The sequence below is a fragment of the Marmota flaviventris genome, chromosome X, assembly GCF_047511675.1.
Source record: "Marmota flaviventris isolate mMarFla1 chromosome X, mMarFla1.hap1, whole genome shotgun sequence".
In the NCBI taxonomy this organism is placed as follows: domain Eukaryota; kingdom Metazoa; phylum Chordata; class Mammalia; order Rodentia; family Sciuridae; genus Marmota; species Marmota flaviventris.
In genome coordinates, this window is record NC_092518.1 from 30227496 (window position 1) to 30371674 (window position 144179).

Consider the following 144179-nt stretch of genomic DNA (forward strand, 5'->3'; position numbering starts at 1 on the left):
TCCTTTTTATTTATTTTTTTTCCCAAGACAGGGACTCCTTAAGTTGCCTAGGGCCTTGCTAAATTGCTGAGACTGGCCTTGAACTTGCAATCCTCTTGCCTTACCCTCCCGAGTCACTGGGATTACAGGTGTGCACCACTGTGCCCAGCTTAATTGGCCTCCTCTTAAAAGAGTTGTGCATCAATTGATAATCTCCATTTTAACTATAAAGCATAGTACTCATGTTCACAGCACATTGAATATTTTAGGGCAATAATATCCATGCCTACGTCTGATCCCACCAGTTAAGTGTTCTGTTCTAAGAATGATTGTATTTGTTCCCAAACCTATTAATTTCAATAGTACATCTATAATCTGATGACAAATATAATAATTCTTTATGTACAGATTTAACTACACAATTGGACGAAATATGTCACCAAGGGATTGGATCTAGGAATGTCCCTCGAAAACTTCTCGTTAGGCAATACAGCAATGTGCAAAGGTGAAAAGATTGAATTATGAGAGCTGTAACCTCATCAGTGGATTAATCCATTTGAAGGATTTGATGGATTAATAATTTAAATGAACTACTGGGTGGTAACTGAAGAGGTGGGCACAGCTAGAGGAGAAAGGTCAGTAGGAGCATGCCATTAGAGACTATTATCTTAACTCTGGCTCCTCTTACTTTCTGTGCTTCTTGGCTGCCATGAGCTGAATAGCTTTCCTCTGCCACACCCTTCCACCATGATGTTTCTGCAATGGAGTTAGCTGACCATGGACTGTACCTCTGAAACCATGAGCCAACAATAAACTTTTCCTTCTCTAAGTTGTTCTTGTCAGGTATTTTGGTCACAGTGATAAAAAGCTGACTCACACAGGGATGAAACAGAAGTTAGAAAGAAATCTATTGTTATATAAATACACTTAGGAAAGACTTAATGCTAATGAATAACTAATAAAAGTTTTTATTGAAGTATGTATGAGGAATATAAACTATTGGAGGGCTGGGGTTGTGGCTCAGCGGTAGAGCGCTCGCCTAGCACACTCGAGGCCCTGGGTTCAATCCTCAGCACCACATAAAAATTAATAAATATTGTACCAATCTACAAATAAAAAATATTTTAAAAATTATATATATATATAAACTTTTGGGAAAATCATACTTAAAGTGTTTTGAAAATGTCTTCATTTCTTCAGTCTAAAGACATTCAGAAATGAAAATCAAAGATAACGTTGTTCTGGCTAAGAGTATAAATTTAGGAGCCAGACAACCTGCATTTTAATCTTTATTTACTAATTACATAATCTTTGGCAAGTTTCTTAACCTTATACATAAAATGAGAATATGTAAGAATAATTGATACCTCAAACAGATACTGGGAAGATTAGCAATAGTTGATGCACAGTAAATGCTAAATTATTATACTATTACTGCTACTATATATGTGGTTTATTCAACTAACAGCAATTACTTGAATAATTTATTAGTGATGCCATACTCAAAGAAGGGGCCTGGGTTTTATGTTAAAAGATTGATAAATACATGTACCTGTAGTTTTATGTTAAAAATATGATTTTTTATTCTTCACTTTGGCCAATTTTGCCAATTAAGAAAACAGTTCTAGTCCTAGTCAAAGCTGATGAAGAATTTCTATAGATTGGTTTAAATTTCTGTAACTTATTAGCCTAATATGTGTGTGTGTGTGTTTGTGTGTGTATGTGTATATATATATATATATATATATATATATATATATATATATATATATATAATCCTATAGAAATTCACAGCTCCTGTGACATATAAGTATCACTCACCCAGTCTTTTCTACTCATGCATTTTTTTAAAGATTGAAGAGTCTAAAACAGTAAAGTAATCTGCCTTCAGCCAATGACATTTTGTCCACTCTGATTCTGCTGGATTTTTCCATGCACCACTCATTGTATACAAAGGCCATGGTCCTTTCAAGCTTAGATTGCCTTCTGTAGCTGTCCTGGTGGACTCTCTTTGTATATGCTACTAAATATTTCAATGTTGTCGCATCTTTGCTGTTACATTACCTTACAGAATCATATTGAAGTAGATGGTGTTTGAGCTATCTGGAGACCTAGCCTATTGTATTGTATTGTATTGATTCAGGAATCACCCCAAGGAGACTACTGACCCTACTGACCAGAAGTGAGAGAAATGAATCACTACCTGCTGAGAAAATAAACAGTTCCTTTTTTTTCTTCAAGATCATAAGGGCTAAAATGAAAAGGGTAGTGGGCTCACAGGTTGCTTCTGATAGAATCATCTTGAAGTTTTAATAATTAGAAATTGGGCTTTTCCTAAATTATTTATATTAGAAATTAAAAATTATTGGGGAACAAAATATTTCCCAATTATTTGAATTGGATTTGGGGGAAATATCTCCAAGTCTATAGCTGTTGACTGAAAGGAAAGACTAACAATAAGGAAGAAAATATCATTAAAATACTAAGAAGCTTCTTCCTAAGGACTAAATGAGACTTGGCCCCTCTTCCTCCAATTTAGGAAAATCATCTCAGATGGAGAAAAAAACGAAAGATACATTTGAGTTGAAGACAAAATGGCCAACAAAAATTCAGACTAAATGATGGCAAATAGGAAATTACTAAAGGTTGCCTCTGTTTTTCTGTTCTGAAAGCTGGATTTGTTTGACTAAAATAATTCAGATTCAATCAAATGTCTTAGATTAAGAATCATAGCTTTTAGCATTAAAAGGAATACTCACCACTTAGAGGCAAGAGCACAAAGTGACATGTTAGAATACCTGTATTCTGGTCCCAACTCAACCATGTGAGCATGGTGAAAATTCTTAACCTCTTAGAGGTGAGTGAACTGGTTCCAAATACTTATTGGGTTCTGACATAGAACCTTGGACATAGCATTTAACCTTTCCTAGCCAGTGGTTCACCATTTGCAAAAACAGGGCTAACTGAACCAAATTATTATGGATATTCCATGATTAAATGGAATAATTGTATATAGTATAATTAATAATTATTACTGGAAAAATGGATAATAATTATAATATGCTAATAAATATTTATATATGCAAAGAGCATAGCACTGTATCTGGTATACAAGTGCTCGATAAATACTAGCTATAATTTATTCATTTATTAGGGATGAGATCAGTGAGACTGGCGGGAAGGAATGGAAGGGGAGGATTTTGGGGGGGTTGTTTGTTTTGGTACTGGGGATTGAACCCAGGGGCACTTTACCACCAAGCTTCATCCCCAGTCCTTTTTATTTTTTATTTGGAGACAGGGTCTTCCTAAGTTGCCCAGGCTGGCCTTGCATTTTGTATATACTATCAAATATTTCCTACTACTGCCTCAGTCTCCCAAGTCACCCAGATTATAGGTGTGTGCCATCATGCTCAGCAAGAAGAATTATTTTTTAAATGATTCTTTACAAATTTCTAAGCCTCTACAGAAATGTTGGTACCATATAGCAAATCCCTAAATCCTTGAGTGACCACACCCTAGTCAATCAAATCTCTGGTAACTGATCTTGCTCTTTTATATGAATGTTAGAAGAGTGCTGCGTTGGGTAGATATGGCCAGGCCTCAGGGATCACAAGCCTCATGGTGCTCAATCACCCAGCGGAACAGCACAGGAAGTGTGTGTTGCCTTTGCTCATCCTGAAGGTAATATAGCTGGAGGCTGCCAGCTAATTTTGTTCCTTGCAGACAAACAATTTTCTTTCTTGAAGAAGATCTAAGTGGTGCACTTGAATGCATGCCAACAAGAGCTTCCAGGAATATATATACCTTCAGCATATTTTACTAGAATAAGTTTTCCTTATTTTTTCATGCCTGAAATAATTTAAAATTTTATAATTAACATCTTTTATAGTTTTCTTGTGCATATTTTAACAAATGTTTGAATTGTTCATTTTAAATAACAAATTAAAATTGCAACAAAGGATTTTAAAATATATATTTTAAATGCTGATCTACTTACTTTATTTTTCAGGCAATTAACTAAGACCTCATTGCTCTGCTCCTAAATTTAACAATAAAGTTGGCATTTAAAATGCTGAGACAATTATAATATTTCACTCATCTTCTGAATTTAATTAAAATTTGTGATTTTGAGGTCATATTTTATTATCACATGCTCATGTTAACTACAAAAACAAAATTCTCTTCTTCTAGTTATTTAAGCATAAGAGCTATATCCATACCAGCAAGTATATTCTAAGAAGTTCTGCACTTGTCAATTGTGATGGACAAAGAATCACTTCACATTTCTAGAATGTGATGAAGGATTAGTTAAAATATATGTTTCAATTGATCATGGTGAGCACACCTGCAATCCCAGTCACTGGGATTGAGGCAGGAGGATCACAAGTTTGAGCCAACCTCAGCAATTTAGTGACACTCTGTCTCAAAAATTTAAAAAAAAAAAAAAGAGCTGGGGATGTAGCTCAGTGGTACAGTGCCTCTGGGTTCAGTCCCTAGTACTGCAAAATAATGATAGCATAAAAGATCTTTCACATTAGTGAGATATATAAATCACATTGAAAATGAAATATATTTTATATGTATGCTTACATTTTACCAAATTCAGGGTAATAGACTATGGTTTTGCATTGCTCTGTGATAGAAAGAAGTGACTCAAACAAGCCATGGACTTTAGAAATGAAAAGCCATACTCTGATTATTCACTATGACAGCAAACCAAGGATATTTTCTCACATACATTTTTACAGAGACATATGAACTGACAGATTGAATTCTATAGATATATAGTAGAATTTCCAATTCACTTTAAGACATTTTAAGAAATATGAATATTGGTTCTTTAGATAGCCTAAAGATTTAAGAAATTTATTCTGTACATAAATAAGCCATAGTTATTATGTAACTAACTTCTGGATTCTGCAGCCAAAAAAAAAAAAATCCTTCTATTTTAATAAGATCAGTAAATATGGATAGCAAAAAAAAAATTCATTTAACATCACCTAAGTACACCATATTTATTTATTTAGGTATCAGGGATTGAACCCCAGACCATTTTTATTTTGTAGAGACAGGGTCTTGATAAATTACTTAGGGCCTCGATAAATTGCTGAGGCTGGCTTTGTATTCGTGATCCTTTTGCCTCAGCCTCCCTAGCTTCTGGGATTATAGGTGTGCGCTACCAAACGTGGCAGTACACCACATTTTGTTGTGTACTTTTTCCAGTGTTCTACCATAGAAGTTTTCAAACATACAGAAAAGTGGGGAGAACTGTATAGTGAACACTCACATCTAGATTCTACAAATAGCATTTAACTTCACTTGTCCTATCACATTTATCTGTGTGTCAAGCCATTTCTCTAGCCTTGTGCTATAGTTTGGATGTGATTTGTTTCCCAAAGGTTCATGTGCTAAAGACTTGACCCCCATTTGGTGGTATTAAGAGGTGGTGGAAACCACCTTTAGGTGGGACTTAATGAAAGGTGATTAGGTCATTGGGAGCACACCCTTGGAAGGGATCAGCATAGTTTTCCCGGGATTCCAATTAGTTCCTCCTGAGTTGGTTGTTATAAAAATAGTGAGCCTGGTCCCTGAATACCTCAGACTTCCTGTATCATCACATGCTCTATCCCTTTCACACATGCTTCTATCACAATGCCATTTGCGATGCTGTGACACAGCCAAGTGGTGCCTCACCAGAGCTGAGCAGAAGTGAGCACCATGTTCTTGAATCTTCAGAATTGTGAGTAAATAAACCTCATTTTTTATACATTACCTAGTTTGTTATAGTAACAGAAAATAGATTAGTACACCTGTATCAGTCCAAATTATTTTTAATGCATTTGAAAGTACATTGTGTATATATATATATATATATATATATATATATATATATACACATCAGCATTATTTCCCTTAAATACATCAGAACTAAATGAAGTTTAATATATGTGTTTTCTTTTGAAGTAAAATTTTGATAAAATATGATGCTAATGTATTGAATACATTATTTAATGAATTTTCATAAATGCACAAATCTATTCAACCAAACCACAGAATAACAATATTACCCCAGAATGTTATCTCATGTCACTTCCCAATCTCCTAACACTCCATAAGAAAATACCATTCTATACTTTTCTCTCATCATAAATGAGTTTCATATGCTCTATAAATTCATATAACTAGAACTGTACATAGTCTATTGTTAAGGCTTTATTCAGTCAACATTTTTTTCTTTCTTTCCTTCTTTCCTTTTCCTTCCTATCCCCTCCCCCTCTCTCTTTCATCTTTCTTTCGGGGACTGAACCCAGGGGCAATCAGCCACTGAGCCACATTCCCAGCACGCCCCCCTTTTTAAAATTATTTAGAGACGGGGTATTGCTAAGTTGCTTAGGGCCTCAGTAAATTTCTGAGGCTGGTTTTGACTTTTGATCCTCCTGCCTCAGCTTCCCAAGCCACTGGGATTATAGGCATGAGCCAACCCCAGCTAACATATTTTTTTCCTATTCATCTACGTTGTTCCTTTTGATTGCTAAGTAGTATATCTTTCTGTGAAGATACTGTTTATCCATTGTCCTAAAGAAGGTTACATGGGTTTCCAATCTTGGGTTATTATAAATAAAGCTGCTATGAACCTTCTTGTACTAGTTTATATGTAAACTAATGGTGTTAATACCTTCAATTTTAGTCAAACTGGCTAATTGTAATTTTATTTTGTATTTCCCTGATGACTAATAATATTGGACATATGTTCATGTACTCATTGTCCATATATGTGAGGGTTTTACTTAATGTTTTTGCTCATTTTGAATAGTTTTTTTTTTCTTTTTATTGTGGAGTTGCAAAGATTGTGTATGTATTTCAATACCAGTATTTTGTCAAATGTATATATTTTACAAATTTTTCTCCCAGCCTGATGATTGTTTTTTAATTTCTTTTCTTTTGATACTGGCGATGAAACCAAGGGGTACTTCTACCCCACTGAACTACATCCAGCTCTTTCTTATTTTTTATTTTGAGACAGGGTCTCACTAAGTTTCTTAGGGCCTTCGTAAGTTGCTGAGGCTGGCTTCAAACTTGCCGTCTTCCTGCCTCAGCCTCCCAAGTAGCTGGGATTACAGGCCTGTGCCATTGTGCCTAGTTGTTCATTAATTTTCTTAATGATGCCTTTTGATGAGCAAATGTTTTAAATTTTACAAAGTCTAAATTATCATTGTTTTTCATTTATGGTTACTGCTTTCTTTATTCTAAGAAACCTTTACCTGACCTCATGTCACAAAGATAGTCTACGTATTTATGTAAAAGATTTATAGTTTTACTTCTTATTTTACATATCTGTCCCATCTCAAATTAATTTTTGTTTATAGCATAAAGTAAGAATTGAGCCCGCATGCCTGTAATCCTAGTGGCTCAGGAGGCTGAGGCAGGAGGATCACGAGTTCAAAGCCAGCTTCAGCAAAAGCAAGGCTCTAAGCAACTCAGTGAGACCCTGTCTCTAAATAAAATACAAAATAGGGCTGGGGATGTGGCTCACTGGTTGAGTGCCCCTGAGTTCAATCCCCGGTTACCTCCCATACCCTCCCAAAAGAGAATTGAGTTTTATTTCAGTGGTTCCAGTATCATTCATGGAAAAGACTTTTCTGTCCCCAAAGAATTGCCTTGGTTATTTTGTCCAAAAGTCAAATGACTTTACAGGTGGGAGGATATTTCTACACTCTCTATGCAATTTTACTGATATATTTGTTGATCCTTATGTCACACTGTCTTCATTACTATTAAAATATAAGCCTCAATTGTCAGTTATTTTAAGTTCTTTAGCTTTGTTCTTTTTCAAAACTACTTTGCATAATATAGATTTATTTTTTGCATTTCCATATGCCTTTATTTTCCTCTATGCCCTATCCAATTAGTATTTCTTTAAAACTCTTCTGGGATTACAATTAGGAGTATACTGCCTCTAAAATCCATGTTGGAGAAATGATATCTTAACAATTATGAGTCTTCCTATGTAGAAGCATGGTACATTTTTTTCATTTAGATTTTGATGAAATTTTCTCAGTAGTATTTTGTAGGTTTTAATATAGAAGTTTTGAATATACTTTGATATATTTGTTCCTAAACACTATATAATTTATGCTGTTGTTGTAATTAAAATTTTATTCTCTAATGTGTGCTAGTATATAAAATGTAATTAATGTTTGTTATTTAATTTCCAAATATATGGGGCTTTTTCTAGATCTCTAATTTTATTGTAGTTACAGCACATAATCTGTATAATTTCAATCCTTTTAAATTTATTGAGCCAAATTTTATGGTCCATCAGATGCTCTATCTTATTTCGTTTATGTTTACCAACAGTTTTTGAAAAGATATGAAAGAAATACAAAAATAAAACCCTGTTTTCTTGCAGTTTACCAGTCACAGGGAATTGTTAAAAATATAAAGATGCAGGGTGTAGTTGTACACACCTGAAATTCCAGCAGTTTGGGAGGCTGAGGTAGGTGGATTGTCAGCTCAAGGCCAGCCTCAGCAACTTTATGATACTCTGTCTTAAAATGAAAATAAAAAGGACTGGGGATGTAGTTCAGTGGTAGAGCACCCCTGGGTTCAATCCCTGATAGATTAGATAGATAGATAGATAGATAGACACACACACATATATTCATACATACAAAGTTAAGAACAGCTAAAATTATGTTGTCAGTATGGATTAAATACATAAGTGATGAAAAGTCCTAAAGGAAATTATCTATCAGAGCAGGGGCTCAATCAGCACGTGTACTACTCCACTATTTCTGGATGTGAGTGTTTGAGCCAATTCTTAAAACAGGTGTTGGGAATGAACTGTTGGAGTGAATATTAGTGAAGTGATATGTAACACAAGAGATTTTAAAAAGAGAACTGGGACATCATGAACAAAAGACAGTTTGGAATCTCTTTCCCTTTTTTTCCTTCTGTCTCAGTCCATTTTCTCCTGCTAGAACAGAATGCCACAGACTGAGTAATTTATAAAGAAAAGAAATTTATTTCTCACAGTTCTGAAGGTTGAGAAGTCCAAGATCAAAGGGCTATATCTAGTGAAGGCCTTCTTGCTCTCCCATAATTTAATGGAGGATACCACATGGTAACAGAAATCCACTGCATGTGAAAGAGAAGAAAAGAGGGCCCCATCCCTCTCTTTTATGATTGACCCACTCCTGTGATAAAAGCATTAATTTACTCATGAGGATGGAGCTCTCATGATTTGTGTACCTTCTATTAGGCCTCTCTCTCTCTCTCTCTCTCTCTCTCTCTCTCTCTCTCTATATATATATATATATATATATATATATATATATATATATATATATATATATATATTGTGTGTGAGATGGACACAGTGCCTTTATTTCATTTTTTATGTACTGCTGAGGATCGAACCAAAGTGCCTTTCACATGCAAGGCAAGCACTCTACCACTGATCTACAACCTCAGACCTAGGCCTCATTTTTGTTACAATGAAAATTAAATCTCAACATGAATTTTAGAGAGAACTAATATTTAAATCATAGCACATATTTTTTCCACAAGAATTTTTTCTAACTTAATATGTCTCATGCTTTGTGATAAATGCTGGCTGTGCACTGTCTCTGCACCCAAAGATCTCTTAGTGAAGTGGAAGACGCAGGCATAAATTGGTAGAGTACAAGCTTTAAGAAGTGGGATGCTAGCCAGGGGCAGTGGTGCACGGCTTGTTGTCCTAGTGGCTTGGGAGGCTGAGGCAGGAGGATTGTGAGTTCAAAGCCAGCCTCAGAAACTTAGTGAGACCTTGTCTCTAGATAAAATATAAAAAGGGGGTTGGAGATATAATTCTGTGGTTAAATGCCCCTGGGTTTAATCCCTGGTACAAAAGGAGGAGGAGGAGGAGGAGGAGGAGGAGGAGGAGGAGGAGGAGGAGGAGGAGAGTACTAGAATAGCAAGGTGAAGTAGAAATAACTAGTTTACTTTGCCTGTAGTGGCATCAAGAGTATCTTAGATAGTGGATATCATTTGAGCTTGGTCTCTCAACATGTGTCTATTGGATAGAGAGAATGAAAAATGCCTAACAGCATGAAAATATAAGACAGAGGCATCAGGTAGACAACCATTATGGAGTTCAACCTTGTGGTGATCCTGTGATGCAGCAGAAACTACAAATGCTATTTCAGTGCCCTCTCACACATGCGCAGGAAGATTACAGTAGTCTCTGCTCTCCAACGAGTTGCAGCAGAAGTAAAACATTCATTCCATACCCACCTGCAAGAATGACAAAGTTCAGGGTTTAAGACTCTAAAATGATTGCAAAATTGGCAAGGAAGTCCAGGTATATAGAAAGAAATATGTCATCTATATCAAATGGTTGCAGCATGAGAAGGCTAATGACTCAACCATTCAAGTGGGCATTCACCTAAGCAAGGTGGTTATCATCAGGCTAAAACTGGACAAAGATAGAAAAAGAAATTATTGAATGCGAAGCCAAGTCTCAACAAGTTGGAAAAGAAAAAGGCAAACATAAGGAAGAGCTTATTGAGAAAATGCAGGAATGAATATAACCTGTTATGCAACTACAGCTTAAGTGGATTCCTAGCCTCAAATGTGTTTCTTTGGAACTTTCCAAGATGTCTCTGGAATGTTTCATTGCCTTCCTGTTTTGTTATTATTGTGTGGCTCTATCAATCCACTTTTGCTATTTTTATTCATAATTTTATGAATAGAAATTTGAACTGTTTCCTAATTTCAAATGATATTTACATCATTTTATAAGTAAAATATATCGTATCAAAAAAGAAAAAGAAAATATAAGACAAATTGAAACAATAGCCTAGGGTATATGTATATGATGAGTGGGGATACGAATTTGCAAAGGTGTGATAGAGCCAGATAATTAGAAAATTTGATCGTGCCTAAGGAGTTTGTAATTTAAGTGAATAGTATTCATAAAATGTTTTTAAGCAGTACAGAGGCTTGATCATATTTGTGTTTATAAAGATAATCGGCAAAATTGGGAAGGATGGTGTATTAGCTTTATGTCACTGTGACCAAAAATACTTGAGAAGAACAACTTAAAGGAGGAAAAGTTTATTTTGGCTCATGGTTTTAGAGATTCAGTCCACGGTCAACTGATTCCATTGCTCTGGGCCTAAGCTGAGGCAGAGCATTATGACAGAAGGACACGGTGACAGAATGCTGCTCTGCTCACGGTGGCCAGGAAGCAAAGAGAGAAGGAGGAGCCAGAGGGACAAGATATAACCTCCAAAGGCATACCCCCAGTGACCCACCTCCTCCAGCCACACCCCACCTGCCTAGAGTTACCACATAGTCATTCCATTCAAACTTGGATTGACTGATTATGTTACAGCTGTCATAATCTAATTATTTTACCTCTGAATATTACTGTATTAACCCAGGAGCTTTTGGTGGGACACCTCCTTTCCAAATCATAACAGGTGGCTTGGACTTGTGAGAAATTAAAGACAAGAAGATGAATTGGGAGACCATGTTGTAGCTCAAGTGATTGAGGATCAATCTGAAGTGAGGCAAGACAGAGGAATTAATATGTGAAACATAAAGGAGGTAGAATGAATAGACACCTGGGAATTAAGACAAAGTGGTCATTAGTTATTTCCACTTTGAATGTACGTAGTAGGTTCATGGTGGTTTCATTACAAGGAAAGAAAATGCAATAAAAAGGCAGATCTGGGGAGAAAAACTGAGTTCTATTTCTTTTACCTTGAAGAAGAAGGATCCATTAGCCAGCTGTTACCATAGTTCTGAAAATCAGGAAAGGGTTTAGTGCTAGAGATTTGATTTGCAAGTCATTATTATTGACTGGACATCAGTTAAGCAGGATCTATACTTGCCTAGTATGTCTGAGGGAAACTGGACTATTGGAGGGAGAAGCCCCTTTCAAGGACTTTGAGTAACTATTAAGAGAATGGAGGAGTAGAAGAATATGGGATATCAGAGATGAGTGTTGAGAGCCACAACTGAAGCGGCCCCAGCAAACTTCCAGCTGATTGGCTCACCATGGCCCCAGCAAACTTCCAGCTGATTGGCTCCTCTGTGGCGATGCTCATTGGGCTGTTTCCCAGCCCTTTCAGACCACGGAACTGCTCATTGGGGGACTCTTTTGGCTCTGCCCACGCAATCCAGCAAATCGGCCTCAAGAGCGGGAGGAGTGGGGGTTGAGTGGCTCAGCTGAAGCCCGTGGTGGCAGTTGGGCTCTGAGGGAATTCCTGAAGAGCTCCTGTGGTGAGGCGTGTGTTTGCTGGGGCGGCTTAGGCTGTGGCTCTCAACAGATGAGTGCTGGTGATGTAGAAGGATGATCTGTAATAACAACTCTAAAAGTTTGTTTTTTAATCCTGCCTTATTTATTAAACAACAGACATATCAAAAGAAGTAACTGGAGGAAAATTAAGCTTACATCACATATTAATTAGAACACTTTAGGGTTTCTGTAAGAGAAATCAACTTGAGCTAGCTTTGGTAGAATAAGTGACTTTCTTATGTGGATTCAGTGATTCCTCATAGAATCCCTGAGTTAAGAAAGCCATTTTAATCATGAGTCAGACAACCATTGAGGATGCAGGCTCAGCTACACTCTGTCTACCTTTTTTCTTTGTCTCTCCCATTCCCTCCAGTCTTGTTTTCTCTACTTCTCCTGATGCTACAGCACCTACATGGATATGATATAGCACCGGATACTCAATATTACCAATTGCCTCTCCCTATTCTAAATCCCCAGGGAAGTTCTCCATTGGCCCAGCATGGGTGAGATGTCCCATTTTAATCCAGTTAATTGTGTGTGTGAGTGCATGTGTGCATGTGTGCATGCTTTGTAAGTGTGTGTATGTTTAAAGGGGCAAAGGAACTCCAGGCCAATTAAATCATAATGGGTGGGATCCAGAAGTCAGTATTTTTGTTTATAAATGCCCCACTTTGAAAACCAATGGTTTAGGCTCCATTATTTTTATGAAAATAAATACTTTGGTAGGGATAATAATGCCAGCTCTCCCCAATCCCCCCCCCCCGTACATATCTATGTCTTAATACCAGAACCTGTGAAAATCTGAAGGTCAGGTGATTATCAACCATAACAACAACAACAACAACCACAAGAACAATAATTCTATCTATAACTCTAATTCCCCTAAAGAAATATTATTTTGGATTATCTGGATGGGCCTAATATAATCACAAGGGTCCTTAAATGTAGACAAGGTAGACAAAAATGTCAGTGTCAGCTATGCACAGTGGCACACACCTATAATTCCAGCTACTCAGGAGGTTGAAGCAGGAGGATCACAAGTTTGAAGTCAGCCTCAGCAACTTAGCCAGACCCTCAGCGATTTAATGAGACCACATCTCAAATTTTTAAAAGGTTTGAAAAGGGTGGGGATATAGGTCAGTGGTAAAGGACTTCTGGGTTTATTCTCCAGTACCCCCCCCCCCCCCCACAGCAATTCAGTTTTAAAAATGAGTGTCAGAGTAATATCATGGCTGATTTTGAAGATGAAAGGGGGTCATGAACTAAGGAATGGGGACAGCCTCTAGAAATTGGAAAAGATAAAAAAGAAGTCTTCCAAAGAGTTTCCAGAAAGGATCTCTACTCTGTGGACATCTTACTTTAGCCCAGTGTGACTATTTTTAGACTTCTGTCCTCTAATAATGTAAGATGTGTATCTTTTTCTTCTTCTGAAAATAGCATGTCCATCTAACCTTTTCATTTAGAAATATTTCTCTTTATTTTTTTCTTAGGTCACACATGTATTTTCTTTACAGGAGTGGTTATGATACCCAAACCCATCCAATTAGGCTCTTCCTTTGGTGTTTTAAAAACTGGAATGATGTTGATACCCTGTCTCAAAATCAAAAACAAACAAACAAATAAAACAAAGCAAAACTGGAAATGCGGAAAGAGACATCTTCTGTCTGATAGCAATTTAATAGGCATGATCCCACTACTACTTCTCAGAGGCCACAGTTCCAAGCCTGTAGCTCATGACTTTGGGAGGTTTAGAAAAAAAAAAAATGACCCTGTCTGAGAGTGGTAAGATTGAGAGCCTGAACTGGAATTTGAAGCATTCTAGCTTCTGGTTCCATTTATCCCCAAGACCAATCATAGAATTACAACTTGGGTTACACAATAACCTAAGCTACTTCAATTTAGTATTTGTTACTCCAATCAAAATAACCTGACAAATGCAGTCAATAAATAAATAAATAAATAAACCCAGTAATTAAATGAAAAGTTTTTAAAAACCTACATATACACATCTGTTAGGATGCAAAAAATTATTTTTATTAACCCATTGTGTTTTTTAAGTACCTTCCATAAGGGAAAACTTTTACTAGTGAAATGAATAGGACAATGCCCTGCTTCCAGACACTTATAGATGTATTCATCTGTGTCTGTATTTGCCAACATACTTTTCTGCAATAAGTCCTTCCTACAGTCTCTTTATACTTATTTGACAAACGCAAAATAGAAATGTGTTCAAGCAAGTTGGCTTTGTAAAATACACAAATGAAAGAACCATAAAGGTTAACAAGAAGATTTTCATGATAGTCTTATCTTTAAATGCAGTTACCAGATTCTTCCGTAAAATGCTACAATTACAATCAAAATACTTGCTGGGAAGGAATATTGGTGTGATCCTGTGGTGATTCTTTTATTCTTAATGAACCAAATACATCTTAATTCCATCATTACTAAAGTAAAAAGAAAAGGGGGAAATTAGTTTGGAATAAATCACTTCAGGCCCACAGCACAATTCACTTTGGATTCACTCAGGTGTGTGTTTATTTTAATAGCCGATCTGAAGGCATGTGAGGTGCCACAGCTGACCAGAATCTAAACAGAAAAGCATAGAACTTCCAATTAAGCACACATGCAGCATGGAATAATAATCAAGTTAGGCTCCCTAGAATGCTAAATTCCAGAAAACCTTCAGCCCTTAGGTTGTCATTTCCACAACAGTACAGATCTTTTATTTTGTTTCTAAGAAGGGCTTTTAATATTCTAAAATACAAATTCTAAAGTAGCAGCCTAAAAGGCAGATTCAAAGATGGGTGTTATTTGACAATCTATGTTCTCTCCTTTCCAAGATATTCCTGTAGGTTTGTTCAAGATTTTTTTTTTTTTTTTCCCAAGAGAAAGCACACTGTTGTCCCCAAAAGTTGTCTAGAAGCAGGGCAAGAGAATTTGTCCTTAGGGAAAGGGCAATTCCCAGAACTGTAACAGTGGGCAATGCTTGGATGGTTGCCAGTCATGATCTGGACTCGCTCGAATACCTGCATAGGTCATCTGTGGAAGAGAAATCTCCACTCCCTTCACAAGGGCTGAGGACTGTGCATGATGAGCAGTGACAAAGGAAAGAAAAATGTGTAGTTATATAGGCATGTGAAAGGGGTAAAGTCTGGCAGGAATCTGTGTGGCTTGAGGAAGTCCCGAGGGCTGACTGTTTGGCCCTGCGCCAGGTCTGGTTTTTTTGAGAGTGCAGAGGCGCCTCGATGACTTTTCTGTCTACCAAGAGTGGAGAGCCCCAGACCGATGCCCAGGGTAGTCGGTCTTCCCGGCAGAGGCAGTGGTGACAGCAGAGGCTCCACTCCTCCCTCCATTCCTCCGTTTCCCACTCCGCCTGGCCCCGCCCCTCATTCACCACCCCTACTAGCCCCGCCCCTTATTTCATAACTCCGCCCCAACCCGGTCCTGTAGCTTATCACCTCCCTTCCCGTCCGCTCCTGCCTGCTAGCTCCGGCTGGACTCGGCAGTTGTGGGAGCGCGCAGGCGCGGCGAGCAACTCTTCAGAGCGCTGAGTAGCGGAGAGGGACGCGCGGTAAGTGTGGCAGGAGCTCGGGGCTCCTCCTGGGTAACTTGGTCCCAGGCGAGCGTCCCAGGAGGGATCGGGGTGCGTGGGGGTGATTTCAGTCCAGCAAAGAGAAACTAACTAGACGTGAGGCAGCACTGGTGGTGACGTTGCCTAAGGGTGTCCGGCCAGGACCGCGTGGAGAACCGAGTGCTTGTGGAGAGTGGGCGAGGGTGTGTATAAGGAGAAAAATTGGAGAAAGGCTCCAGAGGCTGGAAGTCCACACACGGGATTGGCAGGATCGGGAAGCTGGCCAAGGGCGCTGGAGAGTGTCCCAGCTTCAAGTTCAGTCCCCCTGCTTGGTGCCCCTGAGCAGCGTCCCAGACACATCCCTTCCCCCTCACTGCCTTCTCGGGGTGCATAGTTGCCAGAAACCTTCACCATCGCTCGGGAGAGGATTTAGAGGTGGGCTGTTGGCCCGGGCTCGTGCCAAGGAGGGCGTAGCTTTCGTGTGACTTTCCTTTACCCCGCCCCCGGGAATGTGTCCCTCTTCTGGTCCATTGTGCTCGTGGACGTTTTAACAAAGGCTATGACTGTTTCGCAGGCAGTGGCGGGTGACAGCGGGGGCGGGTGTGTGTATGTGTTGGGGAGGGGTGATTGAAAAGTCGGGATGCGGCCCTGGGGACGGGAGATCTAAGGGGTGCCTGGCGTGGGGGAAGTGGAAGGAAGGGAACAACCTTCCTGCTTCAGCTTTTTCCTTCTTCCTGGTCCGCTGATTTTGATCAGAGGTAGAACAACCTCAAGAAGGATACGACTGGATGTTAGTGTGCATGTTCAGGCTCTGGCTGCTGCAGCCTTTGCTTTTGTGATTGTGTTGTTCATATATTTATCTAGAGTCCTTTCAGGGAGAAAAGCGAAACTAATAGAATTTGAAAGGAGTGAATGGGGGCGGTGAGGAGGTGGAGTGACAAAACTTAGAGCTAAAAAATTGCCTTTTAAAAGTTATAGTTTAAAGCCAGACTTAGAAAGATGTGAAGATGGGCAAGTCAGGGTAAGTAAGAACTTGGTTGGGGTACTGTTGATTGTTTCAAAGACAAGCATACTATAGGGGGTAGGGTGCTGCCAAGGACTTTGGCAGACTCTCTTTAGAACTTTTAAAAATTATATTAGGAAGGCTCAGTGGCAGAGCCCTTGCCTAGCATGTGTGAGGCACTGGGTTCGATCCTCAGTACCACGTTAAAAAAATAAATTAAAAAAGGCATGTTGTCTATCTACAACTGTAAAAAACATTTTTAAAAAATGATATTAGAAATACAAAACACTAGGGCAAATATTATGATGTTGGATATGGGTCCATAGGCTTTCATTTTCAATTTTAGAATCTTCTTTGAAAGATGGTATATGTATTCCCAAGCATAAATATTGATATTTTTACTCATTTGTTTTAACTTAATACAATAAAGTGATCTTCCTTTTCCTCCACCCCTTTCCCTTGATTGTGAATCCTGTTTTATAAACATTTACTTTCAGACTTGAAATATGTTTAAAGACAGTTGCCCCACCTCAGGTATGAAGTAAATAAGATTTCTGCTCCTTTATTCTTGTAACTCTTTCTTCTGTTTTTTTTTTTTTTTTCTGTTATTTTAAGAAACAGAAACAGTTGCTAAATTATCAAACTAGGGAGGTAGGAGTAAGTGATTCCTTGTCCCTTTTATAAGGAACTCCCGGAACTTTCCAAATGAATTCTCTGTGCAGACTCAGCCCAATTCCCCACTTGGACAAATTTGCCAACATACCAAGAATAAATTAAACATTCCCTTTTCCATTAAATTGATATCACTGACCTTATTTCTCTCTTGCTACTAGAACCTCAGGATTCTGTGTTACCCCAGTACACAATGCTACCTGGCATGTGGTGAGTGCCTAGTAAACTTATAGTTAAGTATTAATAAATGTTGTTAGAAAGATAGTAATTCATTCTGCATAAAGTTCATGGGATAATAAAAGATTTAAAATGCTAAAATTGTTTTTAATATTTGAGTAACATTATTTGGAATATTGATGAGGAATAAGTACAGGATTATATTCCCATGTATTAGTCCTAGTTTATCCTTATAAAAGAAGTACAAAAACTGCAGATAAAGGGAAAATAGGGGATCAGAAAATGGCCAGATTTTTTCTGAGGGGGTGCTGGGGATGGAACTCATGTCCTCATACTAGGCAAGCACTCTACCATTGAGCTGCACCTCCAGCCCCCAAGACCAAGTTTTTAAAAGGCTAATTTCTAATACTGAAACTGTGAAAAATCAACATGTGGCAAATTAACCATCTGTAGAAAAACACAAATAGCGTGCTGCTGGAATTTAGGAGGTATTACAAACAATAAAGCTTGCCAGGTGGTATTCTCTGAAGCCTGATGTAACAAAAGAAATTGTAACCTGGTCAGTTGTGTTATACTTCCATATCTTAAGGTGGTTTGAGCCTTTAGTTAATGGATCTCTTTGAGTTGTATTATTCCCTGATGGGTTTGGTCTGACCATTTCTGCCATCTTACCTTTGATATTCTCTTAATTCCACCAGCCTTACTGGCTTTCCATTCACCTCTGGTTCAAACAGAAATTAACTTCCCCCAGCTCCTCACCAGATCCACTCAATCTCATCATTCCCTTCCCCAGCTTTCATTTCATGAATGGATTTTCCATTTGGAGAGACTATCACAAGCAAATGATCACTCACTTTGTAAAATAATGTAATTGATTCTTTAGTCTAAAAATGAGTCCTGATTGACTACTTGGTTAGTCCAGGTTTCTGTGTGCAGAGAATCTATTCTGGTCATTAGTAACTTCTATTTTTCTTCCTTGATTTCACCTCTATCTAATTAAATGTAAAAGTGACTTAATTCTATTTCCATGACACCTCTTTAAATAACATTAACCATTTACGCCCCCCCCCCCCCCACTTCATGTTCAACGTTTTTTTTAAATTTTATTATTTTGTGGGGATGGGTGCCAGGGATTGAACTCAGGGGCACTCAACCACTGAGCCCCATCCCCAGCCCTATTTTTGTATTTTATTTAGAGACAGGGTCTCACTGAGTTGCTTAGCACTTCACTGTTGTTGAAGCCGGCTTTGAACTCATGAGCCTCCTGCCTTAGCTGGGATTACAGGTATAGAACACTGCGTCTGGTCATGTTCAACATTTCTATTAATAAAACTTGAGACGCAGAGACATAAACAGATGCCATAATTTTTTTTAAAGAGAGAGAGAGAATTTTTTAATATTTATTTTTTTAGTTTTCGGTGGACACAGCATCTTTATTTTATTTTTATGTGGTGCTGAGGATGGAACCCAGTGCCCCGCGCATGCCAGGCAAGCATGGTACTGCTTGAGCCACATCCCCAGCCCCATAATTTTTTTTTAAAGTTCTACATCTTCTGTGACTTATATACCCACCTATTAAAAAAATATTACAAACCAAACCATTGCAAGCATATCTTCCTTCCTAAAACTTTCCTCACCTAGACTGATGTTAAGCTTTGGATATGAGGTGTCCTCCAAAGGCTCCTGTGTTAATGCAGGACTATTCTGAGGTGAAAAGATTAGGTTATGAGAGCTGTAACCTAATCAGTCCAGCCTAGTTTGAATGGATTGAATGAGTGGTAACTGTATACAGGTGGGCCATGGCTGGAGGATGTGGGTCACTGGGGATGTATCCTGGAAGGGTTTATCTTCCCTGAAGCCCCTTCCCCCTGCTCTCTGCTTCCTGGCTATCATGAGTGGAGGAGCTTTCTTCTGCCATGATGTTCTACCTCACCTTGAGCCCAGAGCAATGGAGCCATCCAACCATGGACTGAACCTCCAAACCATGAGCCAAAATAAACTTTTTTTCATCAAAGTTGTTGTCAAGTATTTTGGTCACAGTAATGAAAAACTGACTAATATAACTCCCTCCTTGTATTTCCATTTTTCTTTTAATTCTTGATTAGTTCATTTTACCAAGTCTTTATCTTAGAGTTCTGTGCAAAACTTTCTTTCTTACTATATGCTGAAGACAATACTATGGCAATCAAGGACATGGATATGGAAGGAAAACAAAATTTTAAACTTCTTAGTATCGGTTCCCTCATCTGTAAAAAATGATAATGATAATACTTACCTGAGAGTGAGATCAGGTATTTTAATAGCTTATCTTAATGTTCTAAAATGGCAGCAATTTATTTGTATTTGCTATTTCTTGTGAGCTCCCATCATTTCAGTTATCAATTGACTTCAAAATGTGGATGTTTTGATACCTCACACCCTGTTCAAACTCCAGTTGTGTATTTGTGGTTTCCTTCCATATATCTCTGTCAAGTTGTTTATAGCACAGTGGTTGTCAAATTTTAGCATGCACTATAATCACAAGAATGCTCGTATTTCTGGGTCCCACCCCCAGAGTTTATGATATAAGTCCTGAAAATTTCCATTTCTATCAAGTTTTCAAATAAAGGTGATGTTGCTAGCTTTGTGAAAGAAAATTGTTCATCTGCAAGGAAAAAAATTAGCTGGCAGCCTCCAGCCTAGTGATATGGTAGGCATTGTAATGTCATAACACATTACTCATGTGTTTGTGGTTAATGATGATATAAGTAAGCATACTGTACTGTCAGTTGTATAAAAATACAACACATACAATAATGTATGTATTACAATAAGGTATGTACGTTAACACTTGCTAATGCTAATATATGAGTGTTACCAATTTATATATTTACTATACTATAATTTTAGATCATCATTTTAAAGTATATTGCTTCTACTTATAAAAAATACTGTAAAACAATATACCATTTATATGGTAGCAGCAGCCTCATGCATCTTGTGTTTACTGTATCTCTCAAGTGCATCAAAAGGCCAAGAGGAATGATTGACCTATACCATCTAGGCTTATGTGAGTATACTCTAAGATGCTTGTCTAAAGACAATTGACACCAAGAAGCATATCCCCATTGTTAAGTGGCATATGACTACACACATATACATACACACACACATACACATATATATGAAGTCATATAGTGTTGTATTTTGGGGGGAGAAATAAAAAACAGGGCCAGTGAATTGGGGGAACACTTACCTGTGGGTGAATAAGGTGTGATCAGGGAAGACTTCACTATCAACAAAGGCCCATAAGAGATAAGAAAACTATTTATATAGAGAAAGAGCATTTTTGACAGAGAACATCAAGTGCAGATGTCATGAAGTGGGACTTTTTGAGACCTTGCTAAGAACAGCAAAGTGATCTCTGCAACTAGAGTAGCATGGGGTGAATAATAACAGAGTCAGGTAAGCAAAAAGGAGTGTTGGAGAGTGGGAAAATCCTATAGAGCTATTCAGCTCAATATTGGAAGACATTGTAAGGAGAGGATAGTTATTAGAGACTTTAAAGTCAAGAGTGATTTTACTAGATTTCTGTTTTATAGGGATTTTTTTTTCTGGGTGCTGTGTGGAGAGTAGATTGAAAAAACCCAAGAGAGGCCAATTAAAAGAGGGATTATGGTGGTTGGATTAAGGTAGTGTAATGCTGGAGGTGATGTTAAATGATCCGATTTCCTGATGATTTGGAAGTAGAATATAACAGAAGATGAGAGTCAAGGATGCTGCCAGTGAGTTTCAACTGAGCACCTGCACCTGGGAGAATGGAGTAGCTCTTTAATGAAATATGAAAGATTGCATTACTTTTGTCGTTCTATAATATTGTATTGACTATTAACTTCAGAATCAATTTTTTTTTATACCCACAAAATAACTTGCTGAAATTTTCATTGGGATTGCATTGAATTTGTAGGTCAACTTGGAAAGAACTGACATCTTGAGACTATTGAGTATTCCTATCCATGAACATGGAATATCTTGCCATTTTTTCATTTTCTGAAAGAAAAGATTAAAGATTAAATACTGGCCATGCTGAATTTGAGATGTTTGTTTCATAGCCAGGTAGAATTCATAAGTATGAGTAGTTCTATCTATTTTTATCTCTTTATCTCTGGTAATATTCTTTGTTCTGAAGTCTGCTCTATCTGAAATTAATATAACTAACTAATATTGCTTTCTTTTAACTAGTGCTGGCAAGGTACATCTATCCCCATCTTTTTAATTTTAGTGTTATGTGCTTTTAGAGTAAAAATGAGTTTCTTTTAATTGTATTTAGACTATTCACATGCAAAACAATTATTTAGTTGAATTAACATCTACTGAACTTGTTATTGTTTTCTATGTATTGCCCTTACTATTTTTGTCTTCCACACTTTTATACCTCTTATGGGTTTAATTAAGCATTTTATATGTGCTATGGTTTGGATAAGTTTCCCCAAAGGTCCATGTGGTGAACTCTTGGCTCCCTGCAAGGTGGTATTGGGAGGTGACAGAACTTTTAAGAGATGTGGTCTACTGGGAGGTCTTCAGATCATTAGAGGCATGCCCTTGAAAGAGATGGTAGGACCCTGGCCCCTTCCTCTCTCACTTTCACTCCCAGCCATGAGGGGAATAGCTTTGTCTTCCAAGCATTCCTGCTGTGATGTGCTGCCTTGCCACAGGTCCCAAAGCAATGGAGCCAACCATGGGCTGAAACCTCTGAAACTGTGAGTTAAAATAAATCTTTTCTCTTTAAAAGGTGATTATATCAGGCATTTGCTGTAGTGATGGAAAGCTGACTAAAATTATGGTTTATTGTCTCTTCTTTTTTGGTATATAAAGTATGCTTAAAAAAAAACCTTTAAAATTGTTGCTCTAGATTTTCCAATATACATTTGCAGTGAATCCAATAAATTTTTAAAAACGCTGTTCTCCCCCTGGGTAGTGCAAGTATCTTGTAATAAAATCTTCCTAATTCCTCCCTCCCTCCCTCCCATTGCTTTGCTTTTCTTAAGACTTTAGCCATATAATTATTTCTAAATTATTAGTTAATTTTGCCTGTTTTATTAAATGAAAACATCCACATATCCATTTTTTTTTTTTTGCTCAATATTACATATATGAGATAACGTCAATTAGTTGTATGCTTCTCAAACATTGGTGTGCACCTGAATTCCCTGGAGGTTTGGGATGGGGCCTGAGATTCTACCTATCAATTTCCCATGTGATGCTGATGTTGCTGTTTCACAAATAATGTTTGTAGTCATATGGTTCTAGTTCATTCCACTTTCAACTGTTTAATACGCTCTGAATACTTCAGTTATTTACTGTACAGATATTCACCTAGGGTAGAAAAGACGTGGGAAACTGTCCTTTAGTTTTCCACAAAGTTTTTTTCTTTCTAGGATTGGGAACTAAGAAGGAACAAATTATTTCATACTAACATGGGTATTGTCATCAGAATAGTAAATTGAAGATTTGAATAAAATAGTGATATGGTTCCAGAACATTTCTCACATTGCCTTTTTAGTTATAGGCAAGATTTTGCCAACTTTATTCTGTTCAGGTTATTCTGACATAAGGAAAAGTTAGAAAGGACTTATCAGGTGCCCTGTGTGCAAGTGAGTATGTGCTCAATCGCATATGTATGGGAGTAACAGACAAGACAAAGCTTTTATAAAAGGGCTTTTATAGGAAACAATAGCTCCTGTGTTTTGTTTTGATTCTTTTTCATGTTGGGGCTTTGAAGACAAGCTCTTTCTATTGTAACATCTTTCCTATAATGGCAAAGTGATTTGGTTAGCCTGAAAACCTGGAGGACAATAGAAATGATATTGTCATTGCAAGTTGACTTGTAGAGCCTCCTAAAGAAGTGAATTTAGGGCTGGGGTTGTAGCTCAGTGGCAGAGCACTTCCCTGGGACGTGTGAGGCACTGTGTTCAATTCTTAGCACCACATAAAAATAAATAAAATAAAGATATTGTGTCCGTCTACAACTAAAAATATATTTTTTAAAAAAGAAGTGAACTTATATGTTAAATTTAAATTAAGCATTTATTGAACACCTTTGGTATATAGGAGTGTGTGTGTGCTAGCGTGATCCTTTGTAAATACTTCTTAAAAAATGTTATTGGGCCAGGTGCAGTGGAGCATACCTGTAATCCCAGCAGCTAGGGAGGCTGAGATAGGAGGGTGGCAATTTTGAGACCAGTCTTAGCAGGTTAGTGAGGCCCTAAGCAATTAGGGACACCGTGTCTCAAAATAAAAAATAGAAAGAGCTGGGGATGTAGCTCAGTGATAGAGCATCTCTGGGTTCAATCCCCAGTACCAAAAAACAAAAACAAAAAAAACAACAACAAAAAAAGAATGTTATTGGTTATTGGGCATAATGAAGTGAGAATCAAAGAGTCATAGGGCTGGAGTAATCACAGTTCTTAAAAATGCTTATAGTTGCTTTGCTTTCTCCATTATTGTGGGGTAATAATTGATATAGTTATTTTCAAGCTCATTCAAATACTTGGTGATGAATTTTTGATAAAGCACATTATCTCCTTCAAAGGCTTGGCAATTAAATGGACCAGAATTGAAATAACCATTTGAACTCTAGGCACATTTTTTTCAGTGCCTCGGAATGTAGAAGCTAGAATTTCTTTAGGAAAATGTGTTATATTTAAAATCTCTGACATGGAGTAAGCTCCCTGTGTTCTGTTTTCTTTCCTCCTTTCAAAACTGTCTCAGAAGATGTGCGTTATTTTTTTGGAGTCCTAGTTAACCACATGCCTCCTTTTTCAGTGACAAAGCCTTGTTATTTAAAGCACTTTATGTTCTGTGAATCACTTCCAGCCTCTCTCTGGTGTGCCTGTTCTTTGTGATTTGGTTTCTAGTGTTATGCATTCCAATTTTATAAAAAAACTATATAAGTAACTTGCCACAATAATCTATTCTGACATGTTTGCTTCAGGGAGAAAGCAGAAAAAGTTAGGAACATAAGCCCAGTTTTAAAATTTGCTGTTGCTGCAAAAAAACAAAAAACTGTTAATGGGATATATTTCAAGTTTCTTTTCCTATATTAGTATTACTTATGGGACTAGAATATTTATTTTGTTAAGAATATATTTACTTTCATATGTAATTTTATCCTGCTTCAAAATCCCTTGGATTTATCAAGAAAATATTATAGAAGTGAAAAATGAGAGAAATATCTTCATTAGGTTTTTAAGCAGAGAGTCTGAAAATACAAATATTTTTGTTGTATTAATATGAAGAGTATTGTAAAAATAACTATTCTTTGAACTTTAAACTTTAAAATGCAAATGGTAGATACTCATATTTATTATTAGCATTTTCTTTATTTCATTCTCTAAATTATGAATGTTCACCAACATTTATAAAATTTACCTTTGAAGTTTTGAATAGTGTATTCCTATTACTGTTGTCCTAGTTTGAGGGTTTCTTACATCTTTCCTAACACTTTAGCCATATCCTTTTAAGTGGTCTCCCCAGTCATTTGTTCCCTGCGCTTAATCCAGATCTGCCTATCCACAGGTATTGAAAACCTTCTAAACAAGGCGTGGTGGCGCACACCTATAATCCCAGCAGTTTGGAAGGTTGAGGCAGGAGGATCATGAGTTCAAAGCCAGCTTCAGCAAAAGCGAAGTGTTAAGCAACTCAATGAGATCCTGTCTCTAAATAAAATACAAGATAGGTCTGGCAGTGTGGCTCAGTGGTCGAGTGTCCCTGAGTTCAATCCCCAGTCCAAAAAAAAAAAAGAAAAAGAAAAGAAAACCTCTTCCTGGAGCTGGGCTTGTAGGACTTGTAGCTCAGTGGTAGAGCACTTGCCTAGCATGTGTGAGGTGCTGGGTTTGATCCTCAGCACCACATAAAAATAAATCCTCATCAACCCCTATAGACCGAACTATTCACTCAGTCAAAAGCTGTGTGTACCTAACATTTCTGAGTTGTATAGGCCTAACCATTCTTCTGTTTTTCTATTTGAGTTCCTCATTTGCATTTCAATTCTTAGCCTTTTGACTGGTGCTAATTCTCTGTCAGCATCTCAGGCCTACTAGCCAGAGGCCTGCATCCCACCACCAGGAATCTCAGTGCTAAATATCCCTAGAATCCTTGCCACTAGAGCGCGTGGATCCTACTCTACTTTAACTGGACTTAAGAGGAAAAGGTTATCAGAATCCTCAGTGAACCAGGAAGGAGCCTGGAGAAAATCCTGTGTAGAATGGGATTTTCTTTTTTCCTCTGGGACCCAAACCCACTCTCTTGACAGCCCTGTCCTTCTCAGAAATATAGTGATAGTCCATTATTTGGAAGATTGCTCAAACTATTTTTTCTTCTTATCTCTTAAAAAACTCCTTCCCATATGGATTATCATCTTTATTCATAACAATAACCACAATCACAGTAACCTCTCTATGTTGTACTAGATATTTTCATGACTTTGTATTACCCTCTAGAGTATATGACTTTATCCCCACTTTGTAGTGGGAACACTGAAGTTTAAAAAGAGTTTTAAGTTTCCAAGGTCACTTTGTGGGTATATGGTAGGGCTGGAATTCCAGTCCAGGTTTCTCTGACAATGAAAGGTGGGAACTTTTTTCAGGAGGCCCCCATGCATGAAGCTTGCTTTGAGGACTTTTGTCTTCCTATCCTCACTTCCACATGGCAAGCACACAGTAGAACTCTTTAGTTTAGGAAGAGAAAATGTATATTGAGCATTTACATATGCATTTCAACCATCTAGTGTTATGATCTAGTAGGGGTTAGTGCTAATGAATGGTAAGTGATCAGATGAGAGGATATTAGTCAAATTAGTTAGAATGGTAACTTCCCTGTGCTTACACAGTGGCAGGCTTATGATAGACATTCAGAAGTATTAATTGAACTGATGACATTATCTACTCAAATATTATTGAATTAATGATATTATCCACTATACATTTCTGTTAAAATTGATGATGATAATATAAGTATTTGAGTCACAGCTCCAATTTTCTGATGAAAAAAAAAACTGGTTGTAATGGATGTTTTTTCCTTTGGATCCCTCAAAATGTCCTTGATATCATATGTTGAACCCTACTTCATATGATGACGCATACTTCAAAAAGAAGGCTTTTGTTACCTGTGTGTACTTGACCTCTCACTCCCTAAAATTTCTTCTTTGACTTCTGCCCTTTCCCTGGACAACATCATCAGTTCCTATGACTTCAGACTCATTCTGCACACAGAAAATCCCCACATCTATATCCAGTCAGGATTTTTTCTAGAAGATTCAGGAATATATACATGACTGCCTACCTCAAACTAAAATATCTAAAACAGAGCTTCTCCCCTGCCTACTGCCCAATCTGTATTTTCTGCTTTTTTCTCCTTTGTTTCTCATATTGTTAAATGGGAAGAAAGCTCTGAATTCAGACCTCTGGATAAGAAGCACCCTGGGAAAAAGTGGCCCCATGGAGTTCCCTTCTCCAGTCTTGGAAAAATCCCAGGCCTGGTCCTTGAGTTAAGGTCCCTAAATTAAGGGGCTAATGGTAATCTTCATCACCCCTCCAAAGAAGTTTCTGCCTTTAAGTGTTTCTCTTGCTGGTTAACCTTCTACTCCTCCTTGCTGATACAAGTAGGGATGGGAAGAGAGGAAGCCTTCTTTCTCATTATCTCCTTTTCTTGAGCATAATGTGTGAGAAAACACACTCTGATTATCATTTACACAGGTCTCATTCCAGGCTTATGTCTAAAATGCAGATCTTGGGATTAAAATCATCTTATTTTTCATCTGATATTTAACATTCAATTAACTACAATAATCACATGAATTTATAAGTTACTATGAGATTTTATTCTGTGTTGTAGGTTTAGTACATCTCGTTGTCTGGCTGTAGTCCTTAATTAGTAAAGACAATTATAGTCTCTCAACCATTGAGGTTTCACATCCACAAAACTCTCTCAAGGTTTGTGTGGACTTTTTCCTGTTGTCCATTTCTTTCCTAGCTGGTTAATAGGCCACAGTTGTTTTGCAAATTCTTTTTCCTGTTACTTCCAGCGCTCAGCAGAGAGCCTGCCCACTGACACAGTATAGTTAACTCTTAACCTATTTCTCTGGATCATGGTTTATCTTTTTTGTGCTATAGTTATTGGACTTCAACTGATGGTGGTATTTTTAAAAAAAAAAATTTTGTAGTTGTAGATGGGCAGAATGCCTTTATTTTGTTTGTTTATTTTTATGTGGTGCTGAGGATTGAACCCAGTGCCTCATGCATGCTAGGCAAGTACTTTGCCACTGAGCTACAGCCCCTGCCCAATGATTTTTTTGTTGGGGGGGGGCAGTACTGGGGATTGAACTCAGGGGCACTCTTCCACTGAGCCACATCCACAGTCCTAGTTGTATTTTATTTGAAGACAGGGTCTCACTGAGTTGCTTAGCACCTCACTGTTGCTGAGGCTGGCTTTGAATTCATGATCCTCCTGCCTCAGCCTCCTGAGCCGCTGGGATGGTGGTGCTTTTTCCGTTACATTATTTCAATAGCTTGTGGTTTTGCCTCTGTTTTTTTTTTTTTTTTTTTTTAATCACACACTGGGCAGGATTGATTTGTCTAAAACTGTATACAAATTGTTTCCAAACAGCCTTGATTAAGTCAGATGTTGTCTCTGTATAATGTTGACAAAAATATCTTTTTGTGTGTGTGTGTGTGGTGCTGGGGATTGAACTCCGGGCCCTGTGCATGTGAGGCAAGCACTCTACCAACTGAGCTATATCCCCAGCCCATTCTTTTTTTTAATATTTATTTTTTTGTTATAGGTGGACACAATATCTTTATTTTATATTTATGTGGTGCTGAGGATCGAACCTAGTTTATTACCCATGCTAGGTGAGCACTCTACCTCTGAGCCACAACCCTAGCTCCGACAAAAATATCTTAAGTGTTTCCTTTTTACATTTAGTCATATTAAATAGAACATTATAAGGGTCATTGCATTTTTTTATCCTAAAAAATATTTAAAATAACTCCTTATGTAGTATTGTTGAAAGCTATGAATTTTATTAAGATGGCCAAAACGTAGCTTTGTTGGCATAGGTAAATCTTAGTTGCTATATGAATTACCCATCATCTGTCTGTCTGTATCTGTACTAAAAGAAATGTGATTAAAACTTATTTTGCTAGAGGACTAAGGCAAAGTATCTCAGAGAGCTCTGAGCTGAGCTTGTTTTACAGCCTCAGGTTCTGGCAGTGGCTTGGTAGATGTTTCTGATTATAGAGCAACGGTTGTTTAAGAACCATAGCCTTTGATTTGACCTCACTATGTTTGACCAGAAGCAACGGCATTAATTCCAGGGAGTATTACCGGACCTTAAAAGTATCCTTCTGTGGGATTAAGAGTGTGAGTGGTTAGGGAAGTCAGATAGTTGCTTCAAGTGCTTTCTTCACTGTTCACAACACACAGTTCCCAAAAATAGGTCCCCTGATTCAAGGGTGCTTGTATATGGAGTGACTAATTGCATTAGACTTTATGGGAGGTGACAGAGGATGTTCTATTAAAAACTTCACACTGGCCCTACTTCACTATCACTTCCTTTTAACTAATTCAGGGCTTAGCTAAAACAGTGTCCCTTCTTAGTAAGTGCTTAAAAAGTCTTGGAATCAAATATCATTCTACTACTCCTGGTTCACAGAAAAGCAGAAAAGTTCAGTATAATGTAGAGAAGCTTCATCGAGTAGCACCTTGACATACTTTCAAGACTTCATAAAGGTCACTGGGCTAATGCCTGACTATACTCTGACCCAAATCATAGCAAAGTATCCTGTAATTCTTGCTGGAGCAAGGAAGATAAGAAGCCTGTGAGCTTCTGTGAGGCACTGGCTCTTCCCTATCTTACAGAAAACTGCCATATGGCCATTTCTCTCCCATCTCCTAGTTTGAGTGCAGTATTTTCCACCTCATATCCTGTGAGAGTACAACTACATGTTTCTCTGTAAGTCTAAGTTTAGTTTAGTTTAGCAATGGCTGTTCAAGAGCAGCATGACCCATTGCTGGGGCCATCTGTCATTTGGCTCCAAAGTTTGTTGTCATCATATGAGACTAAGGACTCGGGGAACTGATACCATGCTGATTTTGCTTTTGCTATCTATGTATGTAATAAATTGTCTCCTTACCAGCCAAACTGATGGAAATTTGGCAAGCAAACCTAACAGCTGCAATAGTAATACATGTAGCCCTATTAGTCACCAGGTTGCTTCTTTGAGAATGTTTATGTGACATAGTAGGGACTCTCACTGGCCAAACACACAGCTGGCAAGTGTGCCATGAGAGATTCTTGGAGTCTTGTACTTGTCTCTGGGCAGAATGGAGCCCCTACTTTAGCAGGCAGATAGAGGCCAGAGCTTTCTATTGAAATTACTCTGGATTGCTTTTCTCATATTTTTAGACCAAGGCAAATACCAAGACCCCCTCATAAGAAAGTCTTATGTACACAATTGGAAAGATCATGCCAATTCTGAAGCTGCCCCCTCACATTCACTCACCTGAGTATGGTAGGAAAGGAAGCATAATTTAAATATATGGCTGCTTCATGCTCATAAATCCTGTGATCTCTTCAGTCTATAATGTTTCAAGTTCCAAAGGAACTAAATCATATAAGTATCTCTAAAACATTCCTATTCTGGCATTACATCTGGAAAAAATAGGAGGAAATATGAAACAATTTCAAAATTATACATCTTTAAAAAAGTTTCTTCAATACTTGTTGGTTTTACTGCTTTGAAGTTTCCTTCTAAGAACTATGTTAACTATATTTTGTAGATTTTTTTTTTTTTTTTTTTTTGTTCCGGGAATTGAACTCAGGGGCGCTCAACCACTGAGCCACATCCCCAGCCCTATTTTGTATTTTATTTAGAGACAGGGTCTCACTGAGTTGCTTAGTGCCTCATTGTTGCTGAGGCTGGCTTTGAATTCATCATCCTCTTGTCTCAGCCTCCCTAGCTGCTGGGATTACAGGTGTGTGCCACTGTGCCTAGCGTATTTTACAGATTTTTGATGCTGTATTTTCATTACCATTTAGTTGAAATTTTTATCTAATTTCTCATAGTTTATTCTTCAATCCAGTGGTTGTTTTGAGTTGTGTTGTTTATTTTCCAAATATGTAGAGTTTTCCTGGGTTTTGTATTGATATTTCTGAGGAAGAAGTTAACACAGCAGGTCTGGTTGCAAACTCCTTTGGTGTCAAGGGAACTTGGAACTATGACTGACTCTTAGCCAATCCCTAGGAATGTGGCCTTCAGGTTGTTTTTTATGCTAATGGTTGACCTTTTATGTACACCTGGAGCCATGGACTCTACTCTGGGTACCTGTTTTTAGAATTGCTTTGAAGCAATTTGATGATGTGTTTGGTTTCTGAGTGTCCCCTATCATGACTGGTCACCTAGCAGGATATACCTATATGGTCAGCCTCTGTGAAATCCATGAATGCTGAGATTCAAATGCTTTTCTGCTCTTCCCTAGGTAGACATATTCTGCACATGTCCTTGTATTTTGCTAGTAGAGAAAAAGCACCTATAAAAAACGTGTTGCTGGCTGGCTGCTACCAAATTGTCTTAGTCATTCTTCAGTCGCTCTACATACTAGGAAATTTATAAAGTAAAAAAAAAAAAAAAAATGTTTATTAGCTTACAGTTCTGGAGGCTGGGAAGTCCAGGGTCAAGGGGTCAGATCTGATGAGAGTACTTTTTTTTTTTTCTAGTGGGGACTCTCTGCAGAGTCCTAAGGCAATGCAGAGAGTCCCAAGGCAACCATGTGGGGAGACGGACACATAGGACCCACTCTCAAAATGAGATAAACCATTAACCCAATAACCCGTTAATTCATTAATAAGCACAGTGTCTTATCTTTTAATACCTCACAATCAAGATTAAATTTTACCATGAGTTTTCATGGAAATTTTACCACTGCATAACTTTTTCCTGCTGCTTTTACTTTAGTCTTTGCTATAATAAATTATAGTGTTGAGTATAACCTTTTATTGAGCCCTAATCATTATCATTGAACTTGTTGATGGCCCTATGTACCCCCCACCAAACTGTATTCTATTTTAATTCTGTTGTGGTCAGAGTACATACATTGTATGATTTCAGGGTTTTTTTAAATTTTGAGAATTGCTTTATGATATAGAATATGGTCTTTTCTGGCACTTGCATCATGTGCCCTGGAAAGAATGTGTATTCAGCCTTTATTGAGTGTATTGTTCTGTAAGTATCAATTAGGTCAAAGTAGCTGATAGTGTTCATATCTTCTATGTCTTTGTATTTTTTCCTAGTTCAATCAGTTGCTAAGACAGGAGTGTTAAAATAATTATGGTTATGGAATTGTCTATTTCTCCATTCAGTTCTGTCAATTCTTGTTTCATTTGTTTTAAAACTTTGTTATGGGATGCATAAATATTTGACATGAAGCCTTCCTATTGAATTGACTCTTTTTTTTTCATTGTGAAGCATCTTTCTTTACCTCTTATAATACACTTGGTTTTACATTTGTATTCTGATATTAATGGCCATTCCAAACTTTTGCTCACACTTTTTCATTCATTTACTTTTAAACTGTGTATTCATATTTAAAATGACTGTCTTATAGACATTCTATAGTTTCTTAGTTCTGTTTTTTTTTAACCCTCTTACAACCTACTTTTGAATTGGAGTCTAACACAGCAATATCAAATATAATTATCAATATGGATGAGCCTAAGCCTCACATTCTATTTTTTTAAAATTTTCTACACATCTCCTATTTTTTCTTCATCTCTCCCTCTTTGTGTGTTTGTTTGTATGCTAGAATAAGTTTTCTTTATACTCCATTAGAATAAAAATTCAGCAGAATGCAGTGGCACACACTGTAATCCCAAGTAGTTAGTAGGCTGAGGTGGGAGGATTGCAAGTTCAAGTCCAGCCTGGGTAATACACACACACACACACACACACACACAGAATAAGACTTGTTTTTCTATTGATATTTTAGCCTTTTTTGGCACTATTTTTATAGTGGATTTCCTGGAGATTACTATATATATATCCATAACTTTCCCCAGTCCATTGAATTAGTTAATAATGTGCTACTTTAAGTAAAATATGGACATCTTGTAAACTTACAGGCCCATGCCCATCCTTTCGTTAAAATTGTTATATGTAAAACACATCCCCCCACATATACCCTATAAGACTCTGTTATCATTTTAGTTTTAACAGCTCTTTGGTTTATAAGAAATACATAAGAGCTGGGTCCGTGGTGCATGCCTGTAATCTCAGCAGCTCGGGAGGCTGAGGCAGGAGGATCACACGTTCAAAGCCAGCCTCAGCAAAAGTGAGGTGCTAAGCAAGTCAGTGAAAATGAAAAAAAGTAAAAAAAAAATAGGGCTGGGGATGTGGCTCAGTGGAAGAGTGCCCCTGAGTTCAATCCCTGGTACCCACCCCACCCCACCCCCAAGAAAAAAGAAAGAAGAAAAAAAAAGATCTCTTTCATTTACCATTTCTGATGTTCTTTTTCATTTTTGAGTATCCTAATTCCATTTGGTACCATTTCTCATCTATCTAAATGACTCCTAGCATTTCTTACAGTATAGGCAGGGCAATGACAAATGCTTTTAGTTTTCTTTCATGTGAAAATATCTTAATTCTTTTTTGTGGTGCTGGGATTGAACCTAGGGCCTCATACATGGTAGGCAGGTTCTCTACCATTAGATGTGAAAATATCTATTTCACTTTAATTCTTCAGTGATATTTTTGCTGGATATAGAATTCTATGCTAACATTTCTTTCTTTACCTCAAAGCATCAAAGATGTTATTCCAGTATTCTAATTTCTGGCATCCATGGTTTCTTCTTTATTTTTTATTTTTCATTTTTGTTTTTGTTTGAGAAAAAGAAAGAAAAAAAGGTTTATTGCTTTGCTAGCAAAGGAGAAACGCAAGGGGACTCCGTGTCCCAAAGTCTATGATTCTGCCCATCAGCAGGAAGGGGTTTTTAAAGAGGTGCCTCAGAGGCTACATTCCACATGTTCTCTGTCTGGAGTTGTAATTCATTTGTTAATTTGGAAGACAGTCATTTCTGAGCTCTTCTGGTAATATCCAGAAAGTCTGGATTACTTGTTCCTATGGTGGGTGTGTGCTCAAGGACAGATAAATCTGCCCTGAATGCAGAAGAAAGGTTATCCATTTCCCCTGAGATTAGGGAGGGGGAGAGATTAGGGAGGAGCAGGGAGAAAAGAAGAGAAAGAAACATGTCCATTTAAAAAATAAGTGACAAGGCAAAGCAGCAAGAGTTATATTCAAAGCATAAAGTAGACCACTGTTACATTTCCCCCACTGTCTTTCTGTATTCCATTTCTATGGAAAAATGGGTGATGACATCTTCAAATTGCTTCCTGCTGAAAGAGGGCAAAGTTGGGGGAAGTAACCCAAAGTCCTTGTTCTCTGTCAGATGAAGTGTGGACTGTTAAGGGCATTCAGCATCACAGCAGTCCAGAGGTCCACAGTGGCAGATGGCAGGTGACTGGACAAGGCATACATAGAGCAGGGATCATGCAAATGGCCAAAGTTGTTGTAACTTTCCTGAGTTCAGTTTCCTTCTTCTCAAAGTGGACCATGATGGAGCAACCTACATGTTCAAGGAGAGAAGGCAGGAGTTTTCCGAAGCAAAGGAGCTTCATCAGCTGCTGGGATGGTCCCTCAGTTCCTCCTTTTACTCACAGGTGTAGCTCCTCTGGTTCGACTGGAGGCAAACCCACCTTCTCCTAACTTTCCTTCAGTTGACTCTCAACAAGTTTGACAGCACCATGAGTCCTCAGCATAGAAGTGGGATTCCTTGGAGGGCCAGGCCTGCGCAAGAGAGCTGGAGTGGGAGCTGCTCTCTGGTCCCCTCTGGGTCACCAAATTTGTTGTTAAACTCGGTCCTTGTCTCTGATGCCAATCCAATAATGAGAACATGGTTTTGAGAAAAAGGAAAAAGAAGGTGTATTGCTTTTCTAGCAAAGGAGAAATAACAGGGCACTCTGTCCCAAAAGCTGTGATTCTCTCTTTTTTTAATCAACAAATTAAAATTATATATGTATACATACACACACACACACACACACACATATATATATATATATATATATATATATATATATATATATATATTCATGGTGTAGAACATGTTTTTTAAAAGATGTATATTGTGAAATGGCTAAATTGACCTAATTAACATGTATTACCTCACATACTTATTTTTAAAAACTTTTTGGTATGGTGAGAATACTTAAAATCTACTCTCAGTGATTTTCAAATGCCCAATACATCATTTTTAATTGTCATCATGTCTTACAAAACATCTCTTGATGCTGGGTGTGGTGGCACAAACCTGTAATCCCAATAACTCAGAAGCTTGAAGCAGATGGATCACAAGTTCAAGGCCAGTCTCACAACTAAGTATTATAATGTCTCAAAAAATAAAAAAGGAATGGGAATGGGAATGAAGCTTAGTGGGAGAGCACCCCAAGGTTCAATCCCCAGTATTGCAAAACAAAAACAAAAGGAAAACCAAAAATGTCTAGAATTGGTTCTGCTTGTCTGGATTTTTTTATCCTTTGACCAACATTTCCCCAATCCTCCCTTACTCAGGCCCTAGTAACTATTATTACCCTTTGCTTCTATGAGTTTAATGTTTTTAGATTCTACGTATAAGTGAGATTTTGTAATATTTGTCTTTCTCTGTCTTATTTCACTTACCTATAATAACCTCTAGATTCATCCATATTGTTACAAATGACAGGAAATCCTGTCACTTTAAAGGCTGAGTAGTGTGCGTAATTTTGTATGTATACATACATTTTCTTTGTTCATTTATCCACTGATGGACACTTGGGTTGATTCCATATCTTGGCTATTGTGAATAATACCACACCAAAATGAGAGTATAGATATCTCTCTGATACACTGATTTCATTTCCTTTGGATATATATCCAGTAGTGGGATTGCAGGATCATATGGTATTTCTATTTTAAATTTTTTGAGGAACTTTCAGACTGCTTTCCAAAATGGCTGTAAATTTACATTCCCACCAACAGTTTACAAGGATTCTCTTTTCTCTACATCCTTGCCAACACTTTTTGTCCTTTGTCTTTTTGACAATAGCTATTCACCAAGTTTGAGGTGACATCTAATTGTGATTTCAATTTGCATTTCCCTATGATCACTGATGCTGAACATTTTTTCATAAACCTGTGTGTCTTCTTTTGAGAAATGTCTATTCATTTCATTTGTTCATTTTAAAATCAGGTTGTTTTCTTGCTGTTCGAGGCACTTACATACTTAGGCTATTAACCCCTTATCAGTGATATGGCTTATAAATATTTTCTCCTTTTCCACGGCTTTTCTCTTCATTATTGATTAATTCCTTAGCTGCATAGAAGCTTTTTAGTTTGAGACAATCAATATTGAGACAATATTTTCCCTTTTGTCTCTCATCCTGTTGGTGTCATATCCAAAAAATTGCTCAGACCAATGTCATGAAGCTTTCTCCCTCTGTTTTTTTTCTAGAAGCTTTGTTGTTTCAGGTCTTGTTATGCTCGAATTCAGGACCCCCAAAAGACCACCAGAGACCAAGATCGATGTAAGCAGCAAAGAGGTGTTTATTGCGAGCTAGCTCGGTCCTCCGCGCCGCGCACACACACAGCAACTGGTGATGCTGAGAGGCCCGGAGCCCAGGGTTTGCAGCAGTTTTACACACTCTTTGGGGAAGGCAGAGACTTCATATACATTATAGCATCTCTTACTAAATCATTACACACCGCGGGGAAATCATAAAACAACTCTAAAACATGATTAGCACATTCACTGACGGGAACAAGTTGGGTAGGAGTGATTGGTTACTACAAGAGGGGGATTCATTTGAACGGATTGGTTTAAGCCAAGAGGGGGTTCGTGCTGAACTACGTGGTTTCCCAACACCATAAACTACTGGGAGGGTCATCTGGCATCCCAGGTATTTCCCTGTCTCATGCTGATTCGTGGCTGTTAGGGGATTGGTATGGGTCCCCACCTAGCCTAACTGAGTCAGGGACACCTGGTGCAGCAGATCTCTCCTGTTTTTTGTAGATAAAACCACTTAGCAGGGTGGGAATGTGCCTAGGAGTGCTCTGTGGGTCTTTCCAAGGACATAGATCATGTCCCTTCCTTGGACAGGCTTTTTTCTGAGGTAGAGGCTGGTTTTTCAGTCTTACCTTTAAGTCTCTAATCCATTTTCAGTTGACTTTATTTGTATTGTGGGGTAAAGGTCCAATTGTATTCTTCTGCATGTGGATATCCAGTTTTCATATACCATTTGCTGAAGAGACTGGCCGAATTTTCCCATTGTCTGTTCTTGGCACCTGTGGAGAAAATCAATTTACTATAATGCCTGGGTTTATATCTGAGTTCTCTGTTTTGTTTCATTGGTCCATATGTCTGTTGGTGTGACTGTACTATGCTGTTTTGTTTGCTTTGTTTTAGCAGCTGGTTTTCGTAGCTGGACTTGAACAGCTAAATGTTATTTGTGCAGCAAGCAGCTCTTGTCTTTTTCTCAGATCTTTTGGTTTTGGATGAGGCACCAAATGTCTGTTGGGCATAAACATGGTTCAGAGTTTAGTCAGAGATGAGTAGATAGGGCTTAAGATTCTACTCTTTTTTTTTTTTTTTCTTTTTAATAATCATGATTTCCTGGATTCTTTTAATCTAGTTTTCCTGGCCTGAATGACTGGGTTTTTCATGTGTGTCCATTTCTGCTTGAATGTCTTTTGACTCTACCATGTCCCTTCCACCAAGTGAGCACACACATTCCATCTGTGTGTTTCTGCTTCTTCATTCACTGGTACCTTCAGGGTGGGCAACTCTAGTCTCAGTTCAGCATAGTCTCAGTTCAGCATCGTTCTTTTGTTTTCTATCTGTTCTTCACAAGCTTGGTTGAGGATTCAGTTGTAGATGTGGGTAGACAGTTTGGGAATTCCCTGTCTGGCTCTTTCCTCTGGTCCTCCCACACACTCTTCAGCATTTTCCAACTTAACTTTTCTGGTTCTCTGTGCCAGAAAAATGAGGGTTTTTTCCATGTATCATCCCTCTTCCACTAGCTGCTCTTTACCACAAGGGCTTCACTTAGCCCAGGCTTAATGCCAAGGCGATGAAAACTTAATTTGTATAGCTCCCTGTCTGCATTCCTCCTTGCAATTGTGGGCTCCTCATCAGAGTTTCTATGCTTCTGTTTACTGTCCAGTACATTAACTTCATTTCTTTTTCTATTATATCCAGATTTTGTAATTGTTTTCCATGTGTGCTGAGGATGGAGGAGATCCTACAGGTTCTGAGTTCATCATTACCTAGAAGTGGAAATATTTCCCTGAGGACAAACAAACAAAAAACTTACTTCTCCTTTACTAAATAATCTCTTAGAAACCACTATCAGTGACTGTCAGTAAAGTGGCATCTTGTGATGTCCTAACCTTTTGTTGTCCATGCAACAGGAAGTAGGGGAGGGAGAAATTTGGGAGATAAGCAGAACCCTTTGGAGGTTATGAGCAATTTACATAATTCCAGGGCCTTAAATTGTGTTAAAATTTGAATAACTTTTTATAGAATCTGAGGATATTTAAAAAAAATATATTTCTGGCTGTTTTGAACCAAATGCTCACTTCTTTTACTGTGCTTACTACAATGCCTACCATGGAGTTGGATATTAAATAAATGTTAGTTGAGTTCATTAGTTTGGAGTCACCATAAGAAATTACTCAGTATTCATAAATTAGGTAAATGTTAACATTTTGATCATCTCAGAAGATGATTAGTTAAAAATTATTTTTATGTTTTTCTTCTTATATTCATGTAGATATGTAGTCAACATTTCAAGTCATTTTAAGTAAAAGATTCATCTGTCATATAATTTGCTATATAGTGCTATATAAGTGAAATGTTTTAGGAGGGGTCCCTGTAATGTTTCCTACTTTGGTCTAACTCATTTGTTGAAGGACTATAGGGAATAGTGAGCTAGTTTATTAAATAAAGTTCATTTTGTAGTTTCTGCCTCTTACAACAGCTAAAGTAAATGAGAATGTTAACAGGAATACCTTAAAGATACATATAGAAATTAGGAGGTTTCTAGAAATTATCATGGAATCAAGAGTATAGAATAGCAAAGAGTAAGTTTTTTCTGATATTGGAGTTAAAGTGTTCTGGAGACAAATAATGTGTAAAATTCTTTAAAATATAACTTGCAACATTTTCGACTTTTGACTCATCCTCTTGTTAATGCACATGTAGGAGATTATGTGGAGTCTTAATATCATTATGGTAAAGTACAGGCCTTACAATAGGAGCTGGTCAGTATTGAATGGGAATGAGATCAAAGTAACCTCACTAAAATTAGAGTTTTGGCTTTGACTTGTCAGGTTGAATATTGTAAAAGAGATATCACTGTGGAACTTTTTCCTGGGATTCACCAAAGTATTTAGCATCATAAGTCAGAAACTGCCTTCATTTCTCTGTGGTAGGTCTTCATTTACTCAGTGATATACCCTGAAAAGACTTGCAATTTCTGGGTTCTTAAGGGGCTGTGGTATCCATCTTGCTGCTGGCTCCAGAGCTACAGATCAACCTGTGCACAGTCTCTTTCTCCCTCCCTCAGGTATCCTGGGTTGAAATCCAGTGCTCCAAGCTGCTTTGAGGCTTTAATTGCATGAGTGAGCACTGAAAATGTGAAAAACAATTTTAGACCAGAATAACAAGGTAAGCAAGGCTAAAGAATGTTTTTGTGGATATTTGTGCATATTGCCAGAAGGATATCTTTTCCAGATGATTCAAAAAGATTCATTTATAATTTAATGGATTTTTTTATTCTTCTGAGGACCTAATTGAATTCCTGTTGATTCTGTACCAGACCACATTAATTATTACCCTTTGTCTTACTCTAACATCTCTGAGGTAGATGAATGCTTCAATTAAATGGGAAGTAAGGAGCTACATTTTCAAAGGACTTTCCTCATATTTCAATGTCGGTGTGATATGGATACAGAGAAAGTCTGTTTTAGAATTTGCAGCATGAGGTATTTGAATCCTATAATGCTTATGCAAAGTTAAGCAGAATGCTTGGCCAAAGAAAATTTTCTCCTCAAATTAATAGTGACATTGGTATGTGGGAGGAGTCTTTCCTAAGATTGGCTTTCCATGGTAGCTAATGATGCAGCTAGACATTTTAGAAGCAGTTTCCAAGGAGGTGATTGTGGTGAGGTAATTTTTTTAAGTTCTTGGATCCTGATTGTCCCCAGAGGCTTAGAAGCTTTGAGTTACCCAACAGACTGATTTGATCTCCTGGGATCTTTGCCAGGTTTGTAATTGCACTGAGATTTCTAATGATCACAAATGACAACATGATGTCCTTCTCTTTATTCTAGGAGTGAGGTAATTACTACCTGATAAGGAACAAGAGTAGGTTAGTTTGGAAGACTTGGCAGACTTCAGAGCAGACACAGCAGTATATAGTTATGCAGCCACAGAATTGTGACTAGTTGGATTGATGAGCTAGCCTCAGAGATGTCCATTAGACCATAAGCAGTGTAAAGGCAAGTTTTATATAATTTTGGTAATCATTGAATCCTGCCAATATAGTTGACTGTGGTAAGTCCTTATTATTTTTTAAAATATTTTTATTAGTTGTTTATGGACATTTATTTATTTATTTACATGCGATGCTGAGAATTGAACCCAGTGCCTCACACATACTAGGCAAGTGCTCTACCACTGAGCCTCAACCCCAGCCCAGTGCCTATTAATTTTGCTGGAAGAATGGGAAGTTATATTGTTATTACACTGTCCTAGGTTTCCTTACCTTTTTATTTTAGCATGGAAATAGAGATAACAGTGTTAGGGGCTGGGGTTTTGGCTCAGTGGTAGAGCGCTTGTCTCGCACATGAGAGACCCTGGGTTCCATCCTCAGCACCACATAAAAATAAATAAACAAAATATTGTGTCCATGTATAACTAAAAAAATATATTTTTTTTAAAAAAAGGGATAGCAGTGTTAGACAGGAGGCAGAGTAAGGTGTCCTTTCTCTTCTACTCCTGACAAACAAGTTTTAATTTTTCCAGACCCTTCAGTGTTGTCTTGTCCTTGAAGCTTTCAGATAATTTCTGGGTACAATTAGCCTAACCATTCTTCTCTCAATGTACCCTTTCCTTCATTCGTAGTTCTATGATGAGTTTATTGCATTTTAAAATGTGCATCTACCTCTTTCTACCACAGTAGAGAACTCAATTGGTATTTATCTGTCTATCCTTGGTATGTTCGAGTGTGGCTACAAGTAACAGGAAGTACAGGTGCTAGAGAAATAGATAAATATGTGGCTATCTAACAGAATTAATGTGAAGATAGACAGTTCAGGGCAAGTCTTCAAGGATGCATATCTTTCTATTTTTGCAATCTATCAAGCTTAGCATGTGGTTCTCATCTTCACAATTGTACAATGGCTGTACATCCCTCACATTTGTATTCAATGCACAAAGAAAGAGGGTAAATGGCAGAAGGGTTTGTCAGAAGTATATCCTCTTTTTGAAAAGACTTTTTTCCCCTTGTTTCACTTTCATCAGAACTGGGTCACATAGCCACCCTTAATTGCAAGGGAATCTGAAAACTTTTCCAGTCCTTCTATTGGAAAAAGGCAGGGGGAAAGGCATTGTGGATGGCCACAGTATCATGTTCATGATGGGGCCTCCCTTGAAAATGTCTTGCCACATGTTGAGTAAATGGTGTTATTCATTTAACATATTTTAAATCTAAAGGACAAAATCGGCTTCTTTGCTATTCCTCCAAATTCTTTGTACTATTTTAAAAGTGTGGTTTGGCTCATGGTTTCAAATTAAACTGATTTTGGCCATTTCCAAGATGAAGGATATGGTTAAGGTTGAAATAAGCAATAGCACAAGAGAATATGGTTCCAAGAACTTGGCCTTAGCAGTATGAAAATCATTTAACTGTGTAAATGATGAACTCCATAAATGGCTCCAGCAGTATAGAAAACATTTAATTCTGTAAATGATGGGCTCATAAATATTAAAATAATATCTGCTTCCTAGGATTCTGTGATTTCTAGGTGTCCTTTAGCTTTGAATTCCTTCCTCCTGTGAATTGAATTTGATAGAGGGAGGGGCTGCAGCATTTGGTGGGTCTCCTTATTTGTAGTGTGCTTAATTTCTGAATCAATGAGGAGTCTCTGGTTGTCAACAAGATAGTTTCTTTAAGCTAATTGGATTGAGGCTAGGAGCAGCTGGGAATCCATAGTGTACCCTCTAATCTTTGATGTTTCCCCCTGCTTTTATTCTCCCTTGATTTCTTAGGGCCCTTCTTCCTTTGATTCATGAATTTACATCTGTCCTTTATGTATTTTCTACATAGTTGAACATTTTAATGCCTCTTTCTCCCAATTCAGAACATTTGTTTCAGCCACAATTTTTTTTGTCCTTGTTACAGTAACAGGAAAACCCTGCCTTGATATCTGGACTAATCCCTTTCCTCGACTGAACTTTCCTCCATAGGCCTTCCATTCAATTGTTCTTGGAAAGGAAGAGCTTTTCTGAATGTTTCTCTAGTTTTGAATTGTTCCTACCAAATTTATGTCCAATTTGGTAGTAAAGTCTTTTTCCCCCTTGATGGCCACATATCTGAGGAGGAAAAAATCCAAAAACTCCACATATATAAAGATCCTACTAAAGGGCCAGGGTTGTGGCTCAATGGTAGAGCACATGTGTAGCATGTGTGAGGTGCTGGGTTTGATCTTCAGCACCACATAAAAAAATAAGCAAATAAAAAAAAAAGATCCTATTGAGAGTGTAATTCTTTGGGGTAGAAGACTTATTTTTTGAGAAGAAAATGTTCTTGCATGCTTTTAAAATTTAAAACAGAGAATGTCATACCCATAAAAAACAGAGTACCCAATTTTATCCACAAGCTGTAAGAGAAAAAAATACAGTTAGCTCATACACACGTTGTATATTATATATTCAGTCTGAAACAGACTGAAGCTAGGGACCCTCTGAAATGGAAAACAACTTACTCATGCTAAAAGTAAAGGCTGCCCCTCCCCCAACACACACACCTGGAGGGGATGCCAAAGAAGCTAGGAAGCTAAGTGGAGACCACTCCCTGTCCTGGCCTGTTTGTAGGCTAACTCAATCTGCATATGCATATTTCCTACCTTTTGTCTCACTTTGCCTCTTCTACTCCTCTAAAAGCCTTCTCTGGCCTACTAAATCTACACGTTTAGTGCACGTTTCCTTATATTGTAATGCTTCTGTAGGACCAATGGGAGAAACAGTCTAGCTGCTGCTTCTCCCAATTTGATCAAAGTGCATAAAGTTCATTTTTCCTGTTTCCACCTTTTGCCTATTTCTCACACAGGCAGGCTGCAGAACTCAGCCAGCTGGGATCCAGGCAGGCTCCCTGGGCTGAGTTGCCAGTAACAAATCCTCCCAGTAAGCAAGGAATTGTAAACTAATGAGATACCATTTTTAATTTACTGAACTCACAAAATTGAAAAACAAAATGCTAATACTCATTGCTAATAAATATGCAGAATAGGTTGTCTTAAAAGTTTTTTAATTATAAAAGATTAGCATACCAAAAATTAGAGAAGCCAGTTAAACAGAAACTTCTGTGTCAACCATTTTATTTAAATTATATTTTAAATACCTAATCCTCCCTAATCTGGTTCCCTTACTCCTTCCTTCCTTCCTTGGCTGACAATATCCTCTCCCTCACTGCCAACCGGAGGCAACCACTTTCTGTAAATATAAAGAACCCTTGTGGTGAAAATACTGGTGTTGACAATGAGATTGATACAGGCTTTCTGGATCACAATTTGGCAATAATTATTCACCCTAGGAATTTAACCTTAGAATAAAAAAAAGGTGTGTATAAAAGATAGGTATGTTTATTGGCATTATTTATAACAAAAAGAAATGGAACCATCCTAAATGAACACCAATAGGGCTGGTTAAATAAAAGGTAAATATGCATATCATGGATTATGAAGCAGACAACAAAATCTATGCATTTCCAAAGTTATCTGCTTTAAATATTCACCAATTTGGTGAATAGAAAATATTTCCCATAAATGTCATCTATAGTCCATCGAGTGTTCAAACATATGGTTTCATGTTGTGGATACAGTAGAAAAAGAAAAGTAAAGGGGGAAATGGGACATTAAAAGATTGGTATCTAGTGAAAGAAAGGTAACGAAATAATTGGTTTGTTTCGACTGCTCAGAGGATTTGGTGCCTGAACCATCAGTTACAGAGTGTTTACCTCAGTGCTGGATCCTGTTATCAGTGTGGAGAGGCCAACTCCTGGTCTTACCCCTCAAGCAGCTTGCAAACTGGGGGAAATACTATGACAATTATATCAAAATGAATTCTTCTGTCATGTGTAACTAAAAAGAACCAATTAAAAAAACCCTGAGCAAGTAAGAATATGTACTATAGATTTGAATTATTTAGAAATTCAGAGGACAGAAAGATGACATCCTGCTGGGCTAATGGAAATTTATTTCTAAAGAGGTGGGGAATTGGGAATTATACTGTCATTAATAATGGCTTTAGGATTCAGCTAAGCCAAAAAGGAAGGAACAACGCATTTAAATGAGGGGGCATGGTGTGAACAAAAGATTGGAAGTGGGAAAGTACACAGCCTTTGTAGAGAGGGGGCTTGACTCCATTTGTAGTGTCTTTGAGGAGCCAATAAAAAAGGCCAGAACTCTGAGAGCCTTGCCCTAGGACCTGTGATTCAGCTTTGCATACCATCATATTTGTTGCTTTTAACTGGAATTTGCAAAAATAGCCATTTTATAGACTCCACTGCAAGGACATGTATTTTCAGTCGAGAACTGAAAATTTTACATTTTTGTTTCAATACTATGATGGGGACAACATTAGAGTTAAGAATCAGACCTCGGATGTGGTAACCAAGTAGTGGCTTTGTAGCCAATCCAAGCCTTGGTTTCCTCATCTGTGAAACAAGTATATTATTTACCTTTCTGAACTCACAGGGTTCTTAATGTACAGATTAAATAAAATGGTACCTTCTTGATGGACTGCTGAAGAAGCAAAAGGAAAAATCTTCTGACAAAATCCCCTCTGTACCTTTGGTTTTCTCACCTCAAATCTGACAAAAAGGTGTGTAACTAGGAGAAATGATTTACAGAGATTTTTTTAACTCATGTGAAAATGAAATACTGAAGTTGCAAAAGTCCAGAAAAAATGTTCCCCCTATCCAGCATTAGAACCTTAGTACATTGTCCCTAGACAGTTGGGACCAATATGAGGTTTTGGGATTATCCCTTAGTCTTCACTATATAATAGCAAACATCCTGTCTTGTTTTGGTTGATTGATCCCAAGGCTGTACTGATTTGGTAAACCAACCTGGCAAGTTTTCCATTCTGCTGCTGGGGACTAATTCTTAGGGACCCAAGGCTATCCCTAAAAGGAGTATATCCAATGCCCTTAATAATTTAGAATAGATTGACATTTTGAAATCTCTTGGCCCTTGGGGTTCCTTATCAGCATTTCTTTCAGGACTGCTATTCTTTTTGGAGAAAGGCCAGCAGAGGGAGTTGGATCTTTTAGGTTTTGTTTATAGAATGGCTATCAGACATTGGTCTGGATCAGCCAGGTGCAGTTGAGTCTTCTTCGGACGGTCATTCCACTGGGTGTTTTTAATTGTATGTCTAGGCTGTTTTAGGAAGCTGAGTGGGCCAATTTCTAAATATATTATACAAATATAGAGTACCTTGCTTCTGTGCTATTTTACCTTTGGCATACTTATAAGAGAGAAGCTATAAGAAATTGTACTATAAAATGTGTCACTATATTTACTATGTTGATATTGACAACACTGTCCATTGTCCACTACATTTCATCTTTTGAGGACCCTAGGGATAATTTTTCTTTGGAATACCAAAACATAAGTAATGAAGTTTCTGGGCAACTGCTTTGTTTTTATCTCAGTGATATCATGGCTCATGTAACTAATTGGGTTTCTTGGCACTAGCTACTGGGAAATTTATCTCTTCCTTTATCAAAGTTCCAGACCTTTCTGGCACTTTTTGTATACAAATTTGAATCCTGTCTTTGTCTTTTATATTCTTGATTTTTTTCCCCTTTGTTGTGTTTTCCTCAAATTTTTTTAATAAACTTTAATTTCTTTTATTATATGATTTTTATACAAATGATCTTTAACTCTTCCCAGAACTAGGTAGGATGTGAGGAAATAAAGTGAATTTTATGAAGTATTCCATCTATAGTGTGGAATCGGCACAGGTTTTTTTTTTTTCCTTTTTATTCGTCTGTCATGATTTGCTGATAACCTAGGGTACCAATTAGGTGATATATAGAAATATGTAACAATTGAACTTTTAGATAAGATAGTTTGAGAGTTAAAGCAACAACTGATCATATGTATACAATAACCCCCACAATGAACACCTTCAGGTATACATAAATGATACTTCCCTTCCCAAGCTTCCCTGAGTCTCCATACATTTCACCAAGAACCCTTTTATAGGAGAGGAACCAGAACTTCAGCAATATCTCACAACTGATGAAGGAACAGAACAGGCTGACCTGGTATGTCTTGCCTCATTGGCATCAATTACCCTCCATGCACCCTCTGTGATCCAACACTTTCATTGCCATGCCATCTCCACTTTACCAGTTTTTGTAGTCTGTTTCAGCTAGGTATTAAGAAGCAAGCTGATTAAATGATTTATACTTGTATGAAAACCATCTCTTTAATTTTCCCAGCAATATATGCTTGCTTGCCTCAAAGAGTAAGTTAGTTATAACTCCAAAAGTCCAAATCCAGAAATAACTCCAAATGAGAATAAATATGAGTGGAAAAGCAGAACAGAAAATGGAATATCATATGAGCTAAACTTGTTAAAATATGTATTTTTTATTTGGTAAATTTTGCATGTCCAGTATATGTCAAGTATAGTGATTAGTGAGGATATAGTATCAAAAAAGATATTCATGATTGCTGCCAGCATTAAACAAAATAGGTCATCATCACGAAATTAAATCTTCCTTTGGAGATTAAGAGTTTGTAGACTCTTCAGGACCTTCGTTTCATTTCTCTTCTGCTTTTTTATCTCCTAATCCTTAACTCTCCAGTTCAATTAGATTGAGCAGAGGAGTTTAAAAATAAAAGCAAGAGACAACTCAAGCCTAACATTCCCTATCATCTTTAGATTTTCTTTGCCTCTATGGTTAGTGTTGCCCAGTAACATAGTTTCTCCTAGGAATCAGTCCTTGTAATTTTTTTCTGGACTGCTTCTGCAGGAGAAGGTATTAGTTTGCAAAGGAAAAAAGCATTTCTGCAGGGGCCTTTTAATTTTGCCTTATAAACAAACCCACACTCAGGGCTGGGGTTGTGGCTCAGTGGTAGAGCGCTCACCTCACATGTGGCCCTGGGTTCGATCCTCAGTACCACATAGAAATAAATAAACAAAATAAAGGTATTATGTCCAACTACAACTAAAAATTAAATATTTAAAAAATAAATAAATAAACCCACACTCATGCTTTTATAGGATGTAATTCTTACTGCTTGTGTAGCATTATCAATTTAATCAAATTTCTTTTTTTAAAAAAAAAAAAAAAAACATGTTTGAAAAAATATTATAGGAATCTGGCATGGTGGCACACTCCTGTAATCACAGACACTCTGGAGGCTGAAGAAAGAGGATCGCAAGTTTGAGGTCAGCCTCAGCAATTTAGTAAGGCCCTGTTTCAAAACAAAAATAAAAAGGGTTGGGAATGTGGCTCAGTGGTGGATTGCTGGGCTCAACCCCTGGTGCTGGGGTAAAAATAATAATAATAAGATAAAGATGGGCCTTTACTGGGAAATAATCTTTTCTTGGAGGGGGTGTTACCGGGAATTGAACCCAGGGGCACTTAATCACTGAGCCACATCTTTGGCCTTTTTAAATTTTTATTTTGAGACAAGATCTCACTATGTTGCTTAGGGCCTCACTACATTGCTGAGGCTGGCTTTGCACTTTCAACTCTCCTCAATTCTCTGGTATTATAGGTGTGTGCCACTATACCCAGCTACAAATAGTTTTTTATTGAAATAACCATAAATCTTGTTTAAGAACTTCATCCTGCAAAGTATACATTTTTTTTTTTTTTTAAGAATTGAGGTTAATATTTGGGGGATTTGGGTTTCTTTCTTTCTTTCTTTTTTTTTTTTTGTGTGTGTGTGCTAGGGATTGAACCCAGGGCCTCATGCGTGCTAGGCAAGTGCTTTTCAACTGAGCTACATCCTCAGCCCTTAGGTTAATATTTTAATTGTGTTAGGTCATAAAATTTGATCTCCCAGTAGCTTGCATAATTATTAAAATGATATGATTTGTTAGACAGTGATGAAATAGTAATACAGGTCACAGAAAGAAACCTTTCCTTTTAAGGCCTCAGAAATATCAAATTTGTCCCATATACTATTTGCAATGATTTCTTAATGTCATTTTTTTGGTGACATTCACACAATAGGATAATGGAAGAATTTTAAATGTGAGAAAACCTATTTCTTTCTGGTTTAATAGTGTTGAGCTCTTGAAGTTATTTGGTTATTTGACCTTGTTTATTTTAAAAATTGAAATATCTGAACTTGTTACATGATCACATCAAAAACACTAGTTTGTTGCATTTGGGCCTGAAATTCTGTGCTGTGGTATGCACAGAATAAAAAGAAAGATAAAAAGAAACAAAGTCACATTGTTTATTCTTCTACTTTTTCACTCATACATGGTGTCCATTATGCATTGATCTTGTCCAGCAATATTAACTTTCTTTAACTGATTGTTCTGCTATCTGAAGAGTCTTATTAAAATTTAATCAGTAAACTAAAAATACACAGCTAATGCCACAGTACATTCTGGTAAATCATAAAGGGAAAAAAAGAAAGTGAAGCTTAATGTAGGCTTATAGGTTAAAGGAAGGTTAGTATATACTTATTTGCTATTCAAGGGTATATATACATGACTGTTTTGTTTTGTTTTTTTTTTTTTTTTTTTACTTTGAGAAATGTGATGTAACGGGACCACATTTATAGGTGATATACTTTTTCATTTGCAGAATACTTTTGCCTAGTAGCACTGAACTTCCCTGAATTATATAGCACTGTGACATATGGCTAAAGAACATTTGTGCCCTTTCTTATCCTTAGAAAAGCCTTTCTGGACAGTGACAGGCTAACACAGTTCTCAAGCTATTTCCTGGATGTGGTTATTTTCCATCTATTAGAAAGAAGCAGATCCTACCCAGATGCATTGTCTTCATAATAGCCTCCCGATTTTTGTCTCATTCTTAAAAGTTCCTTCTGCCTTACTGCTTTTCTTGTTGCTCTTCTTAAAACATTTCTACATTTAGAAGACGCATCTAACCATGTTCCTGCTATTAGTCCTGCTGCTCAAAGGCATTTGTTTTCACAATACCACAGAGAACTCATTAGTTTAGAAAATTATGGTCTTTTGCTGATCTTAAAAGTAGTATATGCTTCAGTGGACAAGACTTGAAACAGGCACTTTACAAAAGATCTCCAAAAGGTCCAATTAACATACAAATAGAAGGTGTTCAACTTGATCACTCATCAAAACAGTGCACAGTGTGATACCAGGACTTCCTACCAAAATAATGAATGTAATAACTACAGTACCAAGAGTCTTTAAGAATGTGGAACAATTGGAACTCTGCTGTGCTACTGCTGGGAGTATAAATTGGTATAGCCATAGTGCAAAACTATTTAGCAGAAATGAGTAGAGCTGAATATAGGCGTGCCACTGACTCAGCAATTCCAGTTCTAGGCATATGCTCAAAAGAAATAGATATATAGGTTCATCAAAAGACATTTACAAGAATGTGTACAGCACTGTTGGTAATAAACAACTTAGAAACAACCCAAATGTCTATCAATAGTAGAATGAATAAATGGCGATATATGTGTAAGCAAAAACAACCAAAACAGTTTTGGCACCATAATAAAAGCACAAATAACTGGCACAAGAACAGACTTCATGGATTAGCAATGCCTTTTATTCAGCAGCGGAGTCAGGCATTGGAGGGGCTCACTTTCTGCCACCGGTTACAAGAGGGGCCTGGGTTTTTATAGGTTACGCTGAGAGTTGACTTAATTATTGACAGAATATGTCAGTTTTTACACTCAGGAAACAGGTTGTGAGAATTTGAAACTTGTTTTTACTGGGCAAGGATGGAGGGTCCAGTGCTTATCTTTTTCCTCCAGGGATCATTATACTGTCACTGGGAAAGGATTAATGTTTGGCTTCTTCCTCTGGGGTCTGTTGTCACTGGGAAAGAATTTACTGGGAAAGGATCAATATTTTCCCTCTTTCCAGGGACTGCCATTTTAGGATTGATGTTCATCTCCTTCCCAGGGATTGTCTTGTCACTGGGAAAAGAAAGATTTATTGGGAAAGAATCTTCTCTCTCTCTTCTTCCTTCCGGGTCACACAGTCTTGGGTGGTTGTCATTTTCCATATCCTTCATTATGCCTAACATGAAATCAGTAGCAAGAATGAATGAACAAAGTATATGCAATAATATAGATGAATCTTATGGACATGATATTGAGCAAGAAGCTTCATCTCAATGAGAATGCACATGATTCAGTTTGTATGAAGTTCAAAAGCAGGTACAACTAATCTGGTATAAGAAATCAGCCTAAGAGCTTTGAGGTAGAAACTGGACTGTAGACAGGAAGGCAGTTTCTTGGGTGCTAGTAATGTTTTGTTCAGGTTTCTTGATCTGCATGCTGGCTATATGGGTGTGCTCACTTTGTGAAAATTCAAAAAGGTTATTGAACTTTTCTATATGTATTCTATATTTTTAAAATATTACATAAAAATGATATGTGCTGCATTATACATAACAAATTATTCTAACATTTAGCAGCTTCATACAACAAACATGTTATCTCACATAGTTTGAGAGCCAGCAATTCAAGAGCAGCTTAGCTGGGTGGTTTTGGTATAGGATTGCTATCAAGATGTACACTGGGGCTGCAGTTATTGGAAGGCTTAAATGGGGCTGTAGAACCTCTTCCAAGATGGCTGACTCATGGACTCATATACCTGTTTAGGCAAGCCTCAGGGAAAGTTCTTTGTATTACCAAAAGCTTTTAAAAAATCTTTTTTTAAAAAATCCCACAGATTACATTTTATATCAGATGTTCCTTGACTTTAAGTTGGGTTTACATCCCAAAAAAAACATCATAAATTGAAAATATCCTGAGTGAAAGTTGCATTTACTACATCTGACCTACCACACTTCCTAGTTTAGCAACACAGTCTACTGAAGAGTGTCAGGTGTCTCACCTTCATGATCTCCAGGCTGGCTGGCGCTGTGGCTCACTGCTGTTACTGCTGCCCAGCATTGCCAGAGAGGATCAAACCCATTATCTAGCCTGTTAGAAAGTCCAAATTGAAAATGCCAATTTTAAAAATTGTGGTTTCTATTGAATGCATATCATTTTCACATCATGATAAAGTTGAAAAAATAGTAAATTGAACCATTAGAAGCCAGGGACCAGGTATACATGTTTTTACATATGTGTTTATATATATATATATATATATATATATATATATATATATATATATATATATATATGTGTGTATGTATGTGTGTGTGTGTGTATATATATAATATATATATATATATATATATATATATATATATATATAAAATGATATTATGAATATTGCTTCATAGTTTTTTCTTCACTCAATACCTTATGGACTTCCTTTATTAAAATTATTTGTGATTGGCTCATCTATAGATCTGTTTCATCCTTTTCACACATAGCTTGATTGAGGTGTAACTGACATATAATTAGCATATGTACACATATTTAAACTGGACACTTTTGGGGGGGGGTACCAGGAATTGAACTCAGGGGTGTTCAACCACTGAGCCATATCCCCAGCCCTATTTTGTATATATTTTTTTTTTTTTTATTTAGAGACAGGGTCTCACTGACTTGCTAAGCCTTTGCTGAGGCTGGCTTTGAACTCATGATCCTCCTCCCTCAGCTTCCAGAGCCGCTGGGATTACAGGCATGCGCCACTACACGTGACTAAATTGGACACATTTTTATGTATGTACATACCCATGAAATTGTTATTATAGTCAAGATAATAAGCAAGTTAATAACACTCAAAAGTTTCCTCCCAGCTCTTTCTAATGCCTCCTCTCATTCTTTTCAAGGGCTGGAAAGCTTTACTTACACATACAATATGTATCTTTAAAATCCATACTTATATTTGCTCACAGGTAGCTCAATCTAATTTTGAGGTTAAATTGTAAACCTCCACTCCCTTAGTCAAGAATGTGTTATTGCCTATCATTGAGCCAGACTTCCTGTGTTAGTGTCTTAGCTCTGTCACTTTCCAAATTATATGACCTTGGGCAAATTGCATAACTACTGTGTATCAAGTACCTTATCTGTAAAATGGGGGTAATGATAGTACTATATTTAAGTCATAAAACTGCAAAGATTAAAGGAAGTAATCTACATAGCGATCTGGAAACAATGCTCTATGTGATTATCTGCTGCTCCTCTTCTCATGTGTTGTGATGTTCAAAGCCTCTTCAGTTTTTCCTGATGATATTAAATCTATGAGTTAAAAGAGCATTGTATTCAAATAGCCTACCAGAACTTATCTCTTCTTTTTCACTCTTACTTCAGTTATCACTTCCTTCTGAGCATCTTGCTGAAAATGAGGAAGATGTGTATTTAAAGCTAGGCTATTTTAGTGCTGGGGAATTGGAATTGGGCTTTATGGACATTTCTTAATGCTGAGAGATTTCTGAAATAGGATGCTTAAAAAAAAATCCAAGACCTTGTAAGACAAGATGTGAAAACACCAATTACATATCTGCATCAGAAGTTGTCAGTGATTGCCTTGATGGTAATGATTATACATGTACAGTGGCTACTGCTCAAACACATACCAAAAGCATATTCTTTTATATTTTAGGCATCTGTCTAGCAGGAAGGTGATCAGTAAGTAAATGGACATTAAGGAATTAAGATATTTCTTTGTTTTCACTTATATGTGGAATCTAAAATGTTGATCTCAAAGAAGCAAGGATAGAATGCTGATTACCAAAGCCTGAGGAGGTTAAAAGGAGGGGAGGGATAGAGAGAGCATGGTATAGGGGTGCAGATGGATAAAAGGAAACTTCTAATGCTCGTAGGATAACTATGGTGTGACAATTAATTGAATATTTCAAAATAGCTAATAGAGAGGAGTTTGAATGTTCCCAACTCACAGAAATTATGTTTGTGGTGATGGATAGACCAGTTATTCTGATCTGACCCTTACACATTGTATACAAGTATTGAAATGTCACAGTATCCCCCAATCACTATCAATTAAAAATAAAAAATATATATTTTAAAGAGATATTTCCCATCCTTGGGAAATATGCTCTTAACCTGAAGAAATATGATGTGGGTTTGTAGTAGTGAGAATGGAAAGACTGGGATCAGGTATTAAAGAGCAGAAAGTAAGTAGGTCTTACTGGTTGGTCGTTTAGATTCAGTTATGTATGTGTATACTGCCACTGCCTTAAACCTGGTGACAGGGATTTGTTCTACTAATACTAAACTGAAAACAGCCTATCTCTGTCAGTTTGGGCTGCTATCACAAAACATCATAGACTGGGTAACTTATGAACAACAAGAATGTGTTGTGCAGTCTGGAGGCTGGGAAGTCCAAGAGCAAGGCACCAGCAGACTCAGTGTCTGTGAGGGTTCACTCTCTTAGTTCTAAGATGGCACCTACTTCCTGTGTCCTCACATAGTAAAAAGGGCTGGAGAGCTCCTTTAAGTCTCTGTATAAGGACACTAATCCCATTCATGAGGATAGTGTCCTTATAACTTCATCACTTCCCAAAGACTCCACTTGTATATGCTTACGCATCAGGTCCATCATATGATTTTTATAGGAATACGAACATTCAGACCACAGCACAACCCAAATGCCCATCAGTAGGAGAATGAGTAACTAAATGGACATATGTGTACTTAACATGGAGCCTGTAGTGAGAATGAATGTTCTACGATTATACACAACAGTGTGGATGAATCTCTACAAATAAGATGTTAAGCAAAAGAAGTTAGATCCAAGAATGTACACTATGATTCTATTTATGTGACAATCAAAACACATAAAAGTCACGTATGGTTTAAGAAATCAGGCTAGTTAGTAGTACCTCTTGTAGCAGGGCCCTCTTGTTCTTCAGGGCTGATGGTTCAGGGAGGTTGCAAGGATGGTTGTCTATGTGGAGCGAATTCAAAAGGGACTGGAGTTAGCCTCAGGCATGCATAGGCATCTGTCTAGCAGGAAGGTGATCAGTCAGGGAATGGCTAGTGTCCAAAAGAGGCCTTCAGTATTCACTACCAGAAAAGAGTCTATCCATATGCTTGCTCATATGGTCTGTAGATGTTCAACTCTCTGCAAGGGGCTACTGGGCACTCAAGCAATGCCTCTCACTAAAAATGGCCCTTCATTTTGAATCTGTTTGGTCCCTTTAGGTCTACCCTTCCATCCTAGGCCCCACTGGCTTCTCTCTTCTCTTTAACCTAGAGTAACCTTTCTAGCTTGGAAGGGGAATTGTGGGTAGGTGGGATTGGAAGGCAATCCCCTGCTCACATTCTTTTCTCAGTCATTTTCTCTCTGCTTCTAGCCTCTCATTTTCCCAAGTACCTTAGAAAAACTTATTTTTCATATGATGGAATGAACATAGAATGGCTCAGCTACTAGTTGGGACAGTGGTAGGTGAGGAGTAAAGAAAGAAGAGAGAAAGTGAACTTTTGGGAAAAACGAAACTTTAGTTAGTATCTTAAAATGTCATCCTTCAATACTAGGGTTGAATGAAATAAGATGTTGTTTATATAATTATGGAACTTGAGGAGAAGCCCATTTACACGTGAAGTGGAGAAAATATTTCATGTTAGATCTGCGTTTTTCCAGGTGGTGGCAAGATAATATAAGTGTATTTGAAATTGTAGGATTCAGGGGAAAGGTCAAGGTGGGATATATACATTTGTGCTTTATTGAGATGGAAGTGATAACTGAAACATTACTGTAGATAAAATAAACTGTTTCTGTTAAGAAATACAGTTGACTTCATCAGGTGATTTATCAGGCATCTAGTTAGTAGTTTTCAGTGAGGTGCTTCTGCAGTTTTAACATGATTTATTTAGATGGTTATACCATTATCTTTAATATTTTATCATGGACTTGAAATTTAAGATCAACTGTCATATAAAATTAATGTCACACTTGAAAGTTTGTAGAGAATTGTCTAACTTGTTATTGATGGTGCTGATCTTTATGTTTCAATAACATGCTGAGGTTCCTTGTATTTCGTTTGACTTGTTGATTGATAAAAATTCAGTAAATAATTTTGTTGTGTATACCAGGGATTGGCAAATAATGGCTTGCTGCCTGTTTTTTTATAACCATGAACCAAGAATGTCCTTAACATTTTTAAATGGTTGAGAAAAACTAAGCTACTTCGTGACACATGAAAATTACATACAATTTAAATTTCAGTGTCCTTAAATGAAGTTTTATTAAAACATATACATACAAATTCCTTTCAGTGGCTGCTTTCATGCTATAATAGCATATTTGTGCAGTAACAACAGAGACTCTCAAGACCCAAAATTTTTATTCTCTGGCCTTTTATATAAAACATCTGCTGACCCCAGTATACACCAACCATGGTATCATAAGGAAACTAGTAAAAGACAAGTATCAAAAAAGCAGAAGTATTTGTCTTACACAGATAATTATTACTTAAACAAGTCTGTCCTCCTTTACTGTCTTCTTATTGTCTTGCTGGTATGTACAACCATTTATCACATTTAGCATACTTGTTTGAATGAATAGGCAGGATGGGGATGAAGCACACACCCATAATCCAAGTGACTTGGGAGGCTGAGGCAGGAGGATCGCAAGTTTGAGTTGCTTAGCACCTCACTTTGAACTTGTAATCCTCCATTCTCAGCTTCCTGAGCCTAGTTCTGCTGCCTAGTGTGGAAATACATGTACAAATATTTTATATTACATATTATTTTTAAAAAGTAGATGTCATATTTTAATGTTATAATTTATTAATTTTATAAACAATTATTAATATATAATATTTACATATAATATCTCTATATCTTGGGGTTTTATATGTTATTGTTTTTATGCTTTTGAGATAATGGACCTAGTAAAATGTAAAGCATATAAGAAGTAACAAAAAACCCAGGCACGGTGGCACACACCTGTAATCCCAAAGGCTTGGGAGGCTGAGGCAAGAGGACCATGAGTTCAAAGCCAGCCTCAGCAAAAGTGAGGCACTAAGCAACTCAGTGAGACCCTGTCTCTAAATAAAATACAAAATAGGGCTGAGGATGTGGCTTAGTGGTCGAGTGCCCCTGGGAGGGAACTGGTTGTTTTGTGAACCCAGGGGTATCACTTAGTGGTTTTCCATTGCATTTAGGCCAGAAATCCAAGAGGTTTACCAGCCAGTAAAGCCTTTGTATGATTTGACCATTTGTCTAACCTCTTTTTCTGGCCTTGCCAAAGTCATACAGAACTTATTTAAATTCCTCTGAATAACTTAAATTCCTTTATTTGCAATTTAAAAAATTATCTAACTTCCCCCTAGATGCTAAGCTCAATTAGAGCAGGAATCACATCTGTCTTATTCACCATTAACTCCCCAATGTTCAGCAAAATTACTGCAACATCATAAGCATTAAGGAAATATTTGTTGAATACCTACAGATGTGATTGAAAGATCACAGGACTTGGTGTAGAAATCCTAGGTTAAGATCCTGAGATGTGTTCTGAATCTTAATGCCAATTACACAGGTGTGTTTATGACAAATCATGGAGCTTTAATGTTAGCCTTTTTGATATATATGTGGAGAAGTTAAAAAGCAATCCTGGGCCAGGCGTGGTGGTGCCTTTATAATCCCAGGACCTCTGGAGGCTGAGGCAGGAGGATCACAAATTCAAAGCCAGCCTCAGCAACTTAGCAAGGCCCTAAGCAAGTCAGAGAAACCCCGTCTCTAAATAAAATATTTAAAAGGCTGGGGATATGGCTCAGTGATTAAGTGCCCTGTGTTCAATCCCCATATGAAAAAAAAAAAAAAAAGTAATCATGAGACACTCCTACTCACTAGCTGTAGGAACATGAGGACTTTGATTTTTCTGAAATTGAGTTTTATCATTCATCATTAGGTTTTGTTGTACCTACCTCATTGGATTGTTGTGAGCACCAAGACAATACAAATGAAATGTCTTATTGTAAATAGATATACAAAAAATACCAGTTGAATCTTTATTATCTGAAAGACATGGAATCCAAAAAGCTACAGAGGTGAAGCTCCCAGAGGCCTCATAGAATTAACCTTTCACTTAAAGAAGATCCCTTAGGCCACTTAAGAGAGCTGTGTCTTTAAGAGATAGCACCAGGAGGGAATGGACTCCAGGGAACATATCATCTTTGGAGTATGACACAGGGCCCTTAGGCCCAGTTGCCCTGAAAAATTAGAAGGGCTTTGGGGTTCGGGGAAAGGGCCAGGGACTAGAACTGGAAAAACCTTAAGTAGTGTAGCCAGAGGATGGTGCATTGAGCACAGTGGAGGACAGTGAAGGGACTCTCTAACCCAGCCTGGAAAGGGCCGTGTGGCTGAAAAGTAAAGCCAACGAGGAAGTACTTCTCTACAAATAAAAATGTAGCCTGCAGTGTTTTGAAACTAATAAAATAGGTAGCTATAATTGAATCTCCGAGGATTCCTGGAAGAAGAATAATTACCAGGAATAGGAATTTCTAGACTGTGACACAGGAAAGCTGGGAAAAGGGGGGCGAGTGCATATAATGGACATCAAAAACAGCAAAGGAAACTCTTAAAGAACTGGGGGTGCATACCCCTAACTTAGTTGTGCAGCTAAAACTAAAACTGAAAAATCAAATTTTGATTTTTCAAATTCAGCTCATAAAATCTATTTTACAGTGTGCTCTGTCTTAAGTAGTCTTAGTTACACTTAATGTATTGAACCAGATTGACCAACTAAAAACTATAAGAATCAGATTGAATAAAGATATTGGGGGTTTGCCAAACCTTTGTTATCATCTTCACAGTTCCTACTTAATGATATCAAGAATCATTATAGCTATTTTCATTTAATCCTCTCTCAAAGCCTATGAGATGAGACCTATCATTAATAACCCCATTATATTTGAAGAAACCAAGGCTTAAACAGGTTAAATAACTTGCCCAAGGTCAGATAGATAGTAACTGGCATGCCAGGCCTCAAACCCAGTTACAAGTGGTGACAAAGCCATGCTCCAACTTGTTGGAATTCTTCATCAGGATATATAAAGCCAGTCATTATTTAAAAAGCCATGCTTAACTATGGTCAACTCTTCACTAAGTACATGGCTATCAAGATAATTATACCAAGATGGGCGTGGTAGCACACATCCGTACTCCCAGTTCATCTGTACTAGGGAGACTGAGGCAGAAGTATTGCAAGTTCAATGCCAGCATGGGCAATTTAGTGAGGCCCTGTCTTCAGGTTTTTTTAAGAAGTAAAAAGGGCTACGGATGTGCCTCAATGGTTGAGCACTTGCTTAGTACACATGAGCCCTGAGTTCAATCCCCAGCACCATGCACAAAAACAGATAAGTATATCAAAACATTATATCTAGGTGTGCTGGTGCAAACCTGTAATCCTAGCAATTTGGGAGGCTAGGGCAGGGGGATCACAGGTTTGAGGCTAGACTTAGCAATTTAGGGAAACCCTGTCTCAAAAAATAAAAAGAACTGGAGATAAAGCACCTATGGGTTAAATCCCCAGTGCCCCCCCCAAAAAAAAAACCCCATCATGTTATACCTTAAATATATACAATTTAAAAACTATAGCCACAATGAAATCTACTATTCTTTATATTATGGACCAATTTTTTTTTTAAAGAGACTGAAAACAACTGATACAATTCCAAAAACATTAGGGAAAATATAAGTTCTATTTTTAGTATCCCCAATTAAGGAAATGTTTAGCTCACCAAATAAATAATACATAAAGGAGCCTAACACTCTTCCTGGCATAGTGTTACCTAGTAATTATTCAGTGTTCAAACTGCTTAGTGTTATAAAATGGTGTTTAATATTTGCTGAACTGAATTGATAGCAGGTTCTAGGACATTGATGTAAGGTTGGTCTAGGTCCTCATATAAAGCAGTGTCCACTTTGCAGTACCCAGCCTGTATTTTGAGATGCATTACTCTGTTCATAGTTCCTTGGTAGTTTTGGTGACACTGGACTCCTTATATTATGGATGTTAGCTTACTCGACTTAAGTATTCTATTGAACATTACATTTCAGCATTGTATGCATTTAAAAATATAATATGTCAAACCCATGATTCTGCATACTTTTTTATAAGACAAGAATAAAGTGGATACTGAAGTAAAAGAAGTAACTTAATTGAAATAACATTAAGTAAGTGTAGATAATAGAAGCATTTGGCAAAAATCATAAATTTGATTAAGATGGCATGTGAATAACTGGAGTCTGAAGCACTGATCTGTACTAAGGGGAACAGGCAAATGATGTGTTTTGAACATTCTTGGTATGTGAGCTTCCTGTAAGTCTGTTTGTATAGGCCACTAGGATCCTCACTGGGATGTTCCAGTGCCCTGCACAGACAAAATATAGGTGTAGAAGAAAATTTGCTTACTCTCCAAAAATTAGGCAGTCTGATAGATCCTATAAGGTATGCACATCTGTATGCAGTAGGACCTAAGTTCCATATTATATAAGAGTTCAAAGGAAAAGGAGATTACTTCCTGCTCAGATAATGAAGGAAGACTTCACTACTGATGTTGAAAGATGAATAGAACTTTTGTAGGATAATGCAGATGATGCAGAAGAAATGATCAGAGACATGCAGTTGGAACAGTTCAAAACATGTTTAAAGGAGGAGTAGAGGCTGTTTTCACTGGGGTGTAGTATCACTATTAAGGAAAATGGAATCTGTAGTTGTAGAGGATATTTAGTGCTAGGCTGGGCAAATCCATGGAACCATATTTAGATGTCTTAATGTCTGGCCAAAAGCTGCTTTGTTGTTGTTGTTGTTAAGTATGTTGTCATTACTATAGAAGTAATGTTTAGTTTGGGGTGGTGACCTGAGGGAGAATCAAGATAGATTAATATTCCTGCTGACAGAAATATAAAAACTAAAGTGCCACACATACAACACACACACACACACACACACTCTCTCGCCAGCTGAAAGAAGAAACTAGAGCAGCAAGAGATCAGAGTAGAAAGAACAAGCTAACCATTGGCAACAGAAGAAATAGCACGGAGATAACCTGGGTCTGGGAGAATTTGGGGTTTGGGGTGATATGGGCAGTAGGCCACGAACCCTGTTTCTCTGTAAGGAAATCATCTTCTTTAAAACAAAATTCTAATCTAGAAGGCTAGGTGAGATGGCTGACAGTGGGCATTCACTTTTGCATCCTTGGTTATATTCTTCCCCTAGAAGATGGCTGGCTCCCATCTTGGGTCCTCCATGTTGACCTCTGGAGAGGCAATTCCTCTTTGAAAATCTTGGACTGTGTCTGATAACCCTTTCCTTTGTGGTTTCCCCAAAACTGTTGAAATAAGCTTGATTCTTTTCAAAAAGACTTTATTAAATATTAAAGAATAAACAAGAAATAAAATATAAGAAGTCCTGCCAAATTTATTGATCATTATCTGATATTACTGTCCCTGTTCAAACCACCGTCACCCCTCAAATCTCCTTTCCCTTGTATTGTCAGAGATATCTTCCTAAAATCCAAATTTAGCCATATCATTCCCCTGCTCAATTATTTCATAGCTTCTCATTTGTACATGGGTTATACTTTAGCATGTTGAATTTCTTATAGTTATTTCTGGAGTAAGAAATGTTTTATAATTCTGTTTACATAATGATTATTTCATTTATCAGCTTGGGAAGGGTTTATAGTTAAAATTGAGGTCTATTTGAGAAGGGTAAGGACCTTCCTGTGACTATATGTAAAAATTCCAGCTCTTTTCTAAAGCCTTCCTAGAATAGCTTCCTCAGAAGGGTCAGGAGTCACTGGACTCCACACTCCTATAGTGCTGAGTTTCTGCTAACTGTATATTCAGGGTGCCTCAAGGAAAAGTCATAGCAGGTAAGATTACAGCCCTTTGAAGAGTTCTATATTTTATAAATTGGTATTCTACAAAAGTTTTTTTTTTTTTTCTTTTTTTGGTACTGTGGATCGAACACAGGATGCTTTACCACTGAGCTACACATCCTCAGCCATTTTTATTTTTTATTTGAGACAAGGTCTCTCTAAGTTCCTTAGGGCCTCGCCAAGTTGCTGAGGCTGGCCTTAAACTTGCAATCCTCCTGCCTCAGCCTTCCAAGTCGCTGGTATTACAAGTGTGTGCCACCATGCTTGGCTCTACATAAGATTTTTTGAGGACTGTCTGATGCTTTCAAAAATGATGGAGTAGTGAGAAGACATTAGGTGGTCTCTCAAATTCTTTTCAGCTCCACAGTTCTCTGAGAATCCAGATCCCTTCTTTTTTTCCCTTTATCTTTTTCCAACTCCCTTCTTTTTTGATATACTTTGTTAATATTGTTCCATATAATTAGTATCGTGTTAGAAAATAGTAGCATTTCAGAATTGCAAAAGATGTTAGCAGTTATCTTATCCAGTTTTCCAAAATGACCTTTAAATTAGAACTCTTAAGAACTGCTGATTGTTTACAAAAACCACTGTGTAGCTAAATAGGTTGAGACTGTACTTTTGCCATATTGCTCATTTTAAAGTCTCTGAAAAATCTTGTAATAAAGAAACCTGTGTAGCTTACATTTATTTGATCAGAGAGCCTTGGTTTTGAGTAACACCTTTTAACATCCTGTGGCATATAATTTGGGAAATACCCATATAGTTCAGCACCCTCCTTTTGCAAAGAATTTGAAATAGTAAATGATTTATCCAGTGTTACATGGCTAGTTATCAGATTGCAGTCTAGTATTAATCCTTGATTTTTCCTGCTTAACTTATAAATTTCCTAATGGACTGATAGATTATATCTTACAGCTTTACCTCTCAGGTGCTTAGTTCCATATTGGGAACATAACAAGTGAACACCTCTAGTAAATATATGGTAGCTCTATGATTGAAACTTGTAAGAAAATTAAGCATTATGGTATGAATTGGTTTTTTTTGTATGTATATGTTTTTGATTTTTTTAAAAACAGAAATGTTGCTCTCCTATACATACCTTCCCCTCTTACAATTGTGATGTCCACGTGTGCGCATTCGCTGGGGGGCTGTGGTTGTTTCTCCAAAGTTTCTGTTGTCAATAGTTCATGGTCCTTGATTCATACTGTCTATTGGGAATCATTCTGTGGGCTGCTTTGCCTCAGGGATAATTTGATTAGGGGTGCTGTTGTTTGATACCATTCAGGAAAATGTTCAACTGTAAAGGGTATTGGATTTGTCACAGAATGATATTGAAGGGAAGCCAGGGACAAGCAAGCTAATAGCATGCTAGACTGGTTATTAACACTGGGCCTTTTGGCATTTTTGTTCACCAGTTTTTGTTGATATCACTGCCTTCCTAAGAGAAAGTGTGTGACCAGTTTGATTTTTATTTGGCAAGGACATAAACTAATACCAGATAAAGAAGCTCATAGTAAGTTGATACAGAGCCTGTGCTTTCCACAATACTGTGTTTTGTCCTCTGAGGTTAGATATCTGTGATAGAAGAAACATTTTTCTAAGGGAGCAAGATTGGAATGCACTGAAATGAAATGCTCACATTGACCACATCAGCTATAATGGAGCTTATCTGATGTAGTGACTCAGCCTCTGTGAATCTCACTGTGTATGTGCTCTGTTTTGTGCAGAGAACCTTCATCATCCAGGACCTGCCAGAGGCCACGAAAAAATATGGGGAGGGGTAAGTTTCTCATTCTTTTAAAAACTCTCTATACTAATCCATTGTAGCCAGGAAATTTCTTTTGCAACTCAAAGTATGTTTGTGTGTACCTAAATTGTATTTCCTGTTAGTGTTAGAAAGTTTTTGTCGGAAGCAGGGCTGTGCAGAGAAAGACCAACATATCACGTGTTGCCTACTGGTCTTTTATTCTGCTTTTTTGTGGAGATCTACCAGTAAAGGGAAAGACAGCTTAAACCCAGCTTTTTCCCACTTCTTAGCAAGGCTATCCATTATGCTTTCAACGTTTTTTAAGCTTTGTTAACAGTAATAGAAACAACTAAAAAAGTTTCTCTTATGCAACCAATGACAGTAGTAAAATGATTCATCTGTGAGGTTGATTTGTAAACAGTTTGGTTTCACTTAAGATCTTAAGGCCCAGCATTAAGAAACATTAGATCAATTCTTTGTGCTTGTTTTTGCTTTCTCATAAGGCTATGGGAAGTAGGCAAAAGACAAATCTAAAGTTATTTCATTGAAAATATTAACCAGCTACCACAGTGACTTCATAAATAATTCTAACCAGTGAAGATGATAAAATCAGAGTGCTATAAAGGACCCCAGAAGAAGACTTTGTGTGATGTAGCATAGTGAGAAAAGTATTGGATACAATCAGAAGGCCTGAATTTGAGTTCTATATCTACTACCTCCATCAGATCTCACAGCCTCCCTAAAATTGTTTGTTCATCTCTGAGGTGGGATTAATGCATTCTGTACTTCTAGCCTCAGGAAGTTGTGGTTGGCATAATGTGATAATACATGTATTTTGAGAACTCTAAAGTATAATGGAATAGAGCAATGATATTGGCTCATTGCTATCCTTATTGAATAAGTGTGTCTTTACTGGTTCTTTAAACAGGCAAAATGAAGTTATTTGATCAGATGCTTCTGTAGGCAGCAGGCTGGGGCATGGGTTGTGTAGGTAACTGAGAGCTCCTCCTTATACTGCGCCTCATTTGCTTCATCTACATATGTGTCTTGGTAAGCAGCCCCCAAATGATGGACCGGTCATGGAAAAAAATCTTATTGAACCCTGACAAATCAGCTTTTGCTCTTGTTTTCTCCAGAGCTTCTTTTGGAAATTGATTTGTCCTAGGGATTCTGGTTCTTTCCAAACCTTCACAAAAGATGCCAATCTCTGAAGGCTTATAAATTTTAAAAATAAATAAAAAAACCTAGAATCACCTAGGCAAATTTCTAGAACTAATCCAGACCCTGCTCTGCCCCAAAGTCAGCTGTCAATAGAAGCTTCCAGAGTATTTCATTGTAGCTTGGTCCTCACCCAATCCCAAAAACTTCAAGTAGATGTGGAAAATGTTCTGATTGTTACATACCACCATAGCCATATGGAGAAGAGAGCCCACACTGAGACAAGCAACCCATTCTTTCTTGTTTCCTCTTTTCTTTTCAGACTAATCATCAGTTGCTAGCAAAGGGATCATTAGGTCTTTACCTTAAAAGATATCTCAGCAAATATTTGTTCAAATAGGCAGGCAATTAATAAAGTTCCTGCTAAAGAACAGGGCAGGATAATGTAATCTGCAAAGATGGGCATGTTCCAACCTGGAGATGAGATAAGGGAAGTGCTTCACATAATGCTGCTTTTACAAACATGGAAGCTTGTGATAGCAGCATTTTGACTCCTAGTGTTGACAACTTTAAAAGCATCCTTAATATCCTGAGTGTCAAAGAGATGCTATCCTTTATTCTCCCAACTTTGCTTAGTTAGCCTGATTACATTTGTTAATTGCTGACACTGTGAGTAGGGGGAAAAGGATGCTACTGTGTGCTCATTTTTCTCTTTTCTGGTTCTATACAATGAAGTTTTTACTGGATTTGGCAAAGATTCTCACAAACATAGCTCAATGTGTCATACAAAGGGACACCAAGGGAAATATCACAGAGATATGGCACCAGCCTCGTTAAATAAATTAAGGATCCATGAAAGCAAAGAACACATCAGGCCAACTGTACAGTATAGGTGAGAAATTAAGATTGAGGTGAATTTATTTTAGTATTATTTAATAAGGATAAAAATTATTTACAAATGTGTTAGAATTTTTTCATTATGTGATGAAAAAGATTATAAACAGTCTTTAAGTTTTTTAAAAAAAGGGAACAGGTAAGAACAGAGTTGTGTTTTTAAGTTATTATTAAGCCACCAGTGTCTACTATGTATTGCACTGAAATCCTATTTACTATATATGAAGTATTAGCCATGGCTTAGTATTTAGGACTCTGATTTATAATTATTTTGTTATTAACAAGTATCTGAAGAACGTTTCATAATTCATAAATATTTCCTCTACATTATCTTACTAGAGTTATGAGGTAACCCTATGATATAAAATGAGGAGAATAATCTCCATTTATATAGTATAAAACTGAGGTTAATAACAGAAGATCTTATAGTCTACAGCCTGTAAATAGCTAAAATGCAAAAGTAGGTCATCTTATGTTACAGTTTTTTCCTTAAATAAACCATGTTCTGAATATCCTAAACATCAGTAATGTATAAAATTGATTAAAAACCTAGGAGCCCCCTATTGCTGTCAAAAGTATGGAAGAAATTATCTTCTAAGATCTACAGTGATGTTCATATATTTTGGGAGACAGGACAGATAGGCAAAAGGAGAGAGCTCAGTGTCTATCTGCATTTATCATAACAGCTAAAACACATATGAATTAGATAGTGGGGTGTCTCAAATACAAATATTTTCTGAGCAGTAACAGTCTTTGTTTGTAATCATTCAAAAAGCAGCAGCACTAGCTGGCTGATCATACCAGATATCAAGACAATTTAATTTGGAAACATTCCTCTGCATAACCCACAAAGGAAGGTGTCTAAAGGAAGGGGCCCGACAATGCTTACCTAGCCTGTGTGAAAGTCACCCTTTTTGAATGATGAGTTTTTCATCTTTATGCCTTTTATTTTCTTTATGCCTTTTTCTTGGCACAAACAATATAATACATCATGGAACATCAGAATAATTTAAGACAAGGTAAGATGCTGGTTCAAAAAAGAATGATATGTATAAATAAAATTACATATTAAATTCTAACAGAATTATCATTTTCACAAAGAAAGGAATGTGAGGACTTCACAAATGTATAGACTCACAAAATATTATGTATATTATTTTTTAATCATCTTCAAGTGGAACTTACTTAAAGCTTAATTCTCCCTTTCCATTCCTCCCTTGAGCAAGTAGTATATTCATGACAAAATGATAAAAGGCTCAGTACTCCCAGTAAATATTGTCTTGACCCAGAATGCAACTTTTGGGTGCTTTCTTACCCCCAATTTTTTTAATAAATAAAATCTGGCCAGGCATAGTGGCACATGCCTATAATCAATCCCAGCAGCTCGGGAGGCTGAGGCAGGATCACGAGTTCAAAGCTAGCTTCAGCAATGGTGAGGCACTAAGCAACTCAGTGAGACCCTATCTCAAAATACAAAATAGGGCTGGGGATGTGGCTCAATGGTTTAGTGCCCCTGAGTTCAATCCCCAGTACCCCCAAATAAACAAACAAATAAAATCTAGGATTGTTGCTTTTATTAGAATGTTTAAATAGAGTCTGATTTTTAAAAATGTATGTGCCTTTTCACATTAATTTTTCTATCTTGGAACACACTGCATCTTCCAAGTGCTATAGCAGTGATTGTAGTATGTATTAATTACCTATAGCTAATTTCACTGTTTTCATTTTAAGAACGAGTTTCTGGGGAAAAAAATCATCATGCTATTTCAATAATAGCAGCCACAGATGCTCCTACCCACCCTTTACAAAATAGGAATAATAGCCATGAATTAATTTACGTTGTTTTATAGAAAACAATATGTCTGGAGTAGCTTAATGATTGAAAGCAGATAAGACTTGTTTGTGGAGGATAATTAGAATAAAAATGTGAAAATATTTTAGCATTTTTTTCTGGTTCTTCTCTTCCAATATTTAGTCCTCAGAGATAACTTAAATGGTCAGGTCATTAAAAGAGTTCAAAGTTTAGAAGAAAATCTTAGGTCTATAAAATCTAAATCTGAAAAGTTATTTTCCATCTTTATTTTCTATAGTTAATGGTAAATGATGTTCAGATATAATTATATAGTTATGCTGTCATCAGTAGAATGCTGTCATTTTTTTGTTTGTTTGTTTCTTATTAAAACAGACCAGCATGATTCTTTGAAATCTATGAGTGTGCTTGACTCCTTTGGCCCAAAGAAGCCAACCATGTCCCCAACTTAAGACTTACTGAAAGGAAAGATGGTTTACAGCCACCAGAGTAAATCTGAGTTCTTTGATTCACTGCTGAACTTCTTCTGCACAGTTGAGGCCAATTCTAAACTTTAACTCTGAGCATACAGCTCCATATTTTCAAACAGGGAATGAATCTTCAAACTGACAAGCCGTGTAAAGTGACAAGCTCATAATGTAGTACCTAATTTCATTTGGCAGCTCCCTGGTTTATAGTTCAAGTGAAGGCATACATTTAAAGTCAATTAATTATTTCATTTTCTGGCCTCTATTAGATCTGAGAGTCTTTATTATGGTGACATTTTCATGTCTCTGTAGTTTAGATGATGTCACCAATTTATTGTAAACTCTTCATAATTTTATAATAGTAATACAAATCTGTTTGGGCTGACAGCTGCCATTATTTTTTCCTGGCAAGTCTTTCCTACCACAGAAAAATGGGTTATTTCAGGGTCAGTCTACTTTTTAAAATTCTTTATAATGACATAACTTTGATGTAGTCCTTTCTGCCTTTTACTTTTTTTAAATATTACATTTCATCTGTAAGTCTTGACTGATTTCTCAACCTCAGCACTGTTGAGGTGTTTTAAAATTTGAGGCAAAATTCACCCAACATGGACTTGACTATTCTAAAGTATAACACGGAGTGGTATTTAGTACATTCATGATGTTGTACAACCAAATAGTTCCAAAACATTTTCATTACTTGCAAAGGAGACACCATATCCATTAAGAAGTCACCTTCTGTTTCCCTCCTTCCAGACTCTGCTTACTGAGTCGAATCTGCTTTCTATTTATTTGCCTATTTTGGATATTTCACATAAACAAAATAATACAATATGTGACATTTTGTTCTACACACTGTGCACATGCATCTGTTTTTTTTTCCCCCAAGTAGCATACTGTTTTTGAGGTTTATTCATGTTGTTATTATTTAGACCACATTCCTTTTTATGACTGAATAATATCCTATTGTATGATTATGCCACATTTCATTTATCCATTCGTCAGTTGGTGGGAATTTGTTTATTTTCCACCTATTGTGAATAGTGTTGCTGTGAATACTAATGTACAAGTTTTGGTTTGAGTGTTGTTTTTTAGTTATTTGGATACACATTAAACAGTGACTAAAGACACTTGGAACTAGAATAGTCTTTGTTGTGGGACTGTCCTGTGCATTGTAGGATGTTTAACAGCATCCTTGGCCTCTCTCCGTTGTATGCCAGTAGCACCCCTGTCCTTAAAGTTGTGACAATTGAAAATGTATCCAGACATTGCCAAATAGCTCCTAAGGAAAAAAAGTGGCCCAACGTTGAAAGCCACTGATATTAAATAAATCAAAGGGAATCTTAAGAGATAAGCCAAACTTCACATATTGTTCTTTTAAAAAATTATTCATTCTTTTTAAATATACTCTATTGTTTTTTAGAAAATGTTTTCAGTTTGTAACAAAATTAAGCAGAAGGTACAGAGATTTCCCATATGCTCTCTGCCCTCATTATCATAGCCTCCCTTACCATCTCAGCCTCCCTCATTATCAGCCTACCCCACCAGTGGTACATTCGTCAATTCTAAGAACCTGTATTGACACATCATTATCACTCAGCATCCATAGTTTACATTAGGGTCCATTCTCGGTGTTGTACTTTTTGTGGGTTTGGACAATGCATGGATCCACTATTATAGTTATTATACAGGTTCGTTTCACTGCCCTAAAAATCCTCTGTGCTCTACCTATTTGTCCCTTTCAGCCCCACTTCCCCACAAAGCCCTGGCAATTACTGAGCATTTTATTGTTCCCATAGTTTTGTCTTTTCCAGAATGTCACATAGTTGGAATCATACAGTATGTAACTTTTTCAGATTATCTTCTTAATGTTCTTCTGTGTCTTTTCATAGCTTGATAGCTCATTTCTTTTTTGCACTGAATAATATTTCATTGTCTGGATGTATTACAATTTACCCATTCACCTACTGAAGGACATCTTGGTTACTACTAAGTCTTAGCAACTATGAATAAAGCTGCTGTAATCATCCATGTGCAGATATTTGTGTGGACATAAATTTTTAACTCTGGGTAAAGAGCAAGGAGAATAATTGTTAGATAATATGGTAAGAGTAATTAAAAAAAAATCTGCCAAACTGTCTTCCAAAGTCGCTATACCATTCTGCATTCCCACCATCAATGAATAAGAATTCCTCTTGTTCCATATTCTTGACAGCATTTTATGTTGTCAGTGTTCTAGATTTGGGTCATTTTAATAGACATAAAGTGGTATCCCATTGTTTTGACTTGAAATGCCCTGATGACATGCTGTGAAGCATCTTTTCATATGTGTATTTGCCATCTATATATCCTCTCTGGTAAGGTGTTTGGCCCATTTTTTAATTCTGTTGTTTTACTCTTGAGTTTTAAGAGTTCATTGTACGTTTTAGATAAGAGTCTTTTATCAGATGTATCTTTTGCAAATACTCTTATCCATTTATGGTTTGCCTTTTCATTCTCCTGGTATAGTGTTTTCCATAGAAGTAAGTGGAGTCTAGGGTGTAGTCTTAATCTTATAATGAAACATTCCTATTTGGAGGTAAGTCACTTACTTTGTACATCTCCATTGTCCAGTCAGTAAAATGGAGAGATTGAGATGGATCTGTATGTAGTGTCCAGTGTACTCAGTTAAGCACCTGATCTTCTAAAGGGGCCCCTGAAGGAAAGGAGGAAAGGAAGCAAAGTGCCTCTGGTATATAGAACTTCCCCTTCAGACAAACTAACTCTACTGTTTTATATTTTATCTGTTTTCTTTCTCATAGGTTTGATTTGCACAGGATTCCATGGCTAATAAACTTTAGAAAACCCCTGGATTAATTAAATCTTATAGATCCTTCCAGATCTGAGATCCTGTGATACATGAACTCTCATTAGAATCCTCTTTTTTTTTTTTTTTTGGTACTGTGGATTGAACTGAAGGGCACTCTACCACTAAGCCACATCCCCAGCCCCTATTTTGTATTTTATTTACAGACAGCATCTCACTGAGTTGTTTAGTGCCTCACTTTTGCTGAGGCTGGCTTTGAACTCACGATCCTCCTGCCTTAGCCTCCCAAGATGCTGGGATTACAGGTGTGCACCACCATGCCCAGCTTAGAATCCAGTTTTTGAAGCTATAGTAATATGTAAAAGGGAAGAAAAGTGACACAGGGAACAAAAGAATAGCTAATATTATGTGCCTCTCAGTCTCATGACAAATCAGTTGTTTCTCTGCATTATGGTTGTGAAGCATATAATTCTTCCAATGTTTCCAGGGTAGTCTTACACACTCATTACATTAGTTTGAACCATATGAAATGGCTGAAAGTCATGATTTGGGCATTCAAAAATTATAATTCCATATGCCTCAACTTAAATGCAATGTGCATATAGGGAGCCCTTGACTTCAGAGGCTTCTTAAGCATCCAGCTCATATAAAAGTGTGTACCTCATGGGTGGTTCAAGATCCTGTTTGGAAGCATATAAGATTAAAGAATTCCATGCATCAACCCAACACATCTTTTGGTATTGATATACACAAAGAATCATTAAAGAAGGTATTGAAAAAATCCAAATCAATTTGTTTTTAAAGTTATTAGGTTCTTTTTGGTAAATGTTGGAATTGGCTAAAGGTATGTGAGGTCTAGGTCTTTCTACAATCTAGTTGCTAGATAATAACTAAGTCTTAGGCCAAATTTTGCTATATACACAGACATATATCAACAAGAAATATCTAACATATTCTATCAATTCTATGAGGTCCCATTTCTTTTCCCTTTTAGATCCTACCACAATACCTTAAATGAAAAGTTCATCTGAGGCATATGTAACAGCATGCTAGCAATATTATTCAGCTAACATATGTAGTTAGAGGAAAGAAACCAAGACTCCTTCAAGCTGAACACAGGACCTTTTAAGACTCAAGTCTTGACCACCATTTCTAAGAGTACAAAATACCAGGCTTTAGATTTGTACACTGTAATCAGGCCAAACTTTACTGTCATTCCAAGAGCAAACTCACATATAAACAACATGATTTAACCATTGAAAAGTCATTTCTGAAATCCATGCACTAATTATAACAAAAGCACTAATTCATCTGTGAAACTCCATTTCTTAAATCTATTATGCTTTGATGTGGGCTGAAGTGAGAGAGCTGAATGTTTTTACGATAGCCACCTTTGGAATGTGGTTCTGTTGTTACATTATGTGTCCTACTCAGTTATTCACTCCTAGAGTCTAGATTATAGCTGTCACATAGAATACACACTGTACTGTCTGTTAATGGGTTGTAAAGCAATCACCATAACAAAAAAATTATGTGTTTAAAACTGTATTTCATACTTAAGGAGTTTTATCTACCTGCCCTTTCCCCCATTAAATGTTGATTATTAGTTATAGTTATTTCCATGTTCTTCCATATGGGACAGAAGTATAATCAGGTATAAATAGGCTCCATAAACTCAAAGGGAAATTTTGTGGTTGTAACAACTGTAAATGTGAACACTGCTGATATCCTTGCTGATAAAATTGAGGCACTAGTAATAGGAAAGATAGTCATCTTTTGAATACTTCGGTTTTGATGGTTCCACATGATTGTGTATTTAATTAGTCAAATTAGATCATTTATTAATTCCATATTAGTTTGATTCATGTGGGTAAGGTACTGCCTCTAGTTCAAAAATATCACATTAGAATACCATGCCTTTATATCAACTGGCATAATTGCTAGTAATTTGATGTAATTCTTAGTAATGCTGCCATCTGTCATTTCATGTGGGATTCTTTTTATAAATAGTTAGAAACTGTAAAACCCCTTCAAAGAAAATTTTGTCTTTTACCTTCCTTTGTAGGATAACCTATTAGGTCATTTCTCTATATTTCATTTTCTTTTCAAAGCATAAAATTATTAAGCAAGTGAAATGAATATACAATCTAAAATTTGCCTTTTAAGAGGGCTGGGGTTGTGGCTCAATGGTAGAGCACTTGCCTAGCACATGTGAGGCCCTGGGTTTGATTCCTTAGCACTGCATATAAATAAATAAAATAAAGGTCTATTTACAACTAAAAAAAAATACTAAAAGAAAAAGAAAACTATACTGAGACCCAGCAGCTTCGGAGGCTGAGGCAGAAGGATTGCAAGTTCAAAGCCACCCTCAGCAACTTAGCAAAACCCTAAGCAACTTAATGAGACTCTGTCTCAAAATAAAAAATAAAAAGGGCTGGAGGTGTGGCTCAGTGATTAAGTGCCTCTGGGTTCAACCCCTGATACCAAAAAAAGAAAAAAACATATAGTGAGGTAGTTAGTAGCACACCAAGGGAACCATGTTTGTTTTGTTTTTAAAGAATATTGACTTTATTCTCTTTCAAATGATTTATCAGAGGGGAGGGAGGGGAGTGGGCATGGGGACAAGAAAGATGGTGGAATGAGATGGACATTATCACCCTAGGTACATGTATGACTGCACACATTGTAACGCTACATCGTGTACAACCAGAGAAATGAAAAGCTGTGCTGTAATTGTGTACAATGAATCAAAATGCATTCTGCTGTCATATATACCTAATTAGAATAAATTAATTAATTAATTTAAAAAGACTACTGACTTTATAGACATACATTATTTCTTTTGTCTTTTCTAGAAACCGATTCCTGGCATATTATCCACACTTAGTTCAGGAAACCTGCCTGTAATCATCTGGCATTTTATTGTATGACTCTGGTAGCAGAAAGATATTTTTCAGAAAGTCTTAGGTAATGATCACAACCACCATATTGTCTTTGTAAGAACACTTTGGTTATTAAAGATATTAATAAAAATTGTTTCTTCTCTCAAGTCCAACTCTGTACTCTCATGAACTCAATCCCGAAACTTCAAATTATTTTTTAAACACCTGAGTTCTAGAATGGCCTCAGCTCCCTAATTCCTTGTAAATACAAGACTGTATGTCATCCTAACTAAACTATAAGTTAGTGACAACCTGGTTGGGCATATGAGCACCACCATACAATAAATTCTAGATTATAAACATACCAACCATGAAAAAATCAACCTTAATTTCCATAAATAGATTACAGTGGTGAAATAAAATTGGGAAATATTCTGTTTTCTATCATCCTAAGTAAAGATAGGAAGATGGTTCAAGTAGTCTGTTTTATTTTGCATAATTTTATTTTTACTAAGTGAAATATCACTTCAGATTGTGAGATTTTGTTTTCCTAGGGAAAGTTATTTCCATCAGTCTATGATAAAGGGATGAGATATATTTTTAAATGTAATATATATTGGGGATTGAACACAGGGGTACTCTACCACTGAGCTACATCCCCAGCCCTTTTTTAAAATATTATTTTTAGACAGGTTCTCACTAAGTTGCTGTTGCTGGTCTTGAACTTGTGATCATCTCAGCCTCCCTAGTCACTGGGATTACAGGTGTACTTCACTGTGCCTGGCTACATTGGTCTATAATAAGAAGTACTTATTTTAACAGGGGAAAAAACTTGAAGGCATTGTATGCAGGCACAATTGATGAATATAAGATTTAAAAAAAAATAAATAAATCCAAGTGCAGAATTGGATGGGGAGGCTGCTTTGTCAGTTTTCTATGTGAGTTAGTATGTTGGTTTGGGGGATGTTTATTGCTTGGCTGGAAAACAGTATATTCATATCCCCAAAGAATTTGGGTATGATACACTATTCCCTCTTTGCAAAATTCTTTCCAATGATGGAACCCTTCATTAGGACAACTGAAAGCACTTAAGAAATCACATCCAATACCTTGCTTCACAAAGGAGGAAAAGGCCCACATAAATTAAGCAACAAATATTAGAATCATGCAGCCAGTTTAATGTCAGAAAGGGAACAGGAATCACATTTCCTGACACAAATTCAGGACCTTCTGCCCATATCACTCTTTTGTTCTATAGTTTCACAGGCCTCCATGCAAGGGTTGGTGAAAGTGGTGAATGGATATTGGCTCTTTTAGACTTGAACAATATATCAACAAAGGGCACCTTTCATGTGACAAACAGAAAGCTTGAATAAGCAGATAGCTTTGCATGTTCTGCAGTCTTGTATGGGAAAATCACAACTAAACAAGATAGTAGAGATTTATTCAGAAAAGAAAAATCAGTTGTCTGGTTAGTTTGTGGACTTATTACAGATTAAGTCTGCGGTACACCAACATTTACATAGTATTGTCTGGGACCAAATTTTCCATTTGAATAAATATATTTGGCAGATTGCCTCCCTTTTTTAATGTGTTAAAATCTTTTGGGCTGAGGGTGTAGCTCAGTGGTAGAGTGCTTGCCTAGCATGTGCAAGGCCCTGGGTTTGAGTCCTAGCACTGCAAAAAAAATTAAAAAACAAATTTTTAAAGTACTATTTTTATAGAAATAGTTCTAAATTAGATAATATAATTTAGTGCCTCTGTAAACATTATCTTGAACATCATATGGTCTTTTACTGGTGACTCAGTTCGCCATGATAAACATAATCATTGATGTCTACTGCTTTGGAAGCTGTCAGCATGAGAGGAATTAGATCCTTCTCTAAATATCCCTCCAAGGGCCTTCTGTCTTTCTTTTCCTTTGCCTTTGGATTAATTAGCTTTCACTTCTTATTTCTGTCAGTATATTGATCTAATTCAGCCTACACTGACCCTTCTACTTTTCAGTTTTAATGTTCAGTGAGGCTTTGTAGTCTCACAGCCAGGCTGGTGGACATGGATAGAGGAAACTGACCCTTGATTTGTTTAAGGAGGCTGGGGCTCCCCTGAAGGTAAAGCATAACATGATTACAATACGTGACCTTGGTCAGCTCTTTGTCTCTGAGTTTATGAGAATGGATTTATTTGAATGACTTATGCAAAAATGAGGTATTACCATCATTAAGATCCACAATGATTATGTAAAATATTGAATAGCCACATGAACTATCATCCTAAAATTCAACAGAACATAATTTAACCAGTATATTTTTGTAACTACCCATGATTCTCTAAACTTGTATATCTGTCACATATGTAATATTCTTTTCTTAACCTATCCTTTCTAAAAGTTTTTTTTTTTTTTGTGACTTATTGTTAAAATTCCAATGATGATAGGTTATCTATCAAAATGCATTTGACAAAAAGGAAGTAAAAGCAAGCATACAAATTATAGCCAAGGATGTTTCTTTATGAGTTTGTTACAAATACCAGGTCCTTATAAATAAGGAATAGAAACAGTCCTTAATTTACATTCAGGAGAATCTCTGGAATTTTAAAATCTGATGACAGCCCCCCAAATATTTATGACTCATCAAAATATACGTAGCAACAATACCACATTGGATAATTGAAAAGACTTAGAAGATTCTATAGGGTATATTCTCATTGTCTTTAATAATAGCAAAGGTAAGGTGCACAGGGGAAAGATGGCTCCCAAGGCCATTTTTAGTCACATAGAACACATTGTCTTCTAATTGTGAACAACCAAGATATGTGCAAGGCTCTCATGAGTCTTTGATATCCCACTAGTTATGTGGCTGAAACTAGGCTGTATAATCAATTAAATCAAGTGCAAAACATTAGTCTATACGTTTTCATTAAACAAGTTAGAAAAGTTAATACAGAGTTCCTATAAAGGAGTTTCAGACTTTAAACTGAGCTTTGTAAAGCTAGTATATTTTATCCCAGATTTGACCCAGGGAACCAAACTCCCAGGTATTCCTGAAGTTAAGCAGAAAGGCAGATAGACTCATTGCAGGCTAACCCAGTCTGTGCTCATTTATTCTGATTTTTCTAAGTACAATTTTTTTTTTTTTTTTTGTACTGAGAATTAAACTCAGGGGCACTTTACCTCCAAGCTACATCCCCAGTCCTTTTTTATTTTTTACTTTGAGACAGTGTCTCAATAAGTTGCTGAGATTAGCCTTGAACTTGCAATCTTCCTGCTTTAGCCTCTGTGTCACTGAGATTACATGTATGCACCACCATGACTGCTATAAGTGCAATTTTATTATCAGTTTGGTAAATCTTTTTTTTTCTTTTCATGCAATAACTGCCACAAGTCATAATACTATTTATTGAACATCCATCCTTTGCTAATTTCTGAGCAAAGCAGTCTATGTACATTACTTCATTTATAACTGAGATTAGTTCTATTCAAAGAAACTTTTATTAGTACATTATAGTATACATCATATTGGGGTTTGTTTTGACATAATTATACAGGCATGAAATATAATTTCCTCCAATTCAATCCCCAGTACTTCCCTTTTCCTATTCCTCCTCCTTGTACTGCTATTCAAATTTATAGATCCCAAAATGATACTTAGGTTTTTGCTTTCCTCGATAGCTTTTGCTCAGGGAATATTTTTACTTACTTTCTAACTAATTTGGGATATCAATGAGATCACATTTGTTTTTCAAATCAAACAATCACAAGCTCCCCATGATGTATTTTAGACAGCTTTTGGGTTGCTGTGACCAAGACATTGGACAAGAACAACTTAGAGGAGAAAAAAGCTTATTTGGGGCTCATTGTTTCAAAGTTTCAGTCCATAGATGGCAGAGTCCATTGCTCTAGGTCCAAGGTGAGGCAAAATATCATGGTGGAAGGGCCCTACAGAAGGAAGCTGCTCAGCATCTGATGGAGTCAGGAAGCAGAGAGAGAGAGAGTGGGAAGAGGATGCAGGGAAGATGCACCCTTCCAGGGTACACCCCCATGGACCACCTCCTCATGCTATACCTCATCTGCCTACAGCTACCATCCAGACATTCCATTCAAATTAGAATGCACTGCTTGGGTTATAGCTCCCATAATATAATCATTTACCTCTGAATATTCTTGCATTAACAGGAGCTTTGGGGGAATACCACACATCCAAAGCATAACAGCAAGAGTGTTTTTCTTCCTTTCCCAGTCAACCCTGTCCCCATAGGAAATCCAAGAACTGCAGAATTGCACATTAGGTCTAGAGGGATAGGCCTTGATTCTTGGATTGAAGAAAGGATACTGGAATGCTAGGTTCATTTGTAGAAAGTCCCTGTTCTCCATTATTCTTGATGTTCTTGCTACTGTCACTGGTGTATAGTCTTACATAAAAAACAGGGCACAAAAATCAGGCTTTCTGGTACTCAGAATAGTTCCAATGTAACTAGAGAAATCACTACAGTAACAACATAGGTTGTCCCAACTAGGCTAGTGGTAAATTACAATGCTAGGAGGACACTGTTCTACCCAGAATTTTACTTTCCTGTGCTTACTTCATTGCATAATAGGCTTGATTTCTCAATATTTCAGCATTTAATGAACCTAATGTTTAAGCTTTCTTATCTCTGGTGTATTATCTTGTTTTGTGTTGCTACAATGAAATTCCTAAGGCAGGCTAATTTTATGAAGAAAAGAAGTTTATTTAGCTTACAGTTTTGGAAGTTCCAAGTCCAAACAACATGGTGGAGGCTCTGGTAAGAGCCCCTCTCTCAACTGTCATCTTATGGCAAATGGCAGTGATGGGGGCATGTGTGATAAGAAGAAATCGTATCACCAAATGGGATGACATTAGAGATTCTGGAGTTCCACAGTCCCTTCTAAGGACATGTCCCAGTGACAAGGACTTCTCACTAGATTCCACCTCTTAAAGGTCCACCACCACACTGAGGAACACAGCTATCAGGTGAAAGAAAGACCTAATAGTTACATTTATAAGTAATTAGGTCCAAACAGTTTAATCACTTTTATCCTGACAGCATAGTAGCTGTTTGAAAGAGTAATATGCATAAATTGGAAGAAAACAATATTTTATCTTCATCTTAAATAACATGGCAATATACTAATAGAAGGTATGCACATGTTGGGCCCTGCTGGCTTCTCAAATCTTGGAATCAGATTGGATACTGCCACCCCCATTTTTTGTTCCATGCTGATTTTTCACATGGCACTTGTATTTTTTTTTTAATCACAGCTGAAAATCCAGCTTTGCAAGGGAAAGGAATGTAGATCTATCTAATGATAAAACCATGAAGTACCTCAAGCTCTAGTTTCTGTGGTGTCTGACAGATGTTGACTATCACTGCTTTCCTTCAAAAATCACTGGATCTCCTTCAAAAATGTAAAATATACTGTATATCCTCTGTTATTACCCCCAAGGGCTTTGCTACACACTTTGGGAACCAAGGTGCTAGTTTCTTGCCAAAGCAAAAAGCATCTGACTACTCCCTCTTCCCAGAACAGTAGATGCCTAGCTATTTTACATCTAAGTAACTACTGAAAGAAACTAAATCATTCTTACAGAACAACAAAACTGTGTGCTCTTTGGGAAGTACAAATAGAAGTATTCTATAAATTTTCAAAGGTAGTTTCTCTTAGCATTTGAATATCCCTTTTTTTAGCTATCTCCTAGAAACTTGGCTACAAATATATTTTACACAATATACAAATACCTTTGACAACAATATTTTAAAATTTCAGTACTGCTTCATAATTAGAGGTATGTTCATGGCTTACAAGATTCTTTTCATTCAGTCTCCAAGTCTTTCCCATTCTGCCTTTTCATCAATCCTATTCTGTACCAAGTTCTTTACTAGATGTTACAAAAGAAAGAGTTTGAGTCAAAATACTAATAATACATGGTTCCTGTCCTCAAGAAGTTTATAACCTTAAGGGGAAACCAGAGTCATAATAAAAATCATAATAAAATTTGCTTAATAGCTATAGTCCTTAGCTTGTCTGTCTAATGAAGTAGGAAGTCAAGTCTGGGGAAGGTTTTAGAGGATGTTACACTGGAATAGGAGTTCACTGGGCAGAAGAAATATCAGGTGCAAAATTATAGAGGCACAAAACAGCCAATTTATAGAATGGTTAAGATTTAGTTTAGCTGATAATCAGATGTATGGTAGGTTAAGCAACAAAGAAATCACTCAATATTCATATCTTTCATGTCCTTTTCTAATGAATGATCTCATTATTTCTTTTCTTTCTTTTTTTTTTTTTTTTTTTTTTTTGGTACCAGGGATTGAAGTCGGGGGCACTCAACCACTGAGCCACACCCTCAGCTCTTTTTTGTATTTTATTTAGAGACGGGTCTCACTGAGTTGCTTAGCGCCTTGCTAAGTTGCCAAGGCTGGCTTTGAACTCGTGATCATCCTGCCTCAGCCTCCCGTACTGTCGCGATTGTGGGTGTGCACCACTTCACCTGGCTCATTATTTCTTAGCCTGGTCTATTGTAAGCAGTCTTTTCCTGGCCTTTACCCATCATTCTATTCCCCAATCTGTTGTGTGTATATACACTGTTTTCTAGGTTACTCCCCACTGCCCACCACCCCGCCTGCCCCAACTATTGACCCAAAACGTTGATTAGCTACTAAATAGTTCAAAATGTGTAAGCCTAACATTAAGTGCCTCCATGACCTGGAAATTGGCCAGTTTCCAGTTGCATTTCCCAGCTATTTTGAATCTTCTACTCTGGCCCTACTAACCAGCTCATTGTGCCTCATTTGTGTCCCTTTGCTCAGTTCCAAGCCATTTCTCATTGTTTTGTTTTCCTAGGATATCTTTTCTTGCCAGCTTTGCACATTCCAATCCTGCCACTCTTTGAAAAACCAGCTCAAGTACACTTTTCAGGGGCCCTTCCCCAGGTGCTTCCCCTCACTTCTAAACGCACATGCATCCAGTGGAAATAGACCTCAAAGAATATCAAGTTCAGTCTTACAGCAGAGTTTTTTATGTATCTTTTATCTTTGTTACCTCTTGCATTGAAGAACCTTGGAGCAGAGATCATCTGCTACTCATCTTTGTGACTTGTCATATTCTCATTGCATATAGTAAATATGTCCTAAGAAAAATAATTTTGTTCACTTAAAATAAAAATGTAACCATTAAATACTGGCTCCTTCAATGATATTGGGCCCAAGATAAGAGACCCAATTAGATAATTAGAGTAAAGGTTTTTCCAAATAGGCTGTTAATTTTTAGGCCCTATCCTCTGCTGGTTTTCAGCAAATTTATGGACATGATCTCACTTAGCTAAATATTGTTTACATTAAAATGTCAATTTTAGTAACCTTCAGTGCATTAAATATAAAATGGATGGGACAATCAAATATTTTGGCTTAAGTCAGTAATTTAGGGAGTAAATTGAGTAGCCCTCTTATTTCATTTGTTTCCATTGTTTTCTTTTGAAGAGAAAGCACGAGAGCTTATTTATTAACCACTATGAAAAAGTGGTTATTATTCTTTAATGAACATATTTGTGAGTTTATCAGTCTTAGATTTGAAATATTTTCTGTAAGTAATTTCAACTGAATCTGCAAAAAAGGTTTAGGTTTTTCTTTATTTCCTATTAAAGGAAAACTACATGTTCTAAGTAGCATCTCAAGGCACATTTACATTGTATACATTTGTCACATCATGTAATCTATGGTTAAGACATGCATGTGATTCTTGACGACAGCTGTGGGTTAACTCACACAATTTAAGAAGAAGGAAGTAGAGGGAAGTGTTCAACTAAAGTGTCAAACATCATTGCTTTAGTTTTGATTCCCCACCCCATTTGGTGCTGAGGATTAAACCCAGGGCCTGACAAGTGCTAAGTACTATCACTGACCTACACTCCCAGCCCCTAGTTTTGAATTTTGAAGTCCTAATCCTAGCCCTTCCAGCCTGGAAATTGCCCATTGTTTTTGAAAGGAGATGATCTGATCTCATCCTATAAGTCAAAACTATCACCTTCTCCTTTATTTCAGTGTTTCCACATTGAAAAAAAAAATCTAATTCTGGTGTTATCATGTAAGGTTCATTAGATTTCCAGATTACTTTGAAAAGGACTGGCAAATGCTCTGCCACTAATTCCTGTTCTTTAGTACCTGTTGGCCATAACTAATTTATAGTAATGTCTTTCTTTCTTACTGGTCAGATTTTTACTCCAAGTAATATCTTTTAATTGACTGTATTTGGCAAGTGAGATAAGATATATTCACCAGCTTAGTCCATCTAGAGTTCTCAGTATTATATTACATTGCCTCTTGGTACAAGAAATACATAGGAGATGTTTATGGAATGCTCTTGGTAATTTGATTAGGCTGGGATTAGAAGATCTTGTGTCCTGCTTCATTACCTCCCAGTTACTTATCCTTCTGAATTAGTCTGTTTGGTTAGAGTTAACTGTTTTCCTTAACTCTTATTTTCCATTTAGCTAGCATGCAAGAAAAAATATTTTCTCTTTGTAGTATTTTGTAAGTTTTCCTCCTAAGATCTCAAAGTACATTATTATTATGATGATGATTAAAGATTTAAATGCTGGTGTATTATTACAAAGGAACATTAGAATTTCTGCCAAATACAGAAGACATTATCTCATATCTTGTCTTCTTTTTTATTTTATTGGTTATTTTTAGTTACACGACAGTAGAATCCATTTTGACATAATTATAAAATCATGGAATATGTCTTGTTCTAATTCAGTCCCCAGTACTTCTCCTTCTCCTCCCCTCCCCTCCCCTGACCCCCAACCCTTTCCCTCTACTTTGCTGATCTTTCTGCCTTCAAAAGACATTATTGCTGATTTTTTGTTTTTTCCACAGGAAAACTGATTGAAAACCCAGAGATAGCTTAAAACTGCACTAGCATATGTACTTTGTTTAAAAACAAGGAAGTTTATGGGTTTGATCAACTTTGCACTTGTCAGACCATATACAGATTATTGTACTTAACATAGGACACTATATTTTTTGAGAGAAAGATGGTGCAGATATTCACTTTATATGACAAACAGATGAAGAAAAAAGACCTGTTTACCTTGGAAAAGAGAAGCCCCAAGGGAAAGCAGTTACTGCCTTTCTTCATGTGCTAGTTGGAAGAGACTTAGGTTGTTTTAGAGTCAATTTAGACTAATGGCTAAGAAGTTCTAATTCAGTGAAATGTCTCTTGAAAAAGACCACCATAGTCAAAAAAAAAATATGACAAATGCATATACCATGCTCCCTTTCAGGGGATGTGCAAGTATATATTAAATATATATTAAGGGCCCTAAAAACATCATGTAGTAAGATTTCTCTTTAAATTTGTTAATCAACGCATTCCATAAACAACTTCCTCAGAACTAGTTTTCTAAGGAGTTGGCATTAGAGTAGTAATTTTCAAATTGTGATAATGAGAATGGTAACACCAACATTACCTGGGAACTGATTACAAATGTAATTTCTTGACCCTGGCCCAGACCATTGGAATTAGAAACTGCTGGTAAGTCCCAGCAATCTGTGTAATAATGAGTCCTAGGAGATTCTGATGTTGCCAAAAATGTGAAAAGCACTTCTAGTAAATTCTGTTGTTATTCTCCAACTCAACAGTGCCCTTTTGGTTTCTTCATAGCATTTTCCATAATTTGTATTTTTAAAATTATTTTTCTACTGATTTTATACAACTCAATTCATTTTATAGATGGTTTCCCATACAAGGTGTAAAATAAAAGAAATACTTATTGAAGGCCAACCATGGTTTTTACCCTAGTGTAAGTACCATCTAGCTGGTATTAATTTGGATACTTTAAAAAATCCTAAATAATTAATCTGTATCTTCTATAAACTGAAATATACATTTAAATAATGAGGTAAAACATAATTCACTGTCATTGTCATCTTTTAAAAATACTTGAGGGACTAGGGTTGTGGCTCAGTGGTAGAGTGCTTGTCTAGCATGTGTGAGGCATTGGGTTCAATTCTCAGCACCACATTTAAAAAAAATGAATAAATAAAATAAATGTGCTGTGTCCATCTACAACTAAAAATTAAAAAAAAAAAAATACTTGAAATTTGGAAAATGGAGAACTTTCACTTATCATCTTAAAATATCTGTTTTGAGCTGGGCATGGTGGCACATGCCTGCAATCCCAGCAACTTGGAGCCTGAGGCAAGAGAATGGCAAGTTCAAGGCCAGCCTCAGCAATTTAGTGAGACCCTCAGCAGCTTAGCAAGACCTTCTCTCAACATAAAATAAATAAATAAAAAGGACTGGAGATGTAGCTCAGTGGTAAAGCACCCCTGGATTCAATCCCTGATACCCCCCCCCCCAAATCTGTTTCATGCCTTCTCCCATATTATAAATTCATAAAATTAGGAAATTTTCTAATCTTTGACATTAACAGATTAAATTCTGGTGGTATTAAATTTATGTCTCCAACAAGCAAGACACTTTTAGAAAAACATTGTTAAAGTACAGCTTAAATTGTATTAGTGTATAAAAATAAAAAGAATGCACCATAAGTGTACATGTAACTATTGCCTAATTTATTATACTGGGCGTCATAAACGTGTTTTGAATGTTTATATGAAATGCCTCTAAAAGTTATGCAAAATAATTTCCTTTTCCTTAAGAAGAACAGTAAAATGAGTTTGGGGTGTGTTAAAGTGTCACCACACTATACTTAAGTGCATTTAGAACAAAATTACTATTAGTGTTTCCTTGGAAGGAATTATAGCCAAATTTATCTTAACTTCTTGTTATTGTTTTGTCACTTCTTTTGAAGTCAGGGTTCTCTGGGTAAATATTATTAGGTCAATTTCAGGTCTATTTCTTCTTAGTTAGATGGACAAATACTGAAAGACTTCTACAGTCTGAATTTAGATTTGGTTGCTGTTGTCCAACAGCCGAATGCCTTGGGGTATCCACTTACGGTAATGAATATAAGTAGTGGTATCATTATTACTATATTTAAACACTCATGCTCGGCAGGAATGTGCTAAAGTTTGAATATAACATGGTAAATTATGTCACTGTTCCTGCCCAGGGCAACTGCTACAGAAAGGACACACTCACATATGAGGAAGCTAGCAGATGCAGTGCTTGTGAGCTAAGTGTTACTTCATTGCTGACTCACACAAAAAGGTTTAGGATGTTGCCTGTGTTATCTGAAGAACATTTGGCAGTTTCCATCTTGTATTGTAATTTACCTTATGGAATTTTCATTCCATTTTTATGCTTATTATTATATCTCTTTTTAGTTTTCCTCACGGGAGAAAGAGCCAATTCAGTATTAAAACGCTACCGAAGAGCTAATGGACTTTTTGAAGAAATAAGACAGGGCAACATTGAACGTGAGTGCAAAGAAGAAGTCTGCACATTCGAAGAAGCCAGGGAAGCTTTTGAAAATAATGAGAAAACTGTAAGTATACGAGCAATTTTAAATATTCTCACAGATTTGCCTACATTTTGATTTGTATTTGAGATCCGAAGTATGTACATTGTTATTAATTAAAAATTAACTTTTTCGAGGAAGCCTGAAAGTGGCATGTAATAACATTCCATGCGTGGGAAAGCTAAGTTCACTTCCGTGTTCACTGGTCTGTTTCCACAGGATTCTGCCAAGAGCAAAGATTCATCAACTTGGCAGGGGAGAAGCATTTAGTTCACCCAAGGCTTTGATCTAGAAAGTTAATATCCTTACCTATTATCAAAGAGAAAGGATGGAGGAAGCTAATGAAAGCTGATAATATTTTTAAATGTTTTACTTCTCCTATTAAAGAAAAGACATATCTAGATTCCCCATCCCCATTCTGTGAGACTACTGCCCTTTACCTCTCTTTATTCTGGACTATGTGTTCTTCAAGGAGAACAGGGATGGGAAATCACAAGGCAGGGGTGTATATTCTGCTTCACAGTTGGAAATCACATTACCAGAGGTAACCATTGTAGAAAGATCTGGTGCCTTGCACCATGAAAATAACACTAGCTGCTAAACAAGTGATGGCTGAGGTGCTGGAGGGATATAGAACACACCTCAGGAGCAGTGGATGCAGAAGAGTTTTAAAGAGAGGGATTTTGATCTTTTGTTAGGTAGAGAAAGCCCCAGAAGGAGCTGAAGGGAAGATGCTTAGAGAGACATGATTGCTAGGTTCTAGTATACACAGCAAAAGCACAATTCATTTAGAAATTGATAATCTGTGAAGTTCATTCACTTGGAGTTTATTGTTGTATATAGTATGAGGTAGGGATCTGATTTTTCCACATGACTACCCAGTTTTCCAAACACCATTTAATATAAAGCTCTTCTTCTCCCTAGTGATTTTAGTTAACATTTTATCGTGTACCTAATTTCCATATGTACTTAGTCTATTTGGCAATTCCCTGTTCTGGTCCATTGGGCCATCTCACTGCTCAAATACTAGAACCATACTGTTTTAGTTATAGTGGATATGTAGTATGTTTTAGTGTAAATTAGAACTACTTCTCCTTTGTATTGACTTCTTCAGTGGTTTGTGAGCATTGCATTCCTGATGTTCCATATAACTTTTAATATTAACTTGCCTAGCTCCAGGAAAAAAAAAGTCAGTATTTTTACTAGGACTTCTTTCAGTTTATATCCCTTCCCCTAAAATTTATTTTTACCACAGCCTTTCTGATTTCAGTAAATATTAATTTCATCCATCCATCTCATTGCTGGTGTCCAGAAGTTGCTTCCATCCTCATTCTTCTCTCCTTTTCATATCCCACATTCCATCTGCCAATAGTTGGTTCTATCATGAAATTACATTCAGAATGTAGTCACATTTCAGCCTCTCTACATGTTACCATTATATATCCAAGTCACCACCACCTTCTCATCTGTATGATTTCTTGGCCCTCTTTCCCATAATTGATTCTCAAAACAGCAGGCCATACTTTAAAATCTCTTTTCTGCATTTTCTCATCTCCCTCAGTAAAAGCCAAAGCACTCAGAATCATATATAAGATACTACATAATCATCTCCATCTCAAACTTCCACTGCTCTGTAGTTATTTTTTTTTTTGCCACATCTCTTACGACACTCTACCCTTTATATTCACTTTGCTGTGGCTTGCTTGTGCCTTCACACATACACTCACACACACACACACACACACACACACACACACACACACACCACAGTTCTACCTCATGGCATTAGCACTTGTGCTTTGCTCTTCCAGATGGATGTATCTGAGCTTGCTGATCTCTGTCAGGTCTTTGCTCAAGTTCACTTTCTCAGTGAGAAAGTATCCTACCTTAAATTGCAACCTGGAGTCCCTTCCATGAATTATTTTTCTTCCCAGCATTTATCACCATCTAACATCCATTTGTTGTATTTGTTAATTGATCACTCTCTCCCCAGGACTCTTAGCTCTATGACAACAGCATTTCTCATCTGTTTTGTTCTTAGCTATGGTCCCTAGCAAAGCTGGCACATAATGGGCACTAAATAAATATTTGATGATGGAATGAACTAATGGATTGGCATATTATGAAGTACATTTAATGCATAGGAAGATGTGATTTAAAACTTTTTCACACATTGACTGAAAGAGGTGGACTTTAAAATGGATTTTTATTATATTGACATTATGTTTGTTCTCTTCTTTATGGTTTAAAGTCTGTAATCCAGGTTTGCTTATGCCATTAAAAGGCCATTTACAATAAAGTGTGTTGAAGGGCTTTTGTCTAAGTGTAATAAAATTGGCAATCTCATCCTTTATTTGCTTTAGAACAACTATTTCAGAATAGTGGGGTTTTTTATGTGCTAAGAAGGATCTAGCATTGGACAACACAGTTTCATCTTAATCTTGGCAACGAAGAAAATGCTTGGCTTTTGAGATTTGCTTTCTACTCTTAGACTTCTTATTATGTTTTTTTTTTTTTTTTTTTTACTAAATTCTATTGCTCGGAACAGGTTTACTTACACATATTTTCATCATCCCCAAATGTTAGACTCTGTGATTTTAAAAGTCCACTTTCAGTAGACTGAAATTTTACTTGAAATTCTATTTATAATTCTTTACCTAATTGGGAACACAAGTATAATTAGACAATGGGAGAAAATGTATTGTGCTTAATGTTCCTCCTTTTCACCAAATAGAAATTAGGTCAGATTTACTCAGACCTTATCTGCTGAATATCTACTATGTACCAGATATAGGACACACAACAGTAAATAACCTGCCACTCACTCGTGGCTTTTGAGATCTCATAGAGGCAGCTGACATACACACAAAAGTTCATAAACACTCTGTACATCTTAAATATATAAAATTTTTATTTGTCACTTATACCTCAGTAAAGCTCAAGGAGAAAAAAGTAGTAGTTATCTCTGTAGAGAATTAGATGGATCTGATTTGGTGTCTCAGCTCTGCCATCTACTGACTATATTGCTTTCTTTTATTTATTTTTTTATTGGTTGTTCAAAACATTACAAAGCTCATGACATATCATCTTTCATACATTTGATTAATAAACATTTCACCATTTATTTTTATGTCTTTTGAAGGGGGAAAATTATACCCACAGCCTAGCATAGAGAAAGCATTCAATAAATACATTTTACTCTAGTTTTTAGGTGAATTATAGACACTTTATTTAGGAATCATTACTAATTTCTACCATTGTTATTTTTCTCTCCTGTCTATGGGACCATGAGGGTTCTCTGCATTTTGGAACTTTTTTTTGTACTGGGAATCAAACCCAGGCAGGAGCACTTTACCACTGAGCCACATCCCCAGTCCTTTTTATTTTTATTTATTGTTAATTTTTTTTATACTGGGGATTGAACCCAGGGGCACTTTACCACTGAGCCACATTCCCAGCCCTTTTCTTTTTTTATTTTGAGACAAAGTCTCAGTAAGTTGCTTAGGGCCTTGCTAAGTTGCTGAGGCTGGCCTTGAACCTTCAATCCTCATGTCTCAACCTCCTGAACTACTGGAACTTTTAATCTGGAGGTGCCATGAAGAAATTAGTAATAATTGTTTTCTTGGGTTTTGGGTTTTTTGTTTTGTTTTTGTTTTTTGGTGCTAGGGATTGAACCCAGGGTCTTATGCAAGCTAGGCAAGCACTCTACCAACTGAGCCATATCCCCAGTCCTAGTAATAACTTTAAAACAACAACTTCATAACTTTATTTTTTCACAATTTCTGGTTTATTTTGTTTGACTTCCAAAGTGGTTATCACCAAACTTCAAGGTGCAGATAAAGTTACAGATAAAATTTAAAATTTTTCTATAAAATGCATGACCATTTTAGTTAGCTTTCTGCACTGTGACAAAATACCTGAGAAAATCAACTTAAAAGGAGGATAGATTTATTTTGGCTCCCAATTTCAGAAGTCCATGATCAACTGGCTACATCAGTTTGGGCCTGTGGTTAGATAGTACATTATGGCAAGAAATATGTGACAGAGAAGGCCTACTCACCTCATGGTAGTTGGGAAGCAAAGAAAGACAGGAAGATGCCAGGGTCCCAATATGCCCTACAAGGACACCCCCAGTGATCTGACTTCCTTCTACTAGGCCCCACCTCCTGAAGTTTGCACCACCTCCCACTAGCTTCACCAGCTGGGACCAAGCCTTCAACACATGAGTTTTGGTGGGACATTTAAGATCCAAACCATAACAATGACTGTGACTCCTCAAAACTGTCAAGGTCATAAAAAAATTTAAAAACAACACTGAAGTAACTCTCACAGGGCAAAGACTAAAGAGACATGATGATTAAATGAATGTGGGTTAGATTCCAGAACAAAAGGACAACAATGGGGAAACTAGTGAAATCCAAGTTTAGTTAATAGCAATGGGCCAGTAGTGGTGCAGTAATTATAATAAATCTACCATTGCTAATATAAAAGCTAACAAACACTAGGGGAAATGGTGAGGGGTATTGGGAAATGTTGTATATCATCTTTGCAACTTTTCTATAAATCTAAAACTATTCCAAACTAAGAGAGTTCATTTTAAAAATGCCCAATCCAGGGTTCACAGGACTTCATGGGTTCAGGGAACCTGCTTTAATAGATGACACTTTGTTAGATTCTAAAGCAAATGGTTTAGCAAAAACCAACTTAGAATACTTGAGGATTTCTACAGTGTGTGTTATTTCTGGGGGTGTTGATGACTGTTATGTCTGGTATTATCCCAAGTCGTTCTGCTTCCTGTACACCCCATGCTTCAACCCACCTCCAAGTTACAGATGTATTTAGAGACTAAGTTGTTAATATCCAAGAATTTGAGATCTAAGTCCAGCAATTCTATTTTAAGATAATCCCTCTCATTCCAAAGTGTTGTCATTTAATTTTTTGTAGAAATTACTGGGAAAGAAAAGGACATGCAGTATCCCCTCAAACATGTTACAAAAGCTACATTGGAAATCTTTGAATTCAGAGTCTATGGCAAAAGGTAGCATGTAGACACTTGTGGTTTCAACAATAATTATAAGAAGTGCTCATGTCTGAGGTATTTAAGAATTCATCATTAGTTCCTGGAGATTACTCATTTTACTTGCAGGCAGAAACTCAGATTCTTTGGCACTCTTAGGAATACTCTTGTTTCACTTAGGTTCTCATGATCTGCTGATGACACTTGAGCTAGATTTAGAACTTTAATTCAGGAAGGAAGAAAGGTGGAAGATGAACCTGGGCACAGAAATACAGGGGGAAAACTTGACATATCACTATGGCCATATTTCCCTGCACCATTCCTAGACTCATCCCAGGCCCTCCTGGGTGAGCCAAATAAAATGTTCCCCTTTAGATAGCTGGAGATGGTTTCCTGGGGGCTCTCAAAGGCTTCCTCACTACTTCTTTTGGGAACTCTTGAGAATAAGTTAAATGGACAAAATATGTCATTTTGTGCAATTGGTACTCTGAGTTATTGCAGAGATGAGGAAGATCTCATTTCTATAGGCAGACATCATTGTCCCTTATACGATCAAAGTAAGTTTTTATTGATTATATTATTGATTTTGATGTTAATTTCATGGTGAATTTTAGCCTCTGGTAGTTGGGCCCTTTTGTAAATTCATAAATCCTCTGTAGTCTCAAGTTATTCTTGTTGGGTTATAGTTCTAACATAATTAGGAGGGTTTCAACCTATATGATATTAGTAAAGTAGTATACTGGCTCCTGTGGGAGTCCCTTCTGCTATGCAGTGTGTTAACAATTGACCTGCAGTGACCTCAGCAGGTTTTCTCTCCCAGCACCAGTTAACCTTTTTCAGATCTGAACTTACTGAACCGGTACTAGTGAGATGGGCAGGTGCATTTGTTGTCACTTGCAGAATAAACTGTACTGTGGATTTAATAATTCTGCATATTATAGACAACAGTGTCTAGTTAAAAATGTCCTGTTTGCCAGGCATAGTGGCACACACCTATAATCCCAATGGCTCTAGAGGCTGAGGCAAGAGGATCACAAGTTCAAAGCCAGCCTTAGCAACTTAGCAAGGCCCTAAACAACTTAGCAAGAACCTGTCTCAAAAAAATTAAAAGGGCTGGGGATATAGCTCAGTGGTTAAGCACTCTTGGGTTCAATCCCCACTAGCATCTCTCACCAAAAAATGATATCATTTTTTAATGGCTGGATAATATTCCATCATGTATATTTAACACATTTTCTTTATCCATTCATCTGTTGATGGGCATCTAGGCTGATTCTGTATTTTAGCTATTGTGAATGGTGCAGCAATAAATATAGGCATGTAGGTGTCTCTTTGTTATGCTGATATCATTCCCTTTGATATATACCCAGAAGTGAGGTAGCTGAAACACACACTAAGTTAAGTGAAATAAGTCAGTCACAGTAAGACAGAATACATGTTCTCCCTCATATGTGGATGTTTTAAAAAGTTGATCAGAATGTAAAATAGTGATTCCTAAATGCTAGGAATGGTGGAGAAGGGAGAATAGAGCAATGTTAGATAACCCGTACACAAAACAGAAGTAGTAAGTTTTGGTGTTCCACAGTATGGCAGGATGACTATACTTCACAATAAGCTATTATATATTTTATGAATACTAGAAGAAAGGCATTCAAAGCCTCCAAACTAATGATAAGTCAGAAATGTTATCCTGATTTGATCAGTAAGTATACACATATTGAGCTATCATGCTGTACCTCATAAATATGTACTATTATTATGAGTTAATAAAATTTTTAATGTTTAAGGAGATGGAAATTTTAACTACCTCATTTGATTATTACCACACTGCATACATATATCAAATTATCCCTGTGTGCCATAAATTTATATAATTAAAATAATAATAAAAAATTTAAAACTATCCATTTTCATCCATTTTTAACTTCAGCATTCAGTGTGCTTTATGCTTACCTCTTCTTCCTCCACTCCTTCAGCTGCTGCTAGACTTTGACCTCAAGATCATAGAATGAGGAGAGGGGGGCATAGTCTCTTTTTTAACTCCTACACTCTCCCACTTCTCTCTTCTCTGGTATTTTGAGGACTGGGAGGAAGTAAGGGAAAAGAAAAAAAATGTTAACTGGTATTGCTATAGCCTCTTCTTAACTATCACTAATCCTATGGTGGGCCAGTTGTAAGTTGGGTGGGAGATACATAGCATTCTTTTTTTTCCTTGAATTTTTATTTATTTATGTCCTTATTTATTATTATTATATTATTTCTTACATACATGTCAATAGTGGAATGCATTTCATTCATAATTATCCATTCACAGCACAGTTTTTTGTAACTGTATATAAAGTATGTTCACGCCAGATTATGCCATTATATGTGAGCTCTTTTTTTTGCATTACAATTCTTAATACACCATTATACCACAATTTATCATATCTCTGTTTGTATATAAGGTATGTTGACACCAAATTCACATCTTCATACATGAATTTTGTATAATGATGACCATCTCCTTCCACCATCCATGCTATTCTCCTTCTCCCTCCTTTTCCCTCCCACCCCTATTCCCTATCTAGAGGTAATCTTTCTCCCATGCTCTCCCTCCGTACCCCACTTTGAGTCACTCCCCTTATATCAGAGAAAACATTAGGCATTGTCTTTTGTGATTGGCTAACTTCACTTAGCATAATCTTTTCTAATGCCATCCATTTACCTGCAAATGCCATGATCTTATTTTTTTTTAGTGCTGAGTAATATTCCATTGTGTATAAATGCCACTTTTTTTTACTTTTTATTTTATTTGTTTTAATTAGTTACACATGACAGTACAATGATCTTGACATATCATACATTTGAATCAGATGGGATATAATTTCTCATTTTCTGCGTGTACAGGTTGCAGAATTATATTGGTCATGTAGTCACCTATATACCCACAGCAATAATAATGTCTATTTTATTCTGCTGTCCTTCCATTCCCTCCTTCCTTTCCCCTCCCATCACTTCTCTCTACCCAATCTAATCTGACCTGCTTCTTTTTTTTTTTCCTCACATCGTCATACCTGAATTCTGTATAACAAAGGGGGTCTCCTTCCCTCTTCCATGCAATACCTCTTCTCCCTTCCTTTTCCTCCCACCTCTCTTCCCTATCTAGAGGTAATTTTCTTCTCATGCTCTTCCTCCCTAGCCCATTTTGAGTCATCTCCCTTTTTTTATCCATTCATCTACTGAAGGACATCTAGGTTGGCTCCACAGTTTAGCTATTGTGTATTGTGCTGCTATAAACATTAATGTGGCTGCGTCCCTGTAGTATGCTGTTTTTAGGTCCTTTGGGTATAGTCTGAGAAGAAGAATAGCTGGGTCAAATAGTGGTTCCATTCCCAGCTTTCCAAGGAATCTCCATACTGCTTTCCAAATTGGCTGCACTAATTTGCAGTCCCATCAGCAATGTATGAGTGTGCCTTTTTCCCCACATCCTCGCCAACGCTTGTTGTTGTTTGTCTTCATAATGGCTGCCATTCTTACTGGAGTGAGTTGGTATCTTAGAGTAGTTTTGATTTGCATTTCTCTGATTGCTAGAGATGATGAGCATTTTTTCGTATATTTGTTGATTGATTATATATCCTGGTCTGAGAAGTGTCTGTTCAGGTCCTTGGGCCATTTATTGATTGATTATTTGTTTCTGTGGGGTTTTTTTTGTTTTATTTATTATTATTATTATTATTATTATTATTATTTTGGTGCTTATCTTGTTGAGCTCTTTATATACCCTAGAGATTAGAGCTCTATCTGATGAGTGAGGGGTAAAAATTTACTCCCAGGATGTAGGCTCCCTGTTCACCTCACAGATTATTTCTTTTGCCGAGAAAAAACTTTGTAGTTTGAATCCATCCCATTTGTTGATTCTTGGTTTAAATTCTTGTGCTATAGGCATCTTATTAAGGAAGTTGGGGCCTAGCCCCACGTGTTAGAGATTAGGGCCTACTTTTTCTTCTATTAGACACAGAGTCTCTGGTTTAATTACTAGCTCCTTGATCCATTTTGAGTTAACTTTTATGCATGGTGAGAGATAGGGATTCAATTTCTTTTTGTTCCATATGGATTTCCAGTTTTCCCAGCACCATTTGTTGAAGAGGCTATCCTTTCTTCAGTGCATGCTTTTGGCACCTTTGTCTAATATAAGATAGTTGTAATTTTGTGGGTTAGTCTCTGTGTCCTCTATTCTGTACCATTGGTCTACCAGCCTGTTTTGGTGCCAGTACCATGCTGTTTTTGTTACTACTGCTCTGTAGTATAGTTTAAGGTCTGGTATAGTGATACCACTTGTTTCCCTCTTCCTGCTTAGAATTGCTTTAGCTATTCTGGGTCTCTTATTTTTCCAGATGAATTTCATGATTGCTTTTTCTATTTCTATGAGGAATGACATTGGGATTTTTATAAGAATTGCATTGAACCTATATAGTGCTTTTGGTAGTATGGTCATTTTAATAATATTAATTCTGCCTATCCATGAGCTATGTAGATCTTTCCATCTTCTAAGGTCTTCTTCGATTTCTCTATTTAGGGTTCTGTAGTTTTCATTGTATAGATCTTTCACCTCTTTTGTTAAGTTGATTTCCAAGTATTTTATTGTATTTTATTGTATTTTATTTTATTTTAGGATATTGTGAATGGGGTAGTTTTCCTCATTTCCTTGTCAGAGGATTTGTCACTGATATACAGAAATGCCTTTGATTTATGGGTGTTGATTTTATATCCTGCCACTTTGCTGAATTCATTTACTAGTCCTAGTAGTTTCCTGGTAGAGTTTTTTGGGTCTTCTAGGTACAAACGCATATCGTCAGCAGATAGTGCTAGTTTTAGTTCTTCTTTTCCTATATGTATCCCTTTAATTTCTTTCATCTGTCTAATTACTCTGGCCAGTGTTTCAAGAACTATGTTGAATAGAAGTGGTCAGAGAGGGCATCCCTGTCTTGTTCCAGATTTTAGAGGGAATGCCTTCAGTTTTTCTCCATTTAGAATGATGTTGGCCTGAGGCTTAGTGTAGATAGCCTTTACAATGTTGATAAGTTCCTGTTATCACTAATTTTTATAGTGTTTTGAACATAAAGGGGTGCTGTATTGTCAAATGCTTTTTCTGTGTCTAATGAGATGATCATATGGTTCTTAACTTTACATCTTTGATGTGATGAATTACATTTATTGATTTCCATATGTTGAACCAACCTTGCATCCCTGGGATGAATCCCACTTGGTCATGGAGCACAATCTTTTTGTATTCGATTTGCCAGAATTTTATTGAGGATTTTTGCACCTATGTTCATTAGAGATATTGGTCTGAAGTTTTCTTTCTTTGAGGTGTCTTTGTCTGGTTTTGGAATCAGAATAGAATAGAATGCCACAGGGAATAGAATGCCATAGAATGAACTTGGAGTACTCCCTCTTTTTCTATTTCCTGAAATAGATTGAAAAGTATTGGTATTAGTTCTTCTTTAAAGGTCTTGTAAAACTCGGCTATATATCTGTCCAGTCCTGGGCTTTACTTGGTTGGTAATCTTTTGATGGCTTCTTCTATTTCCTCACTTGATATTGGTCTGTTTAAGTTGTACATATCTTCCTGACTCAATCTGGGCAGGTCATATGACTTTAGAAATTTATCGAAGCCTTCACTATCTTCTATTTTATTAGAGTATACGGTTTCAAAATAATTTCTAATTATCTTCTGTATTTCTGTAGTGTCTGTTGTGAAATTGCCTTTTTCATCACGTATGCTAGTCATTTGGGTTCTCTCTCTTCTTCTCTTCGTTAGCATGGCTAAGGGCCTGTCAATCTTATTTATTTTTTCAAAGAACCAACTTTTAGTTTTGTCAATTTTTTCAATTGTTTCTTTTGTTTTGATTTCACTGATTTCAGCTCTGATTTTAATTATTTCTTGCCTTCTACTGCTTTTGCTGCTGGTTTGTTCTTCTTTTTCTAGGGCTTTGAGATGTAGTGTGAGGTCATTTATTTGTTGGCTTTTTCTTCTTTTAAGGAATGAACTCCACACAATGAATTTTCCTCTTAGTACTGCTTTCATAGTGTCCCAGAGATTTTGATATGTTGTGTCTGTGTTCTCATTTACCTCTAAGAATTTTTTCATTTCCTCCTTGATGTCTTCTGTAACCCATTGTTCATTCAGTAGCATATTATTCATTCTCCATGTGATGTACGAATTTTTATTCCTTATTTTATTGTTGATTTCCAATTTCATTCCATTATGATCAGATAAAATGCATTGTAATATCTCTACTCCTTTGCTAAGAGTTTTGCTAAGAGTTTGCTAAGAGTTGCCCTGTGGCATAATATATGGACCATTTTTTAAAAGGATCCATGTGCTACTGAGAAAAAAGTATATCTGCTTGATGTTGGTTGATATATTCTATATATGTCAATTAAATCTAAGTTATTAATTGTGTTATTGAGTTCTATAGTTTCTTTATTCAACTTTTGTTTGGAAGATCTGTCCAGTGGTGAGAGAGGTGTTAAAATCACCCATGATTATTGTGTTGTGGTCTATTTGACTCTTGAACTTGAGAAGAGTTTGTTTGATGAACATAGCTGCACCATTGTTTGGGGCATATATATTAATGATTGTTATGTCTTGTTGGTGTATGGTTCCCTTGAGCAGTATGTAGTGTCCTTCTTTATCCCTTTTTATTAACTTTGGCTTGAAGTCTACTTTATTTGATATGAGTATGAACACCCCTGCTTGCTTCCGAGGTCCATGTGAGTGGTATGATTTTTCCCAACTTTCACCTTCAGTCTGTGTATGTCTTTTCCTATCAAATGAGTCTTCTGTAGGCAGCATATTGTTGGGTCTTTTTTTTTCAATCCAGTTTACTAGCCTATGTCTTTTGAATGGTGAGTTTAAGCCATTAACATTTAGGGTTACTATTGAGATAGGGTTTGTATTTCCAGCCATATTTGTTTATTTTTGTTATTTAACTTGACTTGATTTTCCTCTTTGATTAGTTTTTTCTTTAGTGTACTACGTCCCACTGTTGGTTTTCATTGTTATTTTTCATTTGCTCTTCATGAAATGTTTTGCCAAGGATGTTTTGAAGCAGCGGTTTTTTATCTGCAAATTCTTTTAACTTTTATTTATCGTGAAAGGTTTTTATTTCATCTTCAAACCTGAAGCTTGATTTTTCTGGATACGAGATTCATGGTTGGAACCCATTATCTTTCAGTGTTTGGAATATATTTTTCCAGGATCTTCTAGCTTTCAGTGTCTATGTTAAAAGATCAGCCATTAACCTCATTGGTTTACCCCTATATATAATCTGCTTCCTTTCTCTTGTGGCTTTTAAATTTTTCTCCTTGTTCTGTATGTTGGGCATTTTCATTATAATGTGTCTTGGTGTGGATCTTTTGTGATTTTGCACATTCAGCGTCCTGTAGACTTGTAGGATTTGGATTTCTGTTGCATTCTTCATTTCTGGAAAGTTTTCTAATGTTATTTCATTGAATAGATTGCTCATTCCTTTGGTTTGGACCTCTATACCTTCCTCTATCCCAATAACTCTTAAATTTGGTCTTTTTATGCTATCCCATATTTCTTGGATGTTCTGCTCTCATGGCTTCTTATCAGTCTTTCTGTGCTGTCTACATTCTTTTTGAGTTGATATACTTTGTCTTCATTGTCTGATGTTCTATCTTCTAAGTGGTCTACTCTGCTGGTGATACTCTCATTTGACTTTTTAATTTGGTTTATCATTTCTTTCATTTCTAGGATTTCTGTTTGTTTTTTGTTGTTGTTTTTGTTTTTTTGTTTGGTTGGTTGGTTTTTGTTTTTGTTTGTATAACCTCTATCTCCCTGTAGAGTTATCTTTTGCTTCTTGGATTTGTTTATATAATTCATTGTCAAAGTGATCTTTCATTGTCTGCATTTGTTGTCTAATATCTTCCCTGAGACTCTAGAACATCTGAACCATGTATATCCTGAAATCTTTATCTGACATTTTTTCTGATGAAGATGTTACTTCTTCTAATGATGTATTGTCTTGCATTGTTTGTGGTCTTTTCTTTCCTTGTATTTTCATGTTGCTCACGTTTCTTTACAGCTTGGTGAGACTGTTGTGTTATTGTTTATCCCCTATAGATTTATATTGCTCTTGTATAGTTCCAAAATCTCTCCTTTGTGGGGAAAGACAATGTTAACAGTTCCCAATATCAACAATACATCATCTATGGCAAGTTTTCGTTATTAATACATTTATACTTAGTCTCTATGCCTAGAGATGTTGGATTCAATTATTATTAAAATATAGTCATTAGTTTCATAAAAGGTATACAGTTTCTGGTGGTGTATAGAGAACTGAGGGTCGAGCGTAGGATGTTATGTTAAGGGGGGGAAGGTGTGAGGGTATGGGGTATCTTAGCAACTTTGGAGGAGAATTCTTATGAATAGACAGGAGGTAGTTTAGGGAAAAATGCATAAAATCAAACACTATATGTATTTAGAAAATTACCTGAAGTAAAAATAGTAAAAGTTAGTTGATTGAAAGTGGGAGGGAGGAAGAAAAATAAAAAAGGAAAGAAAGAGAAAAAAGAGAGAGGGAGAAAGAAAATAAGAAAAAAGGGAGGGGCTTATACAATTCCTCTATAAGATATTATTCTGGTGATTCAGTTTTTAAAGTCCTATTTCATGCAAAGTTCTTGGTTTCACATATATTGGGGTTGTGAGGACCAGAGGGGGAAGGGTAGAGGAGAATGGATGAGAAGAGAGAGGGAAAAAAAAATCTCTCAGAATTCTGTTTTCTTTTCTTCCAGTAGGTGAAGTTGTCTATTCCTAGCTTGAGTCTCTGCCCTTTAGGGTGGTGGAGGTAGCTTGTGTGAGAGGGCTTGAGCTTCTGCCTGGAACTTCCCTGCTCTTAGTCTCTAAGTTGGAAACGAGGTACCTATACAGCTGCAGTTCCATGTTGATAGCCACACCACCCAAAAGATTGTGAGAAAGGTTTTGAGTTATCACAGCTGGGGGTTGGGGAGTTGGGAACCAGGTACCTGATTGGCCACAGAACCGTGCTGGTAGCCACATTCACCAAGAGATGGCGAGAAAGGTTTTCCAAGATGGCTTGTGTCTGTTTCCTGCGTCGGGTATTTGGTGAGGTGGGGGGTGCTGGGGTGACCTTGTGCTGTGGCCAGAGGTCGGTCTGATAACCTGCGTGGGAGCAGAGCATCGTCTGCCGACCTACAGTTCTGTAGCGGTGCTGATTTTGTACTTCTGATCCGCCACTTGTGTTTCGCACGTGTGTTCAGACTGCGGGCTTTGGGGCCGGCATCTGGAGTCTTACCAGCAAGCAAAGCCTCTGCGTTCTGCACCGCGCTCACCACTCTGGTGGAATCTGTGAAAGATTCGCTGTATGGTGTCCTCTCACATGCTCTGAGATGTAGTTTTCCGTCAAGGCAGGACCTGGTGGAGAAGCCTTTTGACTGTTTTTTCGGATTCATGTGCAGAGCTGCCAGAAGCAGTGTCTCCTCTACTCCACCATCTTGGCTCTCCTCCACACAGCATTCTTTAAGGAGGCCTAGAAGGGGCCTCCCTACAACACAGTTCCCAGGAAGCAGAATTATTGCTCCATGTTGGTCTCTTTTGATTCTTCCTCAACTGACTCCAACTGTGCCTACCTCCCTCTCTTGCTGTTGGGCCCCTCTGCCTAGCAAGCAGCTTTCTGGGACAAAGTAGCAACAATATAACAACATGGCTCAAGCTTTCCATTGAACCTATGGAAAATTCCTAATGCTTTTTTTAGTCAATATAAAGGATCTGTTCTATCACTGACCCTATTCTCAACCGCTCTTTCCTCAAATCTACCCCAACCATCACACAGGCACATGGTACAGAAGTGGGGCAGATCAACCAGTCAACTGTTTGAGCAAATATCCATGTGGGAAATGAGATGTCAGTGTTCCCTTCTTGCAGGTAACCTACAATTGGCTTTCCAATAATGAACTGCAGCTAGTCAGTACAATTAATGAGAATAAAACCCTCATGCTCAAATTGGGATTTGAATGGAACCCCAGTGCAGCAACTTGGCTTGCTTTGACCTTGTGATCCTCCTGTCTCAGCCTTCCAAGCCACTGGGAGAAGGTTAGCTAGGAATCCAGAGAACAGGGGGCAACCTGTCACCCAACACATCATATTCCTAAACATAATGCACTGAACCTCTCCTTGCAAAAAAGGAAAAGGAAAAAAAATAGGAAATAACAATTTATTCTATAATATCACTGAAATGCAAAAATAATACAATAGCCAACAGAAAATGTTAATTTTTACAATTTTTGATAGTTTCTGTCTTTGTACATCATACTGTAAAACTGACAGTGTACACTATTAATTGAAGCCATAAATAAATTACCAATATTATAAATAATCATGAATAGTAAAAAAACAAAGTATAGCTATTTTGATAAATGTATCCAGATCAGTGGATGATAAAACCTAATAAATATTTCATTTATTCACATTTTAACTTATCTGAAATTGATATGCAGTTTACAAACAATGATATATCATGAATTAATTGAAATTTAATTAATAATTGACTTTTTTTCTTTTTCAATATATAAAAATGGTATCCTTTTCAGTTCATGGCATATTTGCCAAAGGACAGCAACCAATTACCACCCCTGCTTACTCCCAGAGATTCTAATGTGGATGAGGACACTACTGGAAATGAATTTCTGTTACAATAGGTGGCTGCCAATCCCTTTAATACTGGGGGTTGTCAGTGATTCTTTATTCTAGTGTTAGGATATGGTCCCCTTGAGCCAGGGCATCTGACCATGGCTCTCATAGTTGGAATATCAGTAATAGTAGAAGATAAGATTTAGTCTAGCCACTTCCAATGTACAATAAAATCAGTTGCAAAATAATTTTTGGAACCCTACTATAGACCTATATCATTAGCTCAAGTCTTAGGGACCATCAGGCTGAAATAGGAAATGTATCCCTTACTGCAACACAAGCACCAGTAGATCCAAAGAGGGTACTGGCTTTCTTGAATTATATGTTTAGAGGGTCACACTTAAAATGACACTATTATTTGAATGTCAAGATAATATAATTCCCAAAGCTAATATTTGATGCCAAGCATTGCTTATCATGAATAGGCTAAAGACTGCTTTTTCATACCATTCCATTATTGACAAAAGACTCTTTGAAGTAAGCTTTAATCATCTTCTCACAGGGTCTACAAAAACCAAGTAGGTCAAACTCTTCATTTCATAAATGAGGAAATAACAGCTCCAGAGCAATTGTTGATTTGCTTATTTTTCCCATTATAAGATACTGATAAAGTCAGAAATGGGACCCAGGTTCCAAGTCTCCTAATTCTGAGTCTTCCCCACTTCCTTCTTCCTCTCTTTCCTCAATGAACAAAATGCTCTTCTAATTTAATTGGTAATGGTTATGCTAGGAGCTTTACAATAAACAATTTTACCGTCAAGTTTCTTATTCTAGTCCTAATTAGGCATTTGTAAATGTACATCCCATAATACTTATTCAAAGTCAATATGATAGAAAAAGTGCTGGCTAGTACTTGGATTTAGCTTATTTTTATGACTTTAAAAATATGCTTTAAAAATGCTTCAGAACAACATTGACTGGGATAGACAAAGTGATATTTTCCCATCTTTAAACCAGTATTTTGTGTGCCATAAAGACCAATGATACAATTTCTAACTGGAATTGGAACTCATGGTTTTTAATTACCAGCAGTATATGTTGTTGACACACTTGAAACACAAAGATGTCTTGAAAAGAAAGAAACCTAATAGATCTTGCAATGTAATTGGACCAATTTGAAAGGAACATAGACGTGAACTGAGATCTACTATTTTCTGAGAAGTAGCAACCTAAACTCTTAGACAATGTTGAATTTATGAGGTTTGATGATGATATCATTTCAAAGGAGCTTTCAGTTAAATAAAATGATGAGGTTTCATTATAAGTCTAGTCTAGTAGTATAAATATCATTATAAGTATAAAGAGGTAGCAAGATGATAAACAAATAGTCCTATCTAAAGTATCATACTTTTTCAATACTACAGAGATTAATTTTTTATTATGCTGAAGTACAGATTATATTATAAAGATCTAGGTTTGTGCTAATAAGTGAAATGGGATAAATGAGTAAAAGATTATAATTCTGAATAAACCTAGACTTTTATATTAGTTTTTTCACTAGAAATGTTCCATTTAGTTTGCTTGTTTCTAATTTAAAATATTTAAACTCAGGGAAAACTCTAGCCAAAACAGATAAACAATTATCTATCAGAGATTTTAGCATCACTGAAACCACAAAGAGATATTTTTTCCAGTGTGGACCCCTGCCTTCTTCTGCCTTCTTCATACTATCATCTCTTGTACTACTCATTTTCATTACCCTACACATTCTGGGCTCATTGCAATTTAATCATTGATTGCCCTACCACTACTACCCCTGGGAAGAAAAGAAAGCAGTTTCTTGAATTAATATATTCTGTATTCCTGACAAAGACAGCAGAAAATTTTGATTACTGATATAAAACCGATTTTACCTCTTCTTCCTTGACAAGAGAACCCCAATTTTTAGGAGTGAATATATACCCAATTACTACATAGTAGTATTGTTCTTTTTTAATCTATAGTAATGCCTTCTCTTTCATTACTATTCCTATTGGTAATTTGTGTCTTTTTTCCTAACCAAGTCGTCTTGAGAGTTAACTTTTTTTTTTTTTTAATATCAGGAATTTTGCTTTTCTCCCTCCCACCCCCTCTAATTCACTGCATTCTCCTTTTAAAAACCAGTTCCTTCCTTCCTTCCTTCTGCTTGATTTGTGTGTTTATCACTTAGCTTTTTGTAGTTCATTTCATCTATGACTTGAGTATTATTTCTTTTTTAGTCTTTCTTTTTGTGATCTTAACAAGCAATTACTGGTTGCCTCTAGAGAGGAGGGCTGTATCACTTTCGAATCATGTGAATATATTAACTATTCAGAAAATTATCTGAAGTTTTAGAAAAAAAATGATTACTTACAGTACTGTGGATTGAACCCAGAGCCTCATATACACAAGGTAGGAACTCTAAACTAAACTGTACACCAGCCTGCATTTTTAGAAATTTAAAAAATGGTAATGGAATCATGGTAGTGACTAAACACACAAAAAGTATCTACACACACACACATACAGGCACACACAAAAGAGTACCCTTACCATTAACAAAATTTGTTAGGAATTCTAAGAAGATGGAAAAGGAGATATCATCACATTGCTTTGTTCAAAAAAAAAAAAATGAAACCCTTGCAACAGAAAACTAACTGAAGCACATTCAGAGAAAATTGAAGGGAGAGTCAATAAAATTGAAGACCTAGGTCAACTGTGAGATTAAAGAATTACTCTCTAGGGCTGGGGTTGTGACGCAGTGGTAGAGCACTTCTCTTGTATGTGACAGGCACTGGGTTTGATCCTCACCACCACATAAATAAATAAAATAAAGGTATTGTGCCCATCTACAATTTTAAAAAAAGTCTTTAAAAAAAAGAATTACTCTCTAAACAGCAGACCTGCTTCCCCTGCCTTGCTATAACCCTCGCCCAAATCTGTTAAAGTGGATAATGAGCACCAATGACATTTGGTCAACTTTAATCGCCAAAAGCTACACTGCAAGGACCCTGAATTCTTTGACCTGAAAGAAAACCCAAGTAACACTAGAGCTTGAGACAACTGAGGAACTGAACCGAAGGGACACAAAATAGAAGCACATATTACCTAGAAGACAGATCCACTAAAGCTTTCTAATGTTGGATATGCCCAAATTTTGGAATTGAGATGATCCCTAGCCCACCTGCAACCTCCATGCCATGCATCCCCAAAGGAGAAGAGAAGTCTGTTAGTGAAGTGAGCCTTACAAGACTTAACGACTATGGATCAGACTCATGCTCATTCCCTAGGACAAATCCAAGTAGTCCTTGATTCCCAGATATGAATGGATAAAGTTGGGCCAGATATTTCAGGGACTGAAGAGGAGATCATGGTGAACCAAAAAGCTAATTCTGGAGGGGGGAAAAAACAGATATAATATAGTGAACAGAACTTTACAAAAAAAAAGTTCAAATTCATATTCTCAGAATTATAAGGAAGACCATTGACTTATAAAATGAAAACAAATTATGATAAAAAGGAGCAATAGAAAATCCCCAGACACTGCAAATACTACTGCAAATTTAAAATGCACTAGAGACCGTACAGTGCAGTCTCCTCTGTTGCTGATGTACTCAGGACCCAAAGAACTGAACACGGTGCCTGACCATCCTTATGAAGATACGTTAGTCTAGACACTGACGTCACTGAGGAAAGCTGCCGTTCAAATGAAGCCTGTGATATTAACCGTCCCAGAAGCCCTCCATCTAATGAGAGGGTCCCACTGGACAGTATTCACATGAGCCTCTTCATACCTGACCACGATTACCACGACGCCCGTCCCTCTAGGCCTCTAACTTAAACATTACGCAGGTGAGACGCCCAGTGGGGTCGCCCTGGTTACTGAGGGAACTCTGCGGGGCACAGCAGGGCACAGCCGGGTACCGCCAGGCCCCTGACCCCTGACCCTCAACCCCCAGGAACACGCCACCGCCGCCATTGCCAGGCTCCACAGCCGCCATTACCCGCTTGCCTTCCGCAGAGGTCAGACCCGCCCAGGCCCCGGCACCGCCCACCGCCCCCCCACTGCCCCAGGTGCCGCCCTCAGACACCATGGCAGCGCCCCGGGGACCCCGCCGCCGCTACCGCGGCCGCCGCCGCCGCTGCCCACTGCGCGGCCCCAGAGCCCGCTCCGCCCTCGCCTTCATGGTGGCACCCCTCCTGCCCGCGCCCGTCATGGTGCCCATCATGGTGCCCATCATGGTGCCCATCATGGTGTCGCAGGTGCGCCACAACTACCACCCCGACTGCGAGGCCGCCGTCAACAGCCAGATCCAGGTGCAGCTGCACGCCTCCTACGTCTACCTGTCCTTGGCCTTCTTCTGCCACCGCCCACAAGTGGCCCTGGAGCACTTTGGCAACTTCTTCCTGCGCCTGTCGCACGAGTGGAGGGACCGCGCCGAGAAGCTGATGGAGCTGCAGAACCAGCGCGGAGGCCACATCCGGTTCCACGACGTCCAGCAGCCCGAGTGCAACGCCTGGCACAGCGGCCTCCAGGCCATGGAGTGCGCCTTCCACCTGGAGAAGAGCCTCAACCAGGGCCTCCTGGAGCTGCACCACCTGGCCGCCGAGAGGGGCGACCCCCACCTCTGCCAGTTCCTGCAGCGCCACTATCTGCACCAGCAGGTCCTCATCATCCGCGAGCTGGCCGGCTACCTGACCAACCTGCGCAGGATTCAGGCCCTGGAAGACCCCATGGCCGAGATCCTCTTTGACAGGCTCACCCTGGGCCGCAGCTACAAGGACGATTGAGCAGAACTGTGCCCAGCCCATGCCACCCCCCGGGTGGGTCCCCAGGCCGGGCCTACACGTTGCCCTTTCAGCAAGTTCCCTTCAGTTTGGGCCTTTCAGTTTGATTGTTACTTCCAATAAAGTTATTTATTTGGTTTTTAATGAAATAAAGGTTTTCTGTTGGTGTGTGTGTGTGTGTGTGTGTGTGTGTGTGTGTGTATGAGAGAGAGAGACAGAAAGAGAAACTCTCACTTTTCCAGAATGAGGGTAGATTTTTGTGTATCCAGGATTCTTTCTGCCCACCCTTGTCCCATCCACAAGCTACTCAGAATCTCCATGGGTAAACAGGAAAGGTATACCAGGAGCCCCTGGAAAACACAAAATTAATCTTCCCTTATAAACAATATGTGCAAGAGGAATAGGACCATGTGGGGAGATGTCATGGGGTCTTTGTGGTTATTCACTGCTGGATAAAAGTGTAGGAACTTGGTGCCTCTGGAGAAAAGTGAAGGGAATGGGATTGAGCATATATTGAAATAAAGGAATCTTTAACTTACCTGAAAACTTTTAGCTTACCAGAATGTAAATCTTTAACATTTGTTGAGTCTGGGTAACAAGATGAGAGCCCTGGAAAGTTGAATGTCAGAGTACTTCTTTGACCAGCTCACAGTAGACTGCAGTGATAAAAGGACTATCTATGCCTTAGCCAGGCTTCCCCGTAGACACAAGGTGACTTACTCTGGTCACTAATGAAAGGTATACATATTACCCTCAAATACTTGCACTTCTGGGGTTTTTTTTCCCCAAGTGTATCCTTTCTTCCATTAAAGTGACCTGGTACCAAATATATCTACATTATCTCATAGAAGGACTGTAAAATACAAGGCCAAGTATGTAGGGCATACCCCTGATACTGAACATAAAAGAATAAGTCATCCTGAATGGTATATTTATGATTCTAGCAGCTTGGAATAATGTACAGGGACAGGAGAAGTTGAGGTTAAGGCCTCAATTCCAGTTAGTAGACGGTATTAGGGTTATCCTGAAGAACAGAAACATGAAATGGTATTTATTATATTTGCTTACACAGTCAGAAGCTGGATAGCCCCACAATGGCCATCTGCAGGCTGGAGAGCTGGAGAAACAAGTAGTTACTCAGTCCAAGGAGCTGGCACGCCTCAGAACAAGAGGGACCATTGGGTGCAATTCAGTCTGAGGATGAAGGCCTGGAAGCCTTCTCTTCTACTTGTGGATTACAAAGAAAACAGAATAATTACATATTTCATATGCAGTATTCAAAGTTACATGGGTAGTTGGAGTGTTTTATAGCTAAGTGGCTGGTTTGAACTGTGAGTAAAATGTGAACAGATTTAGCAATTACCTTTCACATTTCTTAATTGTACTTTAGCACTTTCTTCAAAACAAGGATGGTGGCTATTTGAGCTTTCAGAAAGTGTTCAATGTCCTTTCTCTAATCTTAATCTAACTGCCTCTTCTCACTGTATTTCTTTTGGTTGCTTTGAGAAACTCAGTCCCTTCTCTTTCTCTCTCATATGTGCATATGTCAATATACAATTTTTTCCTACATATGAGGAAGAGCAAAACAGTCATCTATTGGTGAGTATTTAAAATTGTTCACTGTGGATCCTTCCTATATCTCCATTTTGGAGAGGCAGTTTGCTCTAGTGGTTTCTGAACCTCACATTCCTTATGTTCAAATGCCTGTTTAGCCTCTTAGATAGACTTGGCCTTTAGCTTATCTGTGTCTCCATTTCCCCAAATGTAAAATAGGGGTAATAAAAGCATCCAACCCTTTGTGTTAAGGTATGTAAGTCTCTTAGAAGAGTGTCTGGCACAGTGTAAGCACTGTACATGTTAGCCATCCTTTGTCATCAGCTTCACTACTGTCATCTTAAATTCATCACTTCTAGGTTCTTTTGTGATGTCTATTCTTTGAGGAAGACATTTCACATCCATCCCTCATCCCTGGGGTCTCTTGCATTTCTATCCACTATGTCACCCTGCCTACTGAGAAGGGAAAATCCATAGAGACTGCTTTGGTTATCAGGTGCCAACTGACTCAGGAGGGTGGATTGCTCTTTGCCCTGCCCCAAACCCAGGCCCAGTAATGTAGGTGAGTTTTGCTGTGGCGGTTTTCCATGGTTATCACCCTAGTTCTGTCTCCACCTGCCCTCCTGTGAAATCACCTCTAGAACAACTTGTGCTTCTCCTCCCAAAAGCCTGGTGCCTGAGCCTCCCAGTTCCATTCTGAACTTTCTCCTCACTCAGCACAGATGGAGAGGAGAAGAATGAAGTGCTAACTCTGCTGCCCATTTGTTTGGATATTTGGATCTGAAAAGGAGATAAATGGGTGGTCAGGGGTGGGGAGAGAATGAAGACAAGGAAGCAATATTGTGTCTAATGAAAACTACAACTGATAAAGCACCATGAGCTTTAGTGTGAAGGTTCCCAAGCTCTGGTGCACATAGAGTCTTCTGGAACACCTTTGAAAAATCTCAGTGCCTGGTCTCCTCCCAGACCGAATGCATAAGCCTTTGGGATGGACAGAGGCATTTGAATCATTGAAAACCCATGCTAGTATCATGTGGCTCAAAGAATGGTCTGTGAACCAACAGCGTGAACCTCACCAGAGAGCTTAAACAAATGCAAAATGTCAAGCCCTATCCCAGACCTGCTGATTCAGAATCTACCTTCAAAGAAAGTTCAAATAATGAGTATGCTCAATGACATTTGTGAAGCATTCTTTAGCAGACTGGCTGTCAACCCTGGGATAACCTAGGATGCTAAAAAATAATACTGATTTTCAAACTTAAACAACTGATTCACTCTGCCCTCATGCACATACTGAACCAAACACTTAGAATATCTCAACAGCTATTAATGAACCAACAAATATCCAAAGAGATTTGGATACCTTTTTTTGTTTCCATTTGTTTCATAGACACACACTTTTAATCATTCTGTTCCATAAGTGGTTTAAAAACCCACTTGTTTTATCACAAACATGAGTTGGAAAAACATGGTATAGAAGCCAAATCCAGCCCATCTGGCCTTGTAAATAAAGTTTCATTAGAACAGATGCATGTCCATTTGCCTATTGCTGTATTCATGCAACAGCAATAGAGTTCATATGTATGATAGAGACTTTGTTCTACAAAGTCCAAAGTACTGTCAAGTTCTTAAGAGAAAATGTTTGCTGACACTTTTGGTTTTGTTTTTGTTTGTTTGGTTTTGGTACTGCAGATTGAATCCAGAGTTGCTTTACCACTGAGCTACATCCCCAGCCCTTTTTATTTATTTATTTATTTATTTTAATTTTGAGACAGGGTATCACTAAATTGCTTAGGACCTCACTAGTTTGCTGAGGCTGACTTCAAACTTGTGATCCTCCTGCCTCAGCATCCAAGCCCCTGTGATTATAAGCATGCACCACTGTGCCTGGATTCCTGACACTGTTTTATAGTAACTTTTCAGAGGCCTTTAATTTAGCCAAAACTACCAAATCTTTTCAACTATCTTTATACTTATAATATGCTCATTGCAGTTTGATCACCAATTTCCCTACCTCAGACATCCTCTGGAAAAAGGAAAGCATGAACTGTATTGATTTTCCTTAGGATTGTACTAATTTAATGTTACATCTCCAGCTAAGGGAAGTATGTATGGTAGGATAGACATTGTTAGATAACAGCCATTCCACTTATTCTTCCTTATTAACACAACACTGATTTGGGGGAAGTGACAGTGTGCCCAGTTCTTATTAATAAATCATAATTAGTCTACACTAGTCATGGCAGTCAGGTTCCCTTTTTAAGATACTGTATTAGTCACTCTTGCCACTGGGGTGGCCATATGACTTCTGGACTAAGGATACATGGAAATATCTGGTTTTCTAAGAAATGTTTGCTTCCCTGATTTTTTTTTTTTTAAAGACAGATCTTTGTGGAAAGAAAGCATTTAATCTTCTTGGTAATCATCCTTCTTGGGATGCTGGAATGAGACTGTGATGCCAGGAGCAGATAAAGTCACCTTGTCACCATGAGGAAAGGCCAAGAGAATTATAGGACTCCAAAGTAGATCCTGTCACCGTTTTCTTTATCTTACTCGATATTAGACCCAATTTACCTAACTACACTAACTACCTATCTGTAAATCTGGCTTCACTCTTTGTTGCATCTGGTCATTCCCTGACTTCCCTGAAAGAATGAATTTCTTTATGTTTTGGAAGAAGTAATATATCCAAAAGATTCAAGAATAAAACATAAAATGATTAATGATGAAGCCTTGGTCTGTCCTCAGGTTCTCAAGTATCTTCCTTCCTGCCACAATAGGTAGCCTTCCTCAGAAGTTTTCTGTACAGTCTTACATCCATTTGTTTTATATAGCATGCATGGACATATGCCCCACACACACACACTTTACCCAAACAGTAGCCTCATTGATAGAGCGGCTCCTTCACCTTGCTAATTTTCCTCAAATGCCGCAGTCTGGCTGGGCACAATCAGGAGCCACTTGTCAAAAGAAACTAACTTTATTTTTAGAACCACACACGCCAAACAAAACAGCTCCTCAGGAAAAACCCTCAGAGCCCCAATTGCCACCACCGGCTTCCCACAAGCCTCTCCCTCCACCACAAGCCTCACCACCTCCCCCCATCCTCCTGCTCTTGAGGCCGGATTGGCTGGGTTGTGTGGGCGGAGCCAAAAAAGTCCCCCAATGAGCAGCTCTGTGGTCTGAAAGGGCAGGGAAACAGCCCAATGAGCATCACTGCAGAGGAGCCAATCAGCTAGATGTTGCTGGGCGGCTGTGAGCCAATCATCAGCTGGCAGTCTGAAAGGGCGAGGAAACAGCTCAATGAGCATCTCCAATGAGCATCACCGCAGAGGAGCCAATCAGCTAGATGTTGCTGGGGCCACTGTGAGCCGGCAGCTGGAAGTTTGCTGGCAGCTGGAAGTTTGCTGGGGCCCCTTCGGCTGTGGCTCTCAACACTCAAATAAATTTTTGTCAATAAACTTTACATACTAGTCACTAGTGATATTTTGGGACCTGGCATTCTTCCTTTTGCCTGGTATACCAAGACAGCTACCAAATCCACCACCTTGATTGGTTTCATCCAAGTGTCCTGAATAATCATATCTAAATTAAAGAGGTTTTACTTTATGTACTCTGCCACCTTGCAAAAATAAAGTCCCCAAAATTAATCTACACAAGACAAAGCCAGCCTTTCCCCTCTTCTTCATCCCCCAGCTGTTTGTATTTCAACTGGAAGTTTGTTTTTTTTTTTTTTTTTTTTAAAAAAAAGGGTTGGCACAAAACCTACCCAGTGCAGATACTGTTTCCCAGACACTTCACTACCTCCTAGTGTCTGTTTTCACGAAAATACCTTACTTTTTGTATTAATTTACAAGTATTCTATTTTCTCAGAAGTTAGATATACCTGTTAGGTGACTTATGTGTAAGTCCAGCCAGTTTTCCCTAGAATTCTCTTGATAAGGAATTTGAAGAATTTTGGACTTCTTGGTTGGATTTCCAACTTGCAGTTCTTTTGACTTTCTGCCCTAAACAAAGTGTTACCAGATGGCACTAATACCAGCTTTGAAGGAAGGTAGAAGAAACTTTTAGTTTCAAATTTTCCATCTTCAGGAGGCTCTCAGGAAAGGAAAGCTTTTAAAAGTGAAAAGGCAGCAAAATGAGACAAAAGGTGGAATATAAACATATGCAGATTTAGTTAGCCTATGCTAGACAGGCCCTAGGACAGGGGAGATCTGCACTCTCAGTTTCCTTGATGTCCCCCAGGCCAGGGCAGGGACTGCCCTCCAGCTTGTACTGTCAGCCTGAGGAAGTTGTCCTCAATTTCACTGGAACTCTTCATTTCAGTCTATAATAATTAAAACATTCTTATAACAACTTTAAATACCAAGTAAATTATTTGTTTAATGAAGAAAAGAGATATTAAAAGGAATCCATAGTTTTCAAAAGCAGCTTTTGGAGTTAGAATTCATTTTTAGCCCCTCCTTTTTAATATTTATTTATTTATTTATTTTGGTAACAGGGATTGAACTCAGGGGCACTCGACTCGCTAAGTTGCTGAGGCTGGCTTTGAACTCACTATCCTCCAGTCTCAGCTTCCCGAGCTGCTGGCATTACAGGTGTGCGCCACCGCACTCAGCCTAGTACCTTCCCTTCCCTTCCCTGTCATTATTGTTCAAGGAAAGAAGTCAACGAAATTGTTCTATGTCAGTCTGCTGGGCCCTTCTCAGCACTACAAACTCACAGGGAAATCACTCACTTCCAACTTTCCCAGGTTCTGAGCTGATTAATCAAATATGGTAAAAATATGCTCAGTTCTACTCTTTCCAGTTAGGAAAACAGGCCTTCATGCCTTGAGCCTCTCAAATTTTATTCATAAATGGCAGCAAGAAAAAAAAAAGCACACATTCTCTACAAGAGAAGCAGATAGTCTTTGATGAAATCTTGTTATCTACTGAATTTTGTTCTATAACTCCCGTATCATGATGAAAGGTCTGCCTCTTGGGACTCCTCCTTCTGAAATGGTTGTCAGACTGAGAGAAACAGAAAGTCTGGTGGTCCATTTTCAGAATATAGTATTCAGCCTTCATTGGATTCAATTATAGGCGTTTTAATTGTAGTGCTTCCCTTTGCCCGCCCCAATTTTAAAATTAGCTAATCACGTAGATTGTAACCCCATGCTCCTCCAATCAGGGTGAAGGGCAGTGTTGTGTGAGGGATATAAACAGATGGACTGCCTGCTCAGTCCATGGACTACCTGCTAGGCAGGTTCTGTAGCTCACCTTTCTGGCAGAAGTTTGCTTTGCCCACCCACTTTGGAGCAGGCACTTGGGTATTTCTAACACGACCTTTCTGGCAGCTTCAGATCATGTCTATCATTTGTATAACTTTAGCCTGTTCTAAAACTTTGGATTGTCTTTAATCACTTTTTTCTTTATTAAACAAATATTTGATATGGTACTGTAGATTGCTATAAAATGTTTTAATTATTTAGAAGTTATTCATTGGCTATGTCAAAATTTGTGCTGCTGTAAGCATAACTATAAACCACCAGTTTTTCATTCTTACTAAAGCACTGTTCTACTAAAATGTTGAAATTTATTTGCTCTAAGTAAATTTTGGCTGCTTTCAGTGAGATAAAGATCTGCGCAAATAGCTTAGAGACATGAACTGAATCTATTTGTCTGAATGACAATTACAGTATTAGTCTTGATTTTAAGTGAATTTTCTTCTGATCCTCTGACCTTAAGGACAAAATAAGTATTTCCCAAAGAAATAAATCTGTCAGGAGCTTTTTATTCAGATCATTGTTACTTTAATTGGAAATATTTTATCTGTAAAATGAGCAGGCTTGCTTTTGACTACACATCAAACATGAAGGCAAGGTTGAATTTTCTAGGAGAGTGGCCAATTTGGTTTGAAATACCTTATACATCAAGACAGACTGCTTTTTAGTTTGCTGTGGTGCCAAGCCTCTTGGGCTCAAACTCCAGCTCCAAAATTTACATTTTAAATGATCTTGAGTTTATTATTACGTAATCTCTTTGGGCCTCCATTTCCTCACATGCAAAATGGGGATTATAAGAGTAACTGCATTATTTGATGTAGTAAATGCTGAGTTGCTACATGTGAAATAAAAATTGGGTTAATAAGTCACTTCAAAATTAATGTATTTTTCCTTAATTTTTTCCAAAGGAAACAGAAAAATAGCTTATAGATTTTTGATATCCCATCTTACCAAAGAAACCAGACAAACTGAATTATGCTATCCAGGCATGCAAAAAAGACTCATTTTCATGTGCATTATTAGTGCTTGTTATTCTAAAGCAATGTGGATAATATGAAATGACCACTTTTATTGCCTATTTAGGGTTAATATAATTATTTGATATCACATTTATTTGCATTCATAGATAAGATGAAATAGAAGCAAAGGTTGTGGTGGTCTGAGAGACTAAGAGAGAGGGTAAAATTTCACCTGTAGGTAAAGGGAAATTGAGCCTGTATAAGATACTTGATAGGTCTCTAGAAATAGCTGATTAATATTTTTATTCCACTTATTGCAATTTGATTCCAAATTTGTAAAGAGTGGATACTTGTGTAGGGAGGCAACCATGATTGATAAAAGCATGGCAGAAAGAGCAGATGAAAATACTTTTCTAATTATGTAAACCAAAATGTCCATAGTACATTATATCTTTGTGATGAAATTACAAGTGATTTGCTTTCTGTTTTATCTTTTTCTGCATTAGTGAAATTTTGTATGATTAATTTATTTTTTACATTTTAAACATTATTGTACAAAATTTAAATTTTCGATTATTAGGATGACAATTATAAAAAGAATTAATGAAGAATTTTTAAAGTACGCTTATTTAAAAGAAGCTTATGCTGGGAATGTAGCTTGTTGGTAGAGTACTTGCCCAGCATGCACAATACCCGGATTCTAACTCTGGAATGACTAAATATATATCTATGTCTTCATCCATCTATATTTCACAAGTTTTCACCTGTGTTTACATTGTTAATAGTAATGAAGTAAATGAGTCATTTGGCAATTGCAAGTTTTTGGAATCATCTTTAGAAACTGTTTGTACATCTTTAATCATCTTTAGAAATTGAAAAGTACACAGGGTATACTTTTTCTATTTGGGGCTTATTTTAATATTGAAACTTGTATATTTTTAAGTATATCTTTTGAAATATGCACAAGCCTCTCGTAAATCACACAATATTTCTCAAAACACATCCCAATGCATCTTAGAATCACAAAATGTTGTAGTAATAATGCCCCTCAGAGAAGATCTAGTTGCAGGGTAGAATACTATGACTTTGCATCACTACTGTACCCATGGAACAACTGAGTTTAAAATCTCTGATGTAGTCAAACTCCCTCAATTTGCCCATTTGGGTAATGATCAAAATCCCTTCTACAATTCCTTTTTTTTCTAAGTTGGATTCCAAGGGTTCCTCCCTCGATGCAAAAAGATTTAAATAATATTAGTGACCTGTTGCACCTGCAAATAAATAACAGATGGTAAGAAAAGTACTTATTGACTATGATTAAGCATGGAAAAATAGAGGCAAAGCCTGGGGATGGAGTAGTAGAGTGCTTGCCTAAACACACACTATTAATGATGATGGAGATCATGTGATGAGGACCTCAAGTTGGATATGGATAGTGACATTTTTTTTTTTTTTTTTTTTTTGTGGTGCTGGGGATTGAACCCAGGGCCTTGTGCATGCAAGGCAAATACTCTACCAACTGAGCCCTAACTTATATTTTTAATGATAAACTATTTGGTATAATCTGAAAAGGAGAAAAATCCTCATTCCTGATTTTTTTAATCTAAAATGTCATAGCGGAAAATGCAAATATCTCCAAGTTTTGAAAAAGAGTCTTGGTGTCTGAGTATTTTAAGGAGGATCCAGGTCAAGCACAATGAAGTATAGATGGTCCCCAATTACTGATGGTGGACTTTGAATTTTTCAGCTTTGTGATGGTGAAAGGGATAGGCATTCAATAAAGATCATACATCAAATTTTTAATTTTGATATTTTCCTGGGCTGGTACTATTTGGTAAAATACTCTCTCTCCATCCTGGGCAGCAGCAGGGAGCTTTAGCCCCCAGTCAGCCCCTCAGTATCCAGGGCAAACAGCCAAGCAACCAGGACTCCACATTGTGCTGTGATCCCAAGCTATGCTGTTCGGTAGGTTAGTTTATTACAAGAATTTTCAAATTAATGATATTTTCAATTTATGATGGGCTTATTGGGACATCACCCCATCCTAAGTCAACGTTTTTCTATATTCGTAATTTCTTGTCATGGAAAATACAGGCTGTGAGTTATTTAAACCAACAAGTCTGGTTTTGGTCTTTTGTTCATGACATTCATTGAACCCAGAGATTTGCTCATGTGATATCTCCCATCTCTTGATCACACTCATACTGACTTTGACTTCTTTTGTATTTTCAGAAGGAGTTTTGGAGTACCTACACAAAAGCGCAACAAGGAGAGAGTAACAGAGGAAGTGACTGGTTTCAGTTTTATCTTACCTTTCCACTAATCTTTGGCCTCTTCATTATCCTCCTTGTCATTTTCCTTATCTGGAGATGCTTCCTAAGAAACAAAACTCGTAGACAGACAGTGACTGAAAGCCACATTCCTTTCCCTCAGCACCTTAACATCATCACTCCACCTCCCCCACCAGATGAAGTGTTCGAGAGCACTGGGTTGTCTCCAGGCTTTCTGGAATATGTAGTTGGGCGCTCAGATTCTGTCTCCACTCGCCTGTCCAATTGTGATCCCCCACCAACCTATGAGGAAGCCACTGGCCAGGTGAACCTGCGGAGGAGTGAAACAGAACCTCATTTAGATCCACCCCCTGAATATGAGGACATAGTCAACTCCAGCTCAGCCAGTGCCATAGCTATGGTGCCTGTGGTCACCACCATCAAATGAAGCTGCAAACTTCTTTTTATTCTAATCATTTTTTAAAATACTAATGAAAGAACTTTCTAGCACTTTACCACTACATAAATGTGTATTGACTTATTTTATTAGACTCAGTATACCACTTCATTCTTACTGGTTTGATTTTCTTTAGTTTTGTTTCCTATCACAAAATCATTATCCATGCTCATTTTTGCTAGAGGAAATATGTGAAAAAGGAAAAACATACCAGTGAGAGTCTTCATGTGATATATGTATATGTATGTATGTATGTGTGTCTATATATATATATATATATATGTGTGTGTATATATATATATATATATGTGTGTATATATATATATATATATATACACACACACACACACACACACACATACATACATCCATGTGTGTGCATCAACCCAGTATATTTGCAACTGTCTTAAAAATCCATTAACTTCTATCTAAATCACCTGTAAAGACAGCATTACTCACCATAACTGGGGAAAAAAAGGGCACCAAGAATTTGTCATACATAGCCATAAACATGGTGTAGAGTTTTGCAAAAAGGATGTACTTAGCATGTTTCCTAATTCTTACGGGTTTTTGTTAACCTATTTCTTCATCTACCTTAAAAGAGCAAAAAAAAGTATGGAGTCATTCTCCATTTTAGAAACATCTCAGAAAAAGATAAAGAGAGCATGTACATGCAGTACTTAAAGGGTTTTAGCAACAAAATCTTTGCTCCTTAGTGGTATCTGGCACATTTTGTACTAGAGATTTTCTTCTTGGTTGACTACCACCCACCACCCACCCCTGCCTTTAAATGTTTTGTCTAGCATCTTTGAATGTCTCATGCTATTTTTATTAATATCTTGGTGGGGAGGATTTCCTGGCAATGGAATAATTTCTAAGGAGGATAAATGTATTAATAACAGGCAATAGATACCAATTAGTCCTTGTTCCTGGGGGGAGGCAGTAATTATTTTCTTCTTGCAATTTTGTTGCCTTATACTGTACTATTAACTCACTCTCTCCTACCACCACAAAATCTTCAAGCACCCATGAGTTCAATTAAAATAAAAATTCTGCAATTCTTAATGTTTTTGTACAGTCTGAAGTCTTTGCCTGAAGATGATTACAAGACCACTTGCCATTAAATTATAAACTGTGGTTTTTACATTGCCCTTCAGTTGGTGACAAAAGACTACAAGATACATGTTGTGGCAGGTGCACACTAAATCTAGTTACAGTCCCACACACATCTCATTATTGTTGCCATTTCATTTTGTATTTTCATTCGATTTTTTTAAAATGCAGGGTTTTTATTTTTCCCTTGAAGCAGAAGGAACAGGCTCAGAAAGAAAAAAAAAAGGATCAACTGAGATTGTGCGTATTATAATTTCTCCAACATGGAGAGCCATCCAAGTGTGAGATTCTGGTATTATTATTGTGCTTCAGGGAGAATTTTCTCCCTCTGTTTCCCAAAAATTGATCAGAGCTTTCACATAGTGAGAAATAGAACAGGCATCTCCTTAAATGCCTAACATCTTCCCAGTCTGAGTATGTGAGCTGTTGCCTAACCCTTGCTATACTCTGGTCTATACCAAAGCTGTGCCAACTTAAAAATGATTGCCAACTCAATCAAACAAGGTTTAGAAATGGAAAGGAAAATAAAACATGTGAGTTTAGTTAATAGATGTCCCAGCTTCCATAGACCAAAACTGATGATATCTTGATAGTGGTCTCAGGAACAATAATATTGTTTCAAATTTTGCCATGACTACATGGTGATCTTTGGTTTCTAATTTTCATCATAATATAAAGAGATTATTTGACTTTTCACTCTCATTCTCCTAACAAAGAGTTAAAAAATGTAAATCAATACTGTTTTCCCACACATCTTTTTTCTGTTTTAGAAATCACAGCTATTTTTCATCAAAATATTATTTATTTATGTTGGCACATAATGATTTTTTTAAGTGAATTATACTTAATTTTTTCCAGTTTATTTTTTAATATGGTAAATACTGATAGATATAAATCTCCTAAGTAATAGTGCTTTGGCATCCGGATCCCCATAAATGTTAAGAGTAGAAAGAGGGGATCTAGAGATCAAAAGTTTGAGAACTATAAGATTAGGCAAACACAATAGTCTATATTTTGTATCTGTTCTTCAGATGTTATTTTACATTTTAAACTCCTGATACTGGTTTTAATGCCACCTCTTAGATATACCTGAATTGAAGTACAAGCATGAATATTGGCCGGGTGCAGTGATGCATGCCTATAATCTCAGTAGCTCAGGAGGCTGAGACAGGAGGATTGTGAGTTCTAAGCCAGCCTCAGCAAAGGCAAGGCACTGAGCAACTCAGTGAGACCCTGTCTCTAAATAAAATACAAAATAGGGCTGGGGATGTGGCTCAGTGGTCAAGTGCCCCTGAGTTCAATCCCCAGTACAAAAAAAAAAAAAAAAAAAACACAGAATGTTAATCCTTAAAGCAAAAGCCAAATTTTTAAACTGATTGATAACTACAGCTTTTTAGAATGTTGGTTAAAGAAAACCTACTCCATAGTAATAGCTCCATCAGCCACAAAATCTCATGGCAACTTTCACATAATGATGAGTGAATAAACAAGATACCACTTTCTTCATGAAACATTATCTTAGGTTTGTTTTGTTTGAATATGGTTTGGGTTTTATATTTTTAAAATCCCTTTTGCTACCCCATCTGGTTTTATAAACTGAGTTTCTTAACATTTATTATAATTAAGGGGCTTGTCTGGAATAATATATATTTTTATGCTTTTGCCTTTCTTATCTGATTGATATTGCATTTGCCTTTGATCATTTTTAACAAAGGTTTATTTTTGCAGAATGTATTTAGTACCTTTCTTAAGCAGTAACTAAGGTGAATCAACTAGTTTGTATTGAAATTAAAGAATGGACTCAATGGTCTTCCAGCGGAATGCTTTACAAACCTCCACATGCAGTGGTTGTGTCTGGATTCCTGGAACTGGCACTTTTTGCTTCCCTGCTCTAAAAGTCACAATAAATCATATTTGTTTAAAGGAAATAAAATGATTTATTCTTTGCCTATTGACCAATGCAAATGGAGATGTTGTGTTTATTACATTGCTAATGATGACTTCTTCAAGACTGATTTGATCCAATAACTGTGGAGGTAGCTTTAACTTGGTTCTATGTAAATAGCATGTATTTTATTCTAACATTTCACATTTTTAAATGCTTGGTTTACATTAAATTATGGTATTTAACTATTTTTATGTTTATACTAGGTAGGGGTTTTCTTATGTTTCTGTGTTTTTAGTATGCTAAATAAAGCTATTTTTAAACCCAAGAGGCCTTTATTGCCATGTGTTAATCATATTATGGTTAAATGATAAACATGCTGCATAAGCTCTTATTAAATTTGTTCTTTTTGATAAGGTACAATGATTATGTTTCCTTTATTGTGGACCTAGGGAATATTGCTCAGTAAAGAAACAAGAAATCACCTGGTAAAAACCTCAGGATGTTCTCAGCATAAAAAAGAACTTTCTAGGCTCAGGTATAGCTCAAGTGTAGGGGTTCAATCCCCAGTGCATACATACATACATAATAAAAAACCTCTCTGTACTACTTTTGAATGACCCTGGCATGATAAAAATGAAAACACTTGCCAAGTGCAATGGCACACACCTACAATCCCAGCAACTCAAGAGGCTGAGGCAGGAGGATGGCAAGTTCAAAGCCAGCCTCAGCAACTTAGCAAGGCCCTAAGCAACTTAGGTACCAAAAAACAAAAAAGAGAAGAAGAAAGAAACAAAACACTAGTACAAAGGAATAGATTGAAACCCCCCTGTAGTGTAGTTTGTCAAGCCCTGGAAATGGTGGCATTTGCAGATACCAAAAAGCTGGTTTTATCCTGCCTAGCAGAACAGCTTGCTCTTGACATTTGAGAAGATGAGAAAAGAAAGCACAAGATGAAAACATTGTGACCACAGGGCATTCTCCTAAGTATAGCCACCTCAAAGAGTAAATGCTAGTACATCATGTCATTAGGCAAGCAAATGTAAATATAAGCTGATCTTTATGGTATAAAAATTAAAACTATGTATTTTGTATTCAAGGAAGTATTTTAAATATAATTTATGTCTTGAGTATGTATTTTATAAGCATACTTCCCTAGGGACTTGTCCAATAAAGCATAAAAAATAATTTTTAAAATATATAGCAATTTCAACGAGACTCAACACCTATATCAAGACATTGTGGATTAGGAATGGTACAGCTCAGTAGTATGGCACTCTAACCTAGCATGCAGGAGGCCTTGGGTTTAATTCCCAGCACAGCAAAAAGGGGGAAAAAAGACATTCTAGCACCCCAAGGTTACCTCATACCTTCTCCTTAAAGATAATACTATTCTGGATTCAAGAAGGTAGAGCAGAGCTTGGTGGTGACCCCTGACCCCCTCCACAGCACAGAAAGGGGCAATGAAGGAACAGCTGACCAGAGATGTAGGTGATATAATTGCTAGAAGACCCAACATTAGACTAGACCTGGAGAAACTTGACGTTCGGTTACCATAGCAAAAAATAAGGGCAGAGCTCCTTGACCCTGAACCTGGACCAGTGTTGGGGGGGAGGGCAGAAACCGAGACCAAAGGAGAGGAAAAGCACATAATCTCACTCCCTAAAAAACATCTTGTCTGTGTCCAGGTCTCACGGGCTGGAGGGGGGCAGTGGGGAAACAGACCAAGTTAAAACACAACCAGAGCAGTGTCTGGGTCATTAAACATCAAGTAGTTTAAGCCAAATTATGAACTGAAAACAGTGCAGGGCATAGCAGTCATTTTATGGAGTCCACAGCTTGTCAGCCTCTCAAGAAGAAGTTAAATCAACATGGCATCTCCCCACTTGAAGGGAGTAATGAAACCAGAGGGAATACTCCTGCAGTCAGATGTCTCAATAATCCATCTAGAAGGAACTTGTAAAGGGATTAGTTGAAAGTTGCTGAAACTCCTCCCCCTTACTGCCAACAAGGGGAGTGGGCTGGAGTAACCTGAGCAGGAAACTTGGGAGGGGCTGGCCCTGACCCAGTGTTCTGCATCTGCACAGACTCTATAGGAGGGCAGAGATGGAGCAGACAGATTCATAGTAGTAGGAAATGAGAGTTCAGAAGCAGGCTGGTGGGAGCAGTCACCATCTAAGACAGCAGAGAAGGATGGCACCAAGGATTTGCAGCTGCAACCCATGAGACCTTGGACACAGACAAGATAGTTGTCTCTGTCCTAGTCAGCCAAGGGATGCAATGCCCATGGTTTACAACTCTAGGCAGTGATAACTCAAAACTCAGGCAAACTAGTTGAATCTCTTTCCTGGTAGCAGGGACAGTGCCCTGGCAATCTGTGTCAGTTAGGAGAATGCTTGTGCACCACAGAGAACCCACAATCAAGGTTTCATGCTTGCAGAGAGCCACTGGCTCTATGCCACTTTGAAGAGGACCCTGTAGAGGGGAGTGGGTGCAGAGTAACCTGCGGTTGTCACAGCTACAGGCCTCAGCCCGGTATTTCTGAGCTCCAGTACAAAACAGAAACAGCCAGCAGACCCAGAACAGCAACCTTCCAGAGTCCAGTCTCAGGCCCCTGGGCTGACAAACAAGAACCAGCTGGGGGAGGTCCAGAGCAACTAGGGCCTTAGCACCTCTGAGGGATCCAAAGTCAAAGAGTAATAGATATCTTCTTTTTTTATATTTTTTTAATTTGTTTTAATTAGTTACACATGACAGTACAATGATCGTGACATTTGAATCAGATGGGATATAATTTCTCATTTTTCTGAGTGTACAGGTTGCAGAATCACATTGGTCATGCAGTCACATATATACCCACAGCAATAATGTCTATTTTATTCTGCTGCCCTTCCTATCCCCCCTTCCCCTCCCCTCCTCTCCCATGACTTCTCTCTACCCAAACTAATGTGACACACTTCTTTTGTTTTTCTTTCCCTAACATCGTCATACATGTATTCTATATAACGATGAGAGTCTCCTTCCATTTTCCATGCAATTCCCCTTCTCCCTCCCTTTCCCTCCCACATCTCTTCCCTATCTAGGGGTAATCTTCTTCTCATGCTCTTCCTTCCTACCCCTTTTTGAGTCACCCCCCCCCTTATATAAGATAAGACATTCGGCATTTGTTTTTTTGGGATTGGCGAACTTAGCATAATCTGCTCTAATGCCATTTAGATATCTTCTAAAGGTCTCAAAACCTGAGAAAATCCAAACCAAGACTCAAAAAGAATTTTCTTCACCTCAGCATGGTTTACTATAAATAGCTCTAACATCAACTTTGATATATGTCACTCTCTATTTTGATTTGATAGTTGTTATGCTAATATTTAATATTGTGCCCTCAACCCACTTGATTTTATATTTCTTCTAATGTTTTAAAGCACTAATTGGAATCATTCTATCTTTGTTTTCCTAGTTCAGGTTTACATTTGCCCCCTTACCCCTTCTTTCCCCTCTTATATTATCTGCTATTGTCTTAAGCACCCCTGCAAACCCATTTTTTTTTTTTTTTTGTCTTTCTACCTTGGTGCATACGATTCTTTTCTGTTGTATCTATTCTTTTTTTCTCTCTTCTTTTGCCCATTTTTTCTTCCCGCCTCCTTTCAGCCCCTATATAATGTTATAGAAATTTGATTATATTTAATAGTTAATGTTTCAACCTATTTCAGATTTTTACTACAAGTTTATACCTGGATTAGAGGAACTGTGGAGAACAGTATCAACAAGATTTTCCTCCTCTAAGGTTGAATATTACATGGCTTTTCTCTGAAGTAATTGCAGTAAATAGGGTTTAGTGTTTTGTCACAAAGTAGTACTGATACAGGGAAAAGCAGATGACAAATACCTGGAATATTCACCTAGCCTGAGGCTCTTAAGAGAAAGAAGCTCACTAAATAGTCCCTTGCATAAAAGAAGGAGTAATAATCATCCCCAAAGATGGGTAGATATATAAGCAATATGAAAAAGCAAGAGAGAAAACCAATCAACCCATAACACTTCTGCAACTAACCCCATTCACACTACAGTGGAGGAAATATCTGAGAAACCATTTAGAAAGTTCAACATTAAAATGTTCTGCAAGCTAAAAAAGAAGTAAAGAATGAACTAGAAAATACAAAAACTGAAAGATCATTTACACAATAGATAAGAGATTATGATAAAGAACCAAATGGAAATCCTGGAAATGAAAGACTCAATCAAAGTAAAAATTCAATGAAAACCATCACCAATATATTAGACCACCTTGAAGATAGATTTTTCAGGCCATAAAGATAAAGTATATGATCTTGAAAATAGGCAAGGTGTTTTTTTTAAAGTCCTCTCCAGGATGCATTATAAATGAAAATGTCTAATATAAGAATGAGGATAGAAATGTTAAAAGCCACAAGAGAAAAATGGCAGGTCACATTTAGAGGTAAACCAACTCAGACTTCAAATGGTTCCTCAACCCAGACCCTAAAAGCCAGGAGTGCTTGGAATTGTTAGGTTCAGGGCAGGCTAAACTAAGTTGTCTACAGGGCAGGCTGAATAAATGTTAGCTGCAGGATAACCCAGGCACTCAAACCCCCCTCAGTCTGGTCCTTTATCACCTCAGAACACTCAACCCCACTCAAGGCTAAATACTCGACCCCCACCTGTCTGGTGCAACAGAAACTCACATCTGACCCCTGCCCCATTTGCCTGAAGGCAGAAGATGACACCTGTATGCCAACAAGGCAGCTTGCAGACCCAAAGACCCCATTAGATTTTGGCTATAAAAACTCCCTCCTGCGGGCTCCCTCTCTCTTGTGCGTTCTCTCTCTCTCTCTCTCTCTCTCTCTCTCTCTCTCTCACTATTGCTCTCTCTCTCACTCTCTCTCACCCCGCCTCCTGTATTTCCCTGCTCTCTTTCTCTCTCTCTCCTTCTTTCTCTTCTCCTCTTTCTCACTGCTGCAATAAAGATCTCTTGGTTGCTCCGAGTGTTGTGGTCACTTTCCTTTCAGGAACAATATATACCATGCTCTGAAAGAAAATGAGTACTAACCAAAATTATTATATCCAGCAAAATTATCTGTCCAAATTGAAGATGAAATAAAAACCTTTCATGATAAATAGAAAAATAAAAGAATTTACAAACATTATGCCTGTACTATAAAACATACTTAATGAAATATTTCATGCAGAAGAAATGAAAGATAAAAGTGAAAACCAGAATAGAGATAAATTGCACTAGAAGAATACTTAACTAAAGGAGAAGTCTGAATTAAGCATTAGAAATAAATCAAAATGACAGGTATAAAAATCAACTCTCTATAACAACACTGAATGTAAATGGTCAACACTCCTCAATCAAAAGACATACATTGGCAGATTGGATTAAAAGTCAAGACCCAACAATATGGTGTTTACAGGAGACTCATTTTACAAAGAAATCCACACACTGAAAGTGACAGGATGTGAGAAGACATACCACACAAATGGAAAATGAGAGCAAACAGGAGTAGCTGCTCTCATATATCAGACAAAGTAGACTTCAAGCCAAAATTAATCAGAAAAGACAAAGAAGTCACTTCATACTAGTTAAGAGAATCATCCAACAACAAGACATAATGGTTATAAATATTTATGCCCCAAACATCAGTACATCTATGTACATAAAACAAACCTTCTCAATATAAGGAATCAAACAGATGACAATACAATACTGGATGATTTCAACACACCTCTCTCACCATTAGATAGGTCATGAGACATAAACTAAGATTCTTCAGAACTAAAAATGACTATTTATCAAATGTAACTAAGACATCTGTTGGGCTGGGGATGTGGCTCAAGTGGTAGCGCGCTCACCTGGCATGCATGCAGCCTGGGTTTGATGCTCAGCACCACATACAAACAAAAGATGTTGTGTCGGCCGAAAACTAAAAAATAAATATTAAAAAATTCTCTCTCTCTCTCTCTCTCTCTCTCTCTCTCTCTCTTTCTCTTAAATAAAAAATAAAAAAATAAAAGACATCTGTAGAACATTTCATCCATCAACAAATGAATTCACTTCTCAGCAGCACATGGAACTTTCTCTAAAATATATCATATTTTAAGGCACAAAGCAAATCTTAGCAAATACCAGATCATAATGAAATGAAATTAGAAATCAATGACAATAAAAAACAGAAGCTACTCTAACACATGGAGATTAAATAATACACTTTTGAATGATGAATGGACCAGAAAGAAATCAGGGAAGAAATAAACAACAGTCTTAGAAATAAATGAGGGTAGAGATTCAACATATCAAAATCTTTGGGACAATATGAAGGCAGTTCTCAAAAGAAAGTTTATGGCACTGATTTGCTACATAAAAAAAAAAAAACAGAAAGATGCCAAATAAATAATTTAATGTTATACCTCAAGGCCGTAGAAAAAGAAGAACAAAAAAACACCAACATCAGTAGAAGACAGGAAATAATAAAACATCAGAGCCAAAATTAAGGAAATTGAGAAAAAATGTAAAGGATCAATGAAACAAAGGACTAGTTCTTTGAAAAAATAACAAGATCAACAAACCCTTAGCCAAAGTAATCAAAAGAAAGAGAAAACCCAAATTAGCAAAATTAAGATGAGAAAGGGGAGATCACCCTAGACACTACCAAAATCCAGAGGATCATCAGAAACTATTTTGAAAATTTATATTCAAATAAGCTAGAAAATCTCAAAGATGTTGACAAAGTCCTAGAGACATATGACCTAAAGAAATTGAACCATGAGGCTATAGAAAACTTAAACAGACCAATATCAAGTAATGAAATTTAAGCAGCTCTTAACAGCCTTCTAACAAAGAAAAGCATAGAACTAGATGGATTATCAGCCAAGTTGTACCAGACCTTTAAAGAACTAATGCCAATCCTCCTCAAATTATTCCACAAAATAGAAAAGGAGGTAACACTGTCAAAATCATTCTGTGAAGCCAGTATCACCCTGATCCCAAAACCAGACAAAAACACATCAAGGAAAGAAAACTTCTCATCATTATCCTCAATGAACATTGATGAAAAAATTCTTAATAAATATTGGCAAACTGCATTCAAAAATACATTAAGAAAATGCACTATGATCAAGTGAGTTTTATACCAGGGATGCAAGATTGGTTCAGCATACCCCAATCAATAAATGTACTCCATGACATAAATACAGTTAAGGACAAGAATCACATGATTATTTCAATTGAGGCAGACAAAGTCCAGTCCCCATTCATGTTTAAAACACTACGAAACTAGGGATAGAAGAAATTTACCTCAATATTGTAAAGGCTATATATTATAAACCCAAGGCCAATATCATACTGAATGAAGAAAAACTGAAAGCATTTCCTCTAAAAACAGAAACAAGACAAGGATTTCCACTCTCAGCTTGAAACCCCTGTTCAGTATAGTCCTTGGCACTTTAGTCAGAGCAATTAAGAAAGAGAAAGAAATAAAAGGAATACAAATAGGAAAAGAAGTGCTCAAATTCTGTTTGTTGATGACATGATCCTATATTTAGAAGAGCCAAAAAACTCCCTCAAAAGAGGTCTAGAGCAGATAAACAAATTTAGCAAAGTAGTAGTATACAAGATCATCACCTATAAATAAACTGTTTTTCTATACTCCAATAATGAATCTGCTGAAAAAGAAATTAGAAAACTATCCCATTAACAATAAACTTAAAAAAATACTTAGGAATAAATCTAACCAAGGAGGTAAAAGACCTCTACAATGAAAACTATAGAACATTGAAAAAAGAAATTGAAGAAAACCTTAGAACATGGAAAGACCTCCCAAGGTTTTGGATAGACAGAATTAATATTATCAAATTAGGCATGTTACTAAAACTGTTATACATATTCAATGCAATTCCCATCAAAATACATTCTTCACAGAACTAGAAAAAAACAGTCCTAAAATGCATTTGAAAGAATAAGAGACCCATCATAGAAAAAGCAATCCTGAGCAAGAAGAGTGATACAGGAGGCACCACAATACTGGATCTCAAATTATACTGGTTAAAGTAATAAAAACAACATGGTATTGGCACCAAAAAGCAGACATGAAGAACAATAGAATAGAATATAAGACACAGAGACAAACCCACATAGATGCAATCATCTGATACTCCAGGAAGGTGCCAAAAACATGTTGGGGGAAAGAGAGCTTTTTAAAACAACAAATGGTGCTAGAAAAACTGGATATCCAAGGGCTGGGATTGTGGCTCAGCAGTAGAGCACTCGCCTCACACGTGGGAGGCCCTCCCTGGGTTCCATCCTCAGCACCGCATAAAAATGAACAAAATAAATGTATATAAAAAAACTGGATATCCATCTATAGTAGAATGAAATTTAGGCCTTACCTTGCCTGCTAGCTGCAACATGCTATATGGGCTGCAGCAACCTGCCTCTGTTGGGTTCCATGGCCCTGAGGCACCCAGGCAGTGTGCGACAGACAAATCACCGGGCCCTCTGCTCTGCTAACTTTCCCAGCTGTAAGGACCACATTGCAGAGGACCTGAGGGCCGGACCGGCAGCAAAGGCAGTCGTTGGAGGAGATCATCCTGCAGAAGCATCCCGTGCAGGTGATCGCACTGATGAGACAGGCGTTAATTGACTTCAAGCACCAATGTAAGGAATTAACATTGCAGGTGAATATCATAGAGCATGTGACATTTGATTTCTGAGAGTCTTTTCTCTTATTCTACCCCAGTGTTCTTTCCTTAGTTGGGACATAGCCTTTACTATTGATGGAAAACCACTAGCATGAAAGTGATTTGTTCACCACCACCTCTTATCATTTAAAGATAACAAGTTGCTGAAAAAGTTAGATCTTCATTCAGTGTTGGCCCAGAAACTATAAGCTGAAAAATATGACCTCCCAAACAGGCATGAGATAAGTCCTGGTCACCATGGCACATGGAATGACAGTCAACTATAAGAAATGGCTCAGCTGAGGATTAAACATCAAGAAGAACTGACTGAATTGCACAAGAATCATGGGGAGTTAGCTCAGTTGGTGATTGACCAAATGCAGCAGAAGGACAGGGAGATGCAGGTGAATGAAGCAAAAATTGAAAAATGTTATCAAATCATCTCTAACCTGGCAACAGAGTGCCTAGATCTATCCAGCAAGCTTCCAGACCTCCAGGTAGCCAACCAGACCCTGAAGGACAAATATGATGCCCTGCAGATCAATTTTACTGTCTTGGAGGAAAACTACTGAAGGTGGATGGCTGAGAAAGCCCAGGAAGCCAACCGCCTCAAGGCAGAGATCAAAAGGGACTCCAGGAGATGGCAAGCCTGGCTGCAGAAAGAGCTTGCAGAGGCAGCAAAGGAATTGCTGCCAGTTGAACAGGATGATGACATTGAAGTCAGAGTGGATCAGACCTCAGAGCAAACACAGGAAACCTTGCCTGTGGGAGCTATCAGCAGAGTAGCCTGCTGCAGGCCTTCTGGATTCTATCACTAATATCTTTGGGAGACACTTTGTCTCTTCCTTCCCAGTCTCCCAAGATAATGCAGATACTCATCCTGGTTCTGGTAAAGATATGAGGGTATCAACTACTGCCTTATGAGGGAAGTTAATGCTGTGCGGTTCAGTCCAGGTTCCCAGTTACTGGCCATTGGAAGCATGGACCATAGGGTTAAGTTATGGGAAGCATTTGGAGACAAATGTGAGTTCAAAGGCTCCCTATCTGGTAGTAATGCTGGAATTATAAGCATTAAAATTGGTAGTTCTGGGATTTACCTCTTAGAAGCTTCAAATGATTTTGCAAGCTGAATCTGGACTGTGTATGATTATTGATTACGTCAAACGCTCAGAGGACATAGTGGGAAAGTGCTCTCTGCTAAGCTCCTGCTGGACAATCCACGGACCATCTTAGGAAGTCACAACTCTGGGATCTACACAGCAAAGGCTGCATAAAGACAGTGTTTGCAGGATCCAATTGCAATGATATTGTCTGCACAGAGCAGTGTGTAATGAGTGGACATTTTGATAAGAAAATGCCATTCTAGGACATCAGATCATAAAGTGTGGTTTGATGGGCTGGGGTTGGGGCTCAGTGGCAGAGCGCTTGCCTCCCACACATGAGGCACTGGGTTTGATCCTCAGCTCCACATGAAAATAAATAAATAAAATAAAGATGTTGTGTCTATATAGAAAGAAAGAAAGAAAGAAAGAAAGTGTGGTTCGAAAAATGGAGCTGTTGGGGAAGATCACTGCCTTGGACCTAAACCCAGAAAGGACTGAACTTCTGAGTTGTTCCCACAATGACCTGCTGAAAGTTATTTATCTGCGGACAAATGCCCTCAAGCATAAGTTCAGTGCACCTTAGTTCAAGTGCAGCTCTGACTGGCAGATATGCAGCAGCAGGCTAGACCAAGGGCTCTCCCTGTGTTTGGAGTGTTCTCACAGGGAAAGTGGAGAAGGTTCTTTCAAAACAGCACAGCTCCTCTATTAACACGTGGCATGGTCTCATCCCAGCGTACATGTCATTGTAGACAAAAGGAGCAAAGCTGTGCTGTGGGCACAGCCTATGACCTTTAGGAGAGGCGCAGGGACACACAGGGCCCTGTCCTGTGGGTGCATGCCCTTTCAGAGAAGAGCTCAAGCCTTGTGACACGGTGGCCTTCCTTTGGACAGGATTTTTGAGAATTTTGACTAAGCTCTCTAGTGGCCTGGAGGAATCAACACTGAAACAGCCTGACCCTGCAAGTCACCTGGCTGAGGTTCAGGCTCTTGCCTCAGTTAGGGTGGGAAACACTATTAACTCCAATCTTCCATACCTCATTGGGGAGCACTGGGTCTCCTCTCTGGATGACAGTGTCAATGACACCCCACATGTCCCATCCTTCCAGAGTTGGTTCTGCCTGATGCACAGCCCCTTGCCTGGAGGTCCTTCACCCAGTAGACTTGTTCTAAACATTGGATTAGTAAAAACACCAAACACAGGGCCTGGGGTTGTTGCAGGGCTCTCGTGATCTGGTCTTAATTACTGCTGAAACTATAGGTCTCTTGACTGGTCTTCAGAACTTCTGATTCCCTTCCGCTCAACTCTTCTACATATCTACTTCTTGTCAAGAAATGAATCTTGATTTGGTTACCCAACAGAACTTGATTATAAATTTAAAAAAAATTCTGTGGAAAAAAAATTAACCTCTATCTTTCACCTTGCACAAAAGCCAACTCAAAGTGAGTCAAAGACCCAGGAATTAGACAGGAAACTCTGAAACTGCTAGAAGAAAATGCAAGCCTCTTACATTTAAGAGCCTCTTAACAAGACTCTTAAAGCAGAAGAAATAAAATCAAGAATCAATTAGTGAGATAGCATCAAATTAAAAAGCTTCTGCACAGTAAAGGAAAAAATTAGGAGCAAGAACAGAGAGCCTACAGAAGACTAGATCTTTGCCACCTGCTCCTCAGACAGAGGATTTATATCCAGAATATATGAAGAACTCAAAAATACAAACAGAAACATCAACAACAAATAACCCAATTAATAAAAGGGCAAAAGAATTAAAGAGACATTTATTAAAAGAAGAAATACAAATGGCCAATAAATATATGGAAAAACTGCTCTAGCAATCAGGGAAATGCAAATCAAAACTACACTGAGATTTCATCTCACTCCAGTCAGAATGGCAATTATCAAGAATACAAGTAACAATAAGTGTCGGCAAGGATGTTGGGGGAAAGATAAACTCATATATTGCTGGCAGGACTACAAATTGGTGCAACAACTCTGGAAAGGAGTATGAAGATTCCTTAGAAAACTTGGAATAGAACCATCATTTGACTCAGTTATCCCACTCCTCGGTATATACTCAAAGGACTTAAAATCAGCATACTACGGTGATGCAGCCACATCAGTGTTTATAGCAGCTCGAGTCACAATAGCCAAACTATGAAATCAACCTAGGTGTCCTTCAATAGATGAATGGATAAAGAAAATATAGTACATATACACAATGGAATATTACTCAGTTTTAAAGAGGAATGAAATTATGGCATTTGCTGGTAAATGGACAGAACTGGAGAACATCACGCTAAGTGAAAAAAAGCAAGACCCAGAAAGTCAAAGGTCAGATTTTTCTCTCATATGCAGAAGCTAGACCCAAATAAGGAAGAAGAACAAAAGGGTGGAGGGGGGATTCCATGAAAACAGAACAAAGATCAGTGGAATAGAGGAAGGGGATTGAAGCGGAGAGAGGAGGGATAGGAAAAAGAGGAACAGTGGAATAAATCTGACCAAACTTTCATATATATGCCACAGTGAAATTTCACCTTATGCATATTTTTTTAAAAAAATATAAATAAATTGATGAAAAATCAGTAGAATAGAGGAAAGGCAACAAGGGGAAGGAGGAGGAGAGGAAAAGGGTAAGAGACTGAAGTGGAACAAATTACATCCCAGAAATATTTTGTAATTATGTCTAAACAAACCCCAATATTATGTATAATTATAACAAACTAATAAAAATGAGAAAGAATGATAATACTATTCCTAAATTTGTCATAATAGATCACTTTTTTAAAGTTCATACCTGACTGTGGCCATATGAACTTGCCTTTTTCTTTTTATAAGCTCTTAAGATATTTTAGAAAGAGTCCAACCAGATGTTTTCTAAGCTGCTCTTCCATTTCTTGGCTGTCCTTAAATCACCTACTTGTTTTCTCTGAAACTTTCTATATTCCTAAGCTCTTTGAGTCAAGACTGAATACTAAAACTGAGAGCCTCAGTTTTGGGGTTATGAATCGAACAAAGCATCAGTAGCTTGACCCATTAATGCTTGTCTTTCTGCTGATTATTACCATTATTATTGTTACTACTACTACTACTGCTATTAAATAGTGCTGGGAAGTGAACCCAGTGCATTACACATGCTAAGCCCCACTCTAACATAACAATAAGCCACACCCCAACTCCTTTTTTGTAATTCTTATCACATGCCATATCCTTAAACTTTGTATCATAACATTTTGTAAAATCACTTATCTATTTCTATGTTTTTTGTAAGTTCCAAAACCCTCTATAATCTTGTCCAAACACCTTATCTAACCTTATTTCTTTCTATAGCTCAGATGACAGATATTTACAAAATTCCTATTTTAAGACATTAAGAAATGGGGAAAAAAGACAGTAAGAAAATTAGAAACTAAGAATGTCTATAACCTTTGTCCTGGGGATTTTGCAGTCCTAATAAAACAGGGATAAACTTATATTCTAAAGGGGTTTATAACCCTAATTCCAGTACAGGTCACAGAGATTCTTCTTGTCCATAGTCCCATGGCATTCACAGATAATTATCTTTGTCACAAAATCCTATACATTAGTCCATGTTGTGTTTTTAGCAATGGAATGTAACTTTCAAACATTTTTTTCATGGAACCCTAATATATTAAACAGATGGGACTGTTGTGGTTACTTATAGAAGTGTGAAGCTTGGGAACCCCATCATCTCTGAACTTCCTTGTCAAGATCAATGCACATCACCACAGCAAACCCTGGAACTTGATGAACCTAAGTGAAAAACTCCTGTCATATAACATCCCCTATTGATCTCCAATTTCATAGTTCCTCATCCTTCCACTCCAAACAAGTCTACACAAATCTTTTCCGTGTATAGACTGCTTGGGGATGAAGTCTCTGTTTAGTTCAGTTATTCTTTTTTTCTTGTTCTTCTAATTAGTTATAGATGACAGTAGAATGCGTTTGACATGTCATACATAAATTGAGTATAACTTCTCATTCTTCTGGTTGTACATAATATAGAGTTACACTGGTGGTGTAATCATATATGCACATAGGGTTGTAATGTCGGGTTCATTCTACTATCTATCCTTCCTACCCCATGACCCCTACCCTCCTTTCACTCCCCTCTGTCTAATCCAAAGCACCTTTATTCTTCCCTACACCATCACTCCCATTGTGAATCAACATCCACATATCAGAAAAAAAAAAAAAAAACATTTGGTATTTGGTTCTTTGGGATTGGCTTATTTTGCTTAGCTTGATATTCCCCAACTCCATCCATTTACTGGCAAATGCCATAATTTTACTCTTCTTTAAAGCTGAGTAATGTTCCATTGAGTATATATACCATATTTTCTTTATCCATTCATCTATTGAAGGACACCTAGGTTGGTTCCATAGTCTAGCTATTGTCAATTGAACTGCTATAAACATTGATGTGGCTGCATCACTATAGAATGCTGATTTTAAGTCCTTGGGGTATAAACCAAGGAGTGGGATAGCTGGGTCAAATGTTGGTTCCATTCCCAATTTTCTGAGGAATCTCCATACTGCTTTCCATAGTGGTTGCACCAATTTTCAGTTCCACCAGTGATGTATGAGTGTACCTTTTTCAACACATCCTTGCCAACATTTATTGTTGCCTATATTCTTGATAATTGCCATTCTGACTGGAGTGAGATGAAATCTTAGAGTAGTTTTGATTTTCATTTCTCTAATTGCTAGAGATGTTAAACACTTTTTCATATATTTGTTGATCAAATGTATTTCTTCTTCTGTGAAGTATCTGTTCAGTTCCTTAGCCCATTTATTCATTGGGTTATTTTTTTTTCGGTGTTAAGTTTTTTGAGTTCCTTATATATCCTAGAGATTAATGCTTTATCAGAGATGCATGTGGTGTAGATTTTCTCCCAGTATGTAGGCTCTATCTTCACTGTATTAATTGTTTCCTTTCTGAGTAAAGCTTTTTAATTTGAATCCATTCCATTTATTAATTCTTTTTAAAAATTTTTTTTGTAGTTGTACATGGCCAGAATGCCTTTTTTTTATTTGTTAATTTTTATGTGGTATTGAAGATCAAACCCAGTGTCTCACACATGCTAGGCAAGCGCTTTGCCACTGAGCTACAGCCCCAGCCCCAATTTATTAATTGTTGATTTTATTTCTTGCACTTTAGGAGTCTAGTTAAGGAAGTCAGATCCTAGGCCGATGTGGTGAAGATTTGGGCCTATTTTTTCTTCTATTAGACACAGAGTTTCTGTTCTAGTGCCTAAATCTTTGATCCACTTTGAGTTGATTTTGTGTGTGTGTGTGTGTGTGTGCGCGTGCGCGCAGTGTAGGGGAGCAAAACCAGGGCCTTGTGGCAAGCACTCTACCAACTGAGCTATATCCCCAGCCCAACATTATCTAAAAAGGAATTACTTTCCTACTTTAAAGTTCTTCCTGATAGTGGTAAGGAGGAAAATTTTTTTAAATGTTGGGCATATCATAAATTATACAATATTTATTAAGTGTCATTAAAATATAGGACTTAAAATTATCCATTAAAGTCAATTATGATCAATGTTTAGATGGAAATACATGTCCATTTTCTAGGAAAATGTGACTTGTCTTCTTTCTACCCTAGAACACATTTTTAGCTAGAAAAAATAAAGGGCTATGCCGGGCGCAGTGGTGCATGCCTGTAATTCCAGCAGCTCAGAAGGCTGAGGCAGGAGTATCATGAATTCAAAGCCAGCCTCAGCAACGGTGAGGCACTAAGCAATTTAGTGAGACACTGTCTCTAAATAAAATACAAAATAAGGCTGGGGATGTGGCTCAGTAGTCGAGTGCCCCTTAGTTCAATCCCCAGTACCTCCAAAAAAAAATAAAAAATAAAGGGTTAGAACTCCTTAAATGATAAAAAAAAAAAAAAATACATTTCCATTATCTCTCAGGAGCTGGTCCCCATGTATATGTGAAGTTGAAAGTTTCTTATGAGTACACAATTCTACATCAAAGGCAGCAGTGAGATGTGTCATTTGTCAACAAACAGCAGAAAAGGCTTCGTTTTTATGTAATTCAAGTTCAATGTACAAAGTTAACATTGTAAGCCTGGAGTAGAACAGGTTAAGGATAGGGAGGTAGCAGAGCAACTTTGACACAATAGAGGAAAATCAATTAATAAAATTATTTCGAAGCCCCTAAATTCATAATTATGGTGTGGTCCCTTGTAAGGTCTAGCTTGCAAATAACTTAAGAATTTGTTTAAAAGAACTATTCTATGCCTGTCATCTCCAGTCCTGCAACATGAGTTGTTGGCAATTACTTGTGGTTCTCTTCATATCTTATCAGCCAGCCCTTCTTTCTGGTGTCCAGGGGAAAATAACTAACATCTAAAAAGAAAAACTAGTCAGATCTATGTACATTTTGTATAGTATTCTTTCCTTTATTTCCTTAAATAAAAACAAGTTCAGTTTTTTGAACTAACAAATTTTATTAAAATAAAGCACAAATAGCAGTACTAGTATTTAGTGGCTATGCATTCAATAGACAAAAGTAAGATCTATTACTTTTTAAATAATCTAACATAATATCTACTACATTGCTATTATAATAAAATTATGTAATACAAAAGAAAATAGCTTTAAAAACAAGATCTCTTGGCATCACTATTATAAATTCCCTAGTACAGGAAGCTTTGCCTAGGAAAAATACACATAACTAAGGATCTTAATTTTAAAATGTTTACAATCTTTTTAGGGAGCAAGATAGGCAGACTTGAGGGGCTGGGATTGTGGCTCAGTGGTAGAGTGCTCACTTAACATGCATGAGGCACTGGGTTCCATCCTCAACACTACATACATTTAAAATAAAAAAGATATTGTGTCCACTTAAAACTAAAAATTAAATATAAAAAAAAATATATGCACACTTGAAATTAAATGGCAATTCAGGACAATACATAGGAACTATCTATATAAATCTATCCTGAATAAGCTACCTTTGCAAGTTTAGTCCCTTTCTCAGACTAACCTTGGGATTTACTGATTCGAACTGGGAGGACAAAAACAAACAACAAGGCTACCCGAGTGGCAGCGAAAGTCAAGAGGAGGTTGAAGGCCATGAATACTTCTACGTGGTTAACATTGCTTTCCCTAGGAATGCACCTAAAGCTTTTCTTTACTGACAGAGCAAAGAGAATGTTGTATTTACACAAGTAGAAATTCATGGTCTAGGTACAGAGAGTGAGCTGATCCAGGATATTAAGAGACCATTGAGATTGTCCATTTAGGAGTCCAGAGAGGACAAAAAGCATGTTTTGCTAGGGTGGTGGTGGAAGGTTCCAGAAAGAATAGAGAAGTGAGGAACCAGTCTGAAAAGTGTGAAAAAACACAGAAAGGTAGAAGGATGCAGAGATTTTGGAGTGAAGCTCTGCTGTCAGAGAAGTGTGAGCATGATCATGAGTGGAAGGAGAAAGGAGGCAGTGGCTGGATTTACTGACTTCCGAGAATGGAGTGAGGACACAATCAAAAGGGTGTTAGTCTAGACACTGACGTCACTGAGGAAAGCTGCCGTTCAAATGAAGCCTGTGATATTAACCGTCCCAGAAGCCCTCCATCTAATGAGAGGGTCCCACTGGACAGTATTCACATGAGCCTCTTCATACCTGACCACGATTACCACGACGCCCGTCCCTCTACGCCTCTAACTTAAACATTACGCAGGTGAGACGCCCAGTGGGGTCGCCCTGGTTACTGAGGGAACTCTGCGGGGCACAGCAGGGCACAGCCGGGTACCGCCAGGCCCCTGACCCCTGACCCTCAACCCCCAGGAACACGCCACCGCCGCCATTGCCAGGCTCCACAGCCGCCATTACCCGCTTGCCTTCCGCAGAGGTCAGACCCGCCCAGGCCCCGGCACCGCCCACCGCCCCCCCACTGCCCCAGGTGCCGCCCTCAGACACCATGGCAGCGCCCCGGGGACCCCGCCGCTGCCCACTGCGCGGCCCCAGAGCCCGCTCCGCCCTCGCCTTCATGGTGGCACCCCTCCTGCCCGCGCCCGTCATGGTGCCCATCATGGTGCCCATCATGGTGCCCATCATGGTGCCCATCATGGTGCCCATCATGGTGCCCATCATGGTGCCCATCATGGTGCCCATCATGGTGCCCATCATGGTGTCGCAGGTGCGCCACAACTACCACCCCGACTGCGAGGCCGCCGTCAACAGCCAGATCCAGGTGCAGCTGCACGCCTCCTACGTCTACCTGTCCTTGGCCTTCTTCTGCCACCGCCCACAAGTGGCCCTGGAGCACTTTGGCAACTTCTTCCTGCGCCTGTCGCACGAGTGGAGGGACCGCGCCGAGAAGCTGATGGAGCTGCAGAACCAGCGCGGAGGCCACATCCGGTTCCACGACGTCCAGCAGCCCGAGTGCAACGCCTGGCACAGCGGCCTCCAGGCCATGGAGTGCGCCTTCCACCTGGAGAAGAGCCTCAACCAGGGCCTCCTGGAGCTGCACCACCTGGCCGCCGAGAGGGGCGACCCCCACCTCTGCCAGTTCCTGCAGCGCCACTATCTGCACCAGCAGGTCCTCATCATCCGCGAGCTGGCCGGCTACCTGACCAACCTGCGCAGGATTCAGGCCCTGGAAGACCCCATGGCCGAGATCCTCTTTGACAGGCTCACCCTGGGCCGCAGCTACAAGGACGATTGAGCAGAACTGTGCCCAGCCCATGCCACCCCCCGGGTGGGTCCCCAGGCCGGGCCTACACGTTGCCCTTTCAGCAAGTTCCCTTCAGTTTGGGCCTTTCAGTTTGATTGTTACTTCCAATAAAGTTATTTATTTGGTTTTTAATGAAATAAAGGTTTTCTGTTGGTGTGTGTGTGTGTGTGTGTGTGTATGAGAGAGAGAGACAGAAAGAGAAACTCTCACTTTTCCAGAATGAGGGTAGATCTTTGTGTATCCAGGATTCTTTCTGCCCACCCTTGTCCCATCCACAAGCTACTCAGAATCTCCATGGGTAAACAGGAAAGGTATACCAGGAGCCCCTGGAAAACACAAAATTAATCTTCCCTTATAAACAATATGTGCAAGAGGAATAGGACCATGTGGGGAGATGTCATGGGGTCTTTGTGGTTATTCACTGCTGGATAAAAGTGTAGGAACTTGGTGCCTCTGGAGAAAAGTGAAGGGAATGGGATTGAGCATATATTGAAATAAAGGAATCTTTAACTTACCTGAAAACTTTTAGTTTTTAGTCTGAAGAGGACACAAAGTGTATGGTTGTACTATTCCTTGATAAAGAATTTATGACAGAAACACTACCAGTTTTAACTGATAGGTACAGAGATTTTTCAAAATAAGGGAGGGCTGTTGGATTTCTTGTTTTCATTAGAAAGACACAATTCAGGTATGAGCACATACTATTATTCAATACTTTATTAATTAATTTATTTTTTATGTAGTGCTAGAGATCCAACCCAGTGCCTCATGCATGCTAGGCAAGTGCTCCACCACTGAGCCACAATCCTAGCCCACTTATGTTCTTCTTATCAGCATGGAGGAGACTTGGACCTGCATTTCTCCTCCAAGTACCTTGTTGGTTGCTGAGGAATGAGCATATTCTATTGACTTAAGCCAGGCAGTGTCAGAGCAGCCTTAGGCAAATTGGCCTTCAAAAGAAAGCATGTGGGGGTCAATAGAGTAGGTCCAGTCCATAGAGTTATCCACTACTGACATCTCTTTGTTATCTCTCAAAATCATATCTACACTCTAACACTATTTGATTTAAATAAGAATTTGGATTTTAGACTTTAAAGTTGATACTGGAATAAGTTATGATCTTTAGAGCTGTTTGGATATGTAGTGGTTAATATTATATGTCCATTTAACTAGGCTAAGAGATACCCAAATAGCTATTAAAACTGAGTAAAAAAGATCCACCATCCGCACTGTGGGCAGGCATCATCCAAACTGTTGAGGACTGGGCATGGTGACAATGACCTATAATCCCAGTTACTTGGGAGGTTGATATAAGAGGATTTTAAGTTCTAGGCCAGCCTGGGAAACATACTGATATTCTCATCTTTTTCTGCCTTTTAGCATTGGAGCTTATGGTTCTCAGGCTAGATGTTACGCCATTGGTCCCCGTAGTTCCCAGGCATTCAGACTTAGACTGAATTATACCACAAACTTACAGCCAATAGTGGGACTTCCATAACTGTATAAGTCAATTCTATTCTCATGGTAAATTTCATTCATTCATATATATATATATTTGTCCTACTGGTTATGTTTCTCTGGAAAACTTTGACTGATACAGGACAGAATGTGTGTATTTTGCACATGTAAAGGATAGAATATTGGGAAGGCAGGAATAAAACACTGAATATTTGTGCCCTCCCCAAATTCATATTATGAAGCTCTTATGCATATTGTGATGATATTTGGAGTGGAAGCCTTTGGTATGGAATTAGATTTAGAAGCGGACACGAGGGTAGGACCTTTACTGATGGACCTTTATAAGAAAAGACACCAGGGCTGGAGTTGTGGCCTAGTGGTAGAGCACTTGCCTGGCATGTCTGAGGCCCTGGGTTTGATTCTTAGCACCACATATAAATAAATAAAGTAAAAGATCCATTTACAACTAAAAAAAATTAAAAAAAAAAAAAAGACGCTAGAGTGTGTCCTCCCCACCCCCTCTCTGCCATGTGAGCACACTGTAAGAACACAACTGTCTGCAAGTCAGGAAGAGTTAATACCCTGATCTCAGACATCTAGCTGACAGAACTGTGAGAAATAAATTTCTGTTGTTTAAGCTACTGAGTCTTTGATATTTTGTTATGTAAGTTGTGAGAAATAGAAAGTCTCGTGGTCCGTTTTCAGAATACAGTACTCAGCCTTAATTGAATCCAATTGTATAAATTGTACCCAAGTCCTCCAATCAGGGCAAAGGGCAGCACTATGTTAGGTATATAAACCAGTGGACTTCCTGCCCAGGTGTGCTTGCTAGCCCCGTTCCAGTAACATGCCCTTCTGGCAGAAATAAAGATTTGTCTTGCCCACCCACTTTCAAGCACTTGTTTAATTTCTTGTGGAATCTCATTATATCTAACAATCTTGGCTGCTGAGAGCCATAGCCAAGTAGGAATGACGCATGGCATTTTGGTTTGAAAGGTAACACTGCTCAGGGATTAGGGTGGATCCTGCTGGGAATAGGGCAGCTCCAGGTTTAGGGCGGATCCGTGGAGTTCTCGCAGGGTTCTGAGAGAATTGGTACGCAGAGCCCGTTGGAGGGAGTGTATTCCCAGGTAGTGTGTGTAGAGTACCGGTGAGAGTTCGAGGAATAAAGAGTTGCTGTTTGAATCTACAAGGCTTTGTGGTGGCTTGGTTATTTTGTGCCCAGCCAGACTGCGGCATTTGGCACCCAACATGGAGTTCCATGTATTACCTAGAGGTCACAGGGATCCCCCTCTTCAGAGGAGATGTTTAATATATAAGCCCACTGCCTTGTTGCAGTAGCCTTGGAGAGGGTCAGGAAACTGCAATCCTTGAGCGAAACAAAGGACCCCAAATCTGAAGTGGATCAGCAACACAGGGAAAGGGCCTAAGCAAGTACAGCGACAACCAAGTACTTCTTTTGTGGTCGAGCCATACCAGGATTAAATAAGTGTGACCACAAGATCACACCTAGGAAAATGGTATGGGGGTATGCAAGAAATCTCCAATAAGGGGAACTGAGCACACTGGGGTGGTGGCGGGGGGAGTTAAATGCACAAATGGAAACTGTTACAGGAACCTACCAAAAATGGGGAATAAAAATTCTTGGGCTAGGGACAAGAAAAAGTAATGGAACTAGCCCATATATAAAAATCTTCTCCTTTGAAGATTCTAAGCAAGGAGAATAAAAAGTGATGATGGTGGGAGTAAATCTTCCCCATGGAGGACAAAAAACCCTTTGATTTCAACATCCACAGTGGCTGGCATTTTCTATTCCTAATGTTCTCAACTGCACAGGCTGTTTTCATTTTTGGATCATACTTTAAAAATATATGATAGGCTCTATTTTACCTGTTAAAAAGCTACAAGATATTTGTTTCCTGTTTTATGTATGTGTGCACACCTGTGTGTTGTTTTGTTGTGTCTACATATGTTTTTGTGATGGGCACTCTATCAAAATTGGCTTATAGATAAATGAGTACACATAAGTTTAATTAATGGATTCAAATGCCTTTCAGTTCAGTGACTTAAATAAAACTTTAACAAAAAGGGTCAATTTGAATTGATAAGAGTAAAGATGCCTTTGAAATTATTAACCCCATTGCTTCTAGGCCTTCTGGCTAAGATCAAGTGTGAAATTACTAACCCAAATATTTTTTCTAGGTGACCAATCAATCAGAGTGCTGATGGATGAGAATAGTCAATGGTCAATAATCAGAAATGATGGGCCCCAAATGAGATCTTGTTCAAAGGCAAAGGACACACCAAGATGCTAAAGGGGGATGGGTGGGAAAGACGGTGGAATGAGACTGACAACATTACCCTAGTTCATGTATGAAAACACGAGTGGTGTGACTCTGTGTGCAACCAGACATGAAAAATTATGTACTATGAATTGAAATGCATTCTGCTGTCCTATATAACAAGTTAGAATAAATAAATTTAAAAGAAAAAATGTTTTTGTGATGGGCACCCTATCAAAATTGGCTTATAGATAAATGAGTAACTAGTAGAAATATTAATGGGCAGCTTCAAGGCCTATTTCAAATGTAAATGGCCATGAGTCTCACCTGTGGGAATATTTCAGCTACCTCCTTTGTCTAGAGGCTTGGAAAAACTGAAGGTGGGAGTGACCAGATAAGAGTTAAAAAGAAGGATTAAAATCAGGCTAAAGGATAAAACTAATGGCCTTGATTCTTTTTCAATACCCGTTTAATATATAAGCCCCTAAGCTAGCACACTAAAATGGGTTTTTCCTGCTATCTGGCCCCCTCTCACCCAATGGGATCCTGATCCATTTACTCTTCCCTTTCATTGTTGTCCATGGATTTTATTCTTCAAATCTGTAAAACAAAAACCCAGGAGGTATATATGTGTATTAAGAATTGTAATGCAAAAAAAAGTACATGTATAAAGGCATAAATTGGCGTGAACATACTTTATATACAGAGATACGAAAAATTGTGCTCTATAGGTGTAATAAGAATTGTAATGCATTCCACTGCTGTCGTGTATTTAAAAAGTAAACAAATAAATAAAATCAATATAAAAAAAAAACAGGAGGAAGTTGGCAAAGCAAGGAATCCAGTCATGTCAATACTCTGGCTCATCTTGGAAGCTGTACAGGGATCTTCAGAAGATGAGTGAAACAGACTAATGCTCTATCACTTTGTTTTTCTTCCAGGAGTTCTATACTCCATTTTATATATTCTGTCTCTGTTAAAAATTCTGGGACCCTGTCAGCTAGTTAAAAATAGATAGTGTGGCTGCTGGACTCATGACTCAAGGGCCTTGCTGGAGTGAGACTTATGAATCCCTCTCTGCCCTTGGCAAAGAAAATGTTGGTCTGATTTTTGCTTCAGTCTCCTTCCAAAATAATCCATTTGCTTGAGAAACTGAGGTCTGTCTTAAAAGTATCCTAAGTCTCTCACTAGGGCTTCTCCCCTGTGTGAACACAGGGTCTCTAGAGAGGGCCAAATGCAATCAATCACACATGGAAGCTCTGTCTCCACTTTAATCTCCTTTCAGGGCCTCTCACCCAATGGTGGAGGGAGGGCCTCTTTGGATCCCAGGCGGAGGATTACTTCTCAGCATGATCTGATGACTCCAAGACAAAGCCCCACCCATCAAACTACCAGCGCATGAGTGAGTTGCCCCTTTCTTTCTCTTTCTCTGCCTTGCAGCAACCTCCCCCAGGAACATGGCACTGTTCCTGTCCCACTGATAGGCAGTTTTGTCACTTTATACGTAATTGGACTACAGGGAAAGATGTTCTTATCCTTCTAGGAAGAATAGTGGGTCCTTAGGTTTCTAACCCTGCCAGTTTCCCTAGGAAAACCCCATGGCTCTCATTTTAATTGCTTTAAGACATTTTGTCCACTGCCTCCTTATCTACTAGGTTAAATGAGGATAGCAGAGTCAATTAACATCTACTCCTTCTTTCTTCTGGGTCTCAAATTTTGGTTCTGTTACAGTGAGGACATCATCTTTGGCTCTATAAATTATATTTTATATTCCTTTATACAACAACCAGCATGACAGGTCTTTGATGGCCCTAATAAATAAAATAAAGAAATAAATAAAATAAAGGTCCATCAACAAGATATATATATATAAAATATATATAAGATATATATATAAAAAAGATATAAGCAAGATATATATATATATATATATATATATATATATATATATATATATTTTTTTTTTTTTTAATGAAACCAAAAGTTAGAAAAAGGGGAGATTTGTAAAAAATGGAAAGTCTGGTGGTGCATTTTCAGAATACAGTATTCAGGCTTAATTGTAGCCATCTTAATGATAGTCCTTCCCTTTTGCCCACCCCAATTTTAAAATTAGCCAATCACATAGATTATACCTGAATCCTCCAATGAGGGCGAAGGGCAGCTCTGTGTTAGGTGTATAAACAGGCAGACTGCCCACCCAGGCACACTTGCTAGCCAGGTTCTGGTAGCATGCCCTTCTGGCAGAAGTAAAGTTTTGCCTTGCCCACCCACTTTTAAGCATGTGTTTGATTGCTTGTGGTACCTGGTATTTCTAAGAGAACCTCAAGCAAACTAAGATATCCAGGGAGCTGGCAAATACTGATGCCTCTATTCAAACTCACTCAATTATACTCTTATGCAAGTATTGGACCAAACAAAATAAAAGTTTATGGAAACTACATTATTGAATTGACAAATATCTAAAGGGGTTTGGAAACATTTCATTTGTATTGATGTTATACACGGAGACACAAACATACACAGTTTTACAATTTTTTTGATCCCAAATTGATCTATCTACCATGACCTCTCAAACTAGGGCTTACAATCCAACTTCAGCTCACCAAGTTTTTGTAATGAAGTTTTATTGGAACAGGACGGTGTTACTTTGCTTTCTGTCAGTATAATGAAATACCTGAGACAGTTAAATTAAAAGAGCAAAAGCTTATTTTAGTTAATAGTTTTCGGTCTGTGATCAATTGATCCTGTTACTTTGGGCCTGCTGCAAGGCACTACATCATGGCAGGAGCATGTGGCACAGCAAAATCACTCACCTCATGGCTAAGAAGTAAAGAAAGAAAGAAGAAGAGATTGAAGTCCCAGAATTCCTTTGAGGGATATTCTCAATGATTATGGACCTGCCACCGGGCTCGGCCCCCTAAAGATTTAACTATTTACCAATAATGCTACTCTGGGAAACAAGCACATGAACATTTGAGGGGTATTCAAGATCCAAACTAGAAAGAACCTTGTCCACTTATTTACATTTTGAATGTGAGTCAATAAGGAAGCCAGAGGAACAGGAAGTGATGGTGAGAAGGTACATGTGAGGTGAAGATCTCTGAATGAAGAAGCCAAGGAAGACATCAGAAGAATGGGAGAGGGAATTAAGTATGCACAAGGCACAAGACCTAGTGCTTCGCATGTGGTCACTGCACAATGCATGAATTAGCCTCCCTTTTGAAATATACTATACAGAATTAAGAATTTGTTCCAGATATGGCATGACTAAGAGTGAAGGAGTATCTCAAATTCCTCTGTGGAGACCACACGACCATGGTATAACTGCAAACCTACTATGCAACCCTTTTAAGAGTTGCCTGCCTTAATTGGCTCATACAGAAATGTTCAATCAACTACAACCACCAGAACTTTCATATATATATATATATATATATATATATATATATATATATATATACATATATATATATATTAAATATAGCAACTGAATAGCTGTAATAGACAAATTATCTGCCCAAGTACATATAAACTGAAGAGCTTCATGGAAGCAAGTATTGTTGTGCTAGTTTGCAGGGAAACCTTATCCAAGTTCCTCAGTCTGTTGGACTCAAACTACACAAATTTATATTCTTACAGTTCTGGGGACTAAGAGTCAAAGATGAAGGTTTCACCAGATCTGGTTCAATTCCTAGGCC

General features: G+C 37.7%; 3 protein-coding genes and 2 pseudogenes across 4 annotated transcripts; all 5 read left to right on the top strand.

The window, feature by feature from the left end:
• Positions 1–10107: 10107 nt before the first annotated feature.
• On the top strand, positions 10108–10544 carry LOC114086182 (large ribosomal subunit protein uL24 pseudogene; annotated as a pseudogene).
• A 5203-nt stretch (positions 10545–15747) lies between these two features.
• Positions 15748–118581, top strand: Prrg1 (proline rich and Gla domain 1). Of its 2 annotated transcripts, none has more exons than XM_027927439.2 (4): positions 15748–15836; positions 62774–62826; positions 84121–84281; positions 114749–118581. In XM_027927439.2, exons 2-4 carry the CDS (start codon positions 62817–62819, stop codon positions 115232–115234), a joined length of 657 nt encoding a protein of 218 aa, XP_027783240.1. In that variant the 5' UTR covers positions 15748–15836; positions 62774–62816; the 3' UTR covers positions 115235–118581. The 2 variants fall into 2 exon arrangements, with proteins under 2 accessions (XP_027783240.1, XP_071462517.1); XM_071606416.1 differs by lacking the exon at positions 15748–15836 and adding an exon at positions 17672–17721.
• Positions 104201–104814, top strand: LOC114085988 (ferritin heavy chain-like). Its single transcript, XM_027927294.2, has one exon. It carries the CDS (start codon positions 104201–104203, stop codon positions 104738–104740), a length of 540 nt encoding a protein of 179 aa, XP_027783095.1. The 3' UTR covers positions 104741–104814.
• Positions 118582–126763: 8182 nt separating the features above from the next.
• Positions 126764–128906, top strand: LOC114086033 (autophagy-related protein 16-1-like; annotated as a pseudogene).
• Positions 128907–136192: 7286 nt separating this feature from the next.
• Positions 136193–136806, top strand: LOC114086034 (ferritin heavy chain-like). Its single transcript, XM_027927310.2, has one exon. The coding sequence runs from the start codon at positions 136193–136195 to the stop codon at positions 136730–136732; it is 540 nt and encodes a 179-aa protein (XP_027783111.1). The 3' UTR covers positions 136733–136806.
• Positions 136807–144179: the final 7373 nt, after the last annotated feature.

Coding starts and splice junctions, on each gene's coding strand:
- Prrg1 (XM_027927439.2), top strand. Junction 84,282..114,748: donor TTGAAAATAATGAGAAAACT/GTAAGTATACGA, acceptor TTGTATTTTCAG/AAGGAGTTTTGGAGTACCTA.
- LOC114085988 (XM_027927294.2), top strand. CDS start 104,201: ATGGTGTCGCAGGTGCGCCACAACTACCACCCCGACTGCGAGGCCGCC.
- LOC114086034 (XM_027927310.2), top strand. CDS start 136,193: ATGGTGTCGCAGGTGCGCCACAACTACCACCCCGACTGCGAGGCCGCC.